At 36.2% G+C, this 141,988-nt stretch overlaps 2 protein-coding genes across 6 annotated transcripts; both read right to left on the minus strand.

Annotated features, from left to right (window-relative positions):
- Window positions 1-4,356: 4,356 nt before the first annotated feature.
- On the minus strand, window positions 4,357-72,271 carry LOC128990872 (piwi-like protein Ago3). 4 transcript variants are annotated; one of them, XM_054413498.1, is made up of 17 exons: window positions 72,216-72,271; window positions 70,792-70,930; window positions 64,598-64,791; window positions 60,338-60,499; window positions 59,483-59,681; window positions 58,757-58,956; window positions 56,459-56,572; window positions 43,079-43,247; window positions 40,482-40,577; window positions 36,313-36,478; window positions 34,637-34,818; window positions 34,192-34,476; window positions 22,010-22,126; window positions 8,713-8,907; window positions 7,645-7,836; window positions 5,908-6,150; window positions 4,357-5,591 (listed from the first exon to the last, which is right to left on the minus strand). In XM_054413498.1, exons 2-17 carry the CDS (start codon window positions 70,924-70,926, stop codon window positions 5,505-5,507), a joined length of 2,736 nt encoding a protein of 911 aa, XP_054269473.1. In that variant the 5' UTR covers window positions 70,927-70,930; window positions 72,216-72,271; the 3' UTR covers window positions 4,357-5,504. The 4 variants fall into 4 exon arrangements, with proteins under 4 accessions (XP_054269473.1, XP_054269472.1, XP_054269475.1 ...); XM_054413497.1 differs by having other exon boundaries at window positions 72,053-72,223; XM_054413500.1 differs by having other exon boundaries at window positions 64,598-64,767; window positions 71,931-72,223.
- Window positions 72,272-90,109: 17,838 nt separating this feature from the next.
- LOC128990029 (ER membrane protein complex subunit 1) lies at window positions 90,110-123,947 on the minus strand. 2 transcript variants are annotated; one of them, XM_054412241.1, is made up of 17 exons: window positions 123,728-123,947; window positions 122,564-122,679; window positions 121,592-121,760; window positions 118,177-118,332; window positions 117,433-117,769; window positions 116,469-116,670; window positions 115,886-116,002; window positions 112,655-112,678; window positions 111,050-111,222; window positions 109,806-109,976; window positions 108,748-108,808; window positions 106,735-106,967; window positions 102,345-102,543; window positions 101,199-101,396; window positions 92,680-92,805; window positions 90,692-90,925; window positions 90,110-90,581 (listed from the first exon to the last, which is right to left on the minus strand). In XM_054412241.1, the coding sequence occupies exons 1-17, from the start codon at window positions 123,820-123,822 to the stop codon at window positions 90,421-90,423; spliced, it is 2,772 nt and encodes a 923-aa protein (XP_054268216.1). In that variant the 5' UTR covers window positions 123,823-123,947; the 3' UTR covers window positions 90,110-90,420. The 2 variants fall into 2 exon arrangements, with proteins under 2 accessions (XP_054268216.1, XP_054268217.1); XM_054412242.1 differs by lacking the exon at window positions 112,655-112,678.
- Between the last annotated feature and the right edge of the window lie 18,041 nt (window positions 123,948-141,988).

The following is a 141,988-nucleotide window of genomic DNA, read 5'->3' on the forward strand; positions in this document are numbered from 1 at the left end:
TAAGTAAAATAATTATTGCTTAGTATAAAATGAATATATTTGCCAAGTTTGATCAAAAGATATCCATAAACAAGCAAACTACAACATTTTACAATATTCTCCATAAGAATAACATGGGAATTTTAAATTTACCATTTTTTTAGTTTTCTCCGTAACCAATAACCGTACAAAAACACTTTGATATACTGAATTGTTTGTTTTTTTAAGCTCTTTAAGAAGGTTTAGAGAAAAATTGGGAAATCTTGTGTTTTGAGGGTCAAAAGTGAGAAAAACCAATTTTTACCCCATAAAACCCTGTTCCCATGGTCCGATCATGCTGGATCGCAAACTCATTCAAGTTTATCCCGCCTTACACCTTCAAACCAAATTTCATCAAAATCGGATAAAAATTACTCAAGTTATCGTGTTCACGGACACATATATATATATATATATATATACATATATAAAAATTTGAACGAGTGGTGTTTTTGGCCTCTGGGGACATCAAAATGAAAAAGTAAATCGGTCCCGGGCCTAAGTCTTACCATGAGACCTACGGTAATAGCTACTTCCCTATAGGGAAATTCGCTAAAAATTGATAAAAATGGTAAGAGTTGGACCGGGGACCGATTTACTTTTTCATTTTGATGTCCCTAGAAGCCAAAAACACCATACGTTCAAATTCATATCTTACTAATATTATAAATGTGAAAGTTTGTGTGTTTGAAGTTCAATCACCATAAACCACTGGACGGATTGGGCTGAAATTTGGCATGATGATAGCTGATAGCTTACATTCCCGATTAACATATATAGGATAGGCATATTCTTATCTCAAAAATCCTTTCGGGCTCCACCCCAGTGGCTCTGTAATTCCCCATGACTGGGACGGGTGGCGTCGTCCTGTAATCCAGCTACTAGGAGGTAACGAATTGTGGATATTTATAGGGATGCACTGTGGGTGCGATGCTCCCTGGTGTGGATTAACGTCCGCACTAGTGAGTACGACTATCCGCAGTACTATCCTGATAATTAGACCAATTCGTAAATTACAAGGAAAAATGTGGTTCGGATTCCACTATAAACTGTAGGTCCCTTAGTTGCCATTAGCTGTATGGGCTATTAATTAACAGCTGTGTCTAAGGAACATGTCGGCCTTAGTCACTAACAAGACTACAAGATCGCGCCACTCATCCTTCACTCATATTTGGGTTAAAATACGCACATAGTGGCGTCCCCATCTTAACTAATTGATAATTGATAATAACTGATGTTAACCTTATGAGGATTCACATTTAAAGGGAATTAAAGAATTTAGTCAGCTGTTCCAACTAAAAAAGTTGGTTCTATCATAGACTAGAGTATGTTTTAGCTATGGTTCTATGATATGGAAAAGCATTAAAAAGTTACAAGATTTACCAACAGGGTGCAGCACTATATTTTTTTGCATTTATGAAAACAGCTAATTTAAGCAGCAACAAAAAACTGTGATTCACAATGAGAACTGTCAAAGTAGGATTGTTTACAGTTATGTTTATGTTCTTCATTTCATGAATAATTTGTGATATTTTGTGAATTATTGATAATTTATTTTTTTCTATTGTTTAGGTGAAGTGGTAGAACATTATGGCTATGGTAGATGTAATACTATAGAATACTGTAAATTTAAAAAATCAAATTTTATCAAACTGTGTCCTCCCTTATTGCAAACGCAAAGCTTGAGTATAACTGCAATAAGCATTTTATACTTATATTCCAACCCCCTACGGGTACTCTGCTAGTATATATATATATATGTGTGTGTGTGTCTGTTAGCACATGATCCAGCACGATCGGACCATGGGAACGGGGGTTTATGGGAGGTTTTATGGGGTAAAAATGGGGTTTTCCCGTTTTTGACCCTAAAAACAAAAAAATTTGCAATTATACTTTTTAAAACCGTTTTGTAGAGCTTAAAAAAAGAAATAATTTAGTACCGGTATATTGAAGCACTGTTGTATGCTTAACGGTCATGGAGAAAAATAAAAAATAGTGTAATTTAAAATTCCTATGTTATTCTTATGGAGAAAATGAAAACTGTTGTAGTTTACTTGTTTATGGATATATGTTGATAAAATTTGGCAAATTTATTAAGTTCATCCTATACTATTGGCGTATGGTCAAAAAACACTTTTTATCTTCCCCGTAGCAGCGAACCTAAGCACTCGTTAAATCTAACGTTATTTAAAATGGGAATAAATATGTCTGATTCATGGAAATATTTTAGTAATAATGTAATCAGACAAGTTGAAATTCGCTTAGTCTGCAGGTTTGCTGCGTCGGGGGTATTTGTCGTCTTGTGAGTAACAGTATAAGCGTAAATTTATGTTGTAAGTGTTATTAGACGTTTCTTTTATTTACTTTAAAATAAATGTATTTAAAAATGTATTTTTAAGTTGGGTGTTTGAAATAGTATATAACGTTACTAGTCCTGAAAATAAGTGTTTGCCGGACGAGTGTGGTCGTTCCCGTGCGAGACAAAGTCGAGTACGGGATTACCATACGAGTCCAGTAAACACATTTTGGACGAGTGATGTACGATAGTTTACGCCATACTACTAAATCTGTACAAATCCTTATATAATACCACCAACTAAATGACTAAAAATCACTAGGTAGTCATAACCTCTTAAGGCTACGGCCACACGGGCGTTTTTTCACGCGGTAAAATGTAGCTTATTTTCACGCTGCTTGAATTCCCGCTGTTGTATGCCACACGGGCGTTTTTTTCACGCGGTAAAATGTAGCTTATTCTCACGCCGTTGAAGTCCAGGAGCGGGAAAATGCACTCGGAACCCGCAGTTGATTGACGAATTCACGTAATTATGTTGTATATCTTCCTAATGACAGAAATAAAAATATAAATATTATATAAATTATATTTATAATTATATAAATACCTTGTTTCTGACTAGTGAACAAGAAATATGAATGGCATATTAATGTTGGTACATTAAAATTATTTTATTTTGTTAACCTTACATTTAATTATTTACATTTAGTATAAAAGAAATAAATATAATATATTAATTTCAATATGAAAACAACACTAAAATTATTTTAATTTAACATTTAGTTTAAAAAATTAAATATAATACAAATATTTTTATGGCACGATTTTCATCAGATCTTTGTATATTCTACTACATAAATGCCACTTTACATTTTTTAGTCCAACCAAACGCCTTTCCTTTTAGTAACAAATTATTAACTGGTCCAGTAAGGTCGACCTATGTTTAAGAGCCTACTGTGTTTTTGGCTAGACCCAAAAATATTTTACACTATCCTGGAAAAAATTAGATACATTTATCTTTATTTTACTTGCTAGAACTACTTGATCAAAGCTGCGTGTTGCTCCCGCCCGTGTGGCCAGGGACAGAGCGTGAAAACAAGCTTCAAAAATGCACCCCAGTCCATCCTTCTGCGGGCCCGCGGCGGGTGATTTCGCAGACTTTAAAAAATCACATTTAAAAAATTGCATCTGCGTGAAAAAAAAAACGCTGCGTGTGGCATACCTCATTACATTTAATGCTGCTCATATTTCTCGCTTTTTTTCACGCTGCGTTCTTGCGTGAAAAAACGCCCGTGTGGCCGTAGCCTAAGAGAGGTTATGTTTTTGTTTATAACTACTCATTGCCTATTGCCACCCAAATACAGTATAATCAGCTGATTGGTGTCCGGTAAAACTCATTACAGTACAGTAGTAAGCAATGAAACCACATTTGATTAAGCTGGCAGCAAACAGCTGTTTTCTGGACTAAATCCTTGCGTGGGAAGTTGGTCAAAATAGTGTAGTGTGGCGTAATAGTATACTACGTTACTAGTCCTGAAAATAAGTGTTTACCGGACGAGTGTGGACGTTCCCGTGCGAGACGAAGTCGAGTTCGGGATTACCATACGAGTCCGGTAAACACATTTTGGTCGACTTACGTACGATAGTTTACGCCATACTACTAAATCTTTACAAATCTTTATATATGACCACTAACTAAAGGACTTAAAATCACTAGTCGTAATCTCTAAGAGAGGTTATGTTTTTGTTTATGAACATTTATTGCCACGCAAATACAGTATACTCAGCTGATTGGTGTCCGGTAAAGCTCATTACAGCACAGTAAGTACGCAATGAAACCCCATTTGATTAAGCTGGCGGCAAAAAGCTGTTTTCTGGACTAAATTCTTGCGTGGGAAGTTCATCAAAATAGTGTAGTATGGCGTAAAAGTATTTTTAATCAGATTTGGATTTTTTAAAATACATTGTTTTGTTTACTACATTAATATTTTAAAAAAATTGTTTTAATTATTTTATTTGTATTTTTGAGATGAACAAGGATACGAAAGAGACTCAAGATATAGTCAACCTTTTAACAACATTAGTAACAGTTTAATATCAAAAAACACCTCATCAATAAGAATTGAATTAACACTATAACTAAAGGATATTATGAAATGGGTCTTAACTATATACACAAATACAACTTCTCTTTTTCTTCTTCCCTCTCATCAATGAATGAATTTCACATAGATAGAAATGTACAAGTTTTGAATATAGATTTATATCTAAGAATATCATAATGTTATCTTTTAAAACACAGCATGTAATGTACACATTGTAAAATTTATTTACTGTGGCAAATAGTAGTACAATTTTAAAACTCCTCTACTTTTTTTAATTTTCTTACTGATTGGCTTTAGCAAATTACCGTTAGTGAGAAAAAAAAAAATAATATTTGAGGTTTTACCGAATAATTATTGGAAAAGTGAAACTAAAAAGCAAGATCTACTTTTTAACAATTTGACAATATGAGTGTGAAAAGATTTTATTTTTATACTTTACTGACTAAAGAAACTTCAAAATATTACAAAACACAAATTTCAGGAAGCGTATACAACCAGATAGAAGAATGAATACTGCTTCGGTGGTAACAAAGGAAAAAAGGAAGAAATATCATCTTTGATATTAACTATCTCATGATATTTGAACAGAAAAAGTTGAACAAAATTGTGTAATAAGAGACGACTCATAAAACCCGTAACATGTTTAACACATTGTTCACATTTACTTTGATAACAGAGTCTGCTATATAAAATACTTATATCAAAACAACAATAATAACTAACTTAATTAATATAATATTAATTAAACAATCTTAATAACATTAAACACAAATATTGGAAGAGATCAAATCAAGTAAAATCCTCTCTCTTGTTAACACATATCAAGTCACACTAAACACAGGTTAGACGTCTAAACTTTTGACAACACTACTCACAAAAACTCGATGGTAACAAAAATATATCCATACTAAATCGGATGTAGTTTACATAAGGATAAACTTGGGGAATGTTTTGATAACCTTTAAGTATGTAGTTGTTTCTTGATTGTATAAAAAATACTTATGTTGCTTAAACTACAATTATTGACAATTAATTGTACATGTTGTTCAGTCTTAAGTGGTGATACGCAGCAGCAGAGTGAGGCCTTACAAGAAGAACAACCTGTCAGAGAGGACACGCGATGGTTCTTTGTGGAGACTTGTACCCACGAGGTAGGCGAGCTTATGGGAATACTGTAACACAAGGTTGAATAATATTAATTAACAAGTCAACAACATCAGAGATTAGTTTGGTGGTTGCAGAGATGATAGAGCAATTTAAAGCCAAATAAGCATTAAGTTTTATCTCGCAAATTGTCCTTAAAATATAACTATTTTAACATATTAACTGTGCCAGCTAAATATTCAAATTTTTTTATGTTAAGTTAAGGCTTCTTGTGTAAAGAGTAAACTCATTGCTAGTCAAGCGTGCCATCCTAAAAAAATCCTTGAATCCAAGGCTCTATTGCTCTAAGTTTTTTTTCTCAAACCACGGTTGTTTTGTACATACCTGACAAGGAGCAGGCACTCTGATGGTTCCAGGCCAGTTATAGTAGAGATGGCACATTTTGTACGTCAACTTCTGTATTTTGTCAGGGTCCAGGTGTGTGGAGTTGTGAAGAACCACGTAATGTGTTGGCGTGACAGTTCCCTGACGCACCAACTGCGACACCAAGAAGAAGTCAAACAGCGTCCGTCTTGTTATAGTGTTGTCCACTACTGATCCTGGCGGGGGGTTCTCGAAGTCCCGACCCTGTCAACATTTACACATAGATATTGCAATTCTGTACAAGCAGTCAAGCTAGGTTTTCCTAAGCGAAAAAAAGGAGAATCGATTTTTTCTTATCCATTGTGGTTCTGTTTCTAGTTCTAGGAAAACAGTACCTAATTAAGACAAGAGAAGAGCAGACTGATATTTCATTCTAATACAGGAACTTTTCAGAGAGTAGGTTGAAGAGAAATTAGGAAAAAATATCAGTGATATGTTTTGTGACTTGTTATTGTGTAATTATTCTATTAGATCCTGATTTCACTTAAAAACCATAGCGTAAACCTGAAACATCAAACCTTGTTTAAATTACCTCCACAGAAAAAGAAAAAAAAACATTACGCTAAGCATGCCAATATTGTTATTGGTCTCAGTTTCAAGCACATGAAGTTAATGTTTTAATACATAAATTAACTGTCACAGATTCATGTTTAATATTTGTGAGATCAATTTTTGTTTGTGCTTATTATTTAATTGTAAACCAATTCGTAATCTAAAATCTTACATTGCTTCGGTCTCTGTTAACCTTGACCTGTAACCTGGCTGAGGTATAATTTTCTTAGTAACATTGAATCCCTAAACATTAACCATAAACACACCATTATTATTTCATTATTAAGATTGCTTATATTTAGCATCTATAACTTTATTTTCGTATTTAGTTATTAGTGTGGTGGTTAAATTTTTTACAATCCTAAATTAAGTTTTTCATACACACACTACTACATAAGCAGATGGTTTATTGTTTTACAGTACCTTATATTGTTTTATTGCTGTAAGTCAAAATAAAATTTGTACGCTGCTACTCGCGATTCTTCCCATATTATCTTTTTATCTTCATATTTTGATTTATGTTATTCTAGAGTGACATATTAATATTTATACACTGTAAAGGCCAGTTTAAAACATTAAAGGACTTAGCTTTTCCCTCATTTAAAATGGCTAACAAGTTAAAATCATAAAATAATATAATCCTGGGTTTGGCTGATACAAACACCAAAATCCCGGGATTGAGACACCTAAGCACAAAGTTCCGCCATTGCCGCTCTAGAACTGAAGATGGTCGCACATAGCTTTAGCTGGGAGGTTTGGCCATATATTTCAAGACGGGCAATGACTGTTTATGCTCGTAACACAAACACAAGATTTTTTCCTAGAACCATGATTAACTTGTCAAACTTATCATAACATACAGATTAACTTTTTAATTGTGTATGCCATTAAGGTTATGATTGTTTTTTTAGGTTATGTAATTTGCTTACCGAATGTTAGTGTTTTAAAGAAATGCCACTACTGAAATCAGCTGAATTAGTGATTTAGCGAGTGGGAATGGTTATTCCCGGTCTAGAGCGGAAATGAGCTATTTTGCATACAGGTATGGTAATGTGATCATTTCCATGCAGTGGTAGGAAAAATATGATTAATGAAACATTTTATTGGTTCATATCACAATCTAAAATGATTTAATACTGTAGTAACCTTGGGTAGGAAGATTCTAGTATTGATCCTTTTTTGGCACACGATGAAACAAAGAGAGGGGTTGTAGTCTGGAGAGATTGAGCTGAATGCCTTCTTTAATGATCCAATCTCCAATTCTTCACATACCCTCAACTGTCCGTCGCCAACCCCATCTCTGAATACGATGATAGTGTCTGGGTGTCGGTTGTTTCTCTAAAAACAAACCATAAGAACCTTAAGAAACATCAAATTTCAAATTAACGTCAAAAATAAACATCAAATTTTTTTTTTTTAATCTAAGGTATTTAATATTTTTTTATGATGCTTTTTGTTGAATTGATAAGTAGGCTAAGTGTATAGAAAAAAATTTAATTCAGTTTTAAAATTCAATTTATTTTTTAAAGTTTTAAGGGAAGATATACTACACCGCCAAATTTATACAAAAAAGTATGACCTACATTGAATTGTCTTACTATTAACATTAAAATGTATTGATAACATAATTGGCATAACTTACGATAGAATCTTTCTTTAATTTCATTATCAATGACACAGTTTTAGAAATAATTGTGTAAATTATTTTATTCTATTTGTTTGGATCAACTGTATGAAATTGTCAAATAAGCATTCAACAGTTCTGATTGTTTACATTGAAATGTCAACTCAAAGTTAAACAAAGGTTGTGCATTTTCTCATGCTCCCATGGAGACCAATTAATGTATACTTTTGAAAACCTCACCTCAAAACTTTGGACTTCCAAGTGGAGAGGAACTCAGGGAAGTGAATAGGCCATGACATTCCTAGATATGTGGACTATCAGTGTGTTTAATTTTGGCTTTATCGGTTTAGTATTTTAGTCGTGGCAGCCGCACAGACAAACAGACACCACCTCAATTATATAATAGTATATAGGTAACATCATTATATTGTTTTCCTTGTATTCTGTATGATGGAATTTGTCTTCCGCTTCTCCTGTCAACCTTGGTACTGGTTAATGGTAGAAAGCCCGGGATAATCCCAGCAAGATGGAGAGTCAGGAGACAGGTTCCATCATATGTATTATAACGCAAGATTAATGTATCAACTTACCTCATAGTAATTTAGGATAGCTTGGCACATTGCCTCGTGTATTCCATTTAGCAGCTCTTGATTGTTAGACTGGATGAATACCTGAGAAAACCACTTTGTCACTTCCTTGTTCATGGACGCCACAAAACCTGCGACTGACCGGTTCTTGCTCTTTGTATCGTGATAAGAGTCCATGCCGCAGATCATTGCGTTTGCCTGCAAGTTAAGACATTTCATTTAATAATACTGACACTATCACCCTTTACAAATAGTTGTTCATTATTTAAAAACTTGATATTAGAACTCAGCATGTGACTTCTTTAAACACACATTTTTGCTGTGTGGCTTTAGTAAATTAAAACATAATTAACACAACTGAATTTATTGAACTCACAAATCAGACTCAACTAAAAAGTAAACAAAACATAATAATATAAACAGTCATCTGACAGATGTTATAAATAAAACATATGGACTTATTTCTTGATACATAACACTCCTCCCCCCGTTAGGTAGTCCTTCAGATATGCCGGTGGTCGACGGATACGAACAGGTCGAGGACTCATGCTCATTGAAGTGTTTTGGGAGTTTGATCTAGAGACCTGTGACCGAACAGGTTGTGGACTCGTGCTCATACTAGTGGAGTCTTGAATTAAACCAGAAACGTTGAAACCAGCATCTTCTTGATGAGGGTTAATTGAACCTTCTATACCACTAAAGGAATTGCGAGATTGTTGCATCACTGATGGTCGCATTGGTTGTACGTCTGGTGTTCTCATCATAATAGGATTGCGAACCATTGATGGTGGTCGCACTGGAGTGATATGATGTGCTTCTGGTGTTCTCATTTGAATAGGATTCTGGAGTAGTGGGTGGAATGGTGGGTTTACTGGAGATTCAGGATTATCCAAGTGTGAGTTAGTAGATGCTTTTGATGTTTCTGAGCGAGGTCTCAATTGGTCAATATGACGTCGTATTTCAATGCCTTCTTTTGTTATCAAATGGTAGCTCAGCGGCCCGGTTATTCTAGTGACTTTAGCAGGAATCCACTTTGGTCCTCGCTGATTATAGTTTCTTGCAAATACGGAGTCATTTTCTTTAAATTTCCTCTGAGGTGACTGTTGGTAATCGTGAAGTGCTTTATCCAAGATTTTCTCTTCTTTGTCACTTGAAGAATAATCTGGGTGAACTCTGTCTAAGATGGTTCTAATACGCCTTCCGAACAGCAGTTCACTCGGTGACATATTAGTAGAACAATTTGGCGTTATATGAGATGATATTAGGAACTGAGCCAATCTTTTTTGCCAATCTCCTTGAAGTATTCGTCGCAAAGAATTTTTTGTCGTTTGGACCACCCTTTCTGCCTGACCATTCGATGACGGATGGTATGGTGCAACCACGACGTGGCGGATGCCATTGCTTTCATTAAACGATCGAAATTCTTGTGAAGTGAAAGCCGACCCGTTATCAGATACTATTGTGTCTGGAACACCATGTGTTGCGAAAAGGCTTCTGAGGACCTTTATAGTTGATCTTGAATCTGTAGAAGGCACCAAAACTACTTCTAACCATTTGCTGAAAGAATCGACAACAATCAAAAACAACTTGTTTTGGAAGGGCCCAGCGAAATCTATGTGGAGACGAGACCAGGGTTGTTTCGTTTTCTCCCAGGGAAGAACTGTTGCTCTTGGAGGGTTGTGACGACTTTGTTGACATGCTTGACAAGAATTCACTATGTTTTCTATGTCTTGATCAAGTTTTGGCCACCAGAAATAGCTTCGAGCCAACGCCTTTGTTCGAACAATGCCCTCATGTCCCATGTGTAGAAGCTTCAGAGCTTGTTGCCTGAGAGTGGATGGAATGATCACCCTAGTTCCCCAAAGTAAACATTGTTTGTATTGAGAAATTGAATTTTGACGAGAAATGAAAGGCGTAAGGTTGAGATCTGAGTTATGAGTTGGCCAACCACGTTGAGTCCATAATAGTACTTTAGATAGAAGTGGATCCTTTTCTGTTTCTTTTGCTATTATATTAGCGGTGATTGGTTTAACCTCATCGGATTCAATGTATAGCACGTCATTCAAGACTTCATTTATCTCTTGATCAACAACATTGGAGGAACATGGAAGACGACTCAAACCATCAGCATTCGGAATAGAAATCCCTGGTTTGTATACAAGATCAAAGTCATATCCATTTAAAAGGATACTCCAGCGAATCATTCGAGGTGACAGTGTGTTTGGTGTTTGTTTATCCACAGTGAAAAGACCCAGAAGTGGCTTATGATCTGTTCTAATTTCAAAATGCCTCCCATATAAGTAATTGTGGAATTTTTTAACCCCTCCAATGATGGAAAGTGCTTCCCTATCTACTTGAGCATATCTTCGTTCTGACTGACTCATTGTCCTGGAATAAAACGCAATTGGAACTTCCTTTTCCCCTCGAACCTGACTAAGCACACAACCAATACCATAAGGAGATGCATCACAAGTTAGTATAAGATGGCTGGAGGGATTGTAATGAGCCAGTATACTATCGGAAGAAAGGAGCTTCTTTGAAACATTGAAAGCAAGTTTATGTTTTTCCTCCCACCGCCATTTAACATTTTTGTCCAATAAGCGATGTAAAGGTTCTGCAACATTGGCTTTGTTGGGTAAAAAACAGTGATAGAAATTAAGTAAACCTAAAAATGCCTGCAGTTGTTCCTTGTTAGTCGGCTCAGGAGCATCTTGAATGCATTTGACTTTGTCCGGGTTAGGACGAATTCCGTCAGAGCTCACAACAAATCCCAAGAAGTCAACTGATGTAGATAACAAAGAACACTTTTCGCTTTGGAGTGTAATCCCTGCATCTCTAAAACGAGTGAATACTTGTCTTAATGTGGTAATCAATTCGTGTATTGTTCCTGCTTTAACCAAAATATCATCAAAGTAAGGGATTACATTGTCCAAGCCCGAAAGCAAACCCTCAATAAAATGTTGAAATATAGATGGAGCTGAGCTAATACCGAATTGTAGTCTTTTTGGTTTAAAAGCACCCTTGTGTGTAATTAGTGTCTGAGCTAGTGCCGACTTCTCGTCAACAACCAGCTGTTGATAAGCTTGGGCTAAATCTAACTTAGCCAAATATTTCCCTTGGTTTAAGTTTGCTAAGAGCTGAGAGATTGGTGGAATAGGGTACAGATGATCTTGGATAGCTTTGTTTAACGTTGCCTTATAATCACCACAAATTCGTATTTTACCATTGCTTTTTACGGAAACAACAATTGGTGTGGCCCAATCCGATACCTGAACAGGTTCTAACACTCCCTGATTAACTAACTTATTCAGCTCTTCTTCTACTGGGGCCTGCAATGCATAAGGTAAAGGGCGCGCTCTTAAGTGAATTGGGTTATAATTCTGGTCAATTTTCAGTTCGATTGGAGGTCCTTTATAGCACCCTAAAGAATTTGAAAATACATCGGAAAATTCACTTTTCAGATGTTGAACATCCAGCTGAGCTTTACAAAGAACTTCAGATTCATGACAGTTGATTGAAAGTACTCCGTTTACTTCAATGTTAAGACTTTTTAGCCAATTACGCCCCAATAAACTATTTCTATTACCTTCAGTTATGACTAACGGAAGGAAACCATTGAACTTACCGTATTTCACATAAACATTAGTCTGACCTAAAATATTCTTTGGGGCGTGGTTTCCCTCCTTTACAAACTCGTGCTAGATGCCCAATTTTCTTACAAATATTACAAGTAGTCTGAAGATGGGGACAATCCCTTCTAAAATGTCTTAGTCCACAACCAAGACAAACATTAGGTGTAACAGAGTGAGCTGGATTGTTGTTAAATGCAACAAATTTCCTGTTTGAATGGTCAATTTTATGTGCATTAGCAAAACTTGAGCTACTGAAAGAAAGTTCCTTACTTTGAGTTTGAAATAATTCATTTGACTTAGCTGCAATAACAACATCCTGAAGTTTAATAGTAGGTTCTTTCAAAATTTTATTCCTTAACTCATCACTTCTAGATCCAATCAAAATTTGCATAATTAATTCCCTATCCAAGTCTTTGAATTCACAGTTCACAGCTAATGTTCTTAGTCGAGAATAGAAAGAGTTAAACGACTCTGATTCTGCTTGATGACACTTCCTAAAATTAAATATTTCAAAAAGGACATTTTTGGTAGGAGCGAAATAGTCAGTTAATAGTTTTATAACATATTTGTACGTTATTTCATTAGGTTGTGGTAAACTGTCAAAAATGTAAGCCACTTCCTCACCAGCTAGATTAAGTACTAGTGCAGTTTTCCTTACATCACTGGTAATGTCTGCAGCTAAAGCATACCTCTCAAATTGCTTAATCCAAGTACCCCAACACTGTGCGACACTTGCAGGATTTGTATGGGGGTCAAAACGATCAGGCTTATTGAGATCCATTATCCAATTATCCTCGTCGCCAGTTTAGTAAATTAAAACATAATTAACACAACTGAATTTATTGAACTCACAAATCAGACTCAACTAAAAAGTAAACAAAACATAATAATATAAACAGTCATCTGACAGATGTTATAAATAAAACATATGGACTTATTTCTTGATACATAACAGTGGCATAATCTCATAAATTATATGAGAGTTGAAAGCATTTTGATGTGAACATTTGAACATCAAGTGCTTTCCATTTCTATTTGTATGGATCTCTAACTTCAAAACATTGAAATAAGAGGGGTTTTCAAAAGTTATATTTATAGAAGAGGTGTGCGGATAGTGAAATTTTATTTTGTATCGGATCGGATAGTTAGAGGTTCTGATAGTTTGATGTTGAAGTAGGGGGCCTACTTAAATAAATATTAAGGTTACGAAGTTATAATTTGCAATTTTGTATACAAAAACTACAATATGAATACTGCACAATTGTGATATTGTTAGGGATGGACGGGTCTCGAAATTTTCGGAAAGTTTTTATCTCGTTCCACGAGACGAGATTCTATTTTGGTAACACAAGACTAAAAAATTTATTGTTAGGCCTACTTGTTACTTAACTAGTAAAACTGATATTTTAGACTGATAAATTTGATATGAACTATATCCTAACTGATATCTCCATGTTTCCTATGTGGAAGAGTTAGGCCTATTTATAAGTTAGGCCTAATTAATAACCAATGTTAAACTAATGTTATTTAAATAGATTTATTTGAAAATAAATTTAGACAAATGGAAATTCGCTTAGTAGAGAAAGGTTTGCTGCAGTGCGGTTTTTTCTTTCTCTTTCTAGCTGACACTGATATGTTTACATTAAATTTTGTTCACGAATGGTACTGGTACTGGTTTGGATGGTACCATTTCTGATTACGTTTAGAAGCAAATCCATAACCAAGTGAGATTACAGTAGAACCTTGCTAGTCCGTCACCTACGGACTGGGAGCATGGTCGAAACAGCATAAAGGTCGAATTATAAGAGGAACACATTATTGCCATAAAAACATAATAAAACTGTATTTGAACAGACCACGGATAACTGAAAACCAACACGGTTAATCCAACATGACATAAAACAGTTATTTTTAACTCGTAAACAATGCCTAATACTATATAAATGGACTTTAATGTGATAAATTGCATTTTACATCATCAAAATACAATTAGTAGGCTGTTGCCAAATCATGATTATTATGTTATTTCATTAACCTTGGTTCATGTAGTGTATTTCATATAGTACACCTTGCTGTATATAACTATTGTCAATGTATGTATCATGATAGCAGTGTTTGAGTAAATAAACCGTTGCCGTGGTCCAATCATCACGCCACCCTCAACCGACCAATCACAACACAGCCTGACCACGCTCCTATTTTCCCGGCTTTTCCTCACAGTCTTCCAGCAGCTCCCGATATGTAACCATCTCCGTGTTAGTCCCGCCCGTATCGGCCGCGGCAATTTATTACTGTAAAATGTGTATTTATTTACTCCATTTTCATTCTTAAACCACGGACATTCCAATTTGGCGACGAGGATGCCTTTGAGCCATTCCAATGTGGCGACGAGGCAGTGAGAATTCACGTAACCGGCAAGCGGAAGGGCTGTCGCGTGTGTGCAGAACATTGTTACCGGCAAGCGGAAGGGCTGTCGCGTGTGAACAATTAATTGTGCGACCAACAGTGGAAGAACTGTCGTGATCGCGTCTTCAAGGAACTGTGTGTGAACTGTGCAGTGAGAGTGAAAAAGTGCAAACTGGACATTAAAAGGACGGTAACGGGAGGTAAGAGTTTGCAGTGTAACGAGACATTCGGTGAGTCGTACATTAATTTATATGTCAGGAGTTTCACCAGTTTGTATAGATAGACTATTTAACGAGTATAAAATGGCAGGTCTTATAGGGTCTATGAATGCGTTTGATGCAGCTGAAGAAACGTGGTCCTCATATATAGAGAGGTTATTAATTTTTATTGACGCTAATGACATTAAGAACGAGAAAAAAGTGTCTACTTTGTTAACGGTCATGGGTTTGAAAACGTATAATTTAGTGAAGAATTTGTGCGCACCGGATAAGCCAGCGGATAAGACATTTGATCAAATTGTGGAGTTAGTTGAAAAACATTTAAGTCCAACGCCATCGTTTATAACGGAACGTTATAAATTTAGTTTGAGAACTCAGAGAGAACATGAGTCAATCTCTGATTACGTAGTGCAATTAAAGGAACTGTCGATGTTTTGCGAATTTAAAACCAATCTGTCGGATTATTTGAGGGATAGGCTTGTGAGCGGTATCCGGAGTGACGTCATCAAGAAACGGTTACTCGGCGAGGCGGAGCTGACTTTTGAAAAGGCGGTAACCATAGCAACCAATATGGAAATGGCGGAACGAGGTGCAGCGGCGCTGATGTCGAGCTCGGGCATGCAGACAGCGCGGGGTCAACAGCAGACGACGCAACTTCACTACAACGCCGGGCGGAAAGGGCCGGCGGCGGCGGCGCACAACAGTGGCAGTGGCAGTCAACGTCAACACTACCCACAACAACATCAACAGAGCCAGAGCCGGTCAACCAACTACAGGAGGGAGGAGAGAGTGTCAAGTGGAAGTGATGTGAAGTGTTTTTGCTGTGGAAAGCTAGGGCATAGGGCCAATGTGTGCAGGTTCAAGTCATATAAGTGCAATAAATGTGGAAAGCTAGGGCATTTAGCGAAGGTTTGCCGAAGCCAGGACAGGGGTAAGCCACTTACATTTCATAATTCTAGTCATAAGAAATATAGTAAGCAGCACTATGTTGATGAAAATGAAGATGGACATAATGAACAGACTACAGAGAGTGATTATGATTTAACTAATCTTTTTGCCTTAGATAATGATGAGAGTAATGTAGCAAATGATAGGGTAAGGCCTATTATGGTAAATTTGCAAGTTGAGAACAGGTCTTTGAATTTTGAAGTTGATAGTGGCGCTTGTGTAAGTGTCATTAATGAAAATTGTTACAAGGAGAATTTCAGCTCATTGGAGTTACAAAGTACAAATTTAGTATTAAGTTCATATACTAATCAGCCTATTAAGCCACTTGGTAAATTGAGCGTAAGAGTTAAGTACAGAGATGTTATGAAAGAGTTAACCTTGTATGTGATTGCTAAGGGCGCGAATCCCTTGATGGGAAGAGATTGGATTCGAGATCTTGAGGTTGTAATTAAGATACCTAATGTAAGGAGCAACACGGTGTATGCTAACTCAGGTCAGAGTAAAGCTTTTTGTAATGTGATAGAAGGGGAGTCTAAAATCGTAAGTGAGTTGTATCAAAAGTTCCCGGAAGTATTTACAGACAAACTAGGATGTTATAAGGGCGAGTCGGCTAGGTTAGTGTTAAAAGATAATGCAGTCCCTAGATTTCTGAAGCCTAGGCCAATTCCTTTTGCCCTAAAGAGTAAAGTAGAAGCAGAGATAGATCGATTAGTAGAGGAAGGAATCTTGTCACCGGTCAGTAACAGTGAATGGGGAAGTCCAGTTGTTCCGATTATTAAAAAGTCAGGAGAGTTATGTTTGTGTGCTGATTTTCGGGCTTCTTCATTAAATGATTCTTTGGTAATTGATAGACATCCAATACCTAGAATAGAAGATCTTTTTAACACCTTACAAAAGGGTAAAACCTTCTCTAAAATCGACCTATCTCAGGCTTATCAGCAAGTGAGTTTAGATGAGCAGTCAAGAAAGTTGTGTACCATAAGTACTACAAAAGGGCTTTTCATGTATAATAGAGTTCCCTATGGTGTGGCGTCAGCACCAGGTATTTTTCAAAGGATAATGGAAACCATTCTTGCAGGTATTCCAGGAGTAGTTTGTTTCCTGGATGATATTTTGATTACGGGTGAGAACAATGAGGTACATAAAGAGAGGTTAATTGAAGTGTGTAGTAAACTTAAAGCTAATGGTTTGACAGTAAGCAAGAAAAAGTGTGAGTTCTTTCGTAAATCGATTGAATATTTAGGGTATGTTTTGAGTGAGGAAGGTCTAAGTACCTCACCGTCTAAGATAAGTGCTATAGAGAAAGCTCCTATACCAACTGACGTGTCACAGCTAAAAGCATTTTTGGGCATGGTAAATTACTATGGCAAGTATGTACCCCACTTATCAACTATCGCAGCCCCTTTGTATAATTTGTTAAGAAAAGACAGTGTTTTTGAGTGGACAGCCACCTGTGATCAAGCATTTAAGCTAATCAAAAGTAAATTGGTGTCAGCACCAATATTAGCACATTACGATCCTATCTTACCTGTAAGCCTAGCTACTGATAGCTCTAGTTATGGTTTAGGGTGTGTACTAAGTCAGAGACAGAAAGACGGTTCAGAGAAACCGATTTGTAACGCTTCACGTACATTGTCAAAAGCTGAGGTAGGCTATAGTGTCATAGACAAGGAAGCACTAGGTATTGTGTATGGGGTTAAAAAATTTAACCAATATTTGTATGGTAGGAAATTTGTCTTAATTACAGACCATAAGCCTTTGTTGTCCATTTTCGGACCTAAGAAAGGGTTGCCTGCGTACGCAGCCAGCAGACTTCAGCGCTACGCGCTCTTCCTAACTAATTACGATTTTGACATTAAGTACGTGAGGTCAGAGGCGAATGCCAACGCCGATTGCCTATCTAGATTGCCCTTAAATATAAGAGATTTTCCTTTTGAGTCAGACGATGTAAACTATGTTGGCACGTATTTGCAATACATTCAAGAAAATGACATTCCTGTTAATTTTAATAATGTAAGAGAAGAGACAAAAAGGGATGTTGTGTTAAACAAAGTTTTAGGTTATGTTTTGTATGGCTGGCCAAACTACGCACCAAGTACTGACGAGAATCTAAAACCCTACTACCAGCGACAAAGTGAATTAGCTGTTGAGAACGGTATCATTATGTGGGGGCATAGAATAGTGGTACCTCAAAATTTACGGAAGTTGCTTTTGTCAGAATTACATTGTGGGCATCTCGGAATTGTTAAGATGAAAGCCATGGCCCGATCGTACTTTTGGTGGCCTGGTCTAGATGCGGATATAGAAAATCTAGCTAACAGCTGTTCACTCTGTCTGATGGTACGTCAGAGCCCAGCTAAGTGTAACTTACATGTGTGGGAACACCCCAAAAACGTATGGGAACGCCTACATGTTGATTTCTTGGGCCCTATTAATGGTAAATTGTATCTCATCATAGTAGACGCTCACAGTAAGTGGTTGGAAGTAGAAGAAGTGAGCTCTACGGCAGCCAAACAAACTATTGCTAAGCTCAGACCACTATTTGCGAGATTTGGTCTTCCCCACCAAATAGTTTCTGATAACGGACCACCGTTTACTTCTTTTGAATTTAAAGATTTTTTGAAATCTAATGGAATCACACACACATTGACACCACCATTTCACCCAGCTACAAATGGTCTAGCCGAAAACTCTGTCAAAAATGTTAAGAAAAGAATTAAGCTAGCTATTATGAGTAACGACAGTGTAGATTTATCTTTGTGTAAGTTTTTGTTAGCTTATAGAAATTCTGTGCACTTAACCACCAACGAAACCCCTGCAAAATTGATGTTTAATAGATCATTAAGGTGTAGGTTAGATTTGATCAGGCCAAACCTACCACAGTTTGTACATGACCGACAGAGTAAACAGATTCAGAATTATGGCGGAAGTAAGACCCGAGTGTTGTTTGAGGGTCAGCCAGTAATTGTTCGTGACTATAGGGGTAGAAGTAAGTGGATAGAAGGTGTAGTAGTTAGACAATTAAGTGCAGTGTCTTATTTGGTTAGGTTGAAAAATGATGTAATATGGAAGCGTCATATTGACCAAATAATAGGGGTAAACAGTATACCACCCACTTTTAGTATTGACAGAGAAGCGTCTGTACCATTGTTGCCACCAGGTCTGTCAAGTGAGCAACGGCCAGTAGTAGTAGTGGGGGCATCAGCTGTTCCAGGTACACCACCACAACAATCGCGTAGTCCAATCCAAAACAAAATACACCACACCGCGCGAGCGCTACTAGGCGGAAGTCTGACGTCATAGCAGACATTCCTACTCCACGTAGTATAGTAACAGCTGATAGTCCAAAACAAACGGTAGTAGATCGACGTTACCCTACTCGGGAACGTAAACCAACCACGAAACTTGACTTGTAAAATATATGTACTAAAACCAAATGTTCTGGATATTGTTTTGAGTTATGATGTATTTATGTATGCTGTGTTTATTCATTGTTTTAACAGATTCTATATTATTTTATTTGTGTGTTACAATTGATTTTTATTATTATTATGGTATAATTTTTGGTTTGAGTTGAATTTCAGATATCATACGGTTCAGTAGTATTTTATTGATTTTATATTATGTGTGTAACTATTGTTGTGTTCTTTTACAATGTGTGATGAGTATTTTGCTGATAATTATCGTGTTATATTTATGTTCTAATTCAAAACAGTTTTATCAATTTTATATATGATTTGATAGTCATCAAAGTTAAGGGGGAGGAAATGTAGTGTATTTCATATAGTACACCTTGCTGTATATAACTATTGTCAATGTATGTATCATGATAGCAGTGTTTGAGTAAATAAACCGTTGCCGTGGTCCGATCATCACGCCACCCTCAACCGACCAATCACAACACAGCCTGACCACGCTCCTATTTTCCCGGCTTTTCCTCACAGTCTTCCAGCAGCTCCCGATATGTAACCATCTCCGTGTTAGTCCCGCCCGTATCGGCCGCGGCAATTTATTACTGTAAAATGTGTATTTATTACTCCATTTTCATTCTTAAACCACGGACATTCCAATTTGGCGACGAGGATGCCTTTGAGCCATTCCAGTTCAGTAATAAAAACTTAAACGTTTAAAATCCGTTTTCCCAAAATTTTACTCAAACAAACGAATTGCCAAACATTGTACAGCGAAATAAAGAACAGAACAATAGAAGGTCTAGTAAGCTACTGCTAGTCATAGGCTACTACTACGCTGTTTCAGGACAGAAGAATGTTGATAAATACATTAGGCCTAAATAACGAATAAAATAAGTAGGAAATAATAGTAGCCAACTTATAGATGATAACAACAGTCATAAAATACACCGATAAAAATAAAAATGACATAAAAATATGCTTATTCTTTCTCTTTGTTCTTCTATTTTTTCTTGAGTTTCTCTTCATCCATTGATTCAACAAGTTGCCATGGTTACTTTCACCCAATCACAGGCTACTTAAGTTGTTATGGTTACCAAATACAGAATCAGAAAAAGGTTGTGGACATAGCAAGTGCACAGCAGACAGACGTGGAGGCCCAAGGAGCAGACGATTGTGGATTGTCAGTGCAAACAGATAGCTTGACCTTGAAGCTTTGTTCAATGTTTGATTCCATTTTATTTTTGTCTAATGAACTGTGATTTTTCAAAAACAATAATGTGGGAGCCTACTGCATTTATAAATAATGAGCATTAATAATTAAATATACAACGAATTTCAACACATAAGACTGAAGAAACACAATTTATAAATCGTCTAGGTATTTTTCTTGGACAATGAGGTTATGTTAGCACGGTCAGACCAAGCGATGAGTCGGACCATCCAAGGTTGTATTAGCGAGGTTCTAATGTAATAACCGTGTGGCTTACACAACAGGTTTGATAGATCGCAAGTACAATAATATGCAACTGTAAATTAAATTAAATGGGTAACTAGCCATAATCCAGGTCAGAAACCGGAGAATCTGTGTGTATCAAGTTGTACATGAGTTTTGATAACCAGGAAAAGACCGTGAATCAGTGTTGTACAGCACTGGGAAACTTCCATTTCTTCGGTGCCAAAAGCCTACAATCGAGGTTTCAACTCATTAACGGCGTTTTGAAGGCTGTTGTGTCAAGTAAAAAATTACAACTGCACTGGGTGATCGCGGATCTTGCTACAATCTCGGATGATCTTTGCCATTTTGTATTGATCGTAACAATAGCTTTTCCAATGTGAAACTTTCCGTTTAGACTCACCACTATTGCGCTGATATTGCTAGCCAAATAGGCTTGTGGTCCATATCCTTTTGGTACGTAGGCCAACCCAATTATCCACAACCAAATTTCGACACCGACTCTCAGTAGGCCTACCGGTACTTTTCCCAAGAACCGGTTTAATGTTAAGTTAATTATTGATTATCAAATAGAAAAATTAAATCACCCGTCCACTTATAAATTAATAAATTGAGGATATTTATAGGCATGCACTGTGGATGTGATACTCCCTGGTGTGGATTAACATCCGCACGAGTGAGTACTACGACTATCCGTAGTACTATCCTGATAATTAGACAAATTCGTATATACCAAGGCGAAAAATGTGTTTCGGATTCCACTATAAACTGTAGGTCTCTTGGTTGCCATTAGCTGTATGGGCTATTAATTAACAGCTGTGTCTAAGGAATGTCGGTCTTAGTCACTAACAAGACTACAAGATCGCGCCACTCATCCTACACTCATCCCCATTCATACTTGGCTTAAAATACCTACAAGTATAAAGTATAAAGTATTAAAAAAAATTATAACCGGCATTTAATTTCAAGACATATTTGGTTTGGCTTGAAACTGTCAGATATTGTATTTTTGAATGTTGTGATTATTCCTATGATAGGTTTACAAGCATATCTGGAAACTGCACACTTAATAATATATTATGCAATCCATCTGTTGATCTGAATTTATAATAATAATAAGGTTTCATTTCAACTGACTACAATTTTCCTGTCCGTAGAAATACATACAATAAATACACTATCCAGACCCTAATAACAAGTTTTTAAAAACCCAAACTGTGTTCTACTTACAAATGGAATTCTGACAGACCACAAGGATCCTCCAAGTTTGCAGTTGATTTGTAGCGCTATCTTTTGTACAATAGACCTCAGCTTGTCTGGTTTGCTGATTGTGCGTGAGTTGATTACCTGAACAATATAAATGATAAATATTCAATTAGAAACACTATTTTTGGGTTGTATGGGGTAAATAATCACAAAGCAAGCTCTGTGGTCAACATTATAGATGGTTTTACCAATAAATATTCAAATCAAACATTGTCAAATAAATACTAGTACCAGTATAGGCATACTGTTATATGAGAACTGAGCAGTTCGGAGAGGAACACATAAAAGGTTTTTTAAGTGCTTGTTTAAGGTTTACATAGTATATTACTAGGGTAATGATACAATTACAATATCAGTAATATTATATCATAGGAGTTATAAGAACTCAAGCTGAAGTCAGAGTCAGCTTCTATTAAAACTAGTCTAGTTGACCTCAAAGCAGTTTTATCACTTCATATTGTTTGTCACTTTATTTATAACTAGTGAACCTGTGCGGTTCAATGCCCCGCAAAATAACATAGGAATTTAGGAAACAAATTCATCGTGTTATATATTGACTCGACGTCGAAAATTAAATACAGTAATCATAAAGCCTTAGAAGAGGAGCAGTCCAGCCATTTTCTAGATGTATGTGTATTATATTTAGTAAATTAATAAGTGTTCAAGTTCAAGTTTGTTATAGGCAGCGAGCAAGGCTATAGGGTAGTTATTTTTTTAAGATTTTGAAAACACATTTAACAAAACATTTTGTTATATCAAACCAATAGGTAGCCTATGTAGCATATTTTGGGGGTCATAAAAATGCTGCTTTGAAGAAAGCACACTTTTAAAAATAAACACTAAAAAAACAATGTTTTTATCACAAAAGCACTTCCATGAGTCATAAAGTTACCTTCAGAAAGATTACCCTGGTCAGAGTTTTCCGTAACGAATATGCGTGTCCTATTAAAAGATGTAGCCTTACTTAAAACAACAAATAATATAGTTGCTCATGACTGAAATTGGTCTGGGTAGAACCATGCTGCTCTTTAATTAAAGTGCTTGTACTGCAAATGCCAAAGATAACAGAAATTAGCATCTTTCCATTTTAAAGCTAAGTTTGTTTTAGACGGGTAAATTTTTATCCTCGAAATTAAAATATGTCCCCACTCCCTTGTTCCAGTTAAGACTTTACATTCTATTAAGTTGTTAACCATTCTGATCACATGAAGTCTTGTGCCATTAATAAGGCCCTTTTTGATATATTAATATCCCTCATCAATAAAACCAGTGCACCCTTTTATTAGTCTAAATCTGCGTCTTAGCAATCCACTGACCTCTATATTTAAAAACTCAGTTGGATTTTCTAGATGGGTGTCTCAGCCTTCGTCTGTTTTCAAGGACCCACTCTTCTTCCCCTTGGTATACTGACAATTAATTACCTGACTTGTCAAGTTCATGTAGTAATTCAATAATACTGTTAGTTTATAAAGAAAATTAGATAAAAGTTACTTGGCTTGGTGCTTTCATAACTGCAAACTCAAAATACACCCACAAGTAAAAAAAGAATCAAGTTATTGGTAAAAAAAACTATTTTTGTGTAATAACATTATTCACATGAAGTAGATGATTTGTTTGATTTGTCGATCAGCAGTTTAGTTTCAAATGAATTAATAGGTAATGTCAAAGATTTGTGATATTAAATACATAAATTATTATAGCAAAGTTTTCTAAATCATGTTAACTTATTCTCACCTAAATTTTACTATTCCCAGCATTAAAATAAAGTAGTAAGATCCATTATGGGTAAACTTTAAGGTACACAATCCTTGATTGAAATGTAGTATACATTAAGAGTCATAATACACAGCAATCATTATGTAGTAGACTTTGACTATTTTCAAGTAACAAACATATGTTTCTGTAAATAAAAATTATCTCCCATGATATTCTTATGGAGAAATACGAAACTTTAAAGGGCCCCAGGGCCTCACTCTCTAATTATTTACCTAAAAAGAAAGTTTCCTGCACAACTTCACGTTACGCTCTTTCCAATGACACCAAAAACATGTCAATCGGTTCAGTAGTTTCGGAGGAGTAATTGTCACAAAAATCCTGCTTGCGTATTAAATAAGTATAGATGTTCTTTTTGCAAATTTCCTTATAGGGAAGTAGCTATTACCGTAGGTCTTATGGTAAGACCTAGGCCCGGGACCGATTTACACTTTCATTTTGATGTCCACAGAGGCCAAAAACACCATTCGTTCAAATTTTTATGCATGTATATATATTATATTATTATGTATATATATATATATATATATGTGTACGTCCAGATGATACCTTGAGTAATTTTTGCCTGATTTTGATAAAATTTAGTTTGAAGGTGTAAGGCGGGATAACCTTGAATGAGTTCACAAACCAGCATGATCGGACAATGGGAATGGGATTTAACGGGGGGTTTTATGGAGGAAAAATGGGATTTTCTAATTTTTTACCCTTAAAACACAAAATTTGTCAATTTTTCTCCAGACCATTTAAAGAGCTTAAAAAAAATAATTTAGTATATCAAAGTTTTTTTGTACAATGATTGGTTACGGAGAAAATTCCAAAAAATTGTTAATTTAAAATTCCCATGTTATTCTTATGGAGAATATAGTAAAATGTTGTAGTTGGGCTGTTTATGGATATATTTTGATCAAACTTGGTGGATTTAGTTAATTCATACCATAGACAAATACCCCCGCCGCAGCAAACCTGCAGACTAAGCGAATTTCCATTTGCCTGATTTGATTTTCAATTGACAATTAAATCTATTCAAATGATATTAGGTTTTAACGAGTACCTAGGTTTGCTGCATACAGGGTAATAAAGTGTGTTTTTAGTAAAATATTAATAGCCTAGTATAAAATAAATAGTTTGGCCAAGTTTGATTTAAATATATGCATAAACAAGCAAACTACAACAGTTTACTTATTCTCCATAAGAATAACATGGGAATTTTTAATTTACAATTTTCTCCGTAGCCAATAACCATACAAAAACACTTCAATATACTGAATTATTTGTTTTTTTAAGCTCTTCAAAACGGTCTAGAGGAAATTTGGGAAATTTTATGTTTTGAGGGTCAAAAATGAGAAAAACCAATTTTTACCCCATAAATCCCCCAATAAAACCCCGTTCCCATGGTCCGATCATGCTGGTTTGCGAACTCGTTCGAATAAACGTAGGTTTACACGTTTGTACCAAATTTCATCGAAATCGGATAATTTTTGCTCGAGTTATCGTGCTAACGTACACACATATATATATATATATATATATACAGTAGAGTCCCGCAAACTCGGCGTAATTTGGACTGGAAGTGTGCCGAGTTAGTGAAATGCCAGGTTATCGGGAACTAGGGTTAAAAATAATAACATATCCCTTATAGCTGCCTTATTTATTTATTACAAGTCAGTATTAAGTCATCAGATATAGTACAACAAATCCTTGGTACGAGTTGCGAATGATTTGACTTGAGTCCATGTTTAACTCGGACTCAAAAAATCACAAATTTTCTGAGCCAGGTGATGGCCAAGTTATCCAGACTACCGGGTTATCGAGTGCCGAGTTTGCGAGACTCTACTGTATATATAAATATATATATATATGAATTTGAACGGATGGGGTTTTTGGCTTCTAGGGACATCATAATGAAAAAGTAAATCGGTCCCGGGACTAAATCTTACCATGAGACCTACGGTAATAGCTTATTCCCTATATGGGAAATTCGCTAAAAGAAATAAATATAGACTGTCAGCTGTGCTGCGGTTAGCGTATATTCCGGCGCCGACCGCTAGGGGTAATGTGTAGTTACGGCGCACACCGCTGCAGCATCAAGCGCTAGCGACCGTTTCCATAACAACTTCGTAGTTGGGAGTAGTGTTGCCAACTTTGGAGGAATTCCCTGGAATTGGAGTTTACTGACTTATTTAATAATAATAAGCAATAAATTAATTTAAATGCCATTATTTATTGTATTTTTTTAAACATATATTTGTTATACTTTTGTAGTTTCATTACAATGATTCAAAGTTTTTCTTTACTAATCCATAGTTTTAGCAAGTGTTAAACTTGCTAAACTATAAACTTGCTATTGGAAGGTTTTGTTTCATATTTGCAAGGTCAAAATCTAATTAACCAGGGTGTCTAGTAGTCGGGGAAAACGGGAAAGTCAGTTATTAGTATTGAATTTCAAAATGGTCTTACAACGTTGGGATCTAAAGTTGGGTTAAAAAGTTGTCTTTACTTTGATATCAAAGTCGGGAAATTTAATGATTTTACCACGATCGCGCTAGACAACGATCACGTTTCCGTGAAGGCGCAAGACGATGATGATGTCTACACGACTGCGGGAGATGTTCTTAAACCGCGACCGTGCTAGACGACGTTTTCGTGACCGCGGGAAAAATGATCACGTCTTTTCTACGATCGCGCAAGACGAAGACGATACGATGATGTCTACACGGCCGGTGAAGATGTTCACGATTTTGCGTCAATTGAAAAAGTAAACCTAGAATGGCAAAATAACATATGATAAATACATATGATATATACAGGTCAAGGGGGAAAATTTGTTAACATTATACTTGTAACTAATCTTTAGTCATATTTTTACAGGGTGTCCACAAAATCAGGCTCAAAGATTTCTCATATAATTATTTCCTGTATTTTTCATGCCGATATCACGTTTTTTAGGACTGTTTTATCCAAAGTCTACTAGGTTTAAGTGTCAAGAAAACACATATTTTTTTTATAATATTGTATTTATAATATTTAAGTTTTAAACTTGTTCACTTATGACGGCTCAGGGTTGTCAACTGAATCCAAACAAAGTTCACGCATTTTTCCCAGTTTTCCCAGCTAAAAATACGAAATTCCCGGTGACTAATATAGGCTACTTATAAGAAAAGCCCAATAAAAGTTGTAAAAACAAATTAAAATAACGGATATTGGAAAATAATTCAAAACCCACATACGTTAGCCCTTAAGGCAAATTAACTCTTAATATTCACTCGAAAAACACTGCGAATTAAGGTTAAAAATTAACATTATTGAGTTTAACATCTTACAGAATAAAATGGTGCTACTGAGCTAGGCCTCCTGAAACAGTTTCTAACTGCTGAACATTAAGATTTTTGCGTTATATTTGCCGATAGTTACTTATGATTAACTGTAAACCGGTAAAAAAACCAATTATTATTACAATTAAAACTTATGTATTTTCCAGAACTACCTAACATAAATTTAGTAGGTACTTTGAGACAAAATTTGTGGTAGAAAATAATTTTCTTAGGCCTACTAAAGCAGGTAGTTACATTTTTTGCGTTATATTTGCCGATAGTTACTTATGATTAACTGTACACCAGTAAAACACCAATAATTATTACAACTAAAATTATGTAATAATAATAATAATAATAATAATATCACTTTATTGTCATAAAACATTTCACATTTCCAGCAAAGCTGGTGAAACAGATGACATTGTCATTTCTTAGCTAACAAAAATAAAAATTAAAACTAAGGATTAAAATTAAACTAGTCACTTTTTAAAAAAAACAGTCATTTAAATACTCTTCTATTGTATAATATTTATTTTTTATAAGGAATGTTTTTAATTCTTTCTTAAACTTTACAATGCTATTGATATTTTTTAAATGAGCAGGTAGACTGTTGTAAAGCCTCAGACTCATGTAGTACGGCGATCTTTCATACAGGCATAGCCGATGTCTTGGATACTGCAAATTATTTTTTGAACGTGTTTGGTAGGCCTATCTATATCTATAAAAGAGGAACTATGTATGTATGTATATATATGTGTATATATGTTATGGACTCCAAAACCGCTCGACAGATTGTAATGAAACTTTCAGGCATTATTAAGCATCTTTCAAGGATGGTTCGAGTGAAGTTTGGTGCAGATCCGTCAAAAGGGCTCTGCCCCAGAGGGTTTTAAGTGGGCCAATGTCAGACTTTTTGATCTAGAATGTTTACAAAAAATTATAATTTAAAAGCAGATGTTTACTTTCACCAACTGTTTTGTACGTTTGAATAACTACAACATTCTGTATTAGCATTAGTCATGATTTGAAATAGTGCCACATTGTTTCTACAGATTGCAGCACAGAAAACTATTTTACTTTTAAATAAGTCCAAATGTATTGAACCCCAATCGCAGCACACCTGTGCACTTAACAACGTTTAAATTCTCCAATGTTAAATATTAAAACATAAAAACCTTTATAAAAGTACTGTATTATAAACAATAAAAGGGATGACTTTTTTAAATGTATGACAACAGCTAATTTGCAACCAAAAGGTGAGTGAGCGTAGCGAACGAACATCAACCTGGAGGCGAGTAAGCGTAGCGAACGAGCTAACCTGAAAACAAGTGAGCGCAGCGAACGATTTCCAACCTGAAGGTGAGTGAGCGTAGCGAACGAACTTCAACCGGGACGTGATTGAGCCATGCGAATACTTATGAAGTTAAACGGGGCAAAGCCCGTGGGTACAGCTAGTTGATGAATAAATTGATTGTCTATAAATAATTGTGCATTACTCTTGAAGTATACCAGAATTTTATAAATGTAAAGTGAAGGCATTGTTAACATTCCATATGTTTCAAAAAGCGGTTTACATGACTTTTTTTCGTGTAAATGATAAGATTCTTAAAAACTTCTTTTGTATCTTAAAAATAGTTGAGGCAAATGATGTTGAGCCCCATAACTCAATACCATATTGCATAATGGAAAAAAATATGGCATAATAAACTATGACCTTTGTTTTAGAATCTATTATGTTTCTTAAAACATACATCTGGAAACAAGCTGTATGTAATTTTTTAGCTAATATTTCAATGTGATGTTTCCAAGTCAAATTTTTATCAATATTTAAGCCTAAAAATTTTGTTTGTTCGACAAAAGCTAAAATATCATTTTCATATGGTAATTCAAAAATTATGTTTTGCTTATTTTGTAGTGTTTGGAATTGCATAATATGTGTTTTAGAATAATATGTGTTTTAGAATTATTTAGTTTTAAACCATTTGCCGCAAACCAGCTAGTTAAATCTACAATGGAACGATCAAGCTCTAATCTAAGAGTATGTACATCATTTGATTTTACTATAGCTGTAGTGTCATCAGCATATAATATTAGGTTTGATGATACATTGTTAGGAACATCATTTATAAATATTAAAAATAACAAGGGACCTAAAATTGACCCTTGGGGTACACCACAATTGATGGTTTGCCATTTTGAAATGAAATGTTTACCATTTTTCTTAATGACAGTTCTCTGTTGCCTATTTTTTAAATAACATTGTATCCAAGACAGTGCCAGATCAGATAAGTTATAATATTTCAGTTTATTACTTAATACATCATGGCTCACACAATCGAACGCCTTGGACAGATCACAGAACACTGCTGCAGTACTCTGAGATCCTTCCAAGCCCCCCGACACACGATTGATGAAATCAGAGACAGCTGATATTGTGTTTTTTTCTAATCTAAAGCCAAATTGATTATCTGTAAACAAATTATTATTTTCAAAAAAAGAGTACATTTGTTCATATGCTATTTTTTCAAAAACCTTTGATAGAGTTGGTAAAATTGAAACTGGACGATAATTTTCTGGGTTTTCTACTGAATCTTTTTTGAAAAGAGGTTTCAATTCAGCATTTTTTAAATGGTATGGAAAAATTCCTTCATCAAAACATTGGTTTAAAATCAGACAAAGTGGTTCTGCTATAAAGTTCATAATATTTTTTATTATTTCAACTGAAATCCCATCCCATCCTACTGATTTTTTATTTTTTTATTGTAGTTTTAATTTATGATACAGATACATGTCTGAATTTGAAATTAACTCTATGATTAATCATAAAATTATTCACTAACTTGGATGCAGTATCTAAACAGGGTATGCAATTAATGTCTTTAGAGGTGTTTGCAAACTTGACATTGAGAAAGTTAGAAATAGCCTGACCATTAGTTATCAGCTTATCTCTGACACACAAATCAGGGAAGTCCAAATCTTTAGATCTCAAGACACCAAGTTCAGACAACAGTCCACACTGCTTGGCTCAGCTGTGGTTATTACCTTACAGTTTAACATTTTCCGGGCTCTATCACAAACAGCTTTAAATATTTTCCTGTAATTTCTGTAATTGTATTTTCCAAAATTAACTTAACTTTAATTCAATCCACAGTCGAGCGTTGATTGGGAATCGTATTGTCATCACGTAAATCGTCATGTCGTCTGTCTAGTGTCTAGTCTATGTCTACACTCTACAGTACAGCTCCGCCATTGCTTGCTACACGAACGCACAACGCGAACGCAGACAAATACTTATTGCGGTCAAGGTTAAGTTGATACCGGCAATGGCGGCAATAGTTGCGCATTGAACTAGAGCTACAACGCAACCGAAGGTATCACCACAAACGATAGAACTCTCTGTGGTTTCACTGAATGCGAGAATTGAGAGACGTTGGCCGCCATATGCTCTAGGGGAATAGTACTTTGGAGTTTGGAACTAGGGGATTGTAGGATTGCCGTTAGCCAATGAGCTGGTTGAATCTTCTAGGGGTACCAACATAACAACATTTTAGAGCGTCTCGATTTTCTAGCAGAGTTGCTGTGCCAGTGCTACCCATCGATCTCTATTATTACTACAGCTGGATCGGGCACTGTGTGCTGGGTTTTCGGTCGGGCCGCTCGGTGCTCCCCCCACCACCTAACGTATAAACTGTCTCTCTCTTACTCATTACGTCTTATGGCGTTTCCGTGTTTGCGCTCACAAAATACGCTATATCTCTGTTCATAGTGGCTCGATTATCAATTTGTTTACACAATTGTAATCTGCATGAAATTGCGGAGATTATTGCATATGATTTATATGAAAATAATTCTTTTTTAGATTATATTTTTACTTAAATCTACTAAATACGGTTTGTTGCTGCCACTTTTTAAATTAGTTATAAAACTGTTATTATTTTAACTTATTACTTTTAACATGGCTAATGATTAATTAATTAAATTAAGCATACACACTTATGTTTTTTATGTTTAATTTTATGTTTTTTTTAATGTATTTAACATGTACGAGAGGACCCATGGTGATTCGCACCATTAAAATAAATATATTACCCAAGAAATAATCAAATTTATGATTTTTGATTGAGTAAAAAAGTATCTTGAGCTTAACTGATTCAAACTAGCAGTATAACAAATTAAAGCTTATACTTAACTGATTATTTTGAGTCCAAAACATATAAAAATCATGAACAATATTGGAGCTATTGATTTTTAATCATAAAAAACCTCATGAAAAATGGTTTTTATGTTGGTTCTTCACCTTGCGTTTGCTTGAAACTAGTCTGATTTTAATAACTAGTAGCTTATGTGAAAGCTGGTATTTCACTGAAGGTTCTAAGACCAAAATATAGGATATATAATTATAGCTTGTGAAATACATCTTTAATTGATGTGAGAATTCTAAAATGAATTAAATTATGTTTTTTTGGTAGAGTAATACAGTGGATTATTATATGCAGTTGCTTGATGGCAAATCTGTGTGTGAATACCTTCAATTTGAGATCTCAATCATGAACATCGGTCTGGTAGAAGAGCCAAATGATTTCGGAAAAGGAATTTTTAATATATAAGATTTATCATTTTAGTAATAAAATATGCTTCATACAGCTAACTTAATCAAAGTCATATACTTGTTTAGTTTTAGTACCAAATGAAATGAGCACCAAAAGGTCCAAAAGGCTTAGAATAGGTTATGAAAAAACATGTTATTTACGAATCAAACCATTTATTTACGACAATAAAATTTTAAAGACATGTTTCCTATGTGTTTTTGAACAGTATTAATTTGTGCAACTTTTGCCGAAGACCGAATTCCCTTATGTCCTAAAATGTCCCTAAATATTTTCCTAGACTTACAATTAATCGTGGCAATAAATTGTATAATAAAAAAAAACTCGCCTTTGGCTCGATGGGGGCTCCGCCCCCAGGCCCCCTTTTAATAGTAGCCGTGATGAGAAATGTTCACGGGGGACAGGATGTTGTCCGGAAACATTTTTGCGTAAAAGACGTAGTGATAACTTGGCAGTTGCGAAGTATTCCATAGGGGGGTTGTTTAGTGCAAACCAAACCAGTCTTGACATGTAAGAGTCTCGATGTAGGGCCGGTGCTATGATAAATTAGATTTACTTAGTCACAACCTCTAAAACTTTCTTCACATCAATAAGCATCGGTATAAAGTCTTGGGAGTTAGAGTGAGGTAAAATAATATTTTTAAATAATCTTAGGCCCCCTTCGGGGGCGGGGGGTTGAAAAAAATTATCGGCATGAAGAATGGACCCCTTGCGCAGTAAAATGCACCAAAAGTAGGGAAAATAAGGTAAAATTTCAGGTTTAAACACAAATTTGGGAGATGGGAAAAAATTAAACTAAACGCATGGCTCAATCAAATCCTGGTTGAAGTTCGTTCGCTACGCTCACTCACCTTAAGGTTGGAGCTCGTTCGCTACGCTCACTCACCTTAAGGTTGGAGCTCGTTCGCTGCGCTCAGTTGCCTTCAGGTTAGCTCGTTCGCTACGCTCACTCACTTTTAGGTTGAAGCTCGTTCGCTGCGCTCACTTGCCTTTAGATTAGCTCGTTCGCTACGCTCACTCACCTTTTGGTTGCAAATTAGCTAAAGTCATAAATTTAAAAAATAATAGTGCTGCACCCTGTTGCTAATGGTATAATTTTATAAATGGGGATAACACTACATCAAAAGCTTCGTACTTTCATAACGAGTACAATGGTGTAAACCGCATTTAAATCGAATAAGTATCAACAAATATATGACAGTTCATATCAATGAAAACACGGTCTCCCCAGATAAAGTGTATGGCAGCGGCGGTGCGGGCTATACGTTAGGTGGTGAGGGGAGCGCCGGACCGATACGTGTGTATCTCTGAGCAGTACAGCTGCGCAATCCAGTTGTAGTAATAAAGATCGATGGTGCTACCTCAATTTGGATGTTTTCAGTCTATGACTATTTCGTTTCGTATAAAGCAAGAGCGGTTTCCTGATTCCGTTTACTTATCAGACTTGGATACCATAAATAACACGATAATTTTGAGCCGGCATGAACTATGTTGGTTGTCTGATTCAGAATTCATACATGGATGATACGAACAACATAACATTGACTATGGCAACTTTCTTAAAAAGATGAGGTTTTACATGAAATTGGTACAAAGAATCGTGATTAACATTTCAGGACTGGTATAGAATCTAGAAATTCTGTTATCGGCCTATCCCTATTTAAAATACAATTAATATTCGACTAGGACGTAATTCAAGTCATGACCTTGAGTTTTGAGACCGAGTTTGGCTTGATGTTCATATTTTTTGTAATCACGGACGACAACGATGACGTTTCCGTGACCGAGGTTGATGTTCATGATTTTACCGCAATCGCGGGGGTCGATGATGACATTTCCGTGACAACAGGAGTTGATGATGATGTCTACACGGACACGGGAGATGTTTATCACTTTGCCACGATCGCGGGAGATGTTCATCACTTTGCCACGATCGCGGGAGATGTTCATCACTTTGCCACGATCGCGGGAGACGATGATGACGTCTACACGGCGGCGAAAGGTGTTCATGATTTAGCCGCGATCGTGGAAGACTATGATGACGTCTAAATGGTCGCAAGAGATGTTCATGATTTTGCCGCTATTGCGGGCGACGACAGACGTTTCCGTGGCCTCACAGGGGACCTTAATGACGTCCACATGGCCTTTTTACAAATAAGTTTTATTTTCAAGATTCCTTAAGTATTACCAACCTATATTAATGCAAAATACTCAGTTTTAAAAATTGCAACATGCATATTTTGTTTTCAAAATAAAAAAAAGTAGCCTATCCTAAATTCTAAATAAGGTACCGATGGTACAGGAACCGAGAATCAATAGTCAATTAGTTCCTGTTTTGACCAACCCATCACTACTTATGACAAACTATCCTAACACAATGCAAATACAAACAAACCCATTTCTTTGTATAAACTATTTGGACTTATTTATCTAAACTCAATCATGGCTTTACCTGTGAAGGGACTGGCCTATCCAGGCAGCAAAATTTCTTGATTGCAGAGTAGCGGTCTTCTCTTTGAGTGGGGAATATCACCACGACCAACTGTGTCTTTTCAGTAACGGATTCCTTCAAATTCTTAACATAGGTGTCTGGCTTGTCGTCTCTCAGTTTATTCAAACTGGGGTATTCAATTTGAACACCCATGAGAGGGCACACTTTTCCCATCATTTCCACATATCCATGTGCATTACGCTCATCCCTGGATGCAAACATCACAATCCAATTGTCAATGTTGACCTGTGAAAAAAAGAGTTTTCTGCCATAATTTTTTTTATTTAATACCTGTTGCACCAAACCAGCTGACAAAGAACAAAATTCTAAACTTTAAGTCATAAAATCACAATTGAATACACTCTTTATCTTACTTTTTTTGTTTGAAAGAACACTATTCACTAACCACTTCTAGCATGTGTTGAGAAGTTGCATCCCGGTTCCAGTCAGCTTGTGGGTTCCCGTTGGTGGTGAATCCTCTACCAAATGTTATTTGTTCAGGGTTCAATATACGGGCTGTCATCTCTAACGGCCTCTCAGGTACCTGCAACCCCCACTCCTCCAACATCTCTACACATCTAGGGTTACCTAAAACATAACACTCATCGTTAGCTGGCCACTTGAGGCTTTTACATTTTTTTCATTTTGACCCTCAAAACATAAAAAAAATAATAGTTTAGTATGCATAGGTGTTTTGGGAATAACGAATAGAAATTCTAACGAATAGCACTATTTGTTAGTTTTTTTGGTTAACTTCTATTTAATTTGTTAGTTTTTAAACTAGGTAACTAACTAATAACTTCTATCAGTAACTTTTTACTGGACTAACTAATAACTTCTAACTAGTTAGAATTTTTAATTAACTTTCCCAATTATGCGGAAGCATCTCAAATACGGGTTAAATATATGACGCATAATGAAGGTCAAAGACCTAAAATATCATGATTGAGCAATGTTTTATTTTGATGTAAAAATGCAAATCATGGCATTAACTTGAATTCAAATATTTTTCCTGGTCTGCATTTTATATATTATCAATGCTTTGGTTAATTCAAATTATATTTTTGATGAATCAAAGTTCCTAAGCTGAAAAAGACAATCAAAGTCGAACACGGCACGGAATTCTCAAAAAACCTGCAATTGGAATACTCCTCCCCTTTAGGGAAGTATTTAATGCAAGTCTAAAAAATATAGATTCAAGGTCGCACCCTCCCCTTCACCCCTGCCCAACTCCACTATCTGTGGCCCAAGCTCCTTTTGAGGTCATTGCCCATTCCCCCCCCCCCCCCACCATAATATTGTTTCCCTTTTTAGTGTTTCTATTCTGACTTTTTATAACATTAAATCTATTAATCACGCAACAGTACAGTAGTAGATTTTTCTGCTGTAAAACAGTACTATAAAACCAAAACACTACTAGCTATCCGAGTGGCTGAAGGTGGACAATTGAACAGTTTGTTGTTAAATTGCCTTTATATAATGGATGTAAACTATTATGGCGATGCAACACCCCAAGTATCAGGAGACAAGCATGAGTTGACTTTCTTTTGACCTTGGTAGTTTATCTCTATTTTCTGCTTGGTTGGTACTACATTTGGAAAATAAAATTCCCTGACTTTTCCGTACTGATATTATACTTTTTCCAGGTATATCGTAAGTTGATATTGACTAATGAGAATCAAAATATGCAGCGTATGATACAATACCAACGTAAAGGTATATTTGAATTACAGCTCCCACTATTAATAATAATTTAAAAGATATCAACCCTACCTACGAAATTTAAAGCAAAATAACTCAATGTCTCACTTTTTTTTTAGATTTATTAACGTTTTATTCCGTATTGGTATAAATTCAATGAGGAATTGTATTCAGTATCGTATTGAAATCGAAACGATAAATGTAGGCCTCTTTTTCCCCCTCTGTACTGTGTGTATTCAAAGCCAGTGGTCAGAGGGTGATCAAATAACTTGCTTGGTAAAAAACATTGCACCGTGCATCGACCTCAAATTTTCTGTACCGCAGGCCCCCCTACATAATAGTATTATTAAATAATACAGGCATGATTAAACATAACCTTACTTTTTATGTTATTGATTAATTTTTGTAGGTTTAAGACTCTCTGGTTGGGATTGACTCGGGTGATTGTGGCAACATCTTTCATCACTTTAAAGTCAGCTCTCATTTCGTCTGAAAGTCCAGTCATGAAGCACAGTTCTGGAATCAACATAAGTAGGCCAATTCCACCCTGGGAATCAGAAAAATACATTAGCCAAATGTTTCCTTACACATAGTCTAATATAAAAAAAAATAAAAATAAACAATAAACTAAATTTAAAGAAATATTCATAATACAATATAACTATAAATGTACACGCCACACATTGGAATATCAAGATTTTGTATATTCCATAAATGTTAGGGGTGGGCGAGTACTCGATCTTCGAGTAATTACTCAAAGTTTTTTTCAAATACTCGACCTCGAGTCAAGTAGTAATTACTACTTGAAAATTCGAGTCGAGTAGTTATAAATAGTGCCAATTCACTATTTTCTACACCCGTATTTAATAAATTATATTTGTTTTGTGTTGATACCTTATTTAATCCCCATTCCTACAAAAAACAACTATCTAAATTCATATAGGCTAGACCAGCATAAACCAAATGTTCAACAAACAATCATCGTCATTCGGCAGAGCTAGCAAGAGGACTACTAACTTGACTTTCACTTTCCTACAACACAACAGTCAATAATACGTCTCGATAACGATACAGTAAACAAAATTAAGCATTGAATGAATCTATCGAGTTGCAATAGTTGATAGTCAACAAGGGAGTCTCGTGGCATAGGCAGACGATTCTCGAATATATTTTTAAGTACAGTATCAGATTTAGTTTGAACTGTCATAAAATATTTTATACCAAAATCAAAATATAGAAAGACAACAAATAAAAATAACCTATTGCTATTATTGCATAATAGTTTTTCACTTTAATCAGTATTGGTTTTACAAATCAATAAGTTACTGCAAGGAACATCGATACATCTGAATGACACAATCTCATTGGGTCTTGGCATAAAGAAAAGATCAGTTCCACTTCAAACTCAGTGTTCCCAGATGGACGATAATTTTTGTACTTTTACAACTGTGGTACAACTGAGGAAGAAAAGTAAAAAAAAAAAATAAATAAATAAGACACACAGTAACAAGTGATGTGTAAATTTAATGCTGCAGCCAACAAGTAGGTTAGTGTTGTATAGCAGAAGCTTATTATTTTATAATCAATGATGTGGAATACATGTACATATATATATAACATAATCAAGCAACCGAGGCCCAAAGGCAACTGTAGGAAACATAACCCCCACCACCATAGACGATGAGAACGGAAGAGGACAAAGCCCACTTGTCTACATGCTAAAGGTAAAGCCGGCCACAACTATTCTTTGCTCTGCTAATTCGCTAGTCGTGTCTAACCGCTTTTCAGGTTACCTTTATAGTTTATTTTACAAGTCAGTCAAAGTAGCAATAACTGGCGACGAGATAAACAAGTTTTTAGTTTATTTTCATTTGTGCGCATTTAGAACATTTTAGGGATGGATGAGATTGAATTTTTAGTTCGAGACGAGACGAGATTTTTTATTTCTCATAAAATTTCGAGACGAGATCGAGACGGGAATTCCCTTTTCATACACAACGGGAAATGCACGTTCAAAATTTTGTACCTGATTTTGTAACATTGTTAGATGACTGTTTAAATACAAAAATAATGATAATAGGCAAGAATATTTACAATCTTTTATTAAAAAACATCAGCATAACATTTTTTTATTAATCACACCTATAACTTATTAAAAATGCCTACGATTAGGAAACATAGTGATATCAGTTAGGATAGAGTTAAATAAAATAAATCCTAAAATAAAATAAATCATAAAATAAAAGCAATATTAATTTTTATAAAATAGTTAGGCCTACTTGTTTTGACTTTTTTTAGTAATAAAACATTCCTCACACTGCTTACACTTAACAAAACTTCTCAAATGTTATTAAGTAATATTATTAAAATAATTAAAGTAATATTTACATTTATAGAATTAATTAAATAAGAACGCCTTCGCAAAGGAAACACAACTACAACACGCTCCTGTATTGCGGGTATTGCACTGACTTTCTGCAGGCGTTTTTAATTTTTTTTTTTTTAAATTCTCGTCTCGATAAAAATCTCGGCCAAAAAGAAATCTTGTCTCGTGTAACGAGATTTAAAATTTCCCGAAATTTCGAGACTTGACCATCCCTAGAACATTTAAAAGTATATTTTTTCTTTTCTTTTTGTTTTCAGCCAATAAGACTTGGCAAATTTTCAGTTTTCAACCTGCCAGGAACAAGGCATTTTTCAGTTTCATTTTAAAGATTTATGAAGAAAATCTCCCAAAACAATTCTGGAAGAGAAGATTTAAGGTTTTGAAGTCATTTAACCTAATTGTGAAGAAAGAAAAATACATCTATGGACGGATGGTAATGGATGATAGCGCAACACCACGTGTAAGTCCTTCATGTCTAAGTTTGTTGCTAGGCCTAGCCTAAGCCTAATTTCGAATCTCAATGGCATCTAAACAAATTCTAGGAAAAATTAACGAATTTAACATTGAAGTGGAATCATTTGAGAACTATGTTGAAAGACTCGAGCAATTTTTTACCATTAATAAAATTGAAGATGCTAACAAGTTGTCCTTGTTCATCGCTGTCATGGGACCAGAGCTTTACTCTGTCCTAAAAAATTTGCTTGTACCTAAGAAGCCTTCTGAGAAAACTTTTGCAGAAGTAATTACTGTTTTAACCACACACTATGAACCCCGTAAAAATATTACATATGAAAGGTTTGTTTTCAATAAGAGAACCCAAAAAGAGGGAGAATCAATTGCAGAGTTTGCAGTTCAACTTAAACGACTAGCCTCATCTTGTCAATTCAAAGACTTCCTTGATGACGCTTTGCGTGACAAGTTCTTGTGTGGACTTAGGTGTAACGAAATACAAAGTAAATTACTGTCTGAAGATAGTAACTTAGATTTTAAGAAGGCCTTGGAAATAGCCATGGTAATGGAAGATGCCAGCCGTAGTGTGCGGTAACTACATCCTTTCACACAGGGTGAAAATAAAGTTAACTGGTCTAGGCCAAATTTTGTATTAGGCCTAAGGTAACAGGTACTAATAATTAGTAACCATATAACTTAGAAAATGTTGTGTACTTAAACTACCAAATTAGGCCTAGGCAGGGTTTAGGCTAGGATGAAATTTGTTTCAGCAAAATGCTACAAACTCTCTGACAACTAAGTTAAGTTAACTGTAGCAAAAATACTATTCAATAAGCATTTAAGTTAAAACAAAAAATTACAGTAGGCAAATATTACATATTCAATTTTATTTGCAGAAAATTTGCTATAGACCTAGCCTGTAAAACAATGAAGCACTTTTAAGTTGTGAATAGCAAGATGCTAAAATGCTACTGCAGCTTAAACCCTGGGCCTAGGCCTACTTAATGCGCAACTACTCGACTCGATACTCGAGTTTTTACTCAAATACTCGACTCGAATTGAAAAATCACTACTCGCCCACCCCTAATAAATGTTTAGGCCTACTTAATATTTTTTTTATAAATATAAGGTTTAATTCTTTGTTTGAAGTTAATAAACCTTTGAACAATATAAGGTTTAACTAATTGGAAAACTATATAACAAATGAAAGCCAAGTGGCAAGCTCTAGGGGCTAATAGAATGGATTAATGGGCCACAAAATCTTAACACTGATATTTTCTCTTAATTTACAACCTTTTTTCCCCCTAGGACGCTAGGCACAAGCCCCGGATTGTTTTTCAAATTACTTCATTCTATACCTAGGGGTTGCAGCATTATCATTTAGATAAAATCCATTGGTGATTGGTAGGATTTGAACCTGGGTGCTCAGAGACCGAAGTCCCACGCTCTACTACGACTTTAAATGGCTGGTTGAACAAAAATTTGATGTACTGTATGATTGAACAAAAATTTGAAAATATCATTGTCACTGACAAGATAAGCAACCAAGAGATGTTTTTACTTAATCAAATCCTCATCAAAATTTGTTCACATAACGTGAAACAGTTGAGTCTAAATTTCCATAAACTAAGTCTAAAGCTGAATCCAGTTCTTAACAGTAAGCATTTAATTGGCATCCCTCCCAGCGGCTTCATAAAAATATGAGAATACGTACAGGTCTCTTGGTTGGTTTCGGACGATGAACCAGAAGAGGCTGATTATGGTCACGAATCTGGATGCCCTTCCGCTCATGGTATCCAATGTAAGTCATCTGAAAGAATGTGATTCAATTAAAATTTTACACAATGTTTGCTAATATACAAACAACAAACAATTTTCTATATTTTTTCCTTAGACATTAGTAAAATGGTAGTTAGTTTTATTCATGCCAAACTTTAGTTTTTGACAGTTTTTAATTGAAGTACCAGCATTTTTTTAAATTGGTCTCTAAATAGTTATCAATATCAATGTTAACTCCCAAAAATGTTGTTTTATCAACCCTATCTATTTGGGTGTTAACAACAAAATTCACGATTATTTCGATTTTATTTTGTAGTGAATTGAATATAATTAGTCTTTTGCTAACTTAAAATAAATTGTTAGAAGAAAATAAAAATCCCAGTCAACCTAAACCTATGATGATGAAAGAACTTATTTCCATTTTGGTATCAGTCTTAGCAGACATGATGAGATTAGAACCATCAACATAATTTTAGTATTATTAGCTAATTTTTTTATGTCATCAAGTTTACTGAGATGATTTGGCATATCTTTAGTATAGCAAATAAATAATAAAGTTCCTAGTATAGAATCTTGTGACACCCCATGTTTAATTGTTCGGGAATTTGATTCATATTTTACAATTTGATTGCCTTCCGTTTTTATTATTTAGGGTATCTAGTTTATTTCCATTTTAAAATTTAAGACTAATTCCAGATTTTTCAAGGCTGGTTTTTTTTCAACAATTATGTGTTTATACCAAAATGTATCGATTCTCAATACCTATCCCAATTATTATAATTTACCAAATAATTTGGTTATACTACACCAACCCCTGTCTGTATGTCGTAAAAAGGAATTATTAAGATAATTGGGTGTTTTTGAAGTAAAGAATAAAATGCAGCAATGAAAAACTTTAACTAGCCAATTTGGTTTTTTCTGGATCATGAAAATCTTCCACAACCGTGTAGACATCATCATTGACTACGGAAACATCATTGTCGTCGTCCACGATCGCGGCAAAATCATGAACATTTCCGGCAGCCGTGTAGATATCATCGTCGTCTCTCTGTCACGGAAACGTCTTCGTCGCTTCCCGCAGTCTTGGAAACGTCATCGTCAGCGATCAGGACAAAATCATGAACATTTCTCGCGGCCGTGTGGACATCATCACTGACTCCCGCAGTCACCGAAACCTATTCCTCGTCATCCGCGATTGCGGAAAAATAATGAAAATCTTCTGTGGCTGTGGGAGATCATCATGAATGCCTCGGCCACGGAAACGTCATCGTCGTCGTCCGCGGCAAAATCATGAACATTTACCATGGCCATACGTAGACATCGGTCTCCCGTGGTCACAGAAACATCATTGTCGTCTCCCACATCACAGAAACGTCACTGTCATCTCCCGTGGTCTTGGAAACGTCATCGTCGTCGTCCACAATCGGGGAATAATCATAGCATCTCCTGCAGTAACGGAAAATTCTTCATCGTCGGTTACAATCGCGGTCTTATATTCAACATCTCCTGCGGCCGTGTAGACATCATCATTGTCTCCTGCGGTCACGGATATGATCTTCATCTAGAGCAATCACGGCAAAATCATGAATATCAAGATAAAGACTAAATTCCGACTTTTCAAGACCATTTTGAAATTCAATACTAAATCCAGACTTTCCCGTTTTTCCTGACTACTAGACACCCTGGTTATTTCAACATATTGAGACAAGGGCGGTCCTAGACCTATAATTTGGGGGGGGGGGGAAGGTCACCGGAGGATCTGGGGGTATGGAATATCGCCCAGAAAAGGGGGGGGGGGTCTGGGGGTCCTCTCCCAGAAAGAGTTTGAAAATTACGTGCTTAAATGAGCAATTTTGAGATATACAAAATTAAATTGACCTAGCTTAATGTGTACAAGCTTTCCAGTTTTTCAAAGTTCAAGAAATAAAAAAAAAATTAAACATGTAATGTGAAGTAGGCCTATGTCCATTATTATTAAAACTTGTTCCCGATATGGAAAACGATCCCGAGTTTAAGGTTAAGACTTTGTATTCATTCCTACCGTTTACTACAAGTGTAGTCTATAAACTACAGTGAACCTGATTAAACAAATTTTCAACGCAAATTGAACACCTTCGATACCGCTGGTATAAACGGTTTTGGGAATCAGAATAGGCCTAAAACTAGTTTTATTTGAACAATAATGAATTTCACCATTTACTATACACATAATAGACTTCCCATGTAATGTAAAAATTCTAAGCCAAAAAACGTGGTGCAATCCGTTGAGATGGTACCAACTAATGACAATATTCTGTGTTAAATGATGAATCAATCAGCTGTTTGCTATGATACTGCATTGGTTTTGATTAACCCAATACACTAGCAAACTGATGAGATGGTCCTGAACTTCCTATATTTTTCTTGGCTTCAAATTTTTATATCACTCACATGGGAAGTCTATTCTGGGTATAGTCAACGATTTCACTGTCCTTATCCGAGTCAGTTTTCCAACGTGAACTATAAAGAGTGAAATTAAACAACTTCACTTACCTCAGTACCATCAGCACAAGTAAATGTACTTGTGGGATTCAGAGAGAAATCAATATCATCAATACGGTATATCTTGATGGGCTTACGAGTCATTACAGACTGTCCAATCAGCTGTTTCTGCACAACCTCCTTCCATTGGTTACCACCAGTTTGATGGATTATATCATCCCTGCAATTTGAAAATATCATTAAAATCTATAAACGGTATCACCTATCTGATACATACTTTCTCCCATTAGCTTATCAATAACCTTTATCATGGGTAAGCTATGGGGGTAACTATGATATTTTAGGTTAAAAGGCAAAAATCAAAAAAGTTGCAATAACTTCTAAACTGTAATCGTTACAGCTATGAGAGATTGCACTAATTACAAGGACCAGCATAACAAATTAATTTTGATCATAACTGTGAAAATGCATCAAAATTCTGATTTGATTTGATGCATCGAATCGCAATTTGATTCAGTGGTGGTCAAAAACCGGTTTGATTCATGGCGGAATCAGTATCTATATACGAAAAAGCCTGCTGAAACTCAATACAATGCCCGCAATACATGTAAATATGTAATATATTTGCATGTAAATATTGGTTTAATTGTTTTATATTTTTTGTTATGACTTTAACATTGCAAACGATGAAAGTTTTGTTACGTGTAAGCAGTGTGAGACATTATTTACTACTATAAACATAGCCAAAACAAGTCACTCCAAAACCATGCTAAAAATAACACAAGTCTGAACAATTGTTACTTGATACTTAAATAGTAAGACTGATGTTTCAGACTGATAAATTTTGTATTTTTCAAAGTTAAATATCTTAACTGATATCACAATGTTTCCAATGCAGGTTAAAATGTCCAACGTGCATTTACTTTTATGTATAAGAAACAGAGCGTATGTATGGGGTGCACAGAAGGAGCCTCCCCGAAGATTGTGACCATTACACGCTAAGAACGACATCACAATCGGGCACACCCCGGGCAACGCTGACATCTCAGCGGCAAATCCTTCTACAACCGGAAGCAATCGGGTGGCAAGGTGGGAGGCCACGTTGACTAACCCTCCCATACCAGCTAGGGAGGAACTGGCTCCTGGTGGAGGCCTGCATTACACGGTGTGGAAGACCCTAAATCGAATCAGGGTCGAGGTACCAAAATGCAAGACAAACATGCAGAAATGGGGTCTCTTACCAGATGCATGTGGTGCTGTTCAGGATCCTGGCCATCTGCTTATCTGCCTACGCCTAGACCAGTCTTGCACATTAGATGATCTTTTACAAGCGCATGTCAAAGCCATATCGGTAGCTAGTTTTTGGAAAAACAAAGTCTGATTTTCGGACACGGAAAGTAAGTAAGTACCTTAATGTATGAAAAAGGAAATCCCGTCTTGAAATTTTATGAGAAATTAAAAATCCTGTCTCGTCTCGAACTAAAAATACAATCTCGTCCATCCCTGCATCTTATATTTAGTTTTGAAACTGATAAAAAAGATGATCTTTGCCATTACTTCATCATAACCTCTAGTTTTTCATTATTGTCTGTTGAATGTGATCAGCTGGCAACTACACTGTAGTACTGAATGCATTTATATGTTTTAACCCCTTCGCTTAAAGCGACGGCGATTCGCCGTCGTGTTCCCGCGAGCCATTGTGTGAAGCGACGGCGAATCGCCGTCCGCCATTAAAACCAATATTTGCCGAGTTAGTTTCCAAAAAATCCAACAGATCGCATATGCTTCTTGTTCTGCAAGCTTCAGGCTTTCATTTGGTTGTATTTTCGTCGTCCACAGCCTGCCCAATCGGCAAAAACAATCAATTGAAAATTACGATTTACCAGCTGACGTTGGGAACGTTGTCTTGGCAGCTGTCTGCCTTGTTTGTTTATGTTTACATCGTCATTTCACAAAGACAACAGTATTTATATCATGTTGAATTCTATTTTTCGTTTGCAAATAGTTGTTTTATAAAATAAATAAGATGAGTAACTTTTTATTTGTTGATGAGTGTGGAAGGGAATTGGACGAAAGTGAAATTGCTAAACTTATTGAATGTGACAGTGACTCAGACAGTGATTGTTATTTATTTGAAGAAAGGCTTGAGAGTGATGATGAATTGGAAATAAACAATGAACACTGAGCCGTGACTATTTCCACCGGGCGAATGTCACGACTCATGATCAATGGTTCAAGTGTTTTTTTTTATAGTAGGCTAGTTCAGTGTTTCGTTGTCACTCCACGGCCCCCCGAACAAGGCTGTGGGTTTTGTTCTTTTTACTCTTTTTCCGCCAGCAACTCATAGGTTGTGTGGCGTTGCTCGACTCCGGGTCGGCTCATTTTGGTTATCCGATTTCATCTTAAAGTTTGTGGCATGGTTTTTATGTTAATTGCCCCTATTTGGTTCAAGAGGAGACAAACGTCGACCATGGATTAAATTTATCGCGCCACGCGCGCCTTTTGGGTGAGTTTTGCACATTTTTTCTAAGGTTAGGTTTTTGCACATGGTTGCACTAGGTCTGGAACCTAGTCTTGGGGTCGTGGAAGACTTTTGATAGTTAGTTTCCCTGTTCTCTGTGGTTTTGTATAATTCAGGGCTTTGCCCGAAATGCTAGGCCTAGAATTGACTGAGAAATGTTTGTTGGAAGGCCGCTATTTGAGAGAAACTGCCAAGTCAGTTTTGGGTCCTTCTGACTGTTTTGTGGTAGGCCTAGGCTTACAATTTTGCTCAGTAAATGTAATTGTCTTAGGCTACTACTCTGGTAGTCTTTTGTTTCTGTGTCCCGTACAATTTTTAGTGTTGTTTTGTCTTGTAAAATGTTCAGTTTGTGTTACCCAGTCAAGTAAGGTTAAAGTCTTTTATTTTGCTTTGTCCTTGCCAAACTAGTTAAATTAAGTTGAATTAACTGCTCTTAAAGCTCCCCTGAAAGTTTGAGTCATTTTACTCAAGTTTTAAGAAAGTTACAGTAACTTTTAGTTTGGCAACTTTTCATTCAGGTTTGAACTGGGTAACCAATAGGCCAACTGGTTTCAGCCTTTGAGTTAAGGTTTGGGATGGTCTGGAGAAGCTGCTGGAACATTCCCCCCAGCTTTTAAGACCTTTCCGAACAAATTCGGATCACAACTTTTGGAGAAATTAGCAAAAATACATGAGTCGTTGCGTTAGGCCTAAAATTTTTGTATGGAACGTTTTTTGTCAATTTTAAAGTATTTCTCTGTGTTTAAGTGTCAATTGTTCTCTGTTAACTTGTTCTTCTGGCCACTTTGGACCAGACAATTTAAATATTTTCTCTCTATTGGTGAAATTTACCACTGTCACATACCTGTCTGGCCTGCTGACGGTTTTACCGCAAATATTAATGTTACCATTCTTGTACTGTTTAACCTGTTAATTGTTATGTTTAAAATATTGTTATTGTTTAAAATGTTTTATATTGTTAAAGAGCTGTTAAAGAGAGATAAACCTTTTAAAAATTTATAATTTTTTTGAAAATATTATGTTAGGCCTAATCTGTGGATTTTTGGAAGTCAGTGAAAAACAAAACAAATGTGTGACAGTGAACCTTGCCGTAATGAACTTAGACTGTGACTACTGTGTTTTCTGGGTTTGTTACTCAGGGCCCGTGAGGAGGACTAAGATGGACATGTTCTACCACAGCAGAGGGGAAGTTCGCAACACCCTGGCTGCTTCTTGAATTATGGCCCCCTCTCCGCCCTGCTGCATCTCCCCTCCGGTGCTGTCCGCCCGAAAGTAGTGACATTCTACACCGCCCTACCGCAAGTTACCATTGTTGCTGTTGTTGTTATGTTTTATAGTTTTATTCTACAAAAGGAAGAGACTATTTACAGTATTAGTTGTCATAGGCCTACAAAGTTATATTTATTGTTATCTGTTTAAAATTTTATTTTCAGTGAATTAGCCTATTTTGAATTTTTTTAAATTAATGTTGTAAGTGAGTAGGTCAGAGTGGTATCAAAATTTTTTAAAGTTTTATTGAGAGTATTTAATTCATGTATTATTGTTAATTATTGTTGTGTTATTCTTTTAAAATGGTTAATTACAGCTCGTTTCTCTCAAATGGCGTGTTGTTCTTGAGCCTCCATCCATGGTTCTCATTTTGTTAAGTAAAGTTTTGTGAGCCGCTCCTCGGGCCTGCGCATGGATCACGCTTCCTTTTCGTTAGTCTGGGTGCAGGCACGAGGGCATGGTTCATCTGGTAGCAGAGCGTGGTTAGTGGGTTGCGTCCTGGGTGCCTTGTCGTGAAACTTGGTTTCACGACTCGGATACTTAGAGATGCGATCGCTGTCCGCGTTCTGTTTTTTGTTTTGTTTTGAAGAGCCGTGGATGGATTGGTTTCTTGGAAATGTTCTGGCCTGGCAGTTTTGGAAAAAGGTCTTGTTGTTGTTGTGGTGGGGCGTAAACACATTTTATTAGGAGCTCGCCCTTTGGCCGAGGCACCGGGTGGAATCGGTGGTAATGACTTGCATCCTTCGGGAGCAAGAATGTCAAAAGCATGGTCATGTGTCAAAAAAAAAAAAAAAAAAAAAAGGTTTGTGTGTACACCCCATCACACAAGTGTTAGGTGTTGTCTAGTGTATGTATCGGTGTATGTTTGTGTGTGTGTACGTTCGTGGGTCATTTGTTGTTGTTTTTTCTTGCGGTACTTGCGGTATGAATGGGCAGGTTCTTCTTTTGGGCCCCATCAGGTGCGCAGGCATCAACGTCCAGAAGCCTTAGGAATTAAATTTCTGTGTTTGTTTTGTGAAAAAATTTTGTTGTCTATTTTGAGTCAAGTGCTGGTTGAGACTCGGTATGGCGTCAATTGTGCCGGAATATTTGAGGAAGCCGGAGCTGGTGTACGAGGTGCGGTCCCGGGGGGAGACTCCTGGAACTGATGTACGCACTTTGCGTACACAGTTCAGACAAATTGCTAGCATGCCTCAAGCTTGGGTTGAGTCGCTCAGTTTGGATGAGGAACTGGAGGCATGTAAAGAGAGGATGGAAGAGCTAAGTGGGGAAATTGATAGTTGGAGTAGTTTGCCTATGGGCTCAGCTAAGGGTTCGGCTATCACACAGCTGACGCACTGGCGTAAGCGTCTGCTCTTGGTTTCAGGGCAACCTGAAATCCAAGATGAGGACAAGAGCTGGGTGGAAGCCAGAATTCTTGAGCTGGAAGGAATTTTGGAGAGTATTAAGGCAGGAAAGTCTGTCAAAGAGAAAGTCGAAATTTTTGAAGACAACCGTTCTTTGGAAATTTCAAACGAAGTGCCAAAGTCTGTTGTTGAAGTTGTGGCTCCAGTGGGTACCCCCCAGGCTCCGCCTACGCCAAGTACACTGCTCCAGTTGCCTGCAAATGTTCAAATGTCAAATGCAAATGTCACACCGTCCCCCTCTCACACGTCCACCTTGGCTGCGGCTACGCTGAATGTCCAGTCCCCATCTCCCTTTCCTTCTCAAGTTCATAGTTCCCCTTCCATCTCTAACTCCTTTGGCAAACTTCCCCATCCCCTTGCCTCTGTCCTGAGTGGTTTCCGGCCGGTGGACGGGTTAGATGTGAATGGTCTTTGTTTTTTTCTGGAGAGTGTTTTGCGCATGCGTGAATACCCTGGCATGTCAGACGCAACTTTGATGGAACTCATTGCTCCATACTGTCTGAAACCGTTGGGGGACAGATTGCTTGATTGCTTGCGCAGAGGCGTCAGTTTTGATGTTTTTCATAAAGAAGTTTTGGAGCTTTTCATGCCCCGTCGGGTCATGGAGAAGCTGAAAGTTGAGAGAGTTTTTCGTCCTCAGCAGCCAGCCGAGTCTCTCAGCCAGTACGTGGGGGACATTCGCACGGTGGAAAGGGTCTTGCGTTTGGGGATCAGTGAGCTTGAGCTCATTGACATTGTGCTTCAGGGGTTGAAGCCTGAGGAACGCTCCCGTCTGGTTTTTGCGCCACGACCTGCATCTTTTGCGGATCTGGACAGACTCTCCATCCTTTCGAGATCCGTCCAGGACGCTGATTTTCAGAGAGACCAAGCGGCGGGGCATCTTCCCCTAGCTGGTCATCATGCTGTCGTAGCACCCGTGGGGTTGGGTCCTGAACCGCCGCAGTGGCAGAGGCAACCTGTCGTTTGTTTTGGTTGTGGGCAACCAGGTCACATTCGGCGGCATTGCCGTCAAGGTGGAAATTTTGGACGTGGTCCAAAAAACTAGTTTGCTCACAGGAGGAAAAATTGCCCAATCCTTCCTGTGAGGTTGTTGGTGATAATGTAAAGGGCAATAATTTGAAAGTTTTTTCAAGTAAGTCAAAGTCTAAGTTAAAGTCAGTTAATGTTTCTGTTGCCTCCCCTTCTGGGAGTGTTGTGCCTGTGACCGAGCCTCTGCTGCGGGGGATTGCGGGCCTTGCTTCCATGGGCGTGAAAGCGGCGCGCTCAACTTGCCCACGTCTCAACATCTTCATAGGTTCCACGGTGCAGAAGGCCCTAGTGGATTCTGGGTCAGCCCGTTGCCTCATTTCCTTGTCCCTTTTTGAAAAACTTGAATCGTCTGGGCTTATCAAGCAAGTTGAGCGAAAAACCCCTATCTGCTGGACTGCGTCAAATTCACCCCTTCCCATCATCTATGAAGCCCGTTTCAAGTTCAAAATTGAACATTTTTCTTGGGTTTGGAGTTTTTGGGTGGCTAAGGACCTTTGTTTCCCTGTCATTTTGGGAGCGGATTTTATCAAGCACACTGGCCTAATTTTGGATTTAGGCAGAGGTCAGTGTTTTTTCCGATTTGCGAGGCGGGTATTAATATCTTTTGCTGATGAAATTGGTGGTGGTGCTGCGGTAGTCGAGCCTGAGATACCCAGCAAGCCAACAATTGATCCGTTAGGGCATCTGACTACTTGCGAGGCTGAAGCCATCAGAACCTTGTGTTCTCGTTTCCCAGATGTGCTGACGCCAAAGCTTGGAGTCACTAACCTGTTAGAGTACGAGATTCGTCTAACAGATACCCGTCCCGTTCGCTCTCACCCATACAAATTAGCTCCACCCAAAATGGAAACTCTCAGAAAAATCATTGACGAACTTCTGGAAAATGGTGTCATTGAACCTTCCCGTTCGAGCTACGCTAGTCCAGCTTTTCTCGTCCCAAAACCCAATGGCAAGTCCCGAATGGTTTTGGACTATCGCAAATTGAATGCGCAAATTGAAATCGACTCTGTGCCTCTCCCCGATTTGCATTCTGCGTTTGATTGGTTCGGTAAGGCCAAGTATTTTTCTGTTTTTGATCTGAATCCGGCCTATCATCAGATTCCTTTGAAACCTGAGTCTCGACCTCTCACTGCTTTCTGCGTTCCGTGGAATTTGTATCAGTTCACAAGAGTTCCGATGGGTCTTGCTGTGGGGGCCCAGACTCTCACCAGACTCCTTGATTCCATCTTTCATGATGTCAAGTTCAAGTTTGTGTTCAATTACCTCGACGATCTCTTGGTGTACAGTGAGAGCTTCGAAGATCACCTGATTCATCTTGAAGAAGTCATGAGTAGATTGAATAGGGCTGGCCTTACCGTGAATCCTGACAAGGTTAGTTTTGCAAAGCCGGAAATTTCGTTCCTTGGTCATCTTATCTCTCATAGAGGCGTCTGCATCGACCCCGCTAGAACCCAGGCTATCAGGGAGTTTCCTCCTCCCAGAGATGTCAAGGGTATTGCTAGGTTCATCGGCATGGTAGGTTTTTACCGACGCTTCATACCCAATGTTGCTGAATTGGCGGCTCCTCTCAATGAGCTTCGGAAGAAGGGCGCCAAGTTTGTCTGGGGTGAAGCGCAGCAGACGTCTTTTGATCTTCTCAAGGAGGCTATCATGCAGCCCCCTGTTTTGGCAATGCCGGATTTCAATCAAAACTTTGTCTTGCAAACAGATGCTTCCTCCGTCGCAATTGCGGCTGTGTTGTCACAAGAGGTGGATGGTGTTAGGCAGCCAATTGCGTACGCCTCACGCACTTTGAGTCCCTGCGAAAAGAAAAGCTCTTCTGTGTATGAACTCGAGTGTTTGGCTGTCGTGTTTGGAGTCAATAAATTCAGACGCTTTTTGGAGCACAAAGAGTTTTTATTGGAAACCGACAACCAGGCACTCTCGTGGCTTCTCGCACATCCACGCCAGCTTGGGAAAATTGGTCGTTGGGTTGTCCAAATATCGTCCCTTAAGTTCCAAGTGCAACACGTTCGAGGCACTCAGAATGTGATTGCGGACACACTATCTAGGATGTACCATTCACCCGACGATCCTCCTTCTGACCAAGAGCAACCGGGTTGTGCCGTGCTCTTGGAGTTTCCACTCGCCTTTTCTGATTTCATTCCCCATCAGCTGAAGGATCCTGAGCTGGCAAAGATCATTGGTGAGCTTCAAAATGGGGGAGCCCACCCCCCATATTTTCTGTCCCAGGGTGCCCTTTGCTGTCGTGCTCGGCAGCGAGGTAAACCTAAAGTTGTGCTGCCTAGTCTTCTAATCCCTATGGTCTTTGAGTATTTTCATTCTTCTCCTGTGGGTGGGCATCTAGGTATCCACAAGACCATTGCGAAGGTTAGGGAAATGTTCATCTGGAAGGGTATGGATCGGGATCTTGCTGCTAGGGTGCGTTCTTGTCAAACGTGCTCACTGAGCAAGCCCGCTCAAAACTCTAAGTTTGGTTTGTTGTCATCTGAGGTGGCGGAAAGACCTTTGGAGAAGGTTTTCATTGACTATGTAGGGCCTCTCCCGCGTAGCAAGTCAGGAAATAAGTTCCTACTTGTTTGTGTGGATGCCTTCTCCAAGTTTTGTTGGCTTTTCCCCTTAAGGAATGCCACTGCACAGCTCACCGTGCAGGTACTTCGAACTCACCTCTTCCAACATTTTGGAATACCCGCCACCATTGTTTCCGACAACGGAACACAGTTTGTTTCCCATCTGTTCAAAAGAATGTGCTTTGGGCACGGAATCCGCCATGTGACTACTTCCCCTTACTATCCACAGCCTTCTCATGCTGAAAGGTTCAATCGCAATCTTCGTTCCGCTCTCATAGCTTTCCATGCTGACAAGCAGACCACCTGGGATCAGGAACTCCCTTGGCTTCAGTTTGCTTTCAATACTGCTCACCATGAGAGTCACAAGGCGGTCCCTTTCGAGCTGTTTCTAGGCTATCCGCCTAACAACCCGTTAGCGAATGTGTGGGGAATTGGCGACCTTCTGCCACCTCCTGGTGCGGCTGATGTCAAGGCAACTTGGCAAGCGGCCAGGAGAAACTTGATCAGAGCTAGGGAATTGGTCCGGAGGAAGCACAATCGTGGTAGAGTAGACAACCCTTTCCAGGTGGGGGATTTGGTGTTTTGTAAAGCTCATCCAGCCAGTTCGGCTGTGGACAAGAGAGCTGCAAAGTTGTGTCATCGGTGGTCAGGTCCCCACCGCATCCTGAGGTTTTTGACGCCTGTCACGGCGGAGCTTGGAGATCCGCGGACTGGAAAAGTGTTCCGGAGGGCGCACATTTCTCATCTCAAGCCCTTCCGCGGAACTCTTCCGTAGGCAATTTTCCTTCCTCTTGTGTCTGGGTGGGAAGTGCACTGGGCCAGAGAACCTGATCACTTCTCCTGTCCCCTGTGTTCTGCGAAGGAATTTCCCTCACAAAATTTTCCAGCTCTGGCCAGAGCAAACCCTGGGGGTGAGTTTTCCCCTCAGTTTGGAAGTCCCTTGGCGTTCCCCACCACAGACACTTGAGTTGTCTTTCAGGTCAATCTCTTTTCAGGAAGTGGGGGAGAGGCTTGTTTGTTTGTCCCTTTTGGAGAGGAGTGTCCTCTTTTGGGGAGGGAGGTTGAGCCGTGACTATTTCCACCGGGCGAATGTCACGACTCATGATCAATGGTTCAAGTGTTTTTTTTTATAGTAGGCTAGTTCAGTGTTTCGTTGTCACTCCACGGCCCCCCGAACAAGGCTGTGGGTTTTGTTCTTTTTACTCTTTTTCCGCCAGCAACTCATAGGTTGTGTGGCGTTGCTCGACTCCGGGTCGGCTCATTTTGGTTATCCGATTTCATCTTAAAGTTTGTGGCATGGTAAGTGAAGCATGCAATAGTATAAGTATTGCTGACTGTGAACCTCAAGATTTAGCTGATAATGGTGTGACAGAGCATGCTAGCCCTAGACCTGTTATAAATAGTGATTGTTTGCATGACCTGCATGTTAGGCCTAAGCCTGTAAATAATGATTGTTTGCATGACCAGCCCTCCTGTAGTTATGCCCGACCTATGTCCCCTCAAAATGTGCCTCATAGGCCTAGTCCTGTGTCCTATGAACAGCAAAGTTCTGATGATGAAAACCCTGTTGGATTTATGGAAAAAATTTACCGAGGTAGGGTAATTGCACCTGCACTATCTCCTACACCCAGTGAGGAGGCTGAAGCTGATGACCCTAGTTTTATTGAAACCATTCCTTGTCAAGTACCTGAGTATAGTAGAGGTGCAACTATTGGTAGATCAAGGGAAAGGGGAAGACAAAGAGGTAGGCCTAAAGGAAAAAATCCTAGTTTAGTGCTACATAAGCCTACTAAACGGTCTAAGGGCCAACCTAAAACAGCTAAGAAAAAGAAAAAAACAAGGTTGGAAATGGACCAAAACCATAGAAGACAATAGTATTTTCAAAATACCTTTTACAGGCTGTCCTGGTGTCAGGGCAAGCTTAGCAAGAAATTTAGGTCCTTCTCCATCTGAAGTTGAAGTATTCAACGCGTTTGTCGAGGATGATTTTTGGCAACATGTTGCTACAGAAACAAACAAATACGCCGAAGAGACAATTGAAAAAAATAATGCAAGTGGTAAAGATAAACAGTTACTCTCTGAATGGTTTGAAACAACTCGATGAAATGGCATGTTTTTACAGTCTATGTGTTTTGATGTCACTTGTGAAGAAAAGGACCATTCAATCGTATTGGGCCCCTACTGCTACTACTGAGACTCCGTTTTTTTCGAAAAGTTATGCCTTTTCGTAGGTTTTTGCTCTTATCAACAATGTTCCACATTTGTGATAGTAAAAATAAGTCTCAGAATGACAAACTGTGGAAACTGAGGTATGTCATTGATTACATGAATCAAAAGTTTTCACGGTTATATTTGGCCGATGAAAACATTGCAGTAGATGAAAGCTTGATGAAATTTCGTGGGAGGTTGGGGTATGTGCAATTCAACCCCAAGAAAAGAGCCAGGTTCGGAATCAAATTTTACAAATGTTGTGAGTCAAGCAGTGGATACTGTACAAAATTTAAAATATACACCGGTGCTGAAGTGAAACAAGGCGAAACAGTGGAAGAAGGGGGTGGAGACACTGCTGAGGATGATAAACTTTTGGTGAGCGAGGCCATAGTCATGGAAATGGTCAAGGAATGTTCCGGTAATGGTCATACCCTCACAATTGACAACTAGTATTCCTCACCTCTCCTCTACTATAGATTGAAACATATTGGTTTCAATGTGATTGGGACGGTAAACTCTTGGAGGACAAATATGCCTGACAGTTTAAAAAGTGGAAAACTTGAGGTCGGTGATTATGAAGCTGCGTTTAGCCATGACATGATGGCCCTTAGATGGCAAGACAAGAAAGAAGTGTGTCTCTTGTCTACTTTCCACAGTAAGGGAGACAAAAAAAAACAACTGGAAAGAGAGACAGAGTCAGCGGTGAGGTGATTACCAAGCCTGAACCCATCCTCTATTACAACAGCTCGATGGGCGGTATCGACCGAGAAGACCAACAGCTCGCTTCTTTTCCTACGATGAGGAGATATGCTAAAGGGTATAAGAAGATTTTTTTTTTATATTTTGGACATAGCTCTCTTCAACTCTTATGTTGTTTTTAAAAAAATCACCCAGAAGAAGATAGGATTTGCGGAATTCAAAAGTAAATTTACGGAGCAAGTGTTCCAGACCAGACAACTACCGGCCTACAAACGAAGAGGGCAGCCATCAACATCTGAAACCCCTCTACGGCTTCAAGCAGCTTCTTGGGGTCATTTCCCAAGACAAATCCCACCTAATGAAGTAAAGCAAAACCCATCAAGACGCTGTAAAGTTTGTAGTGCACAAGGGAAGCGTAGTGACAGTCGGTGGGAGTGCGAAATGTGCTTTGTTGCGCTTCACCTACCCGAATTTTTCAAGACATATCATACTAAGTTGAACTTTGCTTGATATCTTTTTGAGTCTACAACATGTCAATCAGTATTTTAAGGCAGAACAGTAAGATATTTTTAACTTTTATAGTCAAAAATTAAAAAAAAGGCAAAAATAAATTTTTTTTTACAATTTTTGTTTTGTATTATATGGTATAAAAAAATTATAAAAATACTTTTAACCAATAAAATGTTTGTTTTTTTTTATCTAAATTCAATTCTGATTAGAAAAATAACAGTATTTGATATACAAATACAAAATTCTGAGTGCAGGTAAAAATATTGTAAATTGTGTAAAATTACACAGAAATAATTCATTTTTTTGGCCCGGTTAGGTGTAAAAATAAGTTTAAGCGAAGGGGTTAAAAAAATTTCAAAACAACCACAAATTGTGTTTCTTGGAAATAATTTACCAGTTGCTCAAAATTATATTGTCAAATTGTTGTTTCAAACATGCTTATTCCTAAAGATTCTTAACCCGATTTTAAAACCACTTTATCATGGCTATTCAGAGTATCTCAGATTAAAATAGGCAAAGACATCTGAACTGTGTTTCTTAGCACACTTTCTTTCTTAGGAGTAAGAGGTTGCGGTACAGTAATTGTAAGAAAACCAGGAATTTAGGATACAATCCATTTTCATAGTAAAGTTAATGTATTAAAATATAAAAGAATTGTTTGAATACAATTCTAAGAAAAAAAAACTGGTAGCCAAATATTGTACCATACCGACTTTAAACTTCTGTACTGGATATAAATTACAATGCAGATAATTTTTATACAACGCTTAAATTTGCTGTTGAAATATGTTTTATGAATATTTTATAGATAAAATATAAACCCAAAACTAAACAGGCCTATATCAGTATTTTATTTACTTTTAATGTATTGTTTATATTTATAATTTTACTACTTCTAAGTTCTAACCTGGATCAAAACAGTGTTTTGTTCTAAAACAAGTTTTAAAAAAAACCAGAGATGACTCACATGACAGGCTCAAGTCTTAACGTGAACGATCCGAAATCCCGCAATCGAAACTTACCTAGCCTGGTATACTAACGCACCGACTAAATCAACCGGGCTTACCCCTGGCCAGTTGAACTCGTAATTTTGAAGGGGTCGCAGCAGTGACCGAGACTGACTGATCTGGATCCGAAACTCCAGTATCTACAAGAATGTAAAGTTGGATGATTCTGTTTGAAAATCCCACATCTTCAATCAAGAAATTATACTCACATCAATTTAAGTACAGTTTGAGTTCGGAGCACTTTATGTGATGTGTTGCAGTTCAGCATCACCCCACCTTCAAAAGCATCAACAGCAGTAACATAGCCTGGCCATATTTCCAATCTGAAATTCAAGTATTTACATTAGGGAATGTATATATAAATTTACTGTATACCTTTATATTAATTTATACAGATGGTGTTTTTGGCCTCTAGGGACCTCAAAACAAAAAAGTAAATCGGCCCCGGGTCCAGGTCTTACTATGAGTACTACAGTAATAGCTTATTCCCTATATGGGAAATTCGCTAAAATGAATTTAACCCTCTTCGGACGGGCCTGTAGTATGTAAACAGACAGGAAAATTATTATATTTGGATAGAAACTAAAAACTATTTTTTCCTATCTACAATTTATAGAATGTTTAAAATAGTTTACCTATGCAGCACTTTTGCCTAAAATATTTTTTTTAAATCCTTTTTTCCCATTTTTTTGTTACATTAAAAAATGTTAAATTTCTTATTCTAATATAAAAACATTCCATGTACATTGGTTAAAGATATAGTTGAACAAAAATACGTTTTTTACTGGAACCCTAACTTCAGCTGTCTCTAGTAGACATTTCTGAATATCGGTACGACTAATCATAGTCATTTTAAACTTAATTGAGGTATAATTAATAATTAATATACATAGTCTGTGTGAAATTTTGAAAAGTAGGGCACTCTTGACATTGTGGATTGCTAAATTCTTCCACTGACACACAGAGTTTGTAAAAGCGAGTCGAGCGCTCGTACCGCCCAGTGAATGCTGGAATCTCGTAATGAACAAGTTCCACGCAAAACACACTTACTATTGTCTGATAGTGGTCTTCGGACCTATCTATCACTGGAGAGACTAAATCAAGTCGAAACAACAGAGCACACCTCTATCCTTAAAGGTGGATAGTTGTATTCAACTTAGCGCAGTCTCAATCAATTTCGAGTCCTCAAACCACACACGATACATGGATCGTACACACCCGAAACGGTACGTGTGACAATTCCGATGCTCGGAGAGGTAGGGATTTGGTTTTGAAACTTGAAAGATACATTTCACAGAGACTATGTATATTAATTATACCTCAATTAAGTTTAAAATGACTTTGATTAGGGTCATACCAAAATTCAGAAATGTCTACTAGAGACAGCTGAAGTTAGGTTCCAGATTCCAGGAATCAGCAAGCGATGACAGATTTCAGTCATCCAAAGGCACTGGACGTGAAAACAAACAAACATAAAAATTGATGAGTCCGTCCACAATAATCGAAGAACAATAAAGATTTTTTTATCAAGATTTTTTTCAAACGAGATAAAAAATAAAAAATATAAACACCTGCAGAAATTCAATGCAATGTGCAATACAGGAGCGCGTTGTAGTTCTGTTTCTTTTTCTAAGGCGTCCTTATTTGATTAATTCTTTACATGCAAATATTACTTTAATTATTTTATTTTATTTTTTTGTTTTGACATCACAAATGATGAGAAGTTTTGTTAAATGAAAGCAGTGTGAGGCACGTTTTACTACTACTAGGTATGGATTAATACATACACACAAATCTCATCAAAATCGGACCACAGGAATAGCTTTGTACACATCCACACATCCAGACATTATTGAAAATGCCTGCCTATGATAAGAATTTAAATTTTCCATAATCTTGCGACAGATGATTTGAATGTTTATATAATCAGTTGTCGGTTTTGCTTTTTCAATTTTGTAAATATTAATGAAAAATACATTTACTTGTTCCATCATTAAAATTTGTTTTTACATTTTAAAAACAATTTAAACTTTGATTTTCCCTAAACTACCCCCACTCTGCAAATAATTCAAGACACACACACACACACACACAGACAGGCAGACAACACTTTGAAAACCCATTTTTATTTTAGATTCAAGGGGACCCTAAACGGATATATTCATTCAAAACTGAAACTCGACAATTTTTGTCAAAATCAATCCTTTTTCCATATACTATGCTATAGGAGAAAGTATAAATTTTTACTCTTAATTCGAAAATTATTTATTTTTGTCCCAATAAATTGAACTTTTGGTGGTTATTTATTTGCTTGACCCACCAATTTTGAATTACTGCATCAATATTCTACTGTATTAATTTAACGATTTAAAACATGTTTACAATTGGTTTAAATTTCTTTCAGGATTATCCGACTGTGATAAGACCACCTGAAATTTAGGTTGGATAACTAGGACTCTACTGAAGTTACTTGTTGAAACCATATATTTTAACTAATCTATACTCACTGATGCTGGGGAATAGCCTGAACTCCATCGGGACTGAAATATTCTCTCCCAATCCTCTGGAGCTTTAACTCTCTTTGGATGTTATTGAAGAGAACATTATAAAAATGTAAACATTCTCTCATTGATCGCTCTCTTCTATAGATGAATGTTATTTTGTGTTCTTCTTTGGTTACTGGATGGATGCTGGTTACTGATTCGACCTAAAAAAGTTAAATTTATTTATAAGACATATTTCCTGCTTATCTGGTAGGTTTTTCTGCAAGTTTTCTATACAGTCTAACCTTGATATAGCGAACCTTGATAATACAAATTCCTTGATCCCAGCTAGTATAAGTCACTTCAATATAACAAAGGATAGGGTCCTTGTAAGCTGTCCTTTGGACCCGAAGACGGATACACATGGAGAATGATTGGTTTTTATGGAATGTGGTACGAGATAGTGGAATATGTAGGTTACAGAGTACTTAGTCAGATAACAAGCATAAGATTTGAACTCAGCATTTGTCATGGTTACCAATCCATGACTATCACTATCAATCACAGGCTTGTTGTAGGCCAATGTTTATCGGCTAATACAAAAACAGAATGAGAAAAATATTGTCCCTCCCACCTCCCTTAAAGGCAGCCAAAGTTTTTACTACAGTTAGACTAAATCTAGACTAAATACTTTTTTCTTGTTTACAGCGCCCCTATCCTTATAGTACTTTACCAATAGTTAAGAATTACCTCTAATTTATGAGGCAGGTACATTGTGACGCCATCAAAAGTTCGTCTTTTGCCGCTCAGTATGTCCTTGTGTTGAACAAAGAGCATTTGTTCAAGCTGACCTCTGTCATCCACAGCTGGAGAAAATCTCACTTCGTATTCGTAAATGCCTCTTCCTGGCTTCAGATACAGGGGAATATAGTTGGCTGTAGCATTAACCCTGCAAAAAATTCAATTTAATGCAGGCTTTTAATTAAGAAACTAACAGATATAATGTGAGGCTACACACATAATATTAGTCTACTGATTTGTTAAATTATTAGTTAAACCTTATTTAGCTCTCTAGCGATTCATATACAACTAGTAAAGGTAGGTAAAAATGACATCATTATTTAACACCACTAACCACAGCAGTGATACACTTAATCAAAAAGTAAGATCAATGGAATATCAAATATCAGAAATAGGGCTGAAAAATAACAACATAGTAAAGAAGCTAAGCATTTTACAAAAATACAACATTTTGAAACCATATACTGCTTAAACTGACATCTGAACCACCAGTTAAAGAAACACTCATATAGCTAATAAGCAAAAACCATTAATTATATATATGATAGGCAAGGGGCATTCAAGACATAAATTCTACTTTAATCACTTTACTACTTGCCTACTCTACACAGGCTACTATTCGCAGTAGCCTTTGTTTTACATTAAAATATGTGCTAGAAATGTTGTAAACTGTGATGTTATCTGTGGCCATTTCAGAAAGTTTAATGTTCAAATAAACAGATTTAATTTCAGTTAACATTTTTAGAACAATTTCTTTATTGAAAACACCGTCCCAAATAGTTTGAAGGGTTTGTTTGTACTCACTCTCTCCCATCTTTCCCTCTCATTATGACAGGTGGTGTGTCAATGTCCACCCTCTTCATCTGTCGGGTTATGTCCGCCACCTCAGCCACAGGTTGTGGTTGTACTGCTGGCGAGGGGGCAGCAGCAGTGGAGGGAGTAGGCGTGGCTGGACTAGCTCTGGCACTAAAATTATTATCAAAATGAATCTCCAGTGAACTAGATTTGTTTAAAACAAACACCCAAACACTTTTAAAATACTATAGACTTTTTACAAATCTTGTGCATGATTTTAAAATGGTCATCTACAAATGTGCAACTTTCTTCTTTGTATGTATGGGTCTTTATATTAGGATCCTACTGGTTGTAGCCTTGTACAAGTAACATGGTCTACAACTTGAAATTACATTTAGAAGAAGTATTTAACTTTATGTTGTTTCTTGTCTCAGGATTACTGTCTTTAGAAGTATTTAAGTTAGAATTCATTCCCTACTACTAGAATGTCAACTATTAATAAATAATAATGTTACCTTCTACCGTTCCAAGTTTAGTGTAGGCCATAGATTAGTCATATTGATAATGATAATGATAATTTATTTGCACATAACATACAAATTTGTGAAAATCACATGTACAGGTGCTTTGTCTTGATTTCTTAAAAATTGTTTGTCAGTCCTTAATTATTCTAAGTCATGTTTCGTCAACATGGGGACATCATGAAGGTGATCCCCTATAAATAAAAACGAAATATTGCTTCGTCTTCAATATTTAACACAAAAGGCCGGCCGCCCCTTTGTGTTTTGCAAAAAAAGAAAGGTTTCAATGTAAAAGCGATAATAAATTTCCCGTTGTTGGCACACTTATTAATGCATTTTTTTCCAAGAAAGACATAGTACAATATGAGTGCATTCTATTAAAATTGTATTTATAGGTTTTAAGAAATACATTTATTTTGTGGTTGAGGCAAGAATGAGTATGAATGAATGAATAGCCTAAATTAATCCCCGTATGCATTGCTGTTCTTGACAAAGTTCAATTAAAATGTATTCAGTTTAAATTGGGTTTTTTTAGGTTTCTTCTAATTTCTATGAACTTATTAATATATATATCGATAAGAATAATAAAGAACTATATTTAATGTTATATATTATGAAACGCTTTTCCTTTGACAGTTTGCGGAATGCTGCACCACTTAACCATTTTAGTTTTCACTCATTATTATTATTTTCTTCATGCATATTTACAAAACTAAAATGACTAAAATAATAAAACAATCAAAAGTGGTTACAAAAATAGTTTTTTCATCCAAATTAAATAAATAGGGTCTGTTATTAATACGTTTTAGATTAAATAAACATATATATTTGTTCTACAAACACAAAAATAATTTATGACTGCGTTTAACACGTCCCCTATATCATTGGGAAAAAGTTATAAGATAGGCCTATTTTATATTTGTGATTTAATTATGAGTACTTTAATAAAGAATTTTAAAAATGGATAACATCTTTAGCAATGTCTTATTTACAAACCAACATTTTTGCAGGCTTTTTGCTAAAATAACTTTGAAGGATTAAACGAATAGATAGGCCCTTTATTTATTTTATTTTTAGGGTTGTACTCAAAACACAATTTTACCTAAATAGATTCCACGAATATAAGTAGTTATTTGTTATACTGTAGGGGTGGGCGAGTAGTGATTTTTCAATTCGAGTCGAGTCGAGTCGAGTATTTGAGTAAAAACTCGAGTATCGAGTCGAGTCGAGTAGTTGCGCGTTAAGTAGGCCTAGGCCCAGGGTTTATGCTGCGGTAGTATTTTTAGCATCTTGCTATTCACAACTTAAAAATGCTAAGTTTACATTGTTTTGCAGGCTAGGCCTATGGCAAATTTTCTACAAATAAAATTGAAAGATGTAATGTTCAAACAAATGTAATATTAGCCTACTGGAATTTTTTGTTTTAAATGTTTAAGTTATTGAATAATATGTTTTCTACAGTTAGGCCTAACTTAGTTTTTGTCTTTGCAGAGAGTTTTTGCTGAAAAAAATTTCATCCTAGCCTAAACCCTGCCTAGGCCTAAATAGGTAGTTTAAGTACTTATACCAAATTTTCTAAGTTATATGGTTACTAATTATTATTACCTCCTACCTTAGGCCTAATAAAAAATTTGGCCTAGACTACTTGTTGGCTGCAGCATTAAATTATTTAGGCCTACACATCACTTGTTATTGTGTGTTTTATTTTTTCTTGCCTTTAATTCCTCCTCACTAACATGATAATCAACCTAACTAACTAACTTAATAAGGTACCTAACTTTAAGAATAATTTCAATTCAAATAAGAAACAGAATTTATAAAAATAAATTTATTTATTTAACAGAAAACTTATATCAAACTCACAAGTTAAAAACATCAATATGCAATGAGGTATTTTAAAATAGGTAATCACTTGGATAAGCACTTCATCTGTCTGAAGTTTGAAGGTTATGGGTACTAGGGCTATCCTCTTCACTCAGTACATTTATAAAAATGATCAAGTCACTCGTCTCTGACAGACTGAAAATATCAAATAAAAACATAGTAGGCCTATTATCTCGAAATAAAATCCCACATTAAACACTTAATTTAAAATTAAAACACATTTCACTGAAGCCTGGTACAGTATAGCCTATTTGGCCTTTCTTTATAAACTCACATTTTCTAGGTTAAGTTAGGATTCAAACTGTAGTTGTCATGTTTCTGCCACCAGATTGAAAATTGCACAATCAAAATCACAAACAGAATATGTTTATTTTACTTTCTATTAAACTTCCACTAACAAAATCAATTTTATTTTAAGTTTCAAATTCACTTCAAAGTAAAAACATTCAAAACTGACGTTGACATAACTTCACTCCAATCCATTGTTTTGTTTTGTTCTTGTTGTTGATATGCGTCACCATTGATCTCTCTCTCTCTAGTCGGTCTGCTCCTGCTGTCTGCTTCTGCTTTGTTTTCCCATCAAACAGCTGTTTTGCAAGGCTGACGTTGCCATAATTATCATTACACCATTATGGTGAATGTCGGCAAAATTATCATAAAATTGTTATAGCTTTTATTTCGTAAAAAAAGTTAATAGTTTGACTAATTTAAATCATGTTTATGTAAACTCATTAGAAAATTATACTTATAGTTTCTTTACGCCAATACCACAGTTGTAAAAGTACAAAAATTATCGTCCATTTGGCAACACTGAGTTTAAAGTGGAACTGATCTTTTCTTTCTGCCATTTGCCTAGACCCAATGAGATTGCGTCATTCAGATGCATCGATGTTCCTTGCAGTAACTTATCGGTTTGTAAAACTAAACACCAATACCGATTAATTTGAAAAAATATTATGCTACAATAGGTTATTTTTATTTGTTATATTTCTATATTTTGGTATAAAATATTTTGTTATTTCTATATTTTGGTATAAAATATTTTTATGGCAGTTCAAACTAAATCTGATACTGTACTTTAGAATATCTTCAAGAATCGTCTGCCATTGTTAGGCCTACTAGTCACGAGACTCCCTTGTTGACTATCGACTATTGCAATTCGATAGATTCATTCAATGCTTTATTTCAACTTACTGTAACTGTATCGTTATCGAGACGTATTGTTGACTGTTGTAGGAAAGTGAAAGTCTGTTGTTGTTGTTAGTAGTCCTCTTGCTAGCTCTGCCGAATGACGATGATGGGTGTTTGTTGAACATTTGGTTTATGCTGGTCTAACCTATATGAGGTTAGATAGTTGTTTTTTGTAGGAATGGGGATTAAATAAGGCATCAACACAAAACAAAATATAATTTATTAAATATGGATGTAGAAAATCGTGAATTGGCACTATTTATAACTACTCAACTCAAAATTTTCGAGTAGTAATTACTACTGGACTCGAGGTCGAGTATTTGAAAAAACTCGAGTAATTACTCGAAGGTCGAGTACTCGCCCACCCCTATTATACTGTTATACTTTATGCATTAAATTAATGAGTATAAGCAGTCAAGCATAAACACGGCTTTTGCCGGATATTATGATTGACATTATAATTAATAACATTACTATCTTCACCGCTAACCACCACGCACCTCAACGGGAGGCTCCCCTAGGCACGTGCCTTATGCTAAGTCCGCCACTGACAAACACACAATTAAAGATTGGTCGTTAAATATGTGTTTGTTTATTGTGTAATGATTGTTTTTTGCTCAAATTGAATACAAACATATCACTAGCAATAGAAATAGGCATAAATAAATATCACCTTTGAGAAGCTAATGCCTGTAGTATCTGCCCCCGCCCACCCTGCCTGGGTGCTGGTCCAGCTGTAGGTACGGGCGCTGATATCGCTGCGGGTGTGGGTGCCGGCGGGGGTTGACTCTGCAGCAGTTTCTGCAACTGTGCCCCTCGCCCACTGACTCTAGGAGGTGGGGTCTGTGACAGGGATGGTGTCACTTGCTGAACAGTTAAAAATATATGTATAATAGCAGACATGACACACACACAATATACTCACAACAAATAAAACATTTCCCATGAACATTGAAACCATGTTAGTCTACAGAGTAACATGCTAATGATAAGTCACCTGTAAACCTGCAAATTGTTTCTAAGAATTAGATTAAGATTAGTGGTGGGTCGGTACCACTTTTTCAATGTCGGTTTTGGTACCGGTTCCTAACCAAAATTGATTCTCGGCTCCGGTGCCATCGGTACCTCATTTTAAATTAGGCTAGTTAATTGTTTTATTTTGAAAACAAAATATCTCCATTTCAATTTTTAAAGCAGATTATTTTCATTAGTGTAGGTTGGTTAAATTCAGGGATTAAGAAAATAAAACTTAGGCTTATTTTTACAAACAACACTTTGACAACCAAACACATTCAAATCAAAACAATAAATACCATACATAGCCTACCAGAAGTGTTAAATACATGCCTATTTGTTGAAATGATTCACTGTTAAACCAATAAATGTAACATTAGCTACTAACCTTGGAAAGAAAAGGGGCTCTGGAAATGGGTTAAATAAAGTTTTAACTGCATGTTAAGTTCTAGCTAAATATTTAGAAGAAAGTAATTTTGAGTCATTTTTACCTATAAGTTAGCCTGCATAAAGTTAATTTTAGACTCCATTATTTAGAATGGAAAATTTAAAGCAAAATTATTTATGGAAAGGACGTTTTAAATCAAACTTTTTAGAAAATTATTCATTTGAGGTTACAGTTTAAGTTTATTTATTTATTTTGCTTCCAACGGTCCAAATAAACCAATTAGGCCAAACAATTAATTTTTTTTTAGAATCCGAATCCATATTCAATGTAACTATATCTAAGAGTCAAGCCAAACATGCAACGGGACCCATGATCTTTAGTTGCAGGGTGGTGAAAAAAGATTTATCAAAGGCTTGGTTTTGTGACTGTGATGGTTTTTTTGTAGGCCTAGTGCCTGTACCGGTATTGTGGGGCTTTATATCGCAATATGTGTTGTTTGCTTCATCAGTTTTAAAATACTTCCAAACTTGGGAAGCCATCATCAAGAATTTACCACAAATTAGTATATAAAAAACCACTTCAGGTAGGTAGGCCTACTTCTTCAGTCTTGTAATAAACTAATCCACTTTCACTTATTACTTACACACAAAAGAAGTTTAATTATTCACATCAACATATAAATTTTATTTAAGAAATCCGACGAAAAAAGGACTATTCTTCAACTTTGAAGAATCTAGGATGGCATGCAAGTTTCTCAATAAAAACAAACAGTCAATACTGATTGCAATCTTGCCTCTTCTGATGGGTTGTACTGATTCGTTAAAACTTAAAGAGATGGACTGCTATGTTACATGAATTATCTTACTAATATTATAAATGTGAAAGTTTGTGTGTTTGTTTGTGTGTTTGAAGTTCAATCACGCATAAACCACTGGACGGATTGGGCTGAAATTTGGCATGATGATAGCTTACATTCCCGATTAACATATAGGCATATTCTTATCTCAAAAATACTTTCGGGCTCCGCCCCAGTGGCTCTGTAATTCCCCATGTTAACCTTATGAGTATTCATATTTAAAGGGAATTAAAGAATTTAGTCAGCTGTTTCAACCAAAAAAGTTGGTTCTATGATATGGAAAAGCATTAAAAAGTTATATGATTTACCAACAGGGTGCAGCACTATATTTTTTGCATTGACGAAAACAGCTAATTTGAACTAAGCAGCAACAAAAAACTGTGATTTTCAATGAGAACTGTCAAAGTAGGATTGTTTACAGTTATGTTTATGTTTTTTATTTCATGTATAATTTGTGATATTTTGCGAATTGTTGATAATTTATTTTTCTCTATTGTTTAGGTGAAGTGGTAGAACACTATGGCTATAGTAGATGTGTAATACTATAGAATACTGTAAATTTAAAAAAACAACCTTATCCAAACTGTGTCCTCCTATATTGCAAACGAAAAGCTTGAGTATAACTGCAATAAGCATTTTATACTTATATTCCAACCCCGTACGAAGGACGGGTACTCTGCTAGTCTAATATAATTTTTATCCACAATGTCATATGAAATAGAAGAAAGAATATACAAATCAACAATATTAGCTGAACATGGTAATAATCACATCGGTATACCGCAAAACATAACACATAACATCAACAAACTGCAACAATAGAACGCAACATTAACTGTGTGTCAAAAAATTAAAAACTGCTGTTTACAGTTACGACGTTTGCTGTGTATGCGGTAGAAATATAAAATCAAATACGGTTCAACACAACATCACAATAATCTAGTGTATTTTTGTTATTTGTAGTAGATAGTGGTCTCTCGTATATATATTACCACGTGATTTTTAAACGTCTTTGTCGGCCATTTTGGATTTTGGTGCCGTGTATGGAAATTGTTAAGAATTCAAGCGGGCTCCTAGGCTAAAATTTATTAGTATACCCCAAGATGCCTTCGTGCCAAATTTGGTGCTTTTATCCGCCAGGTAACGGTATTCTTAAAGTAAAGCCCTAAGCAACCTCACTATAAGTGAAATATTCATCATGGTTGACAATTTGAATGTTGTAAATGAGTAAATAAAAAGATAACCTATTAACTTGGTACCGAAGGTATCGGTATCGACAGTTCACCATCGATTCTCGGTCCCAGTACCTTTCCCAGATGTCGGTGGAACCGAAATTTATTTGACACTAAGTACCGACCCATGACTAGTTAAGGTATAGTTTAATATAAAAAGAAAGTTTCGAGAGTCTTTCAAGTAAGGAGAAATCAATATTACAGTAGGCTTAGGTTTTACCAGCACTGAAAATCAAATATAGAGATTTTTCATGATGGAATGGCCTCTGGATCGCCTGAATTAACTATATATGACAGTAGCAAGGTATTTTAAACCACTACCTATATAGTTAGAGATTTTTGCATGTTGTAATTAAGATTGAACTCATAAATTTAGACTTATGCCTAAGTCATTTTCGAGCAAAATGTTGTAAATACTGTATGTCCGATTAGTGAAAATAGAGATGCCCGCTGATATGTAACAATATGGAGTACTTCTACAGGGTGTCTACTACATTCTGGATAAAAAATTCATGGACAATTCCCGTACATTTAAGGACACTTTGCCGTAACCTTTGTCGGTGTCATTAGGCCTACCGAATAATTTTCCTGATTTGTCAAACTGTATTAATCTTGTTATTCACTGTAGTTGTACCAGAGAGAAAAGTAAATAATAATAGATAAGAGTTAAAAATTACAAAATAGAAATTTATTGAAAGTAAACAAACATAGGCCTACCTATACTTTGGGTAGGCCTAAAGCTTTTATAGTGTAACAGAGAAACGCAATCATTGTCTCCTGCGATAGCGACAAATATCTCCATCCGTCACGTAAACTTCATAACATAGCTTATCCGATCCAGGCGGATTAATTTGGCATGATTCGCCCTGGCACAACATTAGTTTCTCGACTACTTTTGAAAAAAAAAATCTTTAATGCATATTGTTACTCAATTCTTAGTACAAAATCAAGGTATGGTAAGCGGCTATTAATAAGCAATAAGCACAGAGTAAGATTATTGTATTTTCATTTGTAAAGTTAATATCGACACATAGCAATCATTAGTTGTTTATCTTAGGCTCAATTACATTTTCTTAATATATTTTACAACTCTTTCAAGAATCAAAATACCCAGGCCTAAGCCTAATTATTTAGGAGGGCCTATATAAACTGAGTAACAAACAATGAGGTTATAATAGCAGCAAAGTTACTATCATTCTAGTTCATAAGATTTTGATTGCTTAAAGCATACAACTCAATAAATAAATATATGGGAAACAAAAAACATTGAAACCTGAATAGCCAACAATATAAGACAAAGATACAGAAAATGCAATGACATAATTTGAAACCAAGCAGGCCTACATAGTGATAAAACATTAATGCAAACAACAATGCTTGTGGTTTTGTCAATTGAAAGATAAAATGTCCATAAAAAAGGGGTTAACTTACAAAATGAGACTGTAGATTATTTACATGTTTAATATGAAACCATAAACAGTTTTATGGCAGTAGGCACTGGCCGCGGTAAATTGAATCTTCAAGCCGAAAGTACAAGTAAGAAGTGAAATTTAACAGCCATTATAAAGCTATTATTTTCACGATAAAATAGGTTTGGGATCTAATAATAATTACCCTAGTAATAAAAAGAGAAGTTGTAAAGGAATAAAAGTGATATAACTTTTATGAGCTAGCAGCTGAGTCAACAGTTCTTGGAAGTACTTGACTTGACACTTGATTGTCGTGATAAAATATTAATGGGTTTGAGATTGTTAATGGGATTTTTATTGCATAATTACTCTAGTAATAAATTATGAAAATGTAAACAAACATCTGATAAACCTTTTATGTGCTCCTAACCAACTAGCGATCAATAAAATTATGGCCCATTAAAAATTTAAGGACATTGTCTGGCATTTAAGGACAATTCCCGTACATTTCATGGCCAGTAAAAATTTAAGTACAATTCCCGGTTTTCCCGGATTTCCCGGTTGGTAGACACCCTGTTCTAATATTAAAAGAATTTAAATAATTAGTGGAGATGGCTTGATGCCAGGTTTATAGGATTTTGTGGTAAAGAATTTAAACTGCAGGCTCACGGTACCCTAAGTTACTGTCAATAATTATTAAAAGTAACAAACAATACACAAAAAATTGATTTTTCCCAACTACTGGCAGCGTTTTCTTCAGTTGTGGAGCCTTTGTTCTTGATGCTGGCTGTCCTAGGCCAGTTATTATGGAAGAAAATTCAACAAGAACAGAGATTCCACAACTGAAAAAGACACTATTCCCTTACCTATTAAAAATGTATCATATATATTTATTTGTGGATAATGAAGAATGTTGTTCAACCTATCCACCGCAAAATCTTTATTTTAAATAGTCTAAGACTTTTTAGGGATATAGTGTTCAAGGTATCAAATCTTGACAACTGAAAAAACATTCAAACTACCGGTACCTAATTTTATTTAACCCTCCGAGTGTCCATAGTTTAGGCCTTAATGTCGGCCTATTTTTGGCGCATTTGCAAGGTTTTATTAAAACGGATCTGAAAAGCTTAAAACAATGTTAATTCTACTGTTCTATATATACCATTTTGTTTGGAAAATCATGGGCTTCAATATCATACATAAAACCTAAGGAATATTTGTTTAAAAAAAATTTTTTTAGGTAAAAATAAAAATTATTTTGGAAAAATTGAAAAAAAAATTAAGTTCGCGCTCAATGAAATTGTATAAATTATAGGACTATAAATATTTGAAAATAGCCACTTTGTTCTAAATTTTATGAGGATTACAAATATATAATAATATAAGGAAGTAGATTTGCAAATAAATAAGTTATGGGCAAAGAACAGATTTCAGTACATAGCGTTTAGCTAAGAATGCATAGCCTAACCATAGCTAGGAATCTGGCTGATAATTTACATCAATATCACTACCTACTTCTTCAGGATCATCAACCAGCCCTTAAAAATCACTTAAATCTTCTTATAATGCACCACGTATATCACTACTTTTGATTTTTAACACTAAAACAATGATAAACATAATAAAACACATCAGTCATCGGTCCGAGGTAAACTAACCTGTTTACAAATACGCACGTCAGCTGTCTGCTACAATTACGATCGGCTCGGAGAACATACAGCGCTTAGAGACGGACCTCTGGAGAAAGCTTAAAATATAACGAAAAGAACGATACCTAACTCGATCCAGTTCAATCCGATTTTGTCAGTCATAGAGCCTTCGCCGTAAACAGTGTTCGTGAGTCGCTGCAGCGACGCATGACACTCGGAGGGTTAATAGATTACTGGTATATGACGGCTCGACAACTACCACATTAGACATTGATTAAGTACTGAAACTAACTTATCAGGAATGATTGTTGCAGTATACCTGTACATGGGGAGGTGGTGCATCTCCACTTCCATCCTGTGGGGGATGTCCAGGAGGTCGCTGCATTTCAAGAAGCTTGGCGATAATAGCGCCTCGACCCCCTCGACCGGCAATAATCTGCTTCTTTTCAGCCATTTCTCTGTTCAAACAAAACCAGGTAAATAAACCGGACTGACAATATAATGAAATGAAATCAATTTATTGTTAGACATTTCACAATGTTTTAACAATCGTCATAAAATACATAATGATGTTATTAATACAGCAAATGAATACTTACATGTAATCAATCAATATAATAAGTTCTAGTATTAAAAAAATATTTAAATACAGGCACAATTAAATAGAAATATTTTGACATGACATTTACTAGGCCCAACTTGCTCTGCTCATGCTTTGCAATGGGGTGAGAAAACAGAAGAGAATATTGAGGTTTCACACCTATCACTGATCATAGAGCAAAATTGCCCCCAACACCCCCCCCCCCCCCCCCAGCCCAGCCACCAACTTCCAAGGCTCGAATTTGCCTCCACGCCTCCTTAATCGGCCTAAAAAATACCACATCTAGAGGTTGTAATAACATTAAATTATTCGGCTAAATCTGATCAGTTCAATGAGGGAGTAGCCTTCATACCTAGGGTATTCCCCAAGTTGAACTAACTTAAGTTTATCCTAGTCTAGGCCTAGGATACCCTAAGTTATGGCTCAAGACTTTTTTTTATTTCTTAGGCCTAATCAAGGCTAGCTTTATAAATAAGTTAACAATAGGCCTAATAGCAATGATCTAGGCCTAAAAAGATCAAGGCCAACTCAAACCTTCGCATTAACATAGCCAAGGCCTAGATAGAAAATTCAATTGTCTTAGGGCCTATTTAAGTACTTTACCTTACTATGATGGATATTAGTGTGTAATTCTTAATTAGGCCTATTAAATTACAAAACAATAGGTGGCACAAAAATAATCTTCAGAAAATGTTGTGCAACAGAAACCTTAGTCTTTAGTCTTAATAGCAGCAACTTGAATCGACCAAAGAAACGTGGTTAAAAGCTACCTTACTCTCCAGGTCTAACTTAGCCTACGCAAGTTATATCAAACCTTAACGTGTTTTATTAAGACTAAATTGCAGTAGTTTACATACCGGGCAAACGGGTCAGCACAAGAGAAAAATTGGTGAAACTTAATGAGCTGTACGAAAACGAAACTACAATAAGCCCTAGCCTATGACGCGAAACTAAGAACGACAGAGCTAAGGCTTTATACCTTTATAAGGACCACGTAATTTATGTGAATCTGCCAACAACCTAGTAGAATTTCCGATCAAACTAATATAGGATACGATGTCACATTTCCTAAATAGTTGCGAAATCACTGAAACTCAATTAACGATAACAAAATTAAGCAGGGCTAAGCATTGCTCCATTACCATTTCATTTGCCAACCAGACCCCAGACCCAGACCAGAACCAACCATAAACACCAACACGTCCGACACCACCAAGGTTCACTTCACTCACTACACTACACTACACTCACTAGTCACTAATTGACTATTGTATTGAAACGAACGAAAACGACTATTTGACTTTACTACACTACCAAGAAACAAAACAAAACAACGGTCAACGAAGAACGAGAGCGAAACAAGTCCTCCTCCTCAGTCAGTCCTCCCTCAAAGTTCGGTTCGGTTTCGGTTCAAATAACGACGGGGGCGAACCTAGCTCAGTACCACCATTGACTAAGGAAACAAAAGTTTTAACTACAGTTAGTTTTAACTACAGTTTAAACCATAGGCCTAGTTGTGAAAAAAATTATATTTAACATGTTAAAATCAGCAGTGTGAAATCATGAAATAAAGTGAATGTGACATTGTTGCTTGTAGTTTCCCAGCCAACGCAAAACGGTGTGAGGTTTTTCCTTGCCGAAGAAACTAACCAATATTTACTTTTTAAACTATTTTGTTTCGTCAGGAATGGGGTGACAATACAGTGCCAGCTGTAGATACCGTTAGGTTGATTTATGGTCTATTGTTTCGTCCTGAGCCTGCGTTTAGGGAGGTTTCACTTTCTCTCCCTTGTCTTGGCTACAGAAGGCAACGAAGTTGAGCGAATTTTTCTTTAGTGAATTAGAAGTTGGCAAATTCAACAATATAGATGGGATGAGTATTTTCAGAAATTGTTCCTTATGTACAGTAATTAACAAGCATCCATGAAAAACACATCACTAATTACTTCCGAAACACAACCTTTATTGACTGAGCTATGGCCTAATTCGTTTTTCTTTACTAAGCTGTTAACAATTTACTAAAATCTCACTCTTTAATTCCCTTCCCGTAGCAGCATAGTATCTAATGTTATAAAAATAAGAAATAAATATGACATTTTTAACGAAATAATAAAAGTGAAAATACAATCAATTAATTTATAGTAAATTAAAAGCATATCTAAACCTCAAAGTGTAGCGTATGGTTGTAAATCTTATGAAATGACGCAGTTTTTAACATATCTGGCCACCTTCATATACAGGGTGTAGAAAAATGCAATAAACCAATGTTTTTAAAATGTTTATCAAACAGCTTAATTTTTTTCTTATAATGTATTTACAATGACGGTTTTACTGTTGATCCTCCCTCGTTTTCTATTATTCGTATTCAATATTTAATGTAGAACATGAAAATGGCATTATCTACTCAAATCCTTTTACAGGTAATTGAGAAAATGTTGTATTAAGTTTAAAAACATGGTTATTTTTTAAAAACTTAAAATAATTATTTGGGAAGCCTATTTTTAGACTTGGACCTCTTATATGCATCATCATAAGTCATTTACTTTGTACTTACACAAAAAAACTTTTGTCACACTGAATACCAATAACTAACTATGTGTATATATGTCCGTTAGCACGATAACTAAAGCAAAAATGATCCGATTTTGATGGAATTTGGTACAAACGTGTAAACCTACGTTTATTCGAATTTTTTTTCGAACCAGCATAATCGGACCATGGGAACGGGGGTTTGTGGGGGGTTTTATGAAGCAAAAATTTATTTTTCCCATTTTCGACCCTAAATTCACAAAATTTCATAACTTCTCTCCAAACTATTTTGTAGAGCTTAAGAAAAGAAATAATTTCGTATATTGAAGCGTTGTTCTGTGCACAACAGTTACGTTTAAAAACAAATTAATTGTAAATTAAAAACTCCCATGTTATTCTTGTGGAAAATAAATCATATTTGGCAATTTTGGACAATTTTTAGGGAATATTTTCGTAGTATATATACTAACCGTAATGTTTTCGTAAATATTAATATTTTCGTAAATTTACATATTAACTTAAAATTATATAAATATATATTATCTTAATAACAGTTCACAACACTACAATAAATCGGGACAAATCCGTCAACGAAGGGAGCCGCCGCGGTAGGTGAATACACGCCGTGATTTATTTTTATTTATTTATTTATTCCAACGGGGGGGGGGGGGTTTGATGGGGTAAAAATTGGTTTCTAATTTTTGACCCAAAAACATGGAATTTGGCAATTTCTTTCCAAACCATTTTGTAGATCTTAAAAAACAAATAATTTTGTATATTGAAGCGTTATTATGTGCCTAATGGTTACGGAGGAAATTAAAAGAAATTGTAAATTTAAAATTCCCATCTTGTTCTTATCTATTCAATATATAATTCAGTTTAAAAATCTTTGTAAACTCACGTGATCGTGATGCGTACAGCCACGAGTGTTGGCGTCGCGCGTGCGTGAGTCACTTCCTTTGCGTTGGGAATGGGAAGGTCGGTAACGTAGAGAGGACGCAATGGTAGAGCGTGGCAGACGACACGCGCCTGCACTCTGGTGAGCTTTCGGAGAATGACCGTTGGCTGTCTGCTTTGTTTCCCTTGTCTGTGGTACCACTGAGCTAAAATTATAACCTCAGTCTCAGTACAAGTGGGGCGAACCCGGCGAACGAACGTAATAATATTATAAATGAGAAAGTTTGGATGTATGGATGTATGTATGGATGTGTGTTTGTGACAAGTGAACACAAAAAATACTGGTCGGATTGGGCTGAAATTTGGCATGATGATAGCTCACATTCCCGATTAACATATAGTTATATTCTTATTTCAAAAATCCTTTCGGGCTGCGCCCCAGTGGCTCTGGAGTTTCCTATGTTAACCTTATGAGAAATGGAATTATTGAATCTTAACAGCTGTTTCAATTAAACAAGTTGGTTCTGTTCTATGATGTTCAATAGCATTAAAGTTACAAGGATTACCAACAGGGTGCAGCACCATTATTTCTTTTACATTTATGACAACAGCTAATTTGAAACCAAAAGGTGAGTGAGCGTAGCGAACGAACTTCAACCTGGAGGCGAGCTAGCGTAGCGAACGAGCTAACCTGAAGGCAAGTGAGCGCAGCGAACGAGCTCCAACCTAAAAGTGAGTGAGCGTACCGAACGAGCTCCAACCTTAAGGTGAGTGAGCGTAGCGAACAAACTTCAACCAGGACATGGTTGAGCCATGCGAACGAGATAATCTTGAAAATTAAGAAGTTAAACGGGGCAAAGCCCGCGGGTTACAGCTAGTAATAAAATATAAAATAAAAATACAATCCGACCAGTAGTTAATGTGTGGTTGAACTTCATACAAAACAACAAACAAACAAATAAAAAAACTTTCACATTTATAATATTGGTATGAATTCACTCAATTTACCGTACTTAGATGAATTATCGTAAGCCTTGATAGTAACTGTCGATTTCGACGGGTTTCACCTAGTAGTTATTGAAATAATTATATTTAATTTCTTTGTACATATTCTTAATTTCTTTGTACATACCTCAAGCCAGTTTGTTGTCAGTCAAATAGTGACACATGTATAGTGCCTCTGGTCCGCGCACGCTCTCGGGTTCCTACGACCTTATAGGGCCTACCATAAATGTCGACCGAAACTGTAAATATTTATTTTTCAACACAGTGACAACTTAAAAGAGCCATAGTAGTTGGTAAATTATAGCTATACAGTATTACATTCATAGCTAAGAGCCATTTTTAATACTTTGAACATTCGGGTACAAAAATGCTATTAGAGAATGTGTTAACAATAAAATAGTCTTTAGATCTCCAATGATAAATGGGTTGAAAGTAATAGAAACTTGCCAATTTATCAATAAACATGGATTAAATTATTAGTCGTAACTGGGCCTATATGTAGAACAAGTACATAAAGAAACAAGAACACAGAATCGGGTATTTAATTTTCAGGTTCTTAAAGGATTATTGGCTGTAACAATTAAGCATGTTTTTACCAATATTAACTCACATATTATAATATATCTATGATTATAATGCACTGTAAGGTTCCATAGGATTTACAGGATAGGTGATTACAGGATTTATTTATTGAACACCAACGGCAAACACCATTTTACATTGAGTAGCTACAAATAGGAAAGTATTATAACAATTTAATAATTAACAGAGGAGTATAAAACAATATTTAAAACTAATTAATACATGGCAAAACAATGGATATTGATGTTACAGAAAAATATAACAATGTATAAAAAATATAACAATGAATATATCAATAACAAGAATACAAACAAAATAGATCACAAAATTAACATGAGAAAAATAACAACAACAACAATGCTTTTACAGAGTACCCTCAACATTTTTGGATATCTACAAGGTTTAGCTGTCAAGTAATGATAGGGAGCTCTTGATGTTCATGTCTTGATGATGTATTTGTGTCCTGGAGGAACATTGCTATTGCTACCAAAAAATGTATAAACATTTGACTTCACATATAAAAAGCTATGGCATATTCAATTACACAATAAGAAAGTGATGTAGTTTAAGGAATATACAACAGTAGCATGTAATTACAGGAAATAAGGTTATGCTATCAAAATGTCCTCCAAACACATGTGATTCTCAAACTATCTTTGTATACAATCCATGACAGTAATTTCTCTCCTTCAAACAAGTGCATAGCTCCATAGCTCATAGGTGCATAGTATATAGCTCTGTGTAGTATGTTTGTGGGTTGATTTAAATTGTAGTACACGGTAGGAAAACCCTTCTAATATTTTGTATTTTTAAAGATTTGCCTGATTTGTTAGGCTACATAGAAATAAACTGAATCCTCACCTTTAATATTATCACACGACAAGAATAGTATATTTCGTACCTAGGGCCGAAAATGAGGTTTTGCCGGCTCGAGATAGTTTTTAAGTTCGAGACGAAGTCGAGAACTTAAATAGATCGAGAGCTGCAAAACCATTTCGGTCCGTGGTACGAACGCTATTTTTCACCACACTATACCCTATTACCACTATTCACCACTATAATAATGCACACTGATCGTCAACACAACTACAACTTTAAGGTTATGTGAAGAAATAATTTGAGGAATCAGCAAAAATATAAATAAATAGTTGCTAGGCAACGGTGACAATAACACAATTCTATATTGCAATGCTATGGATTTTGATTGTGTATTTAAAACGCATTCGTGATTAATTAAGTAAGCGGACAGCTGATTTTGCGGCCCCGGCCTGTAAAAACCTGCTCGGTCCCCAAATTGGCGACAGCTGGCATGGCCAGCAAAACGTAACTTTCAGCCACCAATTAACGTATGTAATACAGCCAAAAACATCATAGTGTGGTGAAAAATAAATAATTACCCTGAAGAAAGTACACATCAAGCACAGATCTAATACAAATAACATAGCATTTCCTGTACCTTATACAGTTTTAACATACATCCACACCTTTCTCAGTCTAACTATTGTTAACATAGGTCTTATAGCAGGAAACACACAGGAAACAATCCCAGATAGCAAAAAATACTTGATTAAAGCTTGAAACAAGTTTGATTTGTCAAATCTGCAAACTTGAAACAAGTTTGCTCGGATGGGCCCGTAAACTTGATTCAAGTTAATATCATGCGTCGAAGTTCCCGCTCTTCCAGTTTGAATAAAACTTGAAACATCTAATTTGAATAAAACTTGAAATTTCTAATTTAAATAAAAATTGAAACATCTAATTTGAATAACACTTGAACTATCAAATCTAAATATAAATTTAAAAAATACTTGATTCAAGCTTGAAATAAGTTTGGTTTGTCAAAACTGCAAACTTGAAGGATCGGGTTTGTAAACTTGATTCAAGTTAAAATCATGCGTCGAAGTTCCCGCTCTTCCAGTTTGAATAAAACTTAAAAGATCCAATTTTAATAAAACTTGAAATATCTAATTTGAATAAAAATTGAAACATCTTATTTGAATATTAATTGAAGAATACAAGAAATAATTCTTTTTTAGCCACTTACAAGCTCTTTTTTTTATTTCTGAAAATTTAATTCACATGCTTTTACCAGGATTCACAGTCTTACATGTAATAAAAATTTCATATTTTTTAGGTTGAGATGCATAGCACAATATAATCTTCCAATATTTCAGATAATTTTTCACAATCACAACATAATCTAATAACTTCAATGCCTCTAGTTGTTACATGCTAAGACACTTCTCTAAATGAAAAAGCGAGATACCATCTAAAAACTTGTTTTCATAAAAGAGCAGGAAAACATGAGTTATTATAGTTTTCAACCCTACAATTTTACATATTATTACTATTCAGTACGTAGAATTCAGAATTCTTTGAAATTAAAAATAAAACACAAGAGATAATTTGTCTAAATAGATTTATATTGAAGATTTACATAACACATTCACATTTGAAAATGCCTTGTATCTTTAACTTTCATCAAACAGTTCCCTCAAAAATTCCTCTTTTTACGATTACTTAAATAATACAGAGTAAGTTATCTATTCAACAAGATCTTCATCCCCATTGAGTGGAACTTCTTCCCCACTGTCCACAGTGGCAGGTTTTTTCCCTCTGAAAAAAGTCAAAACAAATAGAATCAATATTAAATTTAAGGATAATCAACCAAAATGATTAATTTTGTATCTGGTATAAAAAAATAGGCAAGTAAGCAACATTTTAAACTAACACAGTTTAACTCACAACCAGTGTAGGCCTGTTTAGTGAAAAATTGATTTATTCCTACAATGATATACAAATACAATATATGATCTTCCCAATAATATTAGTATTAATTATTAATATGTATAAAACACAATTACATTTTGATTGTCAAAAAATGCTAAACACAAGCCCAGGATTGTTTTCACATTACTTCAGGCAAAACCTAGGCGTTGCGGCATTATCACTTCGATAAAATAATTAGGTAAATCTGCGGGATTTTGTATTTTACGGTTTAAGTATAAAACTAGTTGAGCAAAGCTCACTTTCCCTCACTTTGAAACTTCTTTGTAAGAGCATCAGAATGTAATGGCTTGAACAATTGATATGAAATTTGGCCAACAGCTAAAGAATACTGAGCACAATGTTTAGGTAAAAAATATTTGCAAATTTCCTTCTGGATTTTGTTTTATGCGTCACGCAATTTTGCTTGTTATTTTAATATAAGTTGAAAGAAAAATTATATTGGGTCTATGACATATGGGTTTATCTCGTTTCATTTAATTAAGATAAACATATGTTAATTGTTTGTAACTGTTTTGTTTACATTTCAATGTTTACTTTCATCCTAGGTTAAAGTTGGAATGTAACAGTTTATCAATGGAAGTAACAGTTTTGCTATATTTGTTTTGAGCATGCCTCAAAGGCCACGTCGTAATATTGGTCGACGCACCAATAACGCAAATATTGTAAGAGAGTGGCGTCGTGAACAAGAAAAACCAGATGAAGCAGTGGTAGAAGAAGCTGATAATGATAGGCAGTTAGCTAATCAATTCCAACATGAATTAGATGCACTAAAATTTTACATTTGCACTAACTGTCATCACCAACAACTAACAGCTTCAAGCAATTTTTTGTTGTTCAAACCAATCACCAAAAGTTCGCGTTGTCGTTCAAATGCAACTAAATTCACGGCGTTAAATAATATGGATGTGTCAAGTGTCCCGAACGAATGAACTGACCTGACGATTGTAGAACAAATGTTGATTGCACGAGTACATCCCGCTATGCGCATTTACAAAGTACAAGCAAATGGTCAGGCTTTTATCAATTCTTATTCTTAACTAAATAAATGAACTATCAGATAAATTTGTCATTCTTTAGAACCTAAATAATATCGGGCAAACAAACGGTGAATCTGTTGAAAGGGAACATATTGTAGGTTGTTAGCTGCTTTAGCCATTAATCTTCAAATAATGCTTCGCTCATTTATGCGTCTAAAGTGTAACGGCAGACCACCCTAGTGATAGTTCTTGGTTGGTTATCCTAAATATAGCCAAGATATTTGTTACAAATCTTGCTCATACTTTACAAATATATATAAGCTTTAATTTACTGTATAAATGAATCCAGGTAAGCCCAGCATTGCTATGAAACATGAAAACCCCTCTACAAGAATAAAAATACTAGCATTTTTCTTTTGGCGAATTTCCCTATAGGAAAAAATCTATTACCGTAGGTGGCATGGTAAGACCTAGGCCCGGAACCAATTAACTTTTTCATTTTGATGTCCCCAGAGCCCAATAACCATTCGTTCACATTTTTATATATGTATATATAGATTATATGTCCGTGAACACGATAACTTGTGTGGGCTAAGTTAATTTTTGTCCGATTTTGATGAAATTTGGTTTGAAGGTGTAAGGCGGGATAAACTTGAATAAGTTTGCGAACCAGCATGATCGGACCATGGGAACGGGGTTTTATGGGGTAAAAATGGGTTTTTCTAATTTTTGACCCTTTAATCACAAATTTTCCCAATTTCTCTCCAAACCTTTTTAAAGAGCTTAAAAAAGCAAATGATTTAGTATATCAAAGTGTTTTTGTACAATTATTGGTTACGGAGAAAAAAAATATATATTTTAAAATTCCCATGTTATTCTTATGGAGAATATTGTAAAATGTCGTAGTTTGCTTGTTTTTGACCAAACTTGGTAAATTTATTTATTTGATACTAAGTAATTAATATTTTACTAAAAAACACACTTTTTTACCCTCCTTGTAGCAGCAAGCCTATGTACTCATTAAAGCTAATGTTAATTAAATACATTTAATTGAAAATCAATTCAGGCAAATGGAAATTCACTTAGTCGGCAGGTTTGCTGCGACGGGGGTATTTTTTAGCTTATACAGTACTTGAGTAATCATAATGATAAACAATAAAAAACATTTTTATGAAAAACCATTATGCAGTAGACTCCTTTTTACCCGAACACCTAGTAACCAGACTGCACTCAGCAGATATAATTCTTAAACCAGACAATTTTTATCAGTACGGTTTAACCACCCTGGATCGGCAGGAAGTGAGCGGTGCTGAAACAACTTGTCTTGTAGGATAGATTTGAGACTCTTCATCACATGTCTTAAGATTAAAATATTTAAAAGGTATAAAGTCTTGGCATCTTGTGTTTTGTTTACAGTAATTATCCCAAAGTGTCTATAGTTTGGCTATTTTTTACAGAATTAACATTATTGGCTTAAATATATTTTGCATTAGACTTTAATCATGTAACAAGTATGCAGTTGTAAGTATGTTGTTGGGCACGTCAGTTTCAAGTGTCTCCTTCCCTGTATAATTGAATCCACTGTACAGTATTATTAGGCTACCAATGGAATTCTATTAATGGTGATGTTGAATAGTTAGTTAGTGACAATTTTTTATCCTTACCTTCTTTCACATCTGGTTTTGGCTTGTTGAAGCCACTTAGCAAAAACGCTTGTAACTTTGGCTTCCGTGACTTCACTTATGTCCAACATTTTCTGTGCAGCAGCTAAAAAAAAAAAAAAAAAACTTAAAATGAACTTAATACAGAATAGTAGCCTACATTTAACCCCTAAGACCTAAAGTTTGTCTTCCCATTTCAAACATGGGGTTAAGTTTAATTTCTGAAGTTCAAGATTTTACTTTCATATTAGGTATCCTTAATATTTTAATAAATCAATTGTTTAACAAGTTCACTACTGATCGGTACTTGCGCCGGTAGGGCGATCAAAATAGACCGATCCTAATATTCAACGTCACTGATGGACTAAAGGTAGTAAATTATTCAGTAGCGATTAGTAATAGCGATTATCAGTAGCGATTATCAGCAAGTTTGGTTAGTAAGGTTAGGTTATGACAGTTTAATTTTTATATTACACAAATTATACATTTTTTATTTTTTTACTCTCATTTTGTCTGTATTAAAATTCCGCAGGTGAAATAAAAATTGTGCCACCCCTACAGTGCCTATCTTAACCGCTTCTGGTTAAAAATAATCCAGCTGTAGGCCGATGTGTATAACTTTATTTAGAAGATCTTTATTACATAACCTGTGAAACTTAAGCCTAGACCTAAGTTATTTTAGTTATAAAATATTTATATTATTTATGTTAAAACACCCAGGTACAGTTCTGCAACAAACCTACAAAAGGCCTATTTTATATCATCAGATGCAACTTTTATTCGATAATTTAACTTAGGTAACCTTAAAATATTAACTTAAGTTAAGTTAGGATTATGTTATTTTCCCATAAAATACTTAAGTAAAGTTATAACTTTAAATGTTTGACTCAGATTAAAATGTTTCATTCAATGTAAATTATTAAGTTTAACTTAGGTCAGAGTTTCTCAAGGTGTTGTCCGCAAGCATTTTTTTGTGGGGAATGTGGGGTCCACGAAAAACATTGTAATCAAATTTATTTTTATATGTATTGTATACTAGCAGAGTACCCGTCCTTCGTACGGGGTTGGCGTATAAGTATAAAATGCTTATTGCAGTTATACTCGTGCTTTGTGTTTGCAATGGGGGAGGACACAGTTTGAGTAAATTTGGTTCTTTTAACTTTACGGTAATTTACACATCTACTATAGCCATAATAATGTGCTACCACTTTACCTAAACAATAGAGACGAATAAGTTACCAAATATTCGCACAATCACAAATTATTTATAAATAAAAAACTTAAGCATAACTGTAAACAGTCCTATTTTTTGTCAGTTCCCATTGTGTATCATAGCTTTTTGTTGATGCTTGGGTCAAATAAGCTGTTGTCATATATGAAAAAAAATATAGTTCTGCACCCTATTAGTAAACACTATAACTTTTTAGTACTATTGAATATCATAGAACCAACTCGTGTAGTTGAAACCGCTGGTAAAATTATTTTATTCATTTTAAATTTGAATACTGATAAGGTTAACATGGAAATCTCCAAAGCCACTGGGGCGGAGCCTGAATGGGTCTTTGAGATAAGAATATGTCTATATGTTAATTGGGAACGAAAGCTATCATCATACCGAATTTCAGCTCGATCCGACCAGTAGTTACTTAATGCGTGATTGAACTTCAAACAAACAAGCAAACACACAAACTTTCACATTTATAATATTAGTACCTAAGATTATATTATACTAGCGGAAAGTAAATAAAAGAAACGTCTTATAACACTTAAAACATATATTTACGCTTATACTGTTACTCACAATACGGTAAATATGCAAAACAGATGGTAGGCCTAAGTGGTGATCGATTTCGATTGGACACTCCAATCGAAATCGATCACCACTTACCATCTGTTTTGTATATTCATTAAAATGGCATTCCGCTCTGCTTCCTAGGAAAACAGTACCGGTAACATTAAACTATTTAAGACAAGAGGAGTTCACTCTCCACGCTACTTTCTCCCCGCCTAGAAAACCCCAGCTTTATAGAATAGACTACAACGTAACTTAGGCCCATTATGGCTAATCTAGGCTATAACCTACCATAGTCTATACTATGCTACTATGAACAGCGAAGACAATGCCTAGGCCTAAGTTAGACCATACCAGTAGTCTACCACAATACCTAAGTATCTTACATGGAGAGCTTGATATCCAAGCTGGTAAAAAAAATATGTTTTTATGCATACAAACAACTCAAAGTTAGGCCGATAAGTTGACAACATTTATTTTTTAGGCTAGGCTACTCATTGCACGTAGGCTTACCAACTCAAAAGTGGCTGGCTTTAGGCTATAACTTACTTGGCTCTTTCAAAATTTTCACTGATTTTGAGTTTACTTAATTTCTTCCTAGGCTATTCTTGTAATTAACTTAAGACGATTTGATTTTGTTAGTCACAATCCTTGAGTTTACTTAGTTTGTGCTAATAAGAACTTACCTTGATGGATAAGAAGAAATAGGCCTAGATGAAACCATTGAAACTTAATAACAAATCAGCTTAAACAATATAATATAATAACTTGAACAACTCAGCACCAGAATATCGATATTCTCAACTCAATGAGAGAGATTGAGAATGAATCACTCACAAATACACAATAAACAAAACAAAGCAATATGGCCGATGGCGTCTTCAAGTGTCGGTCCCACCGTTAGCGTCGTTCCCGCTCGGAATTATGGGTAACTTACACTCGACTCCAATTCGAATCCAACGTGATACTTAAAAGCTGTAATTTCAAACCAACGTAAGCGTAATGGAAGTGCATTGTGGGTAATATTACACTCGACTCGGATTCGAATCTAATGTGATATTTCAAAGCTGTTAATACAAGCAAGTGCAAGCGTAATAGTAGTGTGTTGTGTATACTCGAATCCAGTTTGAATCTAATGTGAAATTTCAAAGCTGTTAATTCAATCCACTGTAAGCGTAATTCAAGTGTGTTACACGAAGTTGACATTTGACTCGAGTTTGAATCAAAAGTGACAATTCAAAGCTGTCATATCAAGTAAAAGCAAGCGTAATTCAAGGCTTGAATCAAGCTTACGTGCTATCTGGGATATAGCACTTGCACTTCGCTTCTAAATTTGTATAGTGATCTCTTAGAAACAAAAGATAATAGTAAATGTAGCTCTTTGATCATGTTGGGTTACTCTCAAGCGTTTGATTCATTCTCATACATTGTTGTCAGCCAAACTACACTATTTCGGATTTAATGACACAGCATTAAAATGGGTTGAATCTTAACTCAAAAACAGAACTCAGGTAACAAAAATCATCGGTAAAGTATCATCTCCCCTGTCAAAAGAAAGAGGAATTCCCCAAGCAACATGCTTAGGTCCAATATTCTACACTGCTGACATCACAAAAAAAAATTTTAAAAACGTGCAACTTACATTTGTATGCTGATGATTGCCAAATACACCTGTCCTATGGTAAAACATGTTACGCTAAAGCCTTTGATGTCATTAATAATGAGCTGAATGCTATATCTGTCTGGTCAAAGAGCCATGGATTGAAACTGAACAACGATAAATGTTCAGTTCTCCATATTGCACCGCAAGACGTTTTAAACGAAATTATGCAAGACATGGTCAGTAAAATTAAAATAAATGGGACAGTCATCAATATATGCGAGAAACTAAAAACGCTAGGAGTAATTCTTGACGAAGACCTGACGCTAACTGACCATGTAAACCTCATGTGTCAGTGAGCCCTTGGCCGGCTGCGAGGTCTATATAGATTGAAAGGAATTTTACCTGAGAACGCCAAAATAAAACTAATAAGGGCCTTGGTATTGTCAGTTTTTGATTATTGTCTTCCAGCATACGGAAATAGCATTACAAAAGGCGACCTAAATAAAATCCAACGACTAAAAAATGCATCAATTAGATTTATTTATAATTGCACGAGAAGAGATCACATAACTCCTTACAGAAAAGCTGCAAACATTATGCAAATTAAAGATAATTGTATATACCTAACCTGCAGCCTGATATGTAAAGCTATAGAGCACGGCCAGCCTGAGTACCTGTGTGAGAAACTTCTCTCTCGCCGAGATGTCTCTGTCCGCAGCACGAGACAGGACAAGTTGTTGCACTTTTCTAGAGTCAGACATGAAGTGGGGAGGCGCGCCTTCTCATACTTCGGCCCTACCATGTATAATGCTCTCCCCGATCAAGTAATAAGGGCCAACTCTTTGAACACTTTTAAAAAAAGGTTAAAGGAATATTTGTTTACTAAAAGTAGTTGTCTAAAGTAAATGTATGTTTTTATTCTTAATTGGTCTAGTCCTAAGTATTGCAGATTCTGGTTATTTTAAGTAATGTTTGTTATAGAATTTTTATTATTTTAAGATGTTAAATAGATTGTTGGTATGGATTGTTTTACATTGTTTTCATAGATTCTTTATATATTGTTTTATAGTTAGTTTTTATGAATAGTTTATTATTATGAAGGACAAGAGTTGTTTTGAAAAGCAGAAATATTGTATCTGAAAAACGCTTGCTAAATAAAGACATTATTATTATAGCATAATAACAAGTTCTATTTTATATTTTCTGAGAATTGAAATATACTTACCTTTCAACGGCTGTTAATATTTGTCTCACTACGGCTTGCCCAGGAACTGATATATTGGATTAATTCACCTTCCCTCAGTCCAATCTAGTTATTATTTACTACAACCAAGGTTTCAACACCTGTTGCATCAAGATGTGTCATTGTCAAGAAATTAAGCTTTTCAACAAAAGTCAATCAGGGGGCTTTGTACACACACACACACAGACATGTTACACTCATAAATCACAGATACAGTGTTCTCATGGACAACTGTACTATTTAATAATACCATCACAGGAGCCAGCTGAAGAACACTAAGGATAACAGAACTGTGATAAAGTTACCTTTTGTACCTTGGAATGTTTAAATTATTTTTATTAAGTAATAAATGTGAGCAACAATTTCATTTCTCACTCAATAGAACACTGGTTTCCTGTTTTGGGACCTTGTGAATGTTTAACTCCTCAAGTGTAAAACCTGTTACAAACCTCTATTATCCCATTTCTTATAGTTCCGGAAGAGCCAGATAAAATAGCCCAAGTCGATCATTATGTCTGTGTATGGTGTTCCCTGAGGGGCTGCCGTACAATCACCGGTTAGAGATATTTTTTTCTTGTTCTAAAATAGCTAAATCTAAAGTGAAAAGACACTTGGCTTATCTTGAAAAGTAAAGTTTGGTTTTATGATGATAAACTATAGTAATATTAGTAGAGGTGGGCGGTGGGCCGATACCGATACTCGATACCAAAATACTCTCGATACCAGCGGTATCGAGGTATCGCAGGTAACAGCTCATTGCACAACACAACACAATCTACTTCAAGATGTCAGACTCAACTCACGAGACAACCGGCGCGCGAATGTCCTGCCAACACGAAATTAATTATACTAAACAATGTCTGTATCAATAATTCAGACATTTAGATGTATTATTTTTATTTTTAGTACAAAATAAATAACCTAAACACGTCGAAATGTTCAGTTTCCTCCCTGCATTATACCATTCTTTTTGTCTATGATTATACCATTATACGCATCATTAGAAAAATTATATTCAACGATTAAACTTTAACATCGTCATCGTCGTATGGTTAGGCTTGCTTTATATTGCGCCAAAAAGTAGGTCCATATTTATCTGTACTATCTACCTGGTTAAAGAGTTTAGTGAAGTTTTAAGTGCTACTATGCCACAATGCATTTATTGAAAAATATCATAAGCCTTAGTCCATGTAGATTTTGTAATGTTATAACGAATGGTGAATGTTGACAATAAAAGTATGTAACAACAGTTACATATGCCTGTTGACATTTCAAGTTCATAGAATAGTTTTTGTGGCAGTGACGTATGTCTCTTGTCTGCTCTTCATAGCTCACACGTAGATTTCTTTCGAGAAATTATAAGTGATAATCTTTATTAAAAATAAGTGAAAAACTGTTGACATTTTCAAGGAAGAAAAGTTAAGAAATAAAAGTGTTAAAAATAAAAAGGTTGTTCGATTAGTTATTCTGTATTTTTAAAATATCCTCATTTATGAATGTGTTTTCAGCTAGATTTGGTGACTTTTTCATAGTTAAACAAATTTTTAACATATATAACTGTTTTTCATACAACTAGTGAGAAACTGTCATTATATAGGTTCGTTTTTACTCTCTTAGGGGGGGAAAAAAACTTGCAGAGTATTTGTAGGCCAAGATGTACATAATCTTTTTTAAAATTTATAGCTTAATGAGTTAACTAAAGACAATTGATGCAATTTCAAATAAATACAAAAACTGACAAGTGACAGATAAATACTTATACAAGCCTATTTATAAATTAGAGGAAACTTTATTAAATCTTATGTTTTATTCAAATTCAAACATTTACAGTAGGCCTATTTTAAAATAAACACTTAGTTCCATATTTTTGCAATTGTTTTTTGCAATTAATAATAAACCTTTAACACCAAAATATAAGTTTGATACACATACATATTGTGTTTTTTATGGTATAACAGTTTATAATATTAGTGGAAGAAACTGTGCAAAAAAGATAGGTATCAGAAAGTATCTGTATCGATAGGTATCGAGAGTACTTTGGTGGTATCGGTATTGACAATTTTTGGTATCGGCCCATCTCTAAATATTAGTAAGGGTTTGTTGTCTAGATTTTTAAATTAGCATAAAAACTTGTAGCTGGTATGGCAAAAAATATCGTACACAACTCAGAACTCACCCAGAAAGAGGTTTAAGTTACTCGCATAAAATCCTCATGCTATCATGCTATCACCGTAAAGGAACACCTGGGTCTACTTCCCAGGCTTGTAGCGTTCATCGATGTATAATAACTTGGATAGCGCGCTAGGTGGTGGAAAAACGGTCCGTGCCCACCAGTCGAATTGGCGGGATACCGAGGCGGACGGGCCGAATGAACCTCTCTGTTTTACACAAACATACATTCACTCAACCTGCTCTGCTACACTTATTTGTTAACATAAAAATTTCAAATTGATATATTATTTTTCTGGAAAAACCGGTGCTCAATACTATGTAGTTAGTTTTTACACTAACATATTTTTTATAATTTATTTAGGCAAATTAAAACAGATGATTGTTTTTTAACACCATTAAAAACATGAAATATGTAGTAAGCGAGGAACTTTTTTATTTTTTGGTCAGGAAAAAAATTCCTGCGGCAAAGTTTTAGATCAAAGTATGAATTTTATTTTTTATTTGAAGCTTTTTTTTATACGGAGCCTGCTTGTATCATTTTTAAGCGATTAAAAATAGGCATAAAATCGCTTGGCGCAAGGAGCTCGGCCGGCTCAGCATCAGTTTACGGGATATAGAAACTGAGTTTCTAGCATTTCATTATCATTATATTACATCAAATATGTCATTACATTACGAAGAATGGTAACTTAATTTACAGGCGTATGTTTATGCATTTTAATGCGGTAAGTCTATAGTTAACAAAATTCTTTGAATCAAAGAATAAATGTTGGATTTCACTGTAGTATTTAATACCTAAAAAAATATTTTGTTATTATTTTACTTCAGTGAGAATAACGAATACATTTGAGATATTGGCATTAAATATCACACATTCATTTTATTTAGCAACATAATATTATTTCCAAACACGTTAATCACAGTATGACAAAGAAACATACTGTATTATAATATAAACAAAATATATATTCTTAAATGATGCACAGTCTCTCAATAATAATTGGGCTTCACCGAAGCAAATGATGACATGCATATGTGATCAAATAATTATTGTGATATACTTTTCTCTGGTTAATGTTCAAATATAAATAAATCTAACTATTTCATATCACCACTACATTTCTTATGATATTTACTTTTGACACATAGTCTATAAAGTGTGAGCAAGTACGTAGATTAATTATATCTGCTTATAAAACCTCCTTAAGTTCATTACAATAAATTATCCTCGGAATATTTCCACAAAACTAACATAGCAATACACGGCGAGAGCGGGCGCGACGCTCGCCACTAGGGTGACTCATGCCTTTATCCCCACTCCTCGCGGACAGAGCGAGGTAGCGACGGACCGTTTTTCGAGCCCTACTTCAACCTGAGCGCGCAATCCAGGGAGTTTTATACATCGATGGTAGCGTTATATCATTGACTATACAGGTGTATAGTCAATGGTTATATACTAATGATAATGATAATGATGATTTATTTGCACATAACATACAAATTTGTGAAAATCACATGTACAGGTGCTTCGTCTTGATTTCTTAAAAAATGATTGTCAGTCCTTAATTATTCTAAAACATAAATTAGTTCCCAAGATGTTGATCACAGTCTTAAATTTAGTGCTACAATACAGCATATTCAAACATAACAAGGTACGGTATAAAATTTGTAAATCTACCGGTAACAAAATGGCAACAACAAAAATTAACAGAGAATAAATATATGAAAAACAATACTACTATAAATAAATTTAATCGAACACTGCAGGAAAAATAACAATAACAATTCTTAGTAACAAACATTTATTTTTCTCACTACAATCTTTACATTATATTTAATGATGATATTCATGATAAACAATAAACTTGTGATATTCAATCAGCTGAAATAGGTGTAAAAAAATCAATCAGTGGACACAAATCTGGTAAATCACAGAGACACCAATCTGGTAACAACGTTATACTTCAAGTAATTCAGCAATGATTTAAATGTTAGGTGTTGAAAATCTCCCAATAGTGGATTTTACAATGAATAAATAATGGATGAAATGCATACAAGAATTTAATGAAGACCGTATAACCTGTGGAATGTCTCAGCTATTTCCACGCCTGCTTGAGTGCTTTTCTCGCTGCTAATCTCTTGGTCATGAAGGCAGAGACAGTGAGGCCAACCAGCACAGCTGTGATCAAGATATAGTCAAAATCCTCCTTCAGCATGTCAAATGTCTTTGAAGGAGCTACTCTTGTGTAGAACATATCTGCACAACGAGAAACACAAATTATACAAGGTTCTGTCAATTGGTTTTATTATTTACATTTCCCTCTTTGGTAAATTGAATATACATTGTTACATGAAAAGTAAGCTTACCGAGACCATAAACAAAGACTAGACATGTGGACTCCAGCCCAGAGGGTGACGTGTGGATGCCACGCACTCTCAACAACGTCTGGTTATAGTTGATTATAGCCTCGGGCAGGGTGGGCAGCTCAGGCATGTAGGGGATCACACCTTCCTCTCGGAGATCTGGGGTGGAGGCTAGTGGTCGACGAGGGTCTAGCAACATCCACGGAAGCTCCAGCACTCCTCCACTGTTGAGGGCCACTGTACATAGATATGATGAGTTTATTATCAACTTACACACCCATAAGCATATAAAACTAATCACAGAATGTATTGTGATTAATGATATGGTGGTACTTAGAGACGGTTTTTGGTACCACTGGTTTTTGGTACTACTGATATCAAGTTTGATTTTAAAAAGTCAGCACTGGTACTTCGGTTCATACAGGAAAAAGATCTAGACAGTCTGAAAATGACTAAAATACTCAACCTTTAAAACCAATACTTTTTAAACTACCAGCTCTCTATTCCTAAAAACACCAACCACAAATACACACGCATAAATTATTAAATTAGAAGATAGCTATATGTAGGTAACCAACACATTTCTTCAACATTATTGTTAGCTATAAGTATCATAAATAACAATATTAATGTTTGCAGTTGACTTTTATATTTTTTTTTTTACATTATAAATATTAAAATTAAAATCACTATTAAGTAATTTTGTTAGGCATAGTCCTGGCATCGAGAACTGAGAATTGATTTTGTTCAGGAGCCAGTACCACTTAAAAATACCCCCACCGCAGTATTATACATATGACTCAATGTACTAAATGTTTTACTTTTTAAAACGTTTTTATTAGCTCGCTTTCTTGTCCGGTACAAATTTTGCAATCAATTTTATACTAACTTCCCGATGAGCTAGAGACTTGAAACTTGAAACATAGCTCACAAATGGAAGACAATGCAGTATTATATCATTTAATTTTCATATTTCCCTTGGGCTACGCCCCATGGGCTTGTTTTTATTAACTCGCTTTCTTGCAAATTTTGATACTTCCCGATGAGCTAGAGACTTGAAACTTGAAACATAGCTCACAAATGGATGACAATGCAATATTATATAATTAAATTTTCATATTTCCCTTGGGCTACGCCCCATGGGATTGTTTTTTTGTTTTTATTAGCTCGCTTTCCTACAAATTTTGATATCAATTTTAAACAAAGTTCCCGATGAGCTAGAGACTTGAAATTTGAAACATAGCTCACAAATGGATGACAATGCAATATTATATGATTTAATTTTCATACTTCCCTTGGGCTACGCCCCATGGGCTTCCAAATTTTCCATGTTTACATTTTGAAAGAATGTAAATATATCAATTAATTTAAGTCAGCTGTAAATACTTAAATTTGACAGTTCAAAGACGAGAGGTTAAAAGGTAGAGGTTATTCTATGTTTATGGTTAGTAGGTAGGCCATACATTCAATCTAATACATAATTATTTGAAAAGAAACTCAAATAAACCTTAGATTTACTACATGCCTCTGTCTTAATCTGATATAGATGCTTGAAATAGATTTATCATCCGCACACATTAAAAACTAAAAAGTAGAAAATAATTTATAAAAAAAAACTTTTTTAAAACAAAACGTTTTTAAACGCACTAAAAAGTAGAAAATAATTTGTAAATATGTAAAGAGTATAAATACTTGTAAGATTTAAAACGAAAAACGTGGGGTGCATGCAATTGATAATAATACATTAGTTCAATAGGTTAAGGTAATTGTAAATTATCCATTGCATGCACCCCACATTTTTCGTTTTAAATCTTACAAGTATTTATAATCTCCACATATTTAAAAATTATTTTCTACTTTTTAGTGCGTTTAAAAACGTTTTGTTTTAAAAAAGTTTTTTATTTATAAATTATTTGAGCTATACAAATGGTTTAGAAAAATTAATGCTGCTATTCACTACTATATTAACAAACAGAATCCATCAAACTTACTTAGTATGTGTTTGCTGGTGATGCCTTTTTCTGTTATTGTCTCCTTCATTGATTCAATGGAGGCCGGTAGGATGTAAGACTGACGCTCGACCATTGGCTGAATTGGGTTTAACACAGATGAAAACGCTAAAAAAGAACACCATAAATTCTTAAGTGTGTCATAGTTTGCAAGTAAAAGGTTTATTGCACAACAAGTTCTATCTACCTGCTGACATTAGTTTTTACTTGAATGTAAATTAATTACTGTTTCTGATTTATAATGTACATAAGAGGATCCGATATAATCCAAATTCCAGTGATTCAAGGAATAATAATGTATTAAAGTAAGCATTAGTTGATTTTCAAACATCTTCCTGAATAGGCAGGACAGTAAATGTCTGCTAAACCAGAAGAATGGTAGCAGGACTTTTCAGAACTACAGTCAATGGGTAACAATATTTAAAAGTTAAAAATTAAAATATGTGTAGGACCTATAAGTATATTACTTTAAGCTATGGTTCCACAGACTGCTGAACTCCCGCAGAGCGGTGCAAAATTTTTGTTGCGGAAATTACGCCTCATAAAATCCGGAAGGGGGTTCCTCTGACTGCGAAATAACATTGCGGAAATTCAGTTCTGTCCAAACTAGCAACGATCATATAGATAGGAAGAGGAAATCCCTTGTGGCTTTGATACTTTATGATTTGATGATGATGTTGTCGATATTTTATCTTTATTGGTGTTAACTCATACACAGATAAGCAGATTACCTGTTTTCCCAATTTTTTCTCAAATTGTATCCCAAATAACGTCTTTTTTTGTTGTTTTTGTACTCTTGGTCACTCAACTTCCACGGCACATCATGTTGAGACATCAACTCGACAAGTTCCTCCTCATCGGTCGATGAAAAATATTCATTTACACCTCTCATAATGAAATTGTAATAACATCACAGTCTAATAATTGTTGGCTCCTCTCTGCAGACGGATTCCGCACTGCCACTGCTTTGAGACTAGTATGATTTGTCCGCCATGCGGAACCGTGAATTCAAGACGTGTAAACGCTCGTTAGTGGAACTGAACACAGGGGAACTCCATTAAACCAGTGTTGTTGTAATTATGCAGCAGAAAATTTCGTACCGCACGGTGGAAATTCCGCAGTCTGTGGAACCATAGCTTTACTAGGACTGAAAATAGGTGTTTACCAGAAAGTGTTTCCTCAAGTGTGGGATTACCATAAGAATACGGTAAACAAATTTTGGACGAGTAACGTACAATATTCTTTTGCCATTACTACCCTACTAATCTAATAATGGAAAAGTGTAAAAATCGGTTATGTGTATCCAATAAAATTAGGGACTTAACAATCACTACTCATAACTAGGGGTGTGTAAAGGAGCAAAAATGTTTCGATTTGATGCAACGATTCGATTCAAAGAATTTTCGACACGGCATTTTCTTACTCATACTTGTCAATGGAGTGATTACAATTTATCAGATTTTTGTTGTGCAAGTTTTTGTTGATGTGGTATTTGACCTTTATGTGCCTATTTAAACATATAACATATATTATGACTTTATTATGCTTTAGCTTTTACCTGTATGGTTAGGCAATGTCATGGTACTGTATATTACGTCAGTAACCTTTATCATGGCTATGCGATGTCTCAGTACTGTATATTACGATGTCAATAACCTGTATGGTTAGGCAATGACACAGTTTATATGGCTTATAATTCTATTCTTGAACAAAGAAAAAAAAATATTGAAAATTTTTTTGCATGAATTGAATTGTTATTTTGACTGCCAATGAATCAAATCGGAATTTTCAATGCTTCTCACACCTCTACTCATAACTAAAATTTGTTTTTCAAGCCATATAAAGTCATAAAAAAGTTATCACTTTGTACAATATGACATAATTCTAAATAAATTTATTGTTACCTTTAGTAATATAACAACTTTTGTATAAAATGCTAGGCCTCTGCTTTTAAAGATTATTCAAAAAATTTGAAATTTTATTTAATTTTTTTAAATTTTGCAAAAGAACCACCAACAGGGATTCCCGATATTATATTTTATTCTAAATCTCCTTTCTTTTCTGAACAAAACAAGTATATGAATACGACTAGGTCATCAACAGTACATTAGGCACTGTGAACTGTAAAAAAATGACCAAAATTGCCAGGGCACCAAGCATTTTACCATAAATCAGGTCAGGGCAGTCCTAGGGTTAATGGGAGCGAACCCTGGACATCTCGAGCTATTTATGTCAAAAGGTAAGTTTAAAGTTAGTTGGCCCTAACCGAAACATACACTTCACAAAGTGCATATTTTTTACTTCAACAACTAAGTTTTGTTTTTAAGTTAAGAATTTCAACACTATTATAAAAACGTTTCTGTGCAAAAAAATTCATTAAATATGATTTTTAAATTTTACCAGAACTATATTGATAACAATTTGTGTTTATAAGATACCTTGGGCATTTGGTAACTAAAATTAGACTGGTTTTAATCAGCTGGTGTATGATAAAATGCATTACCGTACCAAGTTCCTAATAAAATCCCATTTGATTAAGCAGGTGGCAAACAGCTGTTTTCGGGACCTAATACTTGTGTCGAAAGTCCATTACAAGAGTAGGTGCTGTGACATTTTTTTTCAAACCTTCTCTTTGATGTGGGATGTAGGACAGGCTGTCTTCGGCACAAAGTCATTCAATTGGATTCAGACATTGATGTGGAATTTCATCTTGGATAGGCTCTAATTAACATTTTCAGATCCCAACACCATTATAAAGATCTAAATATTTTCAAAACACTCTTTTCCAATCCTCACCTAATAATCAACATTTGTTATGATTTTATTTGATAGACGCTTTACCAAACTGAACCATGCCCTCGTGCCTGCACCCAGACTAACGAAACACTGAACTAGCCTACTATAAAAAAAACACTTGAACCATTGATCATGAGTCGTGACATTCGCCCGGTGGAAATAGTCACGGCTCAACCTCCCTCCCCAAAAGAGGACACTCCTCTCCAAAAGGGACAAACAAACAAGCCTCTCCCCCACTTCCTGAAAAGAAATTGACCTGAAAGACAACTCAGGTGTCTGTGGTGGGGAACGCCAAGGGACTGCCAAACTGAGGGGAAAACTCACCCTCAGGGTTTGCTCTGGCCAGAGCTGGAAAATTTTGTGAGGGAAATTCCTTCGCAGAACACAGGGGACAGGAGAAGTGATCAGGTTCTCTGGCCCAGTGCACTTCCCACCCAGACACAAGAGGAAAGAAAATTGCCTACGGAAGAGTTCCGCGGAAGGGCTTGAGATGAGAAATGTGCGCCCTCCGGAACACTTTTCCAGTCCGCGGATCTCCAAGCTCCGCCGTGACAGGCGTCAAAAACCTCAGGATGCGGTGGGGACCTGACCACCGATGACACAACTTTGCAGCTCTCTTGTCCACAGCCGAACTGGCTGGATGAGCTTTACAAAACACCAAATCCCCCACCTGGAAAGGGTTGTCTACTCTACCACGATTGTGCTTCCTCCGGACCAATTCCCTAGCTCTGATCAAGTTTCTCCTGGCCGCTTGCCAAGTTGCCTTGACATCAGCCGCACCAGGAGGTGGCAGAAGGTCGCCAATTCCCCACACATTCGCTAACGGGTTGTTAGGCGGATAGCCTAGAAACAGCTCGAAAGGGACCGCCTTGTGACTCTCATGGTGAGCAGTATTGAAAGCAAACTGAAGCCAAGGGAGTTCCTGATCCCAGGTGGTCTGCTTGTCAGCATGGAAAGCTATGAGAGCGGAGCGAAGATTGCGATTGAACCTTTCAGCATGAGAAGGCTGTGGATAGTAAGGGGAAGTAGTCACATGGCGGATTCCGTGCCCAAAGCACATTCTTTTGAACAGATGGGAAACAAACTGTGTTCCGTTGTCGGAAACAATGGTGGCGGGTATTCCAAAATGTTGGAAGAGGTGTGTTCGAAGTACCTGCACGGTGAGCTGTGCAGTGGCATTCCTTAAGGGAAAAAGCCAACAAAACTTGGAGAAGGCATCCACACAAACAAGTAGGAACTTATTTCCTGACTTGCTACGCGGGAGAGGCCCTACATAGTCAATGAAAACCTTCTCCAAAGGTCTTTCCGCCACCTCAGATGACAACAAACCAAACTTAGAGTTTTGAGCGGGCTTGCTCAGTGAGCACGTTTGACAAGAACGCACCCTAGCAGCAAGATCCCGATCCATACCCTTCCAGATGAACATTTCCCTAACCTTCGCAATGGTCTTGTGGATACCTAGATGCCCACCCACAGGAGAAGAATGAAAATACTCAAAGACCATAGGGATTAGAAGACTAGGCAGCACAACTTTAGGTTTACCTCGCTGCCGAGCGCGACAGCAAAGGGCACCCTGGGACAGAAAATATGGGGGGTGGGCTCCCCCATTTTGAAGCTCACCAATGATCTTTGCCAGCTCAGGATCCTTCAGCTGATGGGGAATGAAATCAGAAAAGGCGAGTGGAAACTCCAAGAGCACGGCACAACCCGGTTGCTCTTGGTCAGAAGGAGGATCGTCGGGTGAATGGTACATCCTAGATAGTGTGTCCGCAATCACATTCTGAGTGCCTCGAACGTGTTGCACTTGGAACTTAAGGGACGATATTTGGACAACCCAACGACCAATTTTCCCAAGCTGGCGTGGATGTGCAAGAAGCCACGAGAGTGCCTGGTTGTCGGTTTCCAATAAAAACTCCTTGTGCTCCAAAAAGCGTCTGAATTTATTGACTCCAAACACGACAGCCAAACACTCGAGTTCATACACAGAAGAGCTTTTCTTTTCGCAGGGACTCAAAGTGCGTGAGGCGTACGCAATTGGCTGCCTAACACCATCCACCTCTTGTGACAACACAGCCGCAATTGCGACGGAGGAAGCATCTGTTTGCAAGACAAAGTTTTGATTGAAATCCGGCATCGCCAAAACAGGGGGCTGCATGATAGCCTCCTTGAGAAGGTCAAAAGACGTCTGCTGCGCTTCACCCCAGACAAACTTGGCGCCCTTCTTCCGAAGCTCATTGAGAGGAGCCGCCAATTCAGCAACATTGGGTATGAAGCGTCGGTAAAAACCTACCATGCCGATGAACCTAGCAATACCCTTGACATCTCTGGGAGGAGGAAACTCCCTGATAGCCTGGGTTCTAGCGGGGTCGATGCAGACGCCTCTATGAGAGATAAGATGACCAAGGAACTAAATTTCCGGCTTTGCAAAACTAACCTTGTCAGGATTCACGGTAAGGCCAGCCCTATTCAATCTGGGTCAGCCCGTTGCCTCATTTCCTTGTCCCTTTTTGAAAAACTTGAATCGTCTGGGCTTATCAAGCAAGTTGAGCGAAAAACCCCTATCTGCTGGACTGCGTCAAATTCACTCCTTCCCATCATCTATGAAGCCCGTTTCAAGTTCAAAATTGAACATTTTTCTTGGGTTTGGAGTTTTTGGGTGGCTAAGGACCTTTGTTTCCCTGTCATTTTGGGAGCGGATTTTATCAAGCACACTGGCCTAATTTTGGATTTAGGCAGAGGTCAGTGTTTTTTCCGATTTGCGAGGCGGGTATTAATATCTTTTGCTGATGAAATTGGTGGTGGTGCTGCGGTAGTCGAGCCTGAGATACCCAGCAAGCCAACAATTGATCCGTTAGGGCATCTGACTACTTGCGAGGCTGAAGCCATCAGAACCTTGTGTTCTCGTTTCCCAGATGTGCTGACGCCAAAGCTTGGAGTCACTAACCTGTTAGAGTACGAGATTCGTCTAACAGATACCCGTCCCGTTCGCTCTCACCCATACAAATTAGCTCCACCCAAAATGGAAACTCTCAGAAAAATCATTGACGAACTTCTGGAAAATGGTGTCATTGAACCTTCCCGTTCGAGCTACGCTAGTCCAGCTTTTCTCGTCCCAAAACCCAATGGCAAGTCCCGAATGGTTTTGGACTATCGCAAATTGAATGCGCAAATTGAAATCGACTCTGTGCCTCTCCCCGATTTGCATTCTGCGTTTGATTGGTTCGGTAAGGCCAAGTATTTTTCTGTTTTTGATCTGAATCAGGCCTATCATCAGATTCCTTTGAAACCTGAGTCTCGACCTCTCACTGCTTTCTGCGTTCCGTGGAATTTGTATCATTTCACAAGAGTTCCGATGGGTCTTGCTGTGGGGGCCCAGACTCTCACCAGACTCCTTGATTCCATCTTTCATGATGTCAAGTTCAAGTTTGTGTTCAATTACCTCGACGATCTCTTGGTGTACAGTGAGAGCTGGGCCCATAACCCAGAGGTCCGTGGATCGGAACCACGCTCTGCTACCAGATGAACCATGCCCTCGTGCCTGCACCCAGACTAACGAAACACTGAACTAGCCTACTATAAAAAAAACACTTGAACCATTGATCATGAGTCGTGACATTCGCCCGGTGGAAATAGTCACGGCTCAACAATTCAGCCTCAACAATACTGTCTGAAACCGTTGGGGGACAGATTGCTTGATTGTTTGCGCAGAGGCGTCACCTTTGATGTTTTTCATAAAGAAGTTTTGGAGCTTTTCATGCCCCGTCGGGTCATGGAGAAGCTGAAAGTTGAGAGAGTTTTTCGTCCTCAGCAGCCAGCCGAGTCTCTCAGCCAGTACGTGGGGGACATTCGCACGGTGGAAAGGGTCTTGCGTTTGGGGATCAGTGAGCTTGAGCTCATTGACATTGTGCTTCAGGGGTTGAAGCCTGAGGAACGCTCCCGTCTGGTTTTTGCACCACGGCCTTCATCTTTTGCGGATCTGGACAGACTTTCCATCCTTTCGAGATCTGTCCAGGACGCTGATTTTCAGAGAGACCAAGCGGCGGGGCATCTTCCCCTAGCTGGTCATCATGCTGTCGTAGCACCCGTGGGGTTGGGTCCCGAACCGCCGCAGTGGCAGAGGCAACCTGTTGTTTGTTTTGGTTGTGGGCAACCAGGTCACATTCGGCGGCATTGCCGTCAAGGTGGAAATTTTGGACGTGGTCCAAAAAACTAGTTTGCTCACAGGAGGAAAATTTGCCCAATCCTTCCTGTGAGGTTGTTGGTGATAATGTAAAGGGCAATAATCTGAAAGTTTTTTCAAGTAAGTCTAAGTCTAAGTTAAAGTCAGTTAATGTTTCTGTTGCCTCCCCTTCTGGGAGTGTTGTGCCTGTGACCGAGCCTCTGCTGCGGGGGATTGCGGGCCTTGCTTCCATGGGCGTGAAAGCGGCGCGCTCAACTTGCCCACGTCTCAACATCTTCATAGGTTCCACGGTGCAGAAGGCCCTAGTGGATTCTGGGTCAGCCCGTTGCCTCATTTCCTTGTCCCTTTTTGAAAAACTTGAATCGTCTGGGCTTATCAAGCAAGTTGAGCGAAAAACCCCTATCTGCTGGACTGCGTCAAATTCACTCCTTCCCATCATCTATGAAGCCCGTTTCAAGTTCAAAATTGAACATTTTTCTTGGGTTTGGAGTTTTTGGGTGGCTAAGGACCTTTGTTTCCCTGTCATTTTGGGAGCGGATTTTATCAAGCACACTGGCCTAATTTTGGATTTAGGCAGAGGTCAGTGTTTTTTCCGATTTGCGAGGCGGGTATTAATATCTTTTGCTGATGAAATTGGTGGTGGTGCTGCGGTAGTCGAGCCTGAGATACCCAGCAAGCCAACAATTGATCCGTTAAGGCATCTGACTACTTGCGAGGCTGAAGCCATCAGAACCTTGTGTTCTCGTTTCCCAGATGTGCTGACGCCAAAGCTTGGAGTCACTAACCTGTTAGAGTACGAGATTCGTCTAACAGATACCCGTCCCGTTCGCTCTCACCCATACAAATTAGCTCCACCCAAAATGGAAACTCTCAGAAAAATCATTGACGAACTTCTGGAAAATGGTGTCATTGAACCTTCCCGTTCGAGCTACGCTAGTCCAGCTTTTCTCGTCCCAAAACCCAATGGCAAGTCCCGAATGGTTTTGGACTATCGCAAATTGAATGCGCAAATTGAAATCGACTCTGTGCCTCTCCCCGATTTGCATTCTGCGTTTGATTGGTTCGGTAAGGCCAAGTATTTTTCTGTTTTTGATCTGAATCAGGCCTATCATCAGATTCCTTTGAAACCTGAGTCTCGACCTCTCACTGCTTTCTGCGTTCCGTGGAATTTGTATCAGTTCACAAGAGTTCCGATGGGTCTTGCTGTGGGGGCCCAGACTCTCACCAGACTCCTTGATTCCATCTTTCATGATGTCAAGTTCAAGTTTGTGTTCAATTACCTCGACGATCTCTTGGTGTACATTGAGAGCTGGGCCCATAACCCAGAGGTCCGTGGATCGGAACCACGCTCTGCTACCAGATGAACCATGCCCTCGTGCCTGCACCCAGACTAACGAAACACTGAACTAGCCTACTATAAAAAAAACACTTGAACCATTGATCATGAGTCGTGACATTCGCCCGGTGGAAATAGTCACGGCTCAAAACTATAACCCCGTGATTGTGGTGTTACTATACCCTATACCTGTAGTGTTGCTCTGAATCTTTCCCTCATAGAGATCAAAAGCATTGACCTCAGTACGTCTGCTCTTGTCGCTGAAGTAGCTGTATATGACCCAGTTCTCTGAGTGTACTACATGGATGGGTTCTAGGGCACGCTTGTGTACCACGGAGAACACCACAGATCCACTCACCACGTCAATCAGGTACACACTCAGCACATCTGTTGTGGATGCAAAAACAGCTGATTAAGTCACAAATTTTGCGTAGTTGATCAAGTTAAATATTTGAGCAATTAATGAGGTTTACTTAAAATGTGCATAAAAAAAACTTAATATCTTTAGATATTTATATCAAAACTAATTTCATAGGTCGAGTAAATTTTTAAATTGTTTTGGTAACATTTATGTTAATATAACAAACATGGAACTAAAAGACATAGTGCAGTTGATTGAAACAACAAACAGAGGCTTTTTGAGTGATTTAATGGTAAGAGAGAGGTGCACTGGTACACTATATATAGCTGGAACAAGTAGTTTTTTACTTGAAATAACAAGTACTTTTAACCAGTATGCCTCAACTAAAACATAAAGGCAGTTATTCTCTAATTGAAAAAGAAACTTTTCAGTACACAATCTAGTGAACTTGCAAACTGAGTTTCCAGCTTTTTTAATGAGAGCATATACTTTAAAACACAACACTTTTAAAACTCCCATCACTATGTTAAAATGGGTAAACAGCTTTTTTGTAAACCAAGTATGAATTAATTATGAGTGCAGGATGGGCATCATGGCTAATTTTGCTAACTAAGCTGAATAACTGGGCAGCTCATTAAATATAATGCTTGCTTGGGAATCAGAGGGTTGCCAGATTGTCACAAGTTTTTGATGGTTTGAAACTGGACATAGCTATCCTCAAACATTGTACTTTTGTTCTTCTTAGTCAGTAAAAATCTGTTCTCATGCATTAACCACACATCCTTTACTTGTCTGTGCCTTAAAATATGCAACCTTTTGTGTCAACGTCATATAGGCCTAAATCTAGTTTAATCTAACTTTGTGTCCAGCAGATTCTTTAGCTGGGACCTTTATGGCCAATGACATAATTTAAGATCAGCACTTACTGGGGCGAAACTAATAAAAATATTAACTATTGGGGTAAATTAAATTACTTTTGAACAGAGGGTCTTCTATCTGTGTGAGCACAGCCACCAGGTTGGGGTTGATGTACTTGTAGAGCACACTACGGTCACCAAGCACTCTGCCCTGGGAATGTACCTTCTCTTGGGGGTTCTTGCCTGCGATGGCAGTTATCTGAGCAGCCAACCTGATCTCCCACAGAGGGACGGCTTTCATCTTCTTCACAGGACCCTACGGTAAAAGTTACAGTAATTCAGAACAGGAATTCCAAAATTGAAAATAACTTCAAATTAAAAAATTAACAAGGTCCTAAAATGTTACGAGGAGGATACATTAAAAATAAGAATAAGAACCCTTTATAGTCATTATAGACACAGTTGCTTGTTAGACGTTGTTAAAGCTATAAACTAAAAAAAAAAAAAAAAAACAATAACGAGATTCATGAACATTGTCATAGTGGACCTTATGCATGTCATTTAAATTTAAATTCTTGAACAGAATAAAGAGGGTGCTTTAAAGACCATTTGATACGACAGTTTTAAAATAAGCAAAGGATTCAATATTTTTAACATGTTGAGGAAGCGTATTTTAAGCCCAATAACTTTAGAGCTTTTGGCTGCTTTGGTCAATCTACAAAAGGAAATGTCAATTTCATGCTTACGCCTTGTGTTGTGGCTATGTAAATTTGGCCGTTTCAACAAGAATACAGATTTTTTTCCTACTTCCAGTAGAACATACAAAACATGTAACCTAAAGATAGTTAAACCAAACACTTTTTCATGGATATCATGTTAGTGCCAGTATTTGATCTGGGAAGCATCTAAAGGTTAAACTAAGATCCTGGGGGGTTGAACTAAGTCTTTTTAATGAAGAAGATACATGAGCAATGGACCTTGGACCGTGCTGTCCTTCTTAACTGGGTGTTCCAAGAACACAAACCCTGATGTAGTGATGGGTCGGTACCACTATTTCAAAATCGATTCTTGGTTCTCCGTTCTGGTACCATCGGTACCTTATTTTAAATTTTTAGGATAGACTTCTTATTTTTTAATTTTTAAAACAAAATATCCATATTTTAATTTAACAGTATTTTGCATTAGTATAGGTTGGTCACACAAAACTTCAGGGATTAAGAAAATACAAATTATTTGTAAAAAAAAAACACACAAATAACCAAACAAAACACATTCAAATCAAAATAATACATATTGTAGCTTGTAGCAGAAGTGTAGAAAATATTTTATGACATTTTTAATGTGTCAATCAAAATCTACCAATTCTGGATACTGATACCTAAAAAAACAATTCTCAATACCAATACGATGTTTTAAATAGTTTTACCAAGTTTTCTGAATTGATTGGTTATACTAAACCAACCCCTGTCATTATATTTTTCTATTACTGTACATATTTTTTAGGCAGGCTGATAGGGTGTTTTTCAAGTAAAAAAGGAATTCAGCAATGAAACATTCTAACAAAGCCAATTTCCAAGTTTAAACCCTTCTTATCACATCAAATAACTACCATTTTAAGGTACTATAGAGGTGTGATAGCCTGATATTTTCAGTCCAACCCTACTCAAGAATCAAGAGTTTTATTGCCATTGACCTTTCTTTGTACAAAGGAATAGACATAGTCAAAACACATACAAAACATTCCAAATTAACAAATAAAATTCAATGTTTAAAAAATACTTAGATAATTAACATATGACATGTCTAGAGAATATGGATCATGTAGATACACATCAAAATTCAATATCAACTTCTGTTTTAAGAAATTCATGGATGCCATAGAAAGGATTGCTTATCAACCACTCACATAATTTAGATTTGAACTCAAAGTAATACTTGCTTAGTATACTCAAAGTAATATTGTGATAATCGTCGTATCCTGAGATCACTGCAAAATCTGAAATATCTTTCTCAATTACTGAATCATCATCACTGTTTTACAGTCGCGGCAAGATCATGAACATCTTCTGCAGCCGTGTAGACATCATCATCGTCTCCCGGGATAGCAGTTACGTCATCCTCGTCAGCCGCAAACGCAGCAAAATCATCTCCTGCGGCTGTGTAGACATAATTTTTGTCTTGCGCAATGGTGGCAAAATCATGAAAATCGCCTGTGGCTATGCAGATTTCATCATCGTCTCCCACGATCGCGGCAAAACCATGAACATCTCCCACGGCCGTGTAGACAACATCATGAACTCCCGCAGTCATGGAAACGTCTTTGTCGTCATCAACGATCGCGGCAAAGTCATGAACATCTCTTGCGGACATGTAAACGTCTTTTTTTTTTTTTTTTTTTTTTAAATCCATGTGTGTAGCCCCTGAGCTGTTGGACATAATGTAAGACTAAATTACTTACGTAATTCCCGTCACAGCTCAATAAAACATGTCTATTCAGGACATGTTTCGGTGTTAAAACACCATCGTCAGCTTCAGGTACATAGTGTAGAGTTGATCAGTTGTTAACATCGTCAGAAGAATAAATAAACACAGTACGGACACGAATAAATACATAAAACAGTTAAACATTTAAAAAAAGCTGGTCTAGTCTGTCCCTTGCTACCTGTGCGGTCGGTCATCTTTGTTAGAACAGGCCTGTTTTTTTTTAAATGTTTAACTGTTTTATGTATTTATTCGTGTCCGTACTGTGTTTATTTATTCTTCTGACGATGTTAACAACTGATCAACTCTACACTATGTACCTGAAGCTGACGATGGTGTTTTAACACTGAAACATGTCCTGAATAGACATATTTTATTGAGCTGTGACGGGAATTACGTAAGTAATTTAGTCTTACATTATGTAAACGTCATCATCGTCTCCCGCGATCGTGGTAACATCATCGTCGTCCTCCGCGATCGCGGCTAAATCATATCCCGCAGTCATGGAAATGCCATCATCGTCTTTTGTGATCGCGACAATATCGGTAATTTTCCGGCATTATCAGTGACGGGTTGCGGTACCGACATCTCACCATCGGTTCTCGGTTGCGGTTTTTTTGCCAAGAAGCGGCAGAACTGTAATTTGACGTGAAGTACCGACCCATCACTAATTTTGAGCTTTAGAATGTAACATACAACACAAGGGCTTGGGAGATCTACAGTAGAACCCCTCATATCCGGCCACCACGGGACCAAGCCCCTGGCCGGATAACGATTTGGCCGGATAAACCAACCTACTATGAAAATGACAATTCATACCTAATAATAATAGGTAATCAATATATGCAATCAAAAGTATCATTTAATTCTGTTCTGGGATCATTTTTAGAAAAATAAACATGTTTGTAAAAAGGGAAAAAAATATTTGTAGGTTAAAGTCATTATTGTAAGTAATGAATGTAGGCTACAAATATTATGATTCCAGGTAACAAAACATATTAAATGGAGGTAAAAATGACAATAAATTGTACTTAAAGATCATTAGGACTTAAATACCACTTGCATTTCTACTCAACATTTTTAACCATTTTGTGAAATACAAAAATTAATGTACTCGTACTGTACTGTACTAAGCCCACTTTGGAAATAATCAGCCAACTGATCAGAGGTTAGGCCTACTAGCTCAACTGAGTATAGTGACTCAGCAAATAAATGTATAAACAAACAGATAAATAATTAGAACAATTTATTTTATGACTTAAGCAGTCACAAAGACTAGTGCTTGTACCTAAACGTCTGTAAAGTGTGAGAAAAAAATTTTTATATTGGCTTCCTGAAAGGGGCCGGATAAACAGAGGACCGGTAAAACCAAGGCCGGATATGAGGGGTTCTACTGTATTACAAAATGAACCATTCCTTGGTTGAAAATGTTGTCAATGACAGAGAAAATGTTCTGCTTTCATATAAAATAAACATATTTTCTTAGTTTTTTGTGCTTGAGTGGGCTCTTTTCCATTCAAGTGAGCCTGATTAATTTGGATCTCCTGTTTGATCTGGCGAAAGTAGATGGGCATTCAACAGCGGTTGGGATTCACTAATGTTCACTAATGTTGATGGTCTGATTTTGGAGGTGGTACAAAAGGTAAAGTAGCAAGAGGCAACTCAAGGCAACACTAAATAAACAGACCGTAATGCTCCTCTGGCATGACGTCATCAAAGGTGACGGCAATGACATACTGTTTGCCATTTGTGATCAGCTGCTTGTTTTAATCTTTTCTTGGAAAAAAATATTGGATAAAACAAAAAAAACAGCAAACATTATGTCATTGCATCTGCCTATGAAGACGTCATTCCAGAGGAGCATTCCAGCCCGTTTATTTCGTGTTGCCTTGGGCAACTACACCTCTCACAAAAAGAACTTCAATAGTGTCCACAAATGTAAATAAATAACTAATCAAAATGGTGGCTACCAAAATTTAAATTAAGCAATAAGTATCCAAGACCTAGTAACTGCTGTGCTACTGACCTGATCAGCTGTGTCAATGTGTAAGCTGTAGCCAACCAGGTGACCAGTGTTGGTGTCGGCTGTATACAGGTAGGTTGACCGTGCCACAGCGCCGGCCGCCGCCTGGGAGAGTGCTGGGTAGAGGTGTACTACACCAGCCGAGTCCATCAGTAATAGAGGTTTGAGGAACTCTTGATTCACATTAGGCAGCAGCAACGCCTGTGCCAGCTTGTAGCCTAGCTTCTCAGGTGTGGCTTTAAACATTTATTGAAGTTTAGTACTGAATAATAGCTTAAAATGTGTCTCCCAACACTTTTTGATATTTATACTTATACTGTTAACATTTACAAGACGTTACGATAGAAGTTGCGTTAGCAAAAGTAAAAATGGCTTGATGTATTATACAGGGTAAAAATTAATTCTTAGGACGACTTTATAACAAAAAGGTATTTCACAACTTGGCTTATCATTACTGGTAAAAGTAAGCTACTTTTTCGTGTACATGGTGATCGGATGTCCCCTATGGGGGACATTAGGGAGTAAGTTTAAAATCTGAAAGGTAAGCATAGGTTGATTTGAATATCAAATTAAAGGTCTTGTTAAACTAAAACCAAGGCTGCAAACTGGACCTCAAAAGGACAACAGTGTCAAGAATGGCAGCCGTTCAAAGATTTCTTGAATCTGCCACTTTTACTCATTTGTTCTTTTGAGCTCAAATGAGCGGGATTGTATTTTACTGATAAAGCAAAATCAGTAAAAATAACCTAATCCCCAAACCCTCCAAAACACCTGTGTCATGTGTTATTGTCAAAGGAGTCTCAGTGTAGGATTATCAAGAGATCTTCCGCCCTTGAGTGGATTTTATCAGCACGATGGTTACGTGTTGCCCCCTCATCCAGTCAAGAGATTTTTGTTTCGTAAATAACGGTTACTGTTTACCCTCTCTGTTTTTTCATGGAAGTAAACATGAATAAATAATGGCTATTTTCCTAGACCTTAAGTTACCTACCTCATTGGTGGTTTACCTTTGATTTTATGTGCGTATCGACCTATGCTCACGTTTATGATTTTCTTCCGTCTTCTAGCGGTCACCCCCCTTAGGAGGTAGCGTATAATAGCTTTGCAAATTTAAGGAATCTTTAAAAAGCTGTCATTTGTTACTCAATTGTCCATTTGAGGTACGGTTTGCATTATTGTTTTTAGTTCAACAAGACCTTCAATTTGATGTACATATCAACCTATGTTCACCTTCAAGATTTTAAGCTTCTATAGAATATAAATCAGTATTTGACTCTGTTGGTGGCTGATGTCATGTGTTCATGTCCATTTTCATTTTAAAACTGGCTACATCCTGTACATGGGAATGGCATACCTACTTCTCTCCATTGGCAAATGTGGGAGTCACCTGGTGACATGGTATTGCAGTATAAGCGGCTGTATAGTGTATAGTGCACAGCTTCTTTTCAACTTGGTTTCTCCCTGCTCCAGTTAACATGATAGCAGTTCAAAGCTAGGAACTAGTATGATTTAAAACATTTCTCTTAGGGTCATACTGTCTACCATTACCTTCCCCAATATAAAAAATCCCTTATATCCACTGACTTTAAAACGCAGGCTACTTCAGTAGAAGAAGCTCTACCTAGTACCAATGAATACAAAACCTATAAGGAGTAATGCCTTTGCTACAAACTCAGTTTGGGATTATTTGAATTTCGGATAATTCTCGCAGCGGCCGTTACGTCGAATATTGGGAGCGCACGGCTAAGTCAGCTGACTGAGAGAGTGAGACAAAGAATCGGGTTTGAGAGAGAGAGAGAGAGAGAATAGAATAGAGTAGCGCAGCCGCTACATGAGCGATCTTAGCGGCTGCCGTGCAAAGCTTATTTCAGTGGCAAAATTCTAGTCTGACTATTCTTTTTAAGCATTTTGATTCTTAAATGGTTTGTATTTATTGCTAGTACCTTGACAACTTTATACTTTACCATATTTTTATTTCAGATAACTTTACTCAAAAGTAAAATATAAATATGTTACCTGCAAATATAGGTTTTCCGGTGATAGGATTAAATGAATGTTTGACAACCTCCTGAGTTTGCTGGAATAAAGAAAATAGATTGAAACATACATAATAAATGAACAAAGGCGTATATTTCAAAAATGAGTATATTCTGACAATACTTCTATAGGTTGAACCTTAAACCAATCTTACTCAACGAAGCTCAAGAGAATCACCATCAGTACTTCAAAAGTATTGTTGTTAGGTTAGTTAAAAGTTCAAAGCTTTATATAAAGGCCTTAAAATATATCTGTAATTATGTTGCAGCATTTTTACAGGCATAAAATGTATTTTAGATAATTAAATAATTCCTTAGATCTAAACGGCCAAAGTGCTGCTAACAAATAAACGATCATGCTTGGTGGTCAGAAGAAAAAAAAAACAAAAAAAAAACATAGCCTTATTTTATTACAATGGTTATTGCAAGAATGCACATAAGACTGTTATGAGTAATGTATAGTTTTAGTTTAGGGTTTAAGTTTTTTTAGAAATTATGTTTTAATTTTTTTATAGTCTAGCGGTTGAAGTTAACAATTTAAAGTTGTTTCAGTTCTGGTTTAACTAACAGTTGGTTCCAAACTGTCATTGAAATGTTTATGTTACAAGTTATTTGTTTGCAAAAATATTGATTGTCGGTGATTGCCAACATATTATTTCACTTTAAAATGTAGTTTGTTGTACTGTAGCATACCGTAAATTAAAAGAGCCAAATTTTCTCCAACCGTGTCATCCCTCATTACAAACACAAATCACAAGTAACTGCAATAAGCATTTTACACTAGAACGGGTACTCTGCTAGTAAGGTTATATTTTACAGAGGGTAAATTGGTCTTCATTATCATAAATAAATATATTCTCTGAAGAATACCTGTATTAGGTTGAAATATCAGTGTTATATAATGAGACCTTTTCATGTTTCTTTAGTCTCGGAACTCTTACTTTCTTTACACCCTACAACAGTATACATGTGATTTCTTATCCTACACATGATGCATTAAGAAAAACCATGCAGTGTTAGGGCCACTACTAAACTAACCTTGTGTTTGTACAGCACTGTACACAACGCAGGGTGTGTGCCGCTAGAATGACGAGCTGAACGCTGCAGAAACAGGGGTACAACTTCCTTCCCAAGGTTGTCAAAAGGAACTACATCATCAATTGTAAACTGCCAGATGATTTCATGACTTAAGTTGTCGATTCCAAAAACCTAAAAAAACGTACAATTTCAATGGGTTTTTTATCACATTATATAATAATTCATAAGTAAACATAATTTGTTTTATTAGAATTAATAAAAATATTATTTTACGAGCTAAAATATAAACAGCATATGTACAAAAGAATATGTACACAATAATTAAATTAGATCCAAACCAGATATTTGAAATATTAAATGTTAGTAATGAGCTAGTATTGATTTTTTTTTTTAAATGCTTATAGGTACTTTAAGATTAAAAAGATAAAACAATTGCTTATTATATATTTTCCATAGCAGTGACCTTATTCTGGGTTTACTAAGGTTGCATTTGAAAATCACATTCTTCCAATTATGACCTTGAAAAAGGAGACAACTCTCAATAACCTATAAACATTATTGCCACTTGCCTTAGGAGTCAAGACACATTGCCTGGCATTTGACTAATGGTCAACTGTAATTAGAGCTTTGATATATTACAAACTAGAATAATAGTTTAAAAATAAACTGGAAATTCTATAAGGGTTGTTTGATAAATTAGTAAGCAACATTTGAGACCAATCAATTCTACTATACCTATTTAAAATAGCTATTGACAATGTACTACATCAACAAAAATATCTAGTTCCATAAAAAAGTCCATCACTTTCCAATGCCACACTGGCTATGAATGACAATCAAACAACTATAAAATAATAAATAACCCCGCCACAGCAAACCTGCAGACTAGGCGAATTTCAACTTGCCTGATTACATAAAAAAATATATTTCCATAAATAAGACATATTTATTCCCAATTTAAATAACATTATATTTAACGAGTGCTTAGGCATAGTGCACTCTTAGGTCACTAAGTTAAATTTGCTTAATATAACCATAACTTGAAAATATACTGTAGCTTGTAGCTTTATTTTGAATTATTTTCCAATACAAAAAAAAAAAAAAAAAAAAAAAACAATCTCTTGCAAACTAAATAACAATTTTTTGTAAAAAGTAGAAGGCCTCTTTTTGTAAAAAAGGTAATAAACTTTAAGCTAAGAAAAATGAACACTTGATCATTTATTCAGTAAAAGGAGATTATTTACCTTTCCAATGGAAGTGACGGCCACAATAATCTTGTGAAGGCCAAAGTCATCCCTGACCAAGTCAGCGCGCCCGTTGCCAGATGATTGCTCTTTGAGCCCCAGCACAGTCATGACTAAGCCCTGGAGCTGAGACAACTGACTAGAGATACGACGAGTGAACATCCCCAACGGTCCTGCGTACCAAACCAACACTCTTACACAAATGGTTTGTATTGGCTAAGACTAAGAGACACTTTTTATATGATCAGATGTCTTGCATTAAAATTATTACATAATGTGTCAACCCCCAACTACCAAATTAAGGTTATAAAGTGCAGATGATTGTTAATGGCGGTTGGTTTCCTGTGCCAGCAAATTCAATGATACATCTTGTTAATACTTTAGGAGTAGATTTGAAAAAAAAAAACTCCTTGATCGCCAATTCACGTTTTTAATGGCCAATCCTTTTACCATAGATAGTCTTCATAAAAAAAAGCAGTTATGGAAACGGTTGACTATACTTGTGTCAGTGCAAAGCCACTAACCATCTCCAATTCGAGGCGTTTACAAAAATGGTGGAATCATCTCTAGGTTTACATGAGTGACAAAATATCTATTTGTTCCAACCGTTTCCATGCGTTCGATAGTACCCTGTATTTAAAGAATCAGTTGGAAACCTATTGTACTATGTAGAACTTGGCTACCAGACTCTGGAATGCAGCACACTTCCGAACTGTGGCAATTAATTATACAGAAATAAATAAAATAGACATGAACAATACTAACAAAAACACAATTAGGGTATACTGAAAATGGTTTAATAAAAGCACACATTTTCAAACACACACACACACACACACACCATGCAAAACAGCTAACAATAAAAACAGATATCAATAATAATAATGCAAATCTTAGAAACAAATATTGCAAATCCATAAACAGTTTTTAAGTGTTGTAGAAATGTGACTAAACATGCTATAGATGGATGTGTTATGCCAGTAAATAAATAATGTACTGTGCAATTACCAACACTTGATTACAAATACAAGCATACAAAAATGGTATTTACTCATACCAGTAATATACAAGCTTCACAAGGCTGGTCTGAGTACGTATATCAAATTCCTTACAAGACCAGTTTTAGATTGACAAACACAAAGTAAGGATAGGCAAGGCCCCACTAGAAAAACAGGCCATGCTGCAGGATCCATTACGTCACACTAGTGGATAGATTTCATTGATAAATCATTGCCATCACCATTCCCATATGTTTTAGATAAATAAACAAGCTGGCTGTTTGTAAGATTTTAATGGTAAGAATTTAGTACAACTATCCACCACTGTGACGTAGTGTTGCGCTGCCCGTGCTGCAGCATGGTCTGTTTTTTCTAGTGGGGCCTTGGGATAGGCAATGTGTGACAATTTATGTAAACACGTGAAGAATCTATCAAAATGGAAAACATAGTCTCGCTATTATTTGGGCCTATCAGGTGAACTAAATCACATGTGTATGTGTAGTATGTATAGTACTATTTTACTTAGTAGTATAAGGGTTGGGAATGAATAAAAAAAAATCATTCAGAGGAAAAACTAACAAGCCACGTCCAAACATATGAGACTCACCAGACACCACAGACTCTTCTCGAACTGGCAAACAACCAAGGTTAAACACCAGATACAGAAAACCACCAACAATACATCAAGAATTATAACCAGTGATGAATAAAACCAGCTGTCACACTTCAGCATTGTCTCACGTAGTACAGAATGTGTAACTTAAAATATATGATTGGGAGCTGCTGTACTCATGCTTCACAACGGGCAGAGGACGTGAAAAAAATCATTTGGTTAAATAGATCTGCTGTATGAAATAGTAACACAATCATTATTAATTTTGAAAACCAAAACTTAGTTCTGCCTCTTAGTTTGATCAAATTCTTTACTTAATTCAGGTAACAGGCTTAAATTTCCTAGGCAACCTAGGACGGTGTACAAGGGTGCTGGCTGATGTAAATAAAAAAAATACTGTACAGTAGAACCTCGATTATGCAGGGTAATTGGGGAAAGAGAGACCACGGATAACTGAAAACTTGATTATATTTTTAATCCAACATGGTATAAACATATATGATGACAACAAGCCAAGCCCATAAAAATACCCAAATACTGTATAGATATAGACATTACTGTCATAATTTGGATTTATACATCAACAATACACAATATTGCGCAAGCATGATATTTTCAAGTCATTTAACCTTGGGTCAGTTAAATAACAACTGTTCAGTTAACAATCACAGCTTCCTCAATATAAAAAAAAAATTATTGTTCTTATACTGTATGGCAATTAATCATATAGAACAAAAAATAAGAATAGGAAGCTACTGTAGAGATAGGCTACCAATAAATGGTGTTTCAGAACAGAGGAATGTCGGATCATAATAATAACGGTAATCAATTAGCATTAATATAGCTCAATGTATAGCAAAATAAATTTGACGAGTTTGATCAAAATATATCCATAAACAAGAAAACTATAATTTTAATTATTCTCCATAAGAATAACATGTGAATTTTAAATTTAAAATTTTTGAATTTTCTCCTTAACCAATAACTGTCCAAAAATACTCTAATAATATTAAATAAATTAATTGTATTTTCAAGCTTAACAAATTGGTTTGGAAAGAAACTTCAAAAATTGATGTTTTTAGGATCAAAAATGGGGAAAACACACCATAAACCGTTCCCACGATCCCATCATGCCGATCACAATCTCGTTCAAATAAACGTTGGTTTACACACGTTTGTCACCAAATTTCATAAAAATCGGATGATTTTTGCTCGAGTTATCGTGCTAACGGACATATATATATATATATGAATTTGAATGGCTGGTGTGTTTGGCCTCTAAGAGATATCAAAACGAAAAAGTAAATTCACCCCGGGTCCAGGTCTTATCATGAAACATACGGTAATAGCTTATTCCCTTTATGAGAAGTTCGCTAAAAAAAAGCTGTAACCAAAGAAAAGATATGAAGAAAGATATGAAAATTCTGTATTCATCAAAAAACCGATTCAATAGTGACACATTGCCAGGGCCGTTAAATTTGACAGTCAAAACATCATTAACGACAAGATTTCACTTCCATCAAATTATATACAGGGTAACAAAAAAGTCTGGAAACGGCTTAATATCTTTTTAACTAAATCCGTTAGAAAGTTCAAACCTTTCACATAAACTTAGATGTATGAAAACTACTTTTCCCAAGCATTATCATTGGTTTACCTCTACCAGGGGACGACCCATGAGGAGTAAGTACATCATCTTTAAATTAAGCATAGGTTAATATGCACATGATTTTAAAGGGTTAGTCAAGTGGAGTTCATTGCCGGAAACCACGTCTCAAAAGGTTCATCCGTTACAAAATGGTGCCTGTCCAAAGTTCTTGTGGAATATACCTGCACAGGCCTTAGTATTGGTAAATACTCGTATTCATCATTAGCTTGAGAGCTGAAATTGTATTTTAAAGTCAACTAGCTCATAGACTAATATTATTGAATCTTCAAAACAAATTTAACCGGTTTTCAGATTTCCCGGCTAGTGTTGACTATGAGTATTTACCAATACTAAGACTAAGGCCTGTGTAGGTATATTCTGCAAAGACCTTGGACTGCCGCTATTTTGTAACGGATAAACCTTTTTTGACAAGGTTTCCGGCAATGAACTCCACTTGACTAGACCTTTAAAATGATGTGCATATCAACAGTGGCGTAGCCAGGTTTGGAGCGCCCTGGAGCCTAGAGTTGCTTAAGCGCCCCCCCCCCCCCCTTTAACATTGAGCATCACCAATATGTATTAAATTCCCTTACAATAATGGTCTTTTAAGATGATCACGTGTTCAATAAGCGCCTAAAACACAACTTGTGCCATACTTAAAAAAATGGTAATGCTTGCAATAAGTAGTTTTCATACATACAAGTTGATGTGAAAGGTTTGAATTTTCTAACAAATTTAGTTAAAAATATATCAAGTTTCCAGACTTTTTTGTCACCATGACACTTTACTGTAATACTTTTACTGCAATCAAATTACTGGAAGCAGGGGGAGTTGTGAATGAAACGATCAGCTGATAGGGAAACCCAAGCATGATGTCATCATTATCGAAAACGTTGACCGGCAGTCTAGATACTACTTCCGCCCGCTGAAGTATTGTCCCGCTTATCTACAGTATTCTCGTTTTTGTCATTAAATGTTTGTGTATTTCATGTCCGTGTGCATGTGTGTGTTATATTTATTATTAATAATGTTGACGGTCTACGGATGAAGAGAAAAGATTACATCTGTACTAGCCTGATGGTGACACCAGTGTTGAATCAAAACTAGTTGCCATAAAGCTACATCAAAAATCACATAAGTGCAGGTAGCCTAAATATTCACACCAATTTATATAAAAATATATGCAATAAACTAGGTGTTTTATACCTATGTTTTATCAAAATGAACATTCTTATGACTAAAAAAAATTCAGTATTTGATAACTCATCTAAACTGGTCGTTATTATTGTAAATGTAAAAGGCTGAGAGGAAATAACAAAAAAATGCAACACTATCTCATTTTACCCCTGTTTTAACTTCTGAAAATATGTTTTTCTCCCACTTAAATTCTCAGCTTTTAAATACACTTTTATAAAAATTAAGCTTATAATGACTTATCAAAAGATATTGCTAACATTTTAATTTTACATTTTTACAGCAGAACTGATTTAACATGAACAGTTAATGCTGTAAAATAGAGTTAAGTAGGAATAAGATGAGTAGGTTGTCATATTTTGCTTCATAATTCATTTACATACCTTCAGTGATGTTGAATTCTTTTTCAATGGCAGCTTCTCCATCTGACACTGGCAAATCCACTAGCTCGATACTGAGTATAGAAGCAAGAGCTTCCTCCCTTGACCAAAGAGCTCCACCTGAAATTAAATTTAACAAATTATAATAATCACACGGTTTTTTACAATTATATTCATTTTATAAAAAGTATTATAAATTATCTGGTGCAGCAAATATGCAGAAAATGGACAGCAAATCTGCCATTTAATAATTTGTTGAATGCATTTTTAAACACTATGTTTTTCACTAATTATTTTCTACCCACATTATGAAAATGACCAAGCAGCTACTTTTGTTATATTTTCCTGTGCAGGACATACACAAACCATTTAGTTAGTGAATTCTAGCAGTTACCTATGACATGATTTGTCGTAATTAGTTGAGGATTATCTTTGTCATCTCAAAAGTATGAACGCTAGTAAACATGACAAAATGTATGTCTACTTAAAGTTATTTGATTTTGAACTGATTTGTTTTCTATCAAGGACCTTTTAGAATGGTTTTCCACAGTGATATTTGCAGATTCTTTAAGTAAGTGTAAGTGACCTGGTAGTTGCAGCATGTGCATGGAGTGGTCACCACCAGACACTAATATATGACAAGAGACAGTCTTGTCTCTCCTGGTGAGACAAGACAAACAGCTGATCTCAACATGTGACGGAGCATCTGCTGTCAGTGGCACTGTCTCAGAACTCAACTCTGGTACAAGCGCTCCTGTGTCATCATGAGTGGACACTGCGAGTTCTCCCTGCAAGTCAACACATAAACTGTCAAAAAATACTTATATAGCAAAAATAGTGCAATGTGCTCTACTATACCTGGGTAGTGATGGCTTGACAACCAAAAGACTGCTGGTTTTATCCTAAGAAAAGTCAGACCTTGTTTGATGGATCTAGCTGTCCTAGGTCGTTGGGTTTATAATGAATGACCCTGGTTAAAGAAACAGCTTGCCTTAATCAGCGACTAGTACATCTTACACAAGGCATCTTACTCCATTCTACACTGAGATTTGGGTTTAAATGCACCTAGTTGTGTCTCGGTTTCAATTTGGTAATAGGCATAAAATAAGAATTGATTTAAAAAAAGTTAAAATATATTAGCATTATCACTTAAAATTTCTCATAGTTGCTGACATTGTTGTTGATTTGAGATTGTCATGACTTAACATAGGCCACTGAATTTAAGTTTGGATATCAAACTCTTGAGCTTTTTTCCAAAATTGTATTTTAGTTAGGTACTGGTTAAACAGCCCGGGTTCCTTTATAAGTTACACGATACATAGGCCTATTTGTTCTGTGTTTATGAACAATTAGATTTTCAATTAGGGAATTTATACCCCCGCACTTTCTAAAGAAAATAGAATAAATATTTCCCCCCTCACCAAACAAGGTTATTAGCATTTAAGATAAATAAAATGGATTCAAGTGTCTCCTCAAAAGGAAAATGAGGGTTGCTTCTATTCAGTATCCAGGTATAAAATATCAAAATCACACTCAAGTGACCTACTTACCTTTATGGATTGGAGTTTTATTATCAAACTTTGTTCAGGGGAGCTCTGGTAGACAGCCCTGAGATGGGAGTCGACACCCTCTTTAACAAGGTTAATCGAGGGTAATCTGTTAGGCGCCTCTTTCTGGATGGATATAAGATGTGATGTGCCGACACCTTGACTTGTGACTCTCACATAGAACAGATCTGCCTGGGAAGTAACTGAAGACAGAGAGTCAGCTGGTCCTGGTACTGTTACTGACACTATGTTGTTTTTCTGTTCTGTCAAGTGTACTGCCTGCACTGTGTTAGCCTTCTGTGTGCTGATGTAAACTAGGTTCACACCAGCCAGTGCCACCCTGTAAACCATAGACAGTCTTGAGAATTTAACTATGAAATTTGAAAAAAAGTTAAATTAGATATAAGTTTTGAGGAATGGTGCTTATTTTATAAAATTTGGGTCACAATTGTTACACAGGTATTGTAGGGCCTACTCAACATGTATTATGTAGGCCTACGTAGCGTATTCCATCAATATGGCTTAAAGATACTCTCCTTAAAAGCTCTTAAGCTTCATTACTTTTCCTCAATTGGAGAATTTTTTAGGAGTCGAAAAGACACTTTTTTTGAATTTGCAATGAGTTATATTTGGCAATTTTTTAGGATAAAACTATTTAATGAAAAAAGAAATGTAGCCAATTTATTTCAAATTGTTGATAATAATCCTAGAGAGCCCTCCCATTACATGTTGTGTAAAACCCCTTACTTGGACTGGTCCTTGGGGAAGTCTGTTAGAGGTATTGTGTAGCTGTTGGGTTCTCCACCAGTACGAAGGTTGTATGCAGAGACTTCCACTTGCGAATCAACAATGTTCACCAAGTACAGCTTCCCTCGATAAATGGACCACCTTATTGAAGGACCGCTGCAAAAACGTTTATTTGTTTTATAATGAAAGTGGCAATAATATCATGCATAGTTATATAATTATGTATACAGGGTTATTACAAATGATGTTCATGATTTCAAGCGTACTTAGAACATTGTTTTATTTGCTTTACAAAAAAATGAAATGGTTACAACTTATAAAAATGAAAAACTCAAAAAGTTTTGTCACAGATAAACAGAACTATAAATGTTTAAATGGGAACCCCTTGTGATACGGCATATGTTAATCTTGTAGTCAAGCTCTTGCCACATTTTGATAAGAGTGTCTTGATGAATTGTTTCGATAGCACGATAGCATTGGTAATCCGTTTGCTGGATCTTGGTGGTGTATACACCTTATCTTTGATATATATGCTATATATATATGCTTTGATATATGATGCTACGATACAAGATCTAGAGCATTGGTTTGTTATTAATGGCCTTCATTTAAATACTAGTAAGAAGAGTTTAGTTCATTTTAGAAACTTACAGAGTAGGGAAGGAGAGTTGAAGCTAAGAATTAGTGGTAATGATGTGAAATGCCTGTTTAATGATTTTTTTTGCCATTTTGTTACCGGTAGATTTACAAATTTTATACCTTGTTATGTTTGAATATGTTCATGTTATTGTAGCACTAAATTTAAGACGGTGATCAACATCTTAGGAACCAATTTATGTTTTAGAATAATTAAGGACTGAGAATCAATTTTTAAGAGATCAAGACGAAGCACCTGTACATGTGATTTTCACAAATTTGTATGTTATGTGCAAATAAATTATCATTATCATTATCATTATATCCCCACAAGAAAAATCACAGGGGGTGATGCTCGAAGATCTTGGATGCCAGTTTAGGAGTATGTCATTATTCGGTCTACTACTCCCGATCCATATCTCTGGCAGCACATTGTTAAGTTCAGACCCAGCATCCAAATGATGCAGTTTCTCTTAAAATTTTAGTATCAACTGCGAATGGAGTGGTTACTAGGAGGATCTACATTAAACCTGGTTTCGTTGCACACTAATAACAGATTGGTTGACGTGGTAATCCAACACACAAAAAGCTTCTGTCTTAGAACCCAGCCATTACACAACACTTACAACAATTGACTTGACAACAGCTTAAATATGCACCCATGTCCCAAACCAATGTAAATGAAACCCTATGAGTTTTTCTTTCCAATGGTAAAATGGTACCAACTAAAATTGTCTTTAAACATATTAACACAATAATATTTATAATCAAAATCAGGAACATAATTTGTAATAACCCTGTATATACAGGGTGTCCCACATACGATGTCTCAAATTGACTGCGGGAAAACGGCTCAACGTAAAAGGATGAAATAAAACTATTTCCCGCTAAATCAACCCCAAGGAATAACATAAAAATATTTTCAAAGGTAAACATGTGTCATGTTATACATAATTTTAAAGGTAATTAATACACTTAACATTTTGGCAAAAACATAAATTAATTATCTTTTTCCATTTCAAAATGGCATTTTTTTTTAGAGAAAATCAATAGCCTATGTTGTTAGTACTCTGTGTTTCCTTTTCCTATACCAATGCACTTAGCCCTTCTTCGGTTGAGTTTTCTTACTTGTTATGAAATTAGCTTTACAATAGGTATGCTACAAGTAACGGTTTTTTGAAATAATAAAAATTCCAAAAAATTGGTTTTTGAAAATTTTAAAATGCCCATTGATTAAAATTATAAAATAGCAACATATGTCAAGTGGCACATCATTTTATAGGTTTTTCAATTCTTAAAAACTTTGTAATTTACACTTACTTCATATCTCTAAGTTTTTGTGTAAATAACAAAAACCCTAATTTTCATATATAAAATGCATGTTATTTGGATTCAACACTAAATGAAATGGGGCCATCAGTGTTAAACCCAAAATAACATGCATTTGATATAGGAAAATTAGGTTTTTTATAGGGTTTAATTCAACTTCAACTAATGCGTGGTCATGATACAGGCCTACCACTGCCGCATTGTAGTGTATGGTACTGGACAGTTAGATATAGACCCTTTCCTACAGTAGCTTCCTATTGTTCTTAAATGTTTTGTGTTTTCATTTGTATTTGTGAGTTCAATGACAACCTCAACTTGAGTGATCTGACAGCCATTAGAATAGAATCACATGGACATGTAAATCTAATATATAAAATTCTCGTGTCACAGTGTTTGTCTGCAAACTCCTCCGGAACGACTTCACCGATCGTTATGAAATTTGGTGTGTAAATTCTGTAGGTATGCGAATCGGACGTAAACTATTTCCCGTTTCGAAATTCTTAAAAGGGCTCCGCCCCAGTGGCTCTGGAGTTTCCCATGTTAACCTTATGAGAAATGGAATTAATGAATCTTAACAGCTGTTTCAATTAAACAAGTTGGTTCTGTTCTATGATGTTCAATAGCATTAAAGTTACAAGGATTACCAACAGGGTGCAGCACTATTATTTCTTTTACATTTATGACAACAGCTAATTTGCAACCAAAAGGTGAGTGAGCGTAGCGAACGAACTTCAACCTGGAGGCGAGTTAGCGTAGCGAACGAGCTAACCTGAAGGCCAGTGAGCGCAGCGAACGAGCTCCAACCTAAAGGTGAGTGAGCGTAGCGAACGAGCTCCAACCCAAAGGTGAGTGAGCGTAGCGAACGAACTTCAACCAGGACGTGATTGAGCGATGCGAACGAGATCATCTTGAAAATTAAACGTAACGGTACTTTCTTTCCATCGGTCTGTCTTAGGGGGAAACCTATAACTTAGGCGATACGAAGTTCGCCGGGTCAGCTAGTTAAACCATATAATTATATAAATGATCCTATGCACTAAGCTCCATGTAGTTCAAGTAATTAACTTAACCTTGGATCATATTGGCTGAGACCAATCAAACCTCAACTACACTAAGTTTATGGGCATGAAAATATAACTGGTGACCAATAAATATGACCATTTACCTCTGTCCCACCACAGTCCTGTTTAACATTTACATTGTTACTTAAGTAGCAACTCTTAAAATGACAGAATAATATTGGAAATAGGGATACAAATTCGATGTTTAGGAAGTGCAATTTTGACGAGTAAATCTTGGTTATAAGTTTGAATTAACTTCTTATAAGAAGTGTAGAAATGTAGGGATAGGTAGGGGAGAACTCTTTAAAAATGCACACTGTGTGTAGGTCAGGTAATGGACTCTTTCAGGTCTTACTCATTTAATTCATGAGTAGTTAAAGACAACAAACCTAGCTGTAGTGATGCTCCATTCATACAACAGACTGCCGGAGTTGGCGTTCCAGCCACGGACTGTAAATGGCCCAGATCCAGTGACCGTCACCATTTCCCCATCAACATGCAGCAGTTGCACTTTGCCGTTGTCATCCCTCTCTAGGATCTGCCGCCATACAATCTCACCTTCAGTTAACAATGATTCACATTAGCAAATAATTAGCATCGTAAATATTGATTGAGTTGTTATGTGGTGAACTCTAAGGAAAAGCGCACTGTACGGTTGTTTGCAAATTACTGTAACCAATAGGCTAGATTTCGAACAACCTTAGTAGGTTTCAAGTAGGCTAATTTAAATTTGTTATGCACATACAAAAATATTACATCAGTTAGAGGGAGGGATTTTTTTGCCACAACAGAAAATATAGGTCTGTTTTTCTTACGTTGATCAACTCTGCCGAATACCAAACATAGTAGGCCTATTTTTGGCCAACTGGGTATACTGACTATATACAGTCAGTATATCTTGCTCACCTTGACCTATATTAAGGAAAACAACCTGTCCCTCACAACATATGTACAATATCCAGAGGAAAAGATCAACTCAATGTGCCATTCTGTAGTCTGAGTAAAAATAACTGCTTCCCGATACTAGCAATTAGGCCTAAACTGAACTTTGCCAGCTCCAAAACCAAAAAAGCATAACTTAAAGCATCAAGATCCCTGCAAGTTTTTAAAACTAAAAATTTAGAAAAGTAGCTAAAAATCCCTCTACTCCTTCAAAAAGTTTTTCGAAAAAGTTAAAAGTCCTGCAAAAGGGCTACGTTTTTTTAAGATGTTCAAACTAATATGTCATCTTCTCAGCTAGTAGGCTAACTCTCAAACCTGATTTCCAAAATCCGCACAGTATTAATTTAGTCTTGTGACCAAATACAATCTAAAATATTCTTGGCCATTTTTTTGTAAACATGCTTAGTTAGCCAATTTACCTGTTTTTGTTGACAATGCTGCAATCACATTTTCTTCTGTAGCAACAAATACTTTTTTGCTGGGTGGTTTAGACTCAAAGTTAGAAAATTTCAGTTTGCCTAACTGGTTTATCTTCCTGTAAAACAATACACAATTATTGATATTTAAAATATAAATTTATAAGTACCGGTAGGTGTACTGTGTTTCATTTAAATGTTACAGTACATGTTAGTATAAGAAATATTTTGTTTGTGTGGTAAAGGTTCAATTTCTTTAAATCTAGCCTGCCTATGCTAGTACAGTACCGTAGAAAATGTTAGAAGATAGACGGACTAACTCATTCAACAATGGAATGTAATCATGAGCAAAAGACTATAAAAACATGTGTATGCCCAACATTGCATCAATAATCTGGTTCAATGAAAAAATCGGTAATTATTTTGTATACGGTATGTGCCTCCAAATAAATTTGTATTTGATAGTACTTATCTTACTTAGTAGTTTCTTACCTCCTGAATCCAAATACCTTTATTTTTCACAGCAAACGAATATTACTGAGGATATAGCTGATAAAATGCACAATGTTTGAATAATAAGATAAACAAAATTTACAAGTGGAATCACAATATAAGAAGTCAGTAGGCTACTCACTCAGGAAATTTGCTAAAATGGGAGCCTATGTGGTAGGCTATAATGGTGCTATTCTAACATAACTTAACCAAACCAAACTCCTGGAACGTCAGCAAACTCCTTTGGGGTCAGAAAAGGCATGTTAGGGTGGTAGGTTGGCTTTATGCAAATTCATTTTAATTTAACAGTTACCGGCAGGCCTTACATGTTAAACGTTTTACAGCACAACTCAAAAGACAGTTTCTTAACTGGGCTATGCTAATACCGATTGAAATTATAGATTCAATTAGTAACTTAAACCTTCATTCGATTTTTTCACTATCAGCAAGTTTGGTTAGATAGGTTAGGTTATGACAGTTTAATTTTATACCTAGGCCTAATTGATACAGACCCTAGGCCTAGTAAAAATATGGATTAATCGATATTAGCATAGCCCAGTTGAGAAACTGTACCCCAACTCAACCTTAAGTTTATACTTTAAGACCACCTTCCACTAGACTAAAAAAAATTCTCGATAAAATGTAGGCCTAATATATTAACCATAACTAGCTTACCAATCGAATTTGCCGATTTGGTCTTCATACAAACAAAATGCAGAGCAGAAAAGTGAAATGAGCACTAAGTTAATAAATATTACTTTTGAGAACATTATACTTGATTACTTTGAACAAGAAACAAAAATGTTAAACAAATAAGCTCACAAAAACATTTTAAAACTAATAACAACAGTAACTCATTCCCAAAATTCCAAACCCAGATAGAGGATACAGGTTAGGTGAGATAATTAATGTAAACATCAAATAAAGTTACAAAAAAAGTAGCCATAGCCAACAATAAATTAGCAGCCGATAGTGAAGTTCTGCCAACGCTACGACATTGAAACCTCATCATGGAAGCTTATATATTCTCATAGGTGAACAAACATGAAGCTGTAATAAATTACTTTATCGTTCTAAATCTATGACACTATGTTTAAATATGTTTTCGAACTTGGGTATTTGTAGCACCATAGATAAAAAATTGGTTAGTCTATGGTGGTACTAAAGTATCAAAAAACACAATACCATACCATAGACGTTATATCTATGGTCATACAATGTATAATGTAATTTAAAGGCAATGATTATGCATAGTGAAATCCGCTGATTATATTTTTATTTATGATACAGATAGAATTTTTGACAAAAGATATGTCACCAATAAAAATATGTCACCGAATAAAAATACTCCCTTAATATCCACGGCCACCTTTAACTCCAGGCCGCGGCCTGGTACAATTGGCAACGTCACAAGTAGTGCCAGACGTCCCATAGGATGACATTGGCTCATTAATTCGCATTTTATTAGTTTGTAATTTAAACTTATGAACATAAATTTATTAAAATATCGAAAATAAAACATACGGAATTGAAAACCAAAACAATAAGAATTTTAAATAAATATCTGTACATTTAAAGCAAAGTCAATATTTCATAGTCCAGTAACCAAGCTTTCGTAAATACACAAATACAATTAGCTGCTTCCAAACAAAACAGCTGTTACAACCCTACTTGCAACGTTGCCACTTCGAAGGCCGCGGCCTGGAGTCAAAGCTAGGTGGCAGTGCTTATATCGAACATACTTGCACTATTCAAAATCAATGCCTTAGTATAAAAATGATGTTGTGCTAAGTAATTGAAATCATTGACTTTGGTAAATGCAATTGATCGCATCATCTTATAGCAAAACTCAATACACTTTACAACTAATGTACTATAGGCTTGTTAACTGTATTAACCATATTTAACTTTAATTAACTTATATATTATTAACTTTATATTAACTTTATTTTAACTATATTTTTTTAACTATAGGCTACGTACACATGGGAGCGTTGCAACGCGCTTCAGATAAGCCTTTGCGTACACATGACAGCGTTGCAACACGTGTTTCGTTTGAGCAATTGTCTCATGGCACCTCACGGCATAGCCATAAATGTCGATAAGTTAGTGTTTGGGATTTGTACCATAAATAGAACGGACGAAAACAAAATCAAAACACCCCCGTTGCAGCTTAAATTACTTTTTCATTTTGAGGTCCCTAGAGGCCAAAAACACCATCCGTCCAAATTCTTATACAGTATATACATATATATATATTTCTTGCATGTTTAGGGCTACTAATATAACAAAAATTAAAAACATAGTGAACAAAGTACCCTTTTAAAATATTTTTTTATGTCAGTCAAAATAAAATAATTATTATAAAAGGATAATTTATGTCTTTAATTTATATATATATTTCCTCCAGGCGGGACCCTTCCCAACGCTGGAAGAGGAAGAAGGTGTGCTCCATGCGCGCGTTGGGAGTAGGTACCTACCTGAATTGGTAGTACCTGAATAGGTACGACCGGAAACCCCATGACCCGTTAGCAAATGGGTAAGGTAATAATTCACTTCACTATACCGCCGGTCAACTCATGGTTGTACTTGCTGAATCAGTCCCCTGGTCCAGCTTCCCCGCGTCTCCTGTTCCTTTCTCCTGCTAGAGCCGGAACGTATGGGTGCGCTCCTCTGTTTTTGCATGGTCCTCTCCAAACCGCTGATAAATCGCTTTACCCTCCGCCGCCTAAAAGTTTGACGGGGATAACTCCGCAACTACCTACACGGTGGGTTCTGAAACTGTTCGGTAGGCGGATGCTACCCTTAGTGCTGCCTTAACGCTGGTACTCGGGCGAGCCACATCCTATAGCCTATACATTTTTTGTTTTATTAAGTGGAATGCACTACGCACTTCCCGATACGTTGAGCGCACCTCCTGGAGCGCCCGACGTGCCGGGGGAGTGTGGGAGTCCTACAGGTTGCCCTGTAGTATACCCACTAAACCTTCTACCCCCTCCCTGTCCATGAGCTCGGGAGAGTGGTCGCAGCGTAGCATCACAGAATAGCATGCTGGTGTTGTGCTGCTTGAAGATCTTGCTGGGGTTGTCATCTATAGAAGGGGTCTCTCAGGCGGGGCGGTGGATGACACGTCGTGCTCCGCTGATTCTGGGGGTTGGTTTCTTGAAGGCTGCTCGTCATCCTATACACCTCCTTATTGAGCTCGTCTGCCCACTCTTCCGCACCATACAGGAGTATACACTGGACTGCAGACATTGACAGCTTTCTGAGACTGGACCGATACGGCCATTAACTGGCTAGGAGAAGAAAGCACCTTAGCGGCCATGTCTATCAGAAAAATGGGGAAAAACATACAGATTAGTCATTAATTGGATAAGGACAAGAAAATTATTCGTGCAGTTTTGAGCAGCAAACACCTGCCTGAAACGACCAAGAAACTAATAGTAGTCCGAATTAAGGATGGAGCTAGAATTAAACAGTGTAAAAAATCTAGGCCTGTTTTTACTTTAATTTTCTGTCAAATTTCTACTAATATAATTTTCACAGTTAATGCATTTAATATTTTTTTTTTATCTGAAAGATATTTTTTCATTTGTTGGTCAATGTGATTGATACCCAACTATAGCCATAGAGGAGATCTTGCCGTACCATCGCCCGAAGCTCTCTGAAAGGAATGTTATCTTTTTTCTGGACCCCTATTCTACAATATTCCCTCACCAAACCCATGGCTCCAAATCAAAAAGTTTTTCCTTTAAAGTGTCTAACTCCCCCTTTACTACCAGTTTTGTTTGTCTGTTTCAATATTACGTACATTTAGCACGATCATCTCACACCATTCTACACTCATATTTTGGGTAAAATACGCACCTATGAGGCGTTCCCAATGATCGATAATTTATAATACAATAAGCTACACAAATCACTGTGGCAAATCTTAATACTGTAATTAATTGTATTCCTGATTAAAATTGTATCTCCCAACACACTGTATCACAAAAACTGGGTAGCTGAGTGGATATAATCAGCTCAGTCTCCGGTAATAATTAGAAGGTTGCTTTTCGATCCTTAGAAAAGTCGAATTTTAATGGTTTTTAGCTGGGACCAGTGGCCCTTCTCCATTAGGCTTAGGTGTGATCTTGGATTAAGAATCAGCGGATCTAGTAACAAAGCTGCCATTGCGCTTTAAAATACGCACTTGGTCGACTTGGTGTGTCGGCGTCGTAAAAATGTAATCTAATCCAAAAAAAGAAACAATACCTATCAATTTTCTGGAAAATAGTGTAACATGATAACGTATAAACGTATAAATTTTCACTCTTAAGGTAATTTGGGAGGGCATTCAAAAGAATGGCAGAAGTTTTGTGTCTGGGAATGTTCAAAGTATTAGTAGATCTTGTTAGGGAATTTCCCATATAGGGAATGAGCTATCGCCGTAGTACTCATGGTAAGACCTGGACCCGGGACCGAAATATTTTTCATTTTTAAGGTCCCTAGAGGCTAAAAACACCATCCGTTCAAATATATATAGAATATATACATATATGTCTGTTAGCACGATAACTCGATAAAAAGAAATGATCCAATTTTTATGAAATTTGGTATAAACGTGTAAACCTACTGTACATTTATTCGAACGAGTTCGCGAACCAGCATGATCGGACTATGGGAACGAGGGTTTATAGGGTAAAAAATTGGGTTTTCCCTTTTTTACACAAAAAACGCTAAATTTAGCGATTTCTTTTCAAACAATTTTGTTGAGCTTAAAAAAACAAATAATTTAGAATATAGAAGCGCCTAATGGTTACGGAGTAAATTCCAAAGAATGAAAACTTAAAATTCCCATGTTATTCTTGCGGAGATTGGAGAATAAGTAAACTGTCGTAGTTTGCTTGTTTATGAACATATTTTGATTAAATTTGGAAACTGCATTCGTATCTTACTAAACTATAAACATTTGAAAAAATAAAACACTTTTATACCACCCTTTTGCAGCAAACCTAAGTAATTGTTAAAACTAATTATATTTAAATAGGGAATAAATGTGATACTTTTAAGGAGACATGTTAGTGTAAATCCAATCAGGCACAAATGGAAATTCGCTTAGACTGCAGGTTTGCTGTGGCGGGGGTATTTTATATATTGAATTTGGTACAAGATTCTGATAAAGTTCAGAGTTTTTCTTAAGAAAAAGCTGTGTATGAAAAATGTAAATACACTGAAAAGTAAGAAGACCGGTTTCGAAAAAAAAACTCTCGATGATTGTTTTGGCCTGAGATGATCTAAGACTCTGATGGCCCTCTTCTTCTGTATCCTAAAGATTTGTTTGGTGTGGACGTTTTCGAATCCCCAAATGCTAACGGCATAGGACAAATGTGGATATATGAGGGCAAAATATATAGTTAGCAAAACATCTCTGCTCATAAATTTTGAAACTCTGCGAAGAACAAGTAGTGAAGATCCTAACTTCGCAGTCACACAATCAGTATGAGAGAAATAGTTCAGATTCCTATCGATAGAGATGCCTATAAATTTGACATAATGTTTTGACTTGACCACCACGTCATCCACGTGCAAACTAATTTCCTCGGATAGATGAGGTGAAATCTGAAAATCAACTAAACTAGTCTTTTTTGCATTTACAATTAGATTGTTGTCTAAAACCCACAGAAGAACGGTATTGGACTGAATAAACGCTTAAATCTCCAAGTTCTTCCGACATTTATCCTTAAAAAACAATTATGTGTCATCAGCGAACAAAAATATCCCAGCAACAGACAGACTTTTTGGAATATCGTTGAAGGATATGATAAATAATAAGGGACCTAAAATTGAACCCTGGGGTACACCTGCCTTTACCAAGCAGGTATCGCTTTACACCCCCAGGAACTCTATACTGTATATCCGTATTCCCCTCCCCGGTGCAGTTACTGATCGACTGCCATGTCCAGATCCGTGGGAAGGCTACTCGGGGTTCCGTGGCTCCATCTGACCCCACCTGGGGCGACCAACACTCCTCCGCTTCTCCCGTCAATTAGAATGGCTTTCTCATAGACAATCTGTGCTTACTCATCTCTCCGCTCCGCTCGCCGGTAACTGACTCATTTGGTTTGGGGAAGTCCCGGGGCGAAGCCCATTGAGCACGTTTGTTCCTCGGTGCTTACCGAATACCGACAGATGGGACGGATGAATACTTTTTGTTGTAGCGCCGGGGTGGTGGCTATAGTTTTCTGACTTTGGGTGGATAAGATTAGATTAATAAGACACATGGATACAACAGGGTGTTTATTTTGAGGCAAATATGTGTGAAGGATGCGTGTTGAATGAATGAAATTACAGATTAGTTATTGACTAAGATCAGCTGGTTATTTAACCAAACGATTTTTATTAAATTTCAATTGATATATTCGCCATTTCAAAGTAAGGTAGTACAGGCCCAATGACCAAGGATAGGTTTGGGTGTATTTTTAAACACCAAACCACTGTGACTTTTCTGAGGATTAAGTAGGCGGACTTCTGATTACTAGGCGCACATTACAACCATTCAGTTATCAGTTAAACAAATGTCACGAATAACATATTTTCATCCTACTGTAAAATCAGAAATTTGTTATGATGTTTTTTTTAATTTGTTGTAGATGTTGATGTAGACATCATGTTAATCTATTTTAGAGTACATTTTTTATTCGTGCTAAAGCAACTTTGACAGTAGAGCAGCTTAATTAAAGTGGGATCAGTTTTCAGCTCAGCTGGATTAATTTATAAGAGAGCTGTGGTTAATCCATTCCTGTTGGTGATCAATTACATATCCGTAACTCACCCCGTATTAGATCTTGCAAAAATGTTTAGACAAAAATATAATAAGCTACATAACTAATTGTTGGGTGATCACAACGCATGCTCACACTGTACGGAGATCACTAGATCGATCTGAGAAGTATTGTAAGATTCTTTCCCAAAACCCAACTCCTTTTGTCCATCAGGTTTTTAGTGAATAATTTTGACAATATGCTCTACCTTCGGATTGATATAGCCACACAATGAATCTCGCCATTCATTCATTCATTTTAATCTCGTACTTTTATGAAGACTTCAACGGTGGGTTAAACGGAAGGGTGGATTCTGATACATTGCCTTATCAGTGACACTTAGTCTACTTCTGAAATACCGCTTCTACAAACGTAGACGTACTACTGTAAAAGAGATCACAAGAATGAAACGCACTAAGCATTTGGGTACATTTATAATACGTTAGCTTCCAATCTTTAATATGCTATGTAGAAATGATTTTAACAACGTACGTGTAGGTTCAAGCTATACCAGACGTTGAAATAGGGTTTTCAAGTTTCTGATTTTTTATTTTGTCTAAAATACTTACGTCACAGAAAAATTGCAGACTAAGCAAATTTCCAATTGTCTGTTTGGATTTTTGGTAAAATATTTTCTTAAATATGTCAGATTAATTGCTTATTTATAACATTACGTTAAACGAGTACTTGGTTTTGCTGCTACAGAGAAGGAAACAAGAGTTTTACAGTTTTAACAAGAGTTTGATAAAAATATATCAATAAACAACCAAACTACTAAAGAATTTATTTGTGCTAATCTCTACACGAAGACTGTTATGCAAATTGGGAATTTTTATGTTTATGGAAAATATAGAAATAACCCCGCTGCAGCAAACATGCAGAGTAAGCGAATTTCCATTTATCTGATTTCATTTACAATTAAATCTATTTCAACTAGCGCTCACCCCGTGGTCGAAAACTTGACCAAAAGCATGTATTGTGCAAACTTCTCTATTTTCACACCACTCTGTAAATAAAACGTATCCAGCGCTCACGTTCACGGATATACATATGCATTTTTGAAAGTTCAAAGGAATCGTTTTTAACCTGTGGAAAAATAAAATGAAAAATTAATCGGTCCTTGGTCAAGGTCTACCCCGAGACTCACGGCAGTAACTCAACAATGGCAAATTCGCCAAAATATTGTTGCTGACACTTTATTTGAACATTAAGCCATTAATAGAAAGAAGAATCAAATAGTTTTTTTAGCTTATGGCAAGCTTACTTCTGGCATTTTTGTTGTATGCAACCTCAGAAACAATGAAAATCTAGAGGTGCCCCTAATTGCTATTATTTTCTCATTCGTCCACTTTTAGCATTTGCCGTTGCAATTTTGTAATTTCAAAACAAGCACAAAAAATTAGTTTAAAAATTCCAAAAGATCGATGTGAGTACGATTTTCTCTTTGTGAAAGAGTCAATCCTGCAGAGAGTGGCTTTTTCACTTAGAAAGTTCTGACTTTTTTCATCCACTTACATTCTTGAATCGATGACATTCTTAAACCAAACCTTAAAAAAAAATAAAACCACCAGGGGGGTGAAAGGGGGGATGTGGGGAGCAGCTAACAGTGTTCAGGTATTAATTAAATTTATACTAGTGAAATTGTATTAAATTTATATAGCCTATCAGCTTAAATTGATTAAAAACTTAATTTGATAACTATTTGGCACAATAAACGATTTTGTGTAATTTTTTGGAAAAAGGGTTCACCATGTAGAGGTTTTGGGTTACTTTAAACATTTGTTGGTTTCATAATCCTATAACAACTTGTCCTGTTTAAACAGTAATACAAGATATACTGAGTAATACTAAGACAATTTATGACCCTAAACAATCAAAACATTTTAGCGAATTTCCCATATAGGGAATAAGCTATTACCGTAGTACTCATGGTAAGACCTGGACGCGGGACCGATTTTTTTTTTCGTTTTGGAATTTTTTGGAAAAAGGGTTCACCATGTAGAGGTTTTGGGTTACTTTAAACATTTGTTGGTTTCATAATCCTATAACAACTTGTCCTGTTTAAACAGTAATACAAGATATACTGAGTAATACTAAGACAATTTATGACCCTAAACAATCAAAACATTTTAGCGAATTTCCCATATAGGGAATAAGCTATTACCGTAGTACTCATGGTAAGACCTGGACGCGGGACCGATTTTTTTTTCGTTTTGAGGTCCCTAGAGGCCAAAATCACCATCCGTTCAAATTCATATATATATATATATATATATATATATATATATATATATATGTCCGTCAGCACGATAACTCGAGCAAAAATGATCCGATTTTGATGAAATTTGGTACAAACGTGTAAACCTACGTTTATTCGCACGAGTTCGCGATCCAGCATGATCGGACCATGGGAACGGGGGTTTACGGGGGGTTTTATGGGGTAAAAATATGTTTTCCCATTTTTGACCCAAAAAACATAAAATTTAGCAATTTCTTTCCAAACTATTTTGTAGAGCTTAAAAAAACAAATAATTTAGTATATTGAAGCGTTATTATGCGCCTAATGGTTACGGAGAAAATTCCAAAAAATAGTAAATTTAAAATTCCCATGTTATTCTTATGGAGAATAAGTAAACTGTTGTAGTTTGCTTGTTTATGAACATATTTTGATCAAATTTGGAAAATGTTTTTATTTCTTACTAACTATTAAAATTTTACAAAAAAAAAAACAGTTTTACCCTCCCTGATGCAGCAAACCTAAGTACAAACCTAAGTACTTGTTAAAATAATTATATTTAAATAGGGAATAAATGTTATATTTTTAAGTAGACATTTCAGTGTAAATCCAATCAGTCAAATGGAAATTCGCTTAGTCTGCAGGTTTGCTGCGGCGGGGGTATTATAATTTTATGAAGTCGTTTTTAGAATCGATAGTAGCGTGTTGTAGAGTTTATAAAGAAAATGTGATAAGCCACGGAGGATTTAATCACCTTTCCAAGATATAAGTATTCTATTTAACTAGTAGGGTGTATAATGATGTACTTGAGTTGCTACAGCCGTTTTGGCAAAGACTGGTGCTGATTGGCTAACATGGGCTCAAAAACTCAAAATATATTTCAGGATCCTCGACCACAACGCCGAGGGCTCAGCTAACACTCAAACTGAAGGTTGAATTGCCAAACTTACAACTAGTGATCACGAAACGATTATGCTATTTATGTGGATGTGCCGCAGAGCCAAGCATCTCTATATTTTATACTGGGTGTGGAGTTATTTAAGTACTGTATACCTATATGTAGTACTTGATAAGATCTGGCATTTGAAATATTGTCGAGCAAAATGACTATATACAATCGTTGGTTGGAGGGTTACGCATTCCTAATACGAAAACACTTCAATGTGTGGATTTCAAGTTTATAGTCTCTTCAGCTTACATTCAGAGAGTGATTTTGGTTAGAAGCATGTTTTAAAAAAAAATTCACTACAAGAAGAAAATATTAGTAATTTTACCTTCTCATGCTTTAAACTTGAATAATTTAATAACAAATACAATGATGGTTGTTAAACTTCCAATATAATTACTTTTATTACCACTAAATACACGAGCGGATACTTGCTAAATTTACTATTTTTGGAGATAAATAGTAAATTTAAATAGTCATAAATGGACTTATTTCTTATAGTCTATCACATTCGGTCACGATCATAATTTATTGATCCAATCTGTGATTTTTTAATTTTTATAGTGGTCAACGAATTTAAACACTTTTTTAATTGAAAACGCATCCATACGGGATTTAATTATTCAATTATTTATTAATAGGAACTGGTAAAAATAAAGGTATTAATAGTACCGTGTTGCACACATATTGTTATTCTTAAATTAATAAGGCTTTGTAACATCACAAAATCTACATAAACAATTTTAGTCACGACAAATGAAAAGCTAGAACTAGGTTAAGCTCTTTTGTATCAACGAAACTGCTCAACAATCAACATTGAACTTGTTCTACGTTAGCCATTCGACACTGGAACCAGCTGTCCTAGATTATTGAGCTTTTTAATAAACGATCCTGGCTAATGAACAGCTGATCAGAGTCCTTATCTATATATATGAAATCCAATGTATGTTTGTATGTTTGTCCTTTACTCCGAAACCGCTCAACAGATTGTAATAAAACTTTCAGGCATTATTTATCATTATTCAAGGATGGTTTGTGTGAAGTTTGGTGCAGATCCGTCCAAAGGGCTCCGCCCCAGTGGCTCTGGAGTTTCCCATGTTAACCTTATGAGTACTCATATTTAAATGGAATTAAAGAATCTTAACAGCTGGTTCAACCAAACAATTCGATTCTGCGATGTTAAATAGCATTAAAAAGTTAATAGGTTTACCAACAGGGTGCAGCACTGTAATTTTTTTTTCTATTTATGAAAGGCGAGTGAGCGTAGCGAACGAACTTCAACCTGGAGGTGAGTTAGCGTAGCGAACGAACTAACCTGAAGGCAAGTGAGCGCAGCGAACGAGCTCCCACCTAAAGGTGAGTGAGCATAGCGAACGAACTTCAACCAGGACGTGATTGAGCCATGCGAACGAGTTCATCTTGAAAATGAACGAGCATTTGACATAAAACCACATTAGGACAGGACGACGTCTGTCGGGCCAGCTAGTTAATGATATAGCTACTCTATGAAAATGGCAATTTTTACAGCTAACTAAAAACTCAATGATCAAGGACATCTGGGCCCAGTTTTGAACCACCATATACTGACTTTCCTCAGGATCGAACCGACAGCTAGACGAGCACTATCACCATTGAGCTACCTAGCCATACTGACAGGGACACTCGAGTATCAAAATTTAACACATCACCACTAATCGGCACACAAACGACACAGTCAAAAATACAATTAATTTCTGGTATTGCGATGGGTAAATTTCTAAGCTTCAACACCATTTCCTTCTTCCGGCCTATTTATCAAGCGATTGTCACATCATCCCACCGCAGGACGAAGGACGATACGACACCGAGGTCCTGCAACGTGGAACGTCCTTCGACAACTCTTTGAAGCGCCGAACGCTGATTGCCTCTTTGTTATTCAAAAGTGGCGCACGCGGCAACCACTGATTTAGGACATAATGGCGGAGGTGCGATCTCACAATGACTATTGTGACGGTGTCCAGGCGCCACTCCTCTACCAGAGGAATTCATAAGGGATAAACAGTCTATATGCGGGGGTGGGTTACAACTTATACACCGTCAAATCGATTGTTGTGGGGTTCAACTATATTTTGTGAGGTATTCAATTGACGATGGGGTTGAACTTACGGCGGTGGATCAAAGGGAAAGAAATAGTGTGAAATGCCCTTACATTATCAAGATTGTAAATTTCTCACTCCTCAAATTCGAGAATTCGACGTTAAGAAGCACGTATTTTGTGCTGATCAGTAATTATATTAGTAACGATGTCGAAACGCCGCGCCGGGGTACGTACCATCATTGACTATAATAATCGTATCATATTAAGACTAGTGAATGGTGAGTTTTGAGTGGATTATATGATTTGTTTGGTACTGGCTGCGATCAGCTGCTTCAGCCAGGGCGATTAATTATAACCCTAGTAAACAAAACTCCTCTCTCATTTTTGGACCGATTTTCATGATTTAAGTGTCAAAAAATGGCCCTGATCTGTAGTTTTTCAAAGTGTTTTTCATTATTGAAATCTTTATAAGTTTGAGCAGGATCTTCTATCAAAGTTGGGTTTCTCCCTTAAGATTAACAAGGGGAATCTAAATATTTAATTGGAAGCTTTGTCTCCACTAATTTGAGAGAAAGGCTGGGCGTAGAAACTTGGTAGAGGTGTCCAAAGAAAGGTCTCTGTCTGTAGATGAACCATCAAAAGAAAAGCTACGTAAATTCCCTTAGGGCTCTGCCCCAAAAGCCTTGAAAGTTCCCTTCCCAGATTTGTTTACATTATCGTCATATGAATAATTTTTCACTATTTTTTAATGAAACAGCTGTTAATTTTTTAAATGTATTTTAAACAATACTTCATCAACAGGGTTTTTTTTTATTTCAATATTCTGAATCAACCACCAAATGGATTTTCATGATTTTTGTGTTGAAAGAAAGATAATTTTGAGAACTAGAGAATTTTGAAGCCATAATTTTAGTTTAGGGTTTCAGTTTTTTAGAAATTAGGTTTTACATTTTAAAAAGTCTAGCAGCTGACGCTAACATTCTACTCTAGCTTTTGTTATCAAACCATTTGCTTAACGTAACAGCTGTAAACATTCAGCGTTTTCGACATAAATTCAGCATTTAGATGAAAATGAAATGACATACGCAGGGGGTTGACTTATTTATGCTATGTGTAATGTTATAATCATTGACACGTTCATTTATTTGGTAAGATGATGAGAGATTATTTAAATATACATAATAAAATACTAGATATTCTAATTTCTTTTGCAGACTTTAAAATCTTTATTTGTTTTTGTGCGTTATAAATAACAGCTGGTTGAATATAAGAAATATTCTATAGAACTATGAGGTTAGTTTATTTACTCTGTGATTTTGTCATTGATTATAGAAAATAAGTAAGCTTCTACAACCATTGATGTATACGATTCGAAGCTCACGAGTCTTCAAAAGAAAGCTTATGAAAATTATTTTACTACTCTACTTTTTGAAGAAAGGTTGGGAAAACAATAATCACATGTTTTAATTCATGGACTACTCGATTCCCTTACGTAGGACGGGCCAACAACTCGTATTATAGAAGTTAAAAAAGTTTGTCAAATATAGAAGTAGTTGTAGAAGTATTTGCAATGTAGTTTTCTGATATTAAAATTTATTTTGTTCTGCATCATCTCATGTTTTGCAATATAACGTTAAATTACAAAATCCTAATATTACAGTAATCTATATATATAATACGCTAAGCCGATTTTTGTATACAGAACTCCCCTCTCATTTTTGGACCGATTTTGATGATTAAAGTGTAAAAAAATGGCCCTGATCTATAGTTTTGCAAAGTGTTTTTCATTTGTTGAAATCTTTATTAGTTTGGACAGAATCTTCTATCAAGGTTGGGGTTTCTCCCATAAGATTAACATGGGGGAATCTATATATTTAATTGAATGCTTTGCCTCCACTAATTTGAGAGAAAGGCGTAGAAACATGCGTTTATCCTCATTTTTGGGACATCTGGTCATTTTTAGTGTGCTCTAGTGGCGGTTTGTCGTAGAAACAAATATTAGGCATGAAACTTGTAGGAAATTTTGTCTTGAGACCGAGATTTAGCCCAAAAACCTAAAAAAGTTACAAAATTTTAAATGTTTTTCGCAAAATAAACATTGTTCTGGGCATAATATCTGTCAGCAAACCTCATATTTGTGTTCAGTGACCCCAAAAACATAAAGTAAATGGTGATTAGGACTGTACCTAAACTTTACCTAACTTTCCTAATATGCCTAGACTAGGCTAGGAAGATTAGGAATGTAAGCGGTAGTTAGCGGAAAGTTTAGGAACCGGTACAGTCCTAATCACCACTTATTTTTATGTTTTTTGGAACGCTTAACAAGAATATGAGGTTTGCTGACAGACATTATGCCTAGAGCAATGTTTATTTTGCGAAAAACTTAAAAATGTGGTAAGTTTTTTGGGTTTTTTGGCTAAATCTCGGTAATTATGGTTTAAAAAAAACAATGCTTTGTAAAATTGAAGAAGGCAAAATTTACTACAAGTTTCTAGGTACATATTATTTGTTTATACGACAAACCTTTACGCCACTAGAGCACCCTACAAATTACCATAGATAAAAAAATAAAAGCTAAATTATGCTGTTTTGTATTAGGTTTCCTGAAAACCTTTTTAAGGAGCTTTAAAAAACAAATAATTTAGTATATCAAAGTCTTTTTGTACGGTTATTGGTAACGGAAAAAATTAAAATTATGGAGACTTTATGGAGAGTATTGTAAAATGTAGTTTGCTTGTTTATGGATATATTTGATCAAATTTGGCAAATGTGTATTTATTATACACTAAGCTATTAATATTCAACTAAAATCCACACGTTATTAGTTTCCTTGTAACAGCAAACCTAGGTATTTGTTAAACCTAACGTTATTTAAATAGATTTAATTGAAAATCAATTCAGACAAATGGAATTTCGCTTAGTCGGCAGGTTTGCTGCGGCGGGGGTATTATGTATATTTACCATCTTGTGAGTAACAGTATAAGCGTTTTAATATATAAGATATGTTTTAAGTGTTGTAAGACGCTTCTTTTATTTACTTTTCGTAAATTTAATAACACGTACAATGCTGATCAAGAAGTAATTTATTGATGTAAAAAAATCCAAATTTCAATTTACACTGCCTGGGAATATTGTATTCTTCGTAGTCCTCCTGAAAACGCTGAAGGTAAATTAGTATTGTTTGGTGAGTGGTGATTGACTGAAGTGGCGCGAGTGGGAGAGAGAGAGAACAATGCTGTGAGTGGGAGCGTCATTAACCTGAACCCGGTAAAGGTGATCAGGATCAGGATCAGACGGCAGGATCATCGGTGACATCCGGCTCAAGCTACACTGACTTGTCTGCTTTAGCAACCATCCAGCGAGATGGAGCTTGAAACACACCAAGAAACACATAAACACCTTCTGCCTTGAGGTGATTAGGATCAGACGGCAGGATCATCAGTGACATCCGGCTCAAGCTACACTGACTTGTCTACATTAGCAACCATCTAGCGAGACTGAGCTTTAAACAAACTAAGAAACACATAAACATCTTCTGCCTTGATGTGATCAGGATCAGACGGCAGGATCATCGGCGACATCTGGCTCAAGCTAAACTGACTTGTCTACTTAAGCAACCATCCAGCGAGATGAAGCTTGAAACAAACTAAGAAACACATAAACATATTTTCTGCCTTGAGGTTTTTGCTAACTAAGAACTTGTGGCAACTCTCTTCAGTTTTCTAGACATCCATTTCAGGTCAAATAAATTCGCTTTAAATTAATTTTGATGATGACTCTAAATAATAATGTTACCCCCGGGAATTATGTGTACATCAAATGAGTACAATCCTATGTGTACAATATCAATTTCAAGTTAACCATTTCATCTTGTGCCTCTGTTGTTTGTATGTTAGATTTTAAACATTGATGTTTCACATTTCAATGAAACTTTTTTGTAATCTTAGAGAAATCCCTTAACTGAATTCGATAATCTGACTGTTCAAAAAATTGACAACAGAAGAAAAATCACACGAACCAACAACTGTTCCAACCCACAGTTCCCAAACTCTGGTGTCTGAGCAAGACAAGGACACGGACAGAGATACGGAGGTGCGAGACGTGTTGTAGTGGGCGGCGAGCTCTCAGAGTCGCACTTGTCACTGATAATCACCAACAAATATTGGCTCGGGTCAATATCCGGGGAGCGGTCTTTGTTTTAAACGTCACTTTCCGCTTCCGGCCAAACAGCCAAACAACCGGCCAGGTCTGTCCAACAGAATCAACTTGGGAAATTTAGGATGTTGTATATTTGACGATTTGAATAAATAAACGTGTACAGACAATGTTTAGTGAATGCTCTAAAAAGTTAGGTAGAGTACTTATTTCTTCATAGGTCTCTAAAACAACAACTTACTAGAAAATCATAGACAAGGCATTATTTACTCTCATCATCTCATCATAAACTAGCAGTTTACTCGGCGCGCGTTGCTGCGCCTAACAACTATTATTTTTAACGGTAATTTGTTCTTTACGATGAATAATAAAAGTGTATACTAAAAATAAAAATAGAATATTTTACTCAATTGCCAGTGGATAAACAAGGTTTTTTGCTTTTTCATTAGGTGTATAAATATATAAGTTTTTAGGCGTACCTACCACGAAGTGAGCACGCAAAATACAACTGTCCGTGTGAAAAGCATGCATTTTCTAAATTTAAAACGATGGTAGTCAGGGATTGCCCTAGTGCCTTATAATGGTGATTGCGAAAGAAAGACACAAATGAAATTGTTGTTGCTTAAATTCAGAGGGTAATCCGGATGAAATCATCAGTATTCTTGGGATTAATACTATTTCTCCTTTAAACTTACCACTGATTATTTTACCTTAAATCAATTTTGGTGCCATTTTTAAAATCGGCAGTTTGGTAACATTGCACAGCTTCGGTGGATTTAAATTTCGCATTAGTATTATTGGAGTTCCTTCTTTTAATGACAGCGGTGGGTTGATGACAAATTGAGAGGTATTTGAATACCTGAGATAGCACGCACGATTGTTATTCACTTAATGATTTATGTTAGATTGAGTGGGTATAGAACAAAAGATAAAAATATTAAGGCATTGCCATCCCTTTTATTGTTTATAATACTTTGATATGTTTGTGGTTTTAGCATCAATCAATCCTGCTTGGCACTAGAGGTTCTCTTTAACGAACAGCTACCAGCACGTCAATGTTGAAAACACAGTGCAAACGTCTCTTGCAGATCCAGATACCAATACGCAATATTGGGTAATTGAGTATTTGCTTCTGGATCTTTGGCCCTCTGGCTCCTCTTATCAGTAGTAGGTTGTGCACTGCTACCGATCAATAGAGATAGAGGGGGAGGTTTAATCAAAGGAACTAGTATGTATAACCTAGAATGTATGTGCACAGAAGAATCGTGTGCAAAAAGGCGATTACGCCATCCTCCAATCCTGCTACTGGGTACTGGATGTTTAATCAAAGGAACACCTCCTTTCATGTCTGACCAGTGGCATAGAAGGAGCGTATGCAAAGAGACGATTACGCCATCCTCCAATCCTGCTACCGGGTACTGGAGGTTTAATCAAAGGAACACCTCCTTTCATGTCTGACCAGTGGCACAGAAGGATCGTATGCAAAGAGGCGATTACGCCATCCTCCAATCCTGCTACCGGGTACTGGAGGTTTAATCAAAGGAACACCTCCTTTCATGTCTGACCAGTGGCACAGAAGGATCGTATGCAAAGAGGCGATTACGCCATCCTCCAATCCTGCTACCGGGCACTGTAGCAATAAGAGCAAAAAGTAGAGCGCTCTCTGGCTACTGGGCACGTCGGGATTGTGGGAGGGGCGATGATGAGAAGACCGGGCATCTACACGGGTAAGAGCAAATGAACAATTTGTGGTCAGAAAAGGTAATAAATTCAAAATTTTTTTATATTTGCATATGAACTAAGTTTATTTGTTTTATAAGTTGACCCGTAAAACCCCATTTGATTAAGATGGAGACAAACACCAGTTTTCTGGACTAAATCCTTGCGTGGGAAGTTCGTTAAAACACTGTAGTGTGGCGTAATAGCAATTTCTTTTAGGTCTTTTAAGATTCATCTCTTGAAAAATTGACGATTGTTGTTATTTAAAAGATTTCTGAATAAATAATCAAGGGGGTTACAATCATCGATAGCACACCAAGAGTTCTATAGTTTTGGGGGTCCTGAATCAATGGATTGATGTATTATCCAAGCCATAAAATAAATATTTTTACACTATACCTCAATTTTGAATGCATGAAAGATTAGCTCCGCTCCTTCGAGTAGGATCTTTAATCTAAAGGTATTTGTTGTTGGTTGGGGATGCAGGAAAATTGTATATACAATAGAGGAAGTGTATGTGTTGAGTTTTGTCAGTAAAAATGCTTATACATCCGGATTAATTATTAGATACTGGTATCTATGATTTGCTACTTACTAACACCCAATGACACTCCCTACAAAAACTCTTTGAGCCACGTATGATATAATCGATTTTATATTATTAATATCCACAAATCACAGGTAATACATTTTAAAAGAGTTTACCTTCATTGAATATAGAATACTTAATTAAGATTTCCTAGCTTTTTGTTCCATATTTAAAAAGGGCAAACGTGTATTTCGATTTTTCCGGTGAGATAGGTAATTTCGTCTTTCTATATGTATGAGACATATAATGGATAGTAGATATAATAGGAGAATATGACCTCACTTTCGGCGTTTTAGAGGCACTTTTAGGGCACTTTTTATAGGGGAAAAATGAGAAAAAAATGGAAGAGCTTTTTTTGGCCACTTTTTTAAAGACCCAGCTCTCGACCTATACACCCCTATATAAATT

The sequence above is a fragment of the Macrosteles quadrilineatus genome, unplaced genomic scaffold, assembly GCF_028750875.1.
Source record: "Macrosteles quadrilineatus isolate MER2022 unplaced genomic scaffold, UCM_ALF_1.0 Scaffold_3__2_contigs__length_128488019, whole genome shotgun sequence".
In the NCBI taxonomy this organism is placed as follows: domain Eukaryota; kingdom Metazoa; phylum Arthropoda; class Insecta; order Hemiptera; family Cicadellidae; genus Macrosteles; species Macrosteles quadrilineatus.

Bases quoted from the DNA above. Each gene is read 5' to 3' on its own strand.
- LOC128990872 (XM_054413498.1), bottom strand. From the start codon at position 70,926: ATGGCTGAAAAGAAGCAGATTATTGCCGGTCGAGGGGGTCGAGGCGCT. The intron at 59,682-60,337 runs GTGAGTACAAAC...AATTTTTTGCAG, and splicing joins AGAGGGAAAGATGGGAGAGA to GGTTAATGCTACAGCCAACT. The intron at 6,151-7,644 runs GTTACTACAGTA...AAATGTTGACAG, and splicing joins CTAGAATCTTCCTACCCAAG to GGTCGGGACTTCGAGAACCC.
- LOC128990029 (XM_054412241.1), bottom strand. From the start codon at position 123,822: ATGTTCTCAAAAGTAATATTTATTAACTTAGTGCTCATTTCACTTTTC. The intron at 112,679-115,885 runs GTATGTAAATGA...GTTGTTTGCCAG, and splicing joins AGAATTCAACATCACTGAAG to TTCGAGAAGAGTCTGTGGTG. The intron at 109,977-111,049 runs GTAAATAATCTC...ACGTTTTTTTAG, and splicing joins CCGTCACTTCCATTGGAAAG to GTTTTTGGAATCGACAACTT.